At 39.3% G+C, this 120,557-nt stretch overlaps 18 protein-coding genes across 18 annotated transcripts; 6 read left to right on the top strand and 12 right to left on the bottom strand.

Moving 5' to 3' along the window:
* Positions 1-48,872: 48,872 nt before the first annotated feature.
* Positions 48,873-51,617, bottom strand: K441DRAFT_679718 (uncharacterized protein; the record flags this gene model as incomplete). Its single annotated transcript, XM_067651300.1, has 6 exons — positions 48,873-49,449; positions 49,527-50,148; positions 50,316-50,632; positions 50,697-51,187; positions 51,238-51,348; positions 51,546-51,617. The coding sequence occupies 6 exons, from the start codon at positions 51,615-51,617 to the stop codon at positions 48,873-48,875; spliced, it is 2,190 nt and encodes a 729-aa protein (XP_067500732.1).
* Positions 51,618-52,345: 728 nt separating this feature from the next.
* Positions 52,346-53,421, bottom strand: K441DRAFT_664867 (uncharacterized protein). Its single transcript, XM_067649415.1, has one exon. The coding sequence runs from the start codon at positions 53,347-53,349 to the stop codon at positions 52,795-52,797; it is 555 nt and encodes a 184-aa protein (XP_067500733.1). The 5' UTR covers positions 53,350-53,421; the 3' UTR covers positions 52,346-52,794.
* Positions 53,422-53,533: 112 nt separating this feature from the next.
* Positions 53,534-54,528, top strand: K441DRAFT_664868 (uncharacterized protein). The gene is made up of 2 exons (XM_067649416.1): positions 53,534-53,813; positions 53,987-54,528. Exons 1-2 carry the CDS (start codon positions 53,639-53,641, stop codon positions 54,220-54,222), a joined length of 411 nt encoding a protein of 136 aa, XP_067500734.1. The 5' UTR covers positions 53,534-53,638; the 3' UTR covers positions 54,223-54,528.
* A 63-nt stretch (positions 54,529-54,591) lies between these two features.
* On the bottom strand, positions 54,592-55,540 carry K441DRAFT_707275 (uncharacterized protein; the record flags this gene model as incomplete). The annotated part of the gene is made up of 2 exons (XM_067653715.1): positions 54,592-55,425; positions 55,498-55,540. The coding sequence occupies 2 exons, from the start codon at positions 55,538-55,540 to the stop codon at positions 54,890-54,892; spliced, it is 579 nt and encodes a 192-aa protein (XP_067500735.1). The 3' UTR covers positions 54,592-54,889.
* A 2,071-nt stretch (positions 55,541-57,611) lies between these two features.
* K441DRAFT_730384 (Mis6-domain-containing protein) lies at positions 57,612-60,318 on the top strand (the record flags this gene model as incomplete). The annotated part of the gene is made up of 8 exons (XM_067654218.1): positions 57,612-57,654; positions 57,704-58,079; positions 58,127-58,198; positions 58,264-58,387; positions 58,525-58,692; positions 58,747-59,022; positions 59,072-59,189; positions 59,239-60,318. Coding segments are annotated over 8 exons (2,103 nt in total), but the record flags the coding sequence as incomplete, so codon positions are not given.
* On the bottom strand, positions 60,311-61,940 carry K441DRAFT_698541 (uncharacterized protein). Its single transcript, XM_067653075.1, has one exon. It carries the CDS (start codon positions 61,570-61,572, stop codon positions 60,472-60,474), a length of 1,101 nt encoding a protein of 366 aa, XP_067500737.1. The 5' UTR covers positions 61,573-61,940; the 3' UTR covers positions 60,311-60,471.
* Positions 61,941-62,395: 455 nt separating this feature from the next.
* On the bottom strand, positions 62,396-63,285 carry K441DRAFT_221009 (uncharacterized protein). The gene is made up of 3 exons (XM_067640590.1): positions 63,169-63,285; positions 62,996-63,073; positions 62,396-62,945 (listed from the first exon to the last, which is right to left on the bottom strand). Exons 2-3 carry the CDS (start codon positions 63,037-63,039, stop codon positions 62,606-62,608), a joined length of 384 nt encoding a protein of 127 aa, XP_067500738.1. The 5' UTR covers positions 63,040-63,073; positions 63,169-63,285; the 3' UTR covers positions 62,396-62,605.
* Positions 63,286-64,411: 1,126 nt separating this feature from the next.
* On the bottom strand, positions 64,412-65,230 carry K441DRAFT_575415 (HAD-like protein; the record flags this gene model as incomplete). Its single annotated transcript, XM_067644164.1, has 1 exon — positions 64,412-65,230. The coding sequence occupies one exon, from the start codon at positions 65,228-65,230 to the stop codon at positions 64,412-64,414; it is 819 nt and encodes a 272-aa protein (XP_067500739.1).
* Positions 65,231-66,253: 1,023 nt separating this feature from the next.
* Positions 66,254-67,580, top strand: K441DRAFT_575617 (DUF947-domain-containing protein; the record flags this gene model as incomplete). The annotated part of the gene is made up of 3 exons (XM_067644174.1): positions 66,254-66,434; positions 66,495-67,214; positions 67,441-67,580. The coding sequence occupies 3 exons, from the start codon at positions 66,254-66,256 to the stop codon at positions 67,578-67,580; spliced, it is 1,041 nt and encodes a 346-aa protein (XP_067500740.1).
* Positions 67,581-69,146: 1,566 nt separating this feature from the next.
* On the bottom strand, positions 69,147-71,017 carry K441DRAFT_221131 (uncharacterized protein). Its single transcript, XM_067640592.1, has 2 exons — positions 70,638-71,017; positions 69,147-70,531 (listed from the first exon to the last, which is right to left on the bottom strand). Exons 1-2 carry the CDS (start codon positions 70,859-70,861, stop codon positions 69,361-69,363), a joined length of 1,395 nt encoding a protein of 464 aa, XP_067500741.1. The 5' UTR covers positions 70,862-71,017; the 3' UTR covers positions 69,147-69,360.
* A 2,716-nt stretch (positions 71,018-73,733) lies between these two features.
* Positions 73,734-74,931, bottom strand: K441DRAFT_664880 (uncharacterized protein). The gene is made up of 2 exons (XM_067649417.1): positions 74,858-74,931; positions 73,734-74,799 (listed from the first exon to the last, which is right to left on the bottom strand). The coding sequence occupies exons 1-2, from the start codon at positions 74,887-74,889 to the stop codon at positions 74,055-74,057; spliced, it is 777 nt and encodes a 258-aa protein (XP_067500742.1). The 5' UTR covers positions 74,890-74,931; the 3' UTR covers positions 73,734-74,054.
* A 3,749-nt stretch (positions 74,932-78,680) lies between these two features.
* K441DRAFT_664883 (uncharacterized protein) lies at positions 78,681-80,918 on the top strand. Its single transcript, XM_067649418.1, has 4 exons — positions 78,681-78,767; positions 78,888-79,768; positions 79,824-80,477; positions 80,534-80,918. The coding sequence occupies exons 1-4, from the start codon at positions 78,717-78,719 to the stop codon at positions 80,856-80,858; spliced, it is 1,911 nt and encodes a 636-aa protein (XP_067500743.1). The 5' UTR covers positions 78,681-78,716; the 3' UTR covers positions 80,859-80,918.
* Positions 80,919-88,711: 7,793 nt separating this feature from the next.
* K441DRAFT_679729 (uncharacterized protein) lies at positions 88,712-89,731 on the top strand (the record flags this gene model as incomplete). Its single annotated transcript, XM_067651301.1, has 1 exon — positions 88,712-89,731. One exon carries the CDS (start codon positions 88,712-88,714, stop codon positions 89,729-89,731), a length of 1,020 nt encoding a protein of 339 aa, XP_067500744.1.
* A 1,501-nt stretch (positions 89,732-91,232) lies between these two features.
* On the bottom strand, positions 91,233-93,763 carry K441DRAFT_688968 (uncharacterized protein; the record flags this gene model as incomplete). The annotated part of the gene is made up of 5 exons (XM_067652251.1): positions 91,233-91,771; positions 91,871-92,658; positions 92,711-93,419; positions 93,491-93,608; positions 93,677-93,763. The coding sequence occupies 5 exons, from the start codon at positions 93,761-93,763 to the stop codon at positions 91,233-91,235; spliced, it is 2,241 nt and encodes a 746-aa protein (XP_067500745.1).
* A 376-nt stretch (positions 93,764-94,139) lies between these two features.
* On the top strand, positions 94,140-94,504 carry K441DRAFT_664885 (uncharacterized protein). Its single transcript, XM_067649419.1, has one exon. The coding sequence runs from the start codon at positions 94,175-94,177 to the stop codon at positions 94,430-94,432; it is 258 nt and encodes an 85-aa protein (XP_067500746.1). The 5' UTR covers positions 94,140-94,174; the 3' UTR covers positions 94,433-94,504.
* A 1,038-nt stretch (positions 94,505-95,542) lies between these two features.
* K441DRAFT_698550 (uncharacterized protein) lies at positions 95,543-97,667 on the bottom strand (the record flags this gene model as incomplete). Its single annotated transcript, XM_067653076.1, has 3 exons — positions 95,543-97,204; positions 97,242-97,321; positions 97,424-97,667. The coding sequence occupies 3 exons, from the start codon at positions 97,665-97,667 to the stop codon at positions 95,630-95,632; spliced, it is 1,899 nt and encodes a 632-aa protein (XP_067500747.1). The 3' UTR covers positions 95,543-95,629.
* A 1,042-nt stretch (positions 97,668-98,709) lies between these two features.
* Positions 98,710-99,695, bottom strand: K441DRAFT_575556 (PR-1-like protein; the record flags this gene model as incomplete). Its single annotated transcript, XM_067644172.1, has 3 exons — positions 98,710-98,783; positions 98,843-99,096; positions 99,148-99,695. 3 exons carry the CDS (start codon positions 99,693-99,695, stop codon positions 98,710-98,712), a joined length of 876 nt encoding a protein of 291 aa, XP_067500748.1.
* Positions 99,696-103,479: 3,784 nt separating this feature from the next.
* K441DRAFT_664888 (uncharacterized protein) lies at positions 103,480-105,140 on the bottom strand. The gene is made up of 2 exons (XM_067649420.1): positions 104,702-105,140; positions 103,480-104,649 (listed from the first exon to the last, which is right to left on the bottom strand). Exons 1-2 carry the CDS (start codon positions 104,774-104,776, stop codon positions 103,573-103,575), a joined length of 1,152 nt encoding a protein of 383 aa, XP_067500749.1. The 5' UTR covers positions 104,777-105,140; the 3' UTR covers positions 103,480-103,572.
* Between the last annotated feature and the right edge of the window lie 15,417 nt (positions 105,141-120,557).

The raw sequence follows: 120,557 nt of genomic DNA on the forward strand, positions 1-120,557 counted from the left end.
ATAGTTAAACGGAATTAAGTAGGTCTATAAGGTATCTAAATAGTATAAGTTTGGCCATTAATTATAATAAGTTAGTGTGGGCCTAATTATCCTCCCTTTTTACGCTATACGTGTACTTTAAACTAGAGTAGCAGATTAAGCGCAGTTAAGGTATTTAGGCCATTTCTTATTCCTAGTGCGTTATTAACCTAGCGTATAGCGTAGAGATATCGTACCTCTTTTATTGCCTTACAAATAGCCTTAGCTTATTATATAACGGAGGGAGATAGTAAAGAATTATTAGTTATTTAAGGGTAAGCGCTAAAGACTAGTAATATAGGTATAAGTCCATCTAGGCCAGCGGAATTATTAATAGCTTTAATAGCTATTTATAAGGTAAGTTCTTTGCTAGCGTTCTTTAATTCTAAAGAGATAATCTTATATACGCGGCGTAATAGTATATAATATTATTCTACTTTTTTAATACTATTATATGCCTTAACGGGGACTTCCTTAACCTTAATTGCTATTGCCTTTATCTATTATCGGAACTCTATAGATAAGAAGTTCTTTCCTATATTATAAACGATTTAATTAGGGGGTTCTAAATAGATATTAATCTAGTATAATTAAAGGGTATCCTATACGTTTCTAGCTAATATATCTTTTAAGAAACGCGCGGCTTAGAAAGAGGTTAAAAAGTTAATAATTTAAAGCACTAGCTTGCCGCTAAAATATATAACATTAATAATAATACAGAAGTTGAAGTTATAGTTATCCTTAAGGGTAAACTTAAATTGGCTAGGGGACTTCTAGTTTATCTAGTAGTAATAGTAGTACTTTATAAGATGCTTAATTACCTTAACCTTAACTTTATAGCCTACTTACTAAAGAACCCTAAGTAATTAATAAACGGATAGGTGGCTAAAATAATGGTGTAGTTAGCGTAATTCTAACTTAGTTAAGTGGCTCTAAGTAATACTCTTTTCTAGTTAATAAAGGAGCAACTAGGGGTAACCCTACTTGCGTATAACGGGCACCTAATTGTCTCCCTAAATAAGTATATTCTTAAGGTTATTAAGCTTAACGCCTAATTTATTTATATCTTTAATGTAAAATAGAAATGGAGTGTTTGTAGGAACAATATAGAAGGTAATATACCCTAAGGGGGTTTAGACCCTAATTGTGCTAAAAGAGGTTATTGTTACGGACGCTTTAAGTACAATACTACAACTACTTGGAGAAGAGTCGGAAGAGGCTAGTTGGTTAATATAAGCACGGTCCAGAATGGAATCCGTGGAACTATATGATGAGGAATGGTAGCCAAGGTCACATAAGGTGCTATGTAAGGAACGTAAGGAACAAAGGGAACTTACGTACCTTATGTATAAGACGTATATTATATATAAGAAGGATTTTATAGGAGTACGGTTGTGTATTTAAGGACCCTTAGTCCCTACCTAAATAGTTCCTTCCTTATAGTGATTCTTAGAATATAATTGGAGTTAATTTATTAGGCAACCACTTTACTAATTGTTATTACGTTGTTAATTTATCTGCAATACCTATATACCTAGCCTATTAATAAGTCTACCGTAGCTTCTACTATAAAGCTTTATTACATAATTACTACTATAGTTACGGTTTTAATAAGTTAAACAATATGCCACTAAAAGCAGCCACTACAACGCCATTGACGGCGGCAACTACGTTAGGATTAGGTAACGATACTAGTATAGTAGATATTGACTTATAATAACCTGTAACAGTAGAACAGTTATAAATAATAGTTAATTAGTTGATAGGAAATAATGTAGTACTCAAAAATAGGATTAATGGGATAGGAGTAGTAAAGGTTAAGTTACTATCGATTAAAAGATTCTTAGGAGAAAGATTGAAGCTTAAAGGATTCCTTACGTAAATATACTTTAAGGTTGCGCAAGAAGGAGTAAAGCTAGTAATAACTATGGATTAAGTAGTATATGCAGGATTATTCTTATTAGGAAGAGCACTTAAATAGTTTAAACCTTACCTTATAGAAATATAAGTAAACGGAATAATAATAATAAACTAGGAAGTACGGTTTATATTTTTAAGCTAGAACGGATTTATAGAGCGACTTATATAAATGTTTAGGGACCTAAAAGTAATAACTATAGCAGAAAGAAAGCTTTAGGACCTAATATAACAAACTTTAGTAATTAAGTATACGACATAATTTAAAACGCTAGCTATATAACTTAAGTGGAATAATAAGGCGCTTATGGTATAGTATAAATAAGGACTTAAGGCTAAAGTCTAGGACGTAATTATTCTAATAGAAGATGCGGATACCCTAAGGGAATTAATAGATTAAGCGATTAAGATTAATAATAGGATCTTCTAAAGGGAATAGGCTAAGAAAGGCTAGGATAGAGTTCTATAGTTATATAAGNNNNAGAGCNNATAATAACTAAAGCNAAGTTAGAAACTATNGTATNGCGCAGAGCTAATAGACCTAAGTAGTACTAAAGAAGCCTATAAGAGATGGAGTAAGAAACTATAAAAACCTAAAGGTTAAGGATCTAGTGATTATAGGACTAAGGAGTATAGGCTAAACTAAGGATCTTAGTAATAGAAGACGTTTAAGCAAACTCTATAGTAAAAATAATGGTTTAAAGACGGAGCTTATATAAATTACGGAAAATAGGGTTATTTTGCTAAAGACTGTAGAAGTAGTTAGAGTTATTACGTAGTAAAGGGAACTAGACTAATAGTATATAACATATACGTATAGAGGGATAATAGTATACTACAAGGAACAAAAGAGTATTTAATTAAAAGTTTTGCGTTTTATTATAATAACGCATGCTAAATTTATAAAGACGCTAAGTACGGTGTAAGCTATTGGCTATAAGAGCTAGAGTTAAAAGGACTTAGAGGAACTAAAGAGTTAGATAAAAAATAAGATCAACTCTATAAGCTAGATTAAGATATTATAGTAACGTATAGATAACAATTAGTAATAATAACAATGGAGTTAGAGTACTTATTAATTAATAGTAATAAGGACAGTAAAGGAACTAATTGGGGGTATCTAAACCTTAATGACGTAATAGAAGTAGAGACTAAGACCGCTATAGAGCAAGGTTTAGTAATGGGTATCACAATACCATTAGATATGGCGTCTATTGCTTTATAAGACGGAAGGAGTAATATCTAGAGATAATTAAGTAAGCAGATAACTGCTAGTGCTAGCTTACCACTTAATAAAGGCAAAAGGCCAAAGGCTTAAGATTCTTATAATGAGATAAGAGACGACTAAAATTCTTAAGACGAGATAAGGTAAGCTTAAAGACCTATAACGGATAGAAACTAATAGAATAGAGTAGTAGCTTAGTTTAAAGATATACAAATAAGCTTGGGATAAGAATTCCTAATGGTATAAGACTTTTAAGATAAGATAAGTAAGATTTAGGACTCTTAAGATAAGATAAGGACACTAGTAAAGCCTAGTTAGACTAAGGCTAGAGCTAAGCTTAAATTAGAAGCAAGCTTAGGATTAAAGAATTTAAGGAGTTAAGAATTTGGAGTATAAATTAGGACACCTATAAGTAAGAGGTAAGAAGCTTCTTTATAAATTAGAGAATCTACAGTATAAATAGTAATTAGACTAGGAGACAAATATATAAACCTAGAAGACTTACTAGGGGAATATAGTGTTTAGCCTAAAGATTAAAAAGTTAATACTAAGATTAAGAAGCACGAAGACTTTAAGGATCTACTCGTAAGACGCGACGTAAAAGAAACTATAGAGGAATTTAAAGTAAGAATTAGCTTATAGTAAGAATAGAAACTAGATAAAAGATCTAGTATATTAGGACGTATAAGGGATAGAGCGCTAGTATAAAGGATTACTAATAGGCCTAAAGTAGGCATACTAAGAGCTAAGTGGCTTACTAAATTGGAATAAGAAGAGGATTTAGGGATTCCTACTAGGTTTAAGGAATAATATACTAAAGGCTATTACAATACAGTAATAAAGAGATATTTCCTTACGGACGAGCCGTATATACTTAAGTAGTTATACTAAAAGTGATATAGACAACAATATAATGATAAGTGGGAAGATTTCTATATATAGTTGGATAAAAAAGTTGTTTAAAACCACCTAATTATAGAGAAAGTTATAACTTATATTAAGGGGGCCTTAATTATAACATTAAAGGATCTAGAGGAGTAATTAAAGGACTAGAGAAGTAAAAAGAGAATCTTAGTACCTATAAATAAAGTTATAACGCTTAAATTAATATAAAAAAGGTTTAAACTCTAAAATAAAGACAAACCGAGAGTTAACTTAAGATATTAAGTATATTATATACTATTATAGATAGTATACGTAGATAATGCGTATAATATGCATAGAGTACTAAAGGATAAAAATCAGAAGTATTTAATAAGGATATATTGGATAACGGATAAGGCGAAGTATTAAAATACTAAGTATATATATAGTTAGCACCTAGTAGAAGTTTAAGAATAAGGGGACTTAATACTTTAACTAGGAAGATTCCTTACGGAAGAATGCCTAGATAGATGATAATAGTAGAAATATCTAGAGAATACCTATCTATGGTATATTAAAGATAAAAAAATAAACTAAGTATTAGCCTAAGTTAGACTAAGTATAAATAGGATCTAGTAGCTAGTAGTTAGGAAAAGTAGAGGCCTATAGGACTAAAGGGAGCTAGTAGTAGAGCCTTAGACCTTTAAAGGAATTTAAGGACAACACCTAAATTTATAAGTTAAATGGTAAGATTAATAGTTTAAGGCATTAATAGATAGTGGAGTAATAAGGAACTATATCTTACTAGTAGTAGTTAAAAGAATAGGGTTACCGCATAGATAGAAGGAACATCCTTACCTATTAATAACAATTTTAGGAGATCCGATAGCCTATAGAGGAGGTATTATTAATCTTAAAATAGGACCTATTTAGTTAACTATTAAGGGAAAATAAGTTAAGATGTCTTTTAATATATTACTATTAGGGAATAATAAGGTAGTATTGGGAATGCCTTAGTTATAGAAATATAATCTAAAGATTAATTAGATTACAGGTTAGGTTAATATTAGAGATACTTAACGCTATAAAATGCGATAATAAACTAAGTTGGTATAATATTAAGTAGGAGCGACCTATAAAGAAATGGAAAAAGGACTAAGCTATATACTAAAAAGATACTATAAGTATAGCAAGAAACTATAGTTACCTAAAAGTAAAAAGCTATTAAAGTATATAGTATGGGACTATAAGATAGAATTGGAACTAGAAATAAGTTTAAGGTTCTTTCTAATTTATAAACTTACTAAAGAAAAAGGTAGAGTATTAAAAGAGTTTATTTAAGAAAACTTATAAAAGGGATATATTAGACTATTATAGTTATTAGTAGGTTATCTAGTACTGTTTATACTAAAGAAAAATAGTAAACTAAGGCTGTATATTAACTATAAATAGTTAAATAGTATTACTAGAAAGGATAGGTATTCTTTACCCTTAATTAGCGAAATCTAAGATAGGATAGGTAATGCGCAAATCTTTATAAAGATAGATCTAAGATAGGTATACTATTAGATTAGGATTAAGGAAGGCAACAAATAAAAGGCAGCCTTTAGATTAAAGGAAGGACTATATAAACTATTAGTTATATAATTCGGGCTTATAAACGCACTAGTAATATTCTAGAAGCGTATTAATAATATATTAGAAGAATATTTAGATAAATTTATTATAGTATACCTTAATAATATTATTATCTATTTAATAAATAAAGAAGAATATAGAGAACACGTTAAATGGGTTTTAAAGAGACTATAGAAAGAATAAATACTAGTAGCAATTAAGAAATATAAGTTCTTTACTAGGAAAACCGATTTTATTAGATTTATTATTAAACTAGGCTAACTTAAAATAGATCTAAAGAAGATTAAGGCTATAGCGAATTAGTAAGAACTAGAGAACGTTATATAGTTAAGATTATTTTTAGGGTTTTATAATTACTATAAAAGGTTTATAGCGCAATAGTTAAAGGATATTAAACTATTTATACGATTAATAAAGAAAGAAAAACTATAGGTATAGAAAGAAAAATAGTAAAAACTTTTTAAAAAAGTTAAAGAGTTGTTTACCTAAGAGCCAGTTTTTAAGATCTATTAACTAGGATTAGAGACGGTTATAGAAATAAATATATTAAACTTTATACTAGGAGTATATTTTATATAAAGGCATTTAGATAGATGGCATCTAGTGGCATATTATAGTTAGAAGATAATACTACTAGAGTTAAACTATAACATCTATAATAAGGAGTTATTAGGTATAGTTATAGTACTAAAGAAATAAAGAGCATTCTTATAAGGTATAGAAAAACTATTTATAGTTAAAACGGATTATAAGAACTTAATAGGATTTTTAATAATAAAGGAACTTAACTAAAGATAGGTTAGATAGGTAGAGATGCTTATAAAATACTATTTTAAGATTTAGTATATTAAGGGTATAGACAATATATAAGCTAATGCGTTAAGTTAAAAGGCTAAACTATAAAATAATAACAAGCTATTAGGGGCTTTACTATAAAAAGACACAGATAGACTAATTAGGTATAATTATCTAAAAATTATAGTAACTTAGGAGAATAAATTAAAAAAGGTCTATAAGATACTAGAGAGCTTTTAGGTATAAAGAATTCTAAAAGTATAGCTAAAAGATCTATAAACAGATATATATAAAAATTAAAAAGCGAAGTATATCCTAAGAAGTATAGTAGAGTAGTTTATAGAGGACTTCTATAGGGGACTAACTTAAGGATATAATAGAGCCATAGGCTTAGTGTTAAAACTTTAGGAGGAGTATATTATTAACGGAATCTAAAGGATAGCTAAAAGGGTCACTAAAGAGTATTTAAATTACTAAAGAAATAAATTAATAAGGCATAAGCCGTATAGAGGGCTATAACCTATTAAGACACTAGAAAGACTATAGGAAGTCATATTATAGGACTTTATTATTAAGTTACTAAAGTTAAGAGATCCTATTACTAGATAAGATTATAACGCGATTTTAGTAATAGTAGATAAGCTTATAAAGTAGGGATACTTTATAGCCTATACGGAAGAAATCTTAGCGAAGGATATCGCTAGAATTTATATTAAAGAAGTATTTATAAGATATGGGGCATTAAGTAAAATTATATTAGATAGAGATCTAAGATTTATAGTAGTATTTTAAAAGGTATTCTTAGCGGAATAAGAAGTTTAAGTAGTAACTTCTACCGTATATTATCTATAGATAGATAGTTAAACGGAAAGATTAAACTAGACACTAGAACAGTATCTAAGACATTATATTAATTATACACAGAATAATTAGGTATTGCTATTACTAGTTATATAGTTTATATATAATATAACACTATAAGAAGGAATAGGTATATTACTATTTAAGGCGAATTATAGATATAAGCTAAGAATATTATTATTGCTATGTTAAGTAAAAAAAATAAGTAGTAGAGCTAAGTAAAAAATAGAGACTTTAATAAATCTTTATATAAACCTTATAGAAACAGCTAAGGTAGTATAGTAAAGAATAAAAAAGTACTACAATGCTAAGAGATCTGAGAGACTAGATCTTAAGAAGGGAGATAAAGTATAGCTACTTATATAAAAATTTCAAAAGTTAATAACTAAGTAAGAAGTTAGACCATGTTAGGCTAGGACCTTTTAAAATTACATAGAGGATTTCACTAGTTATATTTAAGTTAAACCTACTAGCTAAAATGAAAATCTACCCTATATAGTATATCGCAATGCTAGAGCTAGCATATAGGAATATTAAGCCACTAGTCTATAAAGCAGACACGTATAGAGGATAAGAAGAAGATAAATAGTAAGTTTTAAAGATTATTAGTTATAAGGACGTTAATAATAAAATATGGTATAAAGTTAAGTAGATAGGCTATAATAAGACTACCTAGGAGCTATTAGAGAATTTAAAGAATACTATAGGAAAGGTATAGGAGTATTAGAAGAAAATAGGTTAGGCAATATTAATAAAGAAGGATTGTTAAAGAATGAGTTACCTAAGAGGGACCCAAGAAGAGCGACCGCTGAGCTATTTAGAGTTGTTCCCCTTACTATAGGAGGAGAGTTAGTTCTCTTATTACCTAGTTTCTAAAGACCCTATTTTATAAGTTTCCACTTTTTAAAACGGACCTTCTTACGCACTTTCTTAAGACGAAGTAGATAGGTAGATACTGTAATGCGAGTATCTAGAGCCTTCTGTTCTGTATCCTAAGAATACTTAAGTTTAGCAAGGGCCTGCGCTAGGTTACTATTAAGCTTTATAGCAGCAGATTAAATATAAAACCCTATAATAAATTACTTAGGGAATTTAAAGACTATTAAGAGTTATAGGACGCGTATACTTAGTGTTAGAAGTAGAGCGAACATCGTAAGATAATTAAACGTTTGCTTTAGTGCACTCTAAATAAGAGGAGGGTTACTAAAATAAAGGACTCGCTAACGCAATATATACTAGCCCCTCCTTTAAGCAATAAGAACACGGAGATAGTATTATTTTACTAAGTAATAATATTACAGCAATAGTGCGAGCACGACGTTGCGCGTATAAAGAAGAAGAAGCTTTAGGCATTATAAGTAATAATATTAACTAAATTAATTAGACGGATATTATACCTCTAGTAAATAACTTAGAGATATTAGGTATCTTTAAGGACGAAGATAAAGAGGAGGGAGATAGTGTTACGGACGCTTTAAGTACGATGCTATAACTACTTAGAGAAGAGTTAGAAGAGGCTAGTTGGTTAATATAAGTACGGTTTAGGATAGAACCCGTGGAACTATATAATAAGGAATAGTAGCTAAGATTATATAAGGTGCTATATAAGAAATATAAGGAATAAAGGGAACTTATATACCTTATATATAAGACGTATATTATATATAAGAAGGATTTTATAGGAGTATAGTTATATATTTAAGGACCCTTAGTCCCTACCTAGATAGTTCCTTCCTTATAGTAATTCTTAGAATATAATTAGAGTTAATTTGTTAGGCAACTACTCCACCAGTTATTATTACGTTGTTAACTTATCTGCAATACCTATATACCTAGCCCATTAACGAGTTTACCGTAGCTTCTACTACAAGGCTTTGTTACAGTTATAGTACCCTTACTAAAATTAATTGTGTATTAGCCTGCTGTTAAATAGTTAATTTAAATAGAGCTATTAAGCTATTAAAGGGCTTAAACTTAAGGTTCTCCTACTATAAATACTTCTACGGCTTTAGTATCTGGTATAATATTATAGAAGACGTTTACTAAGTATCTATTATTAAAGGAGAACGCGGAGCTCTCCTTTAGCTTATTAAAGATATTTAACTTTGTAGTAGAATAGAGCGTAGATTAGTTATTAAGAATAGTAATAGTTTATATACCATCTACCTTACTATACTTAGTGAAGTATTAGTTAAAAGAGTAGTTCTTAATTTCTATATCTATAAGGAGCTATTTAGTCTTATTAACCTCACCCTTAAGATCTTCTACGCCTTTATATTAAACTAGGAAGCTTTAAAAGTAGGCCGTAGTAACTTTATAATTTCTAACGTTTCTTATACTCTAACGGAACTTATTATATGCCTCCTTTCGCTTATTAAGAGAGTATCTAGTTAACTAGTAATTTGGCTTCTTATAAACGTAGCACTTCTTCTAGCAATTACTTTAAAATAAATCTCTATAAGGACCTCCATAATTACCTTATAGTCGACGTTAATTATACCCTTTACTATATTCCCTACCACGGCCGCTATATATTTGGTTAGTTTAATTATAATTATATTAGTCGGGAACGCTTAGTTAGGTAGGGCTTTTAGTATAGAACTATTAAAATTCTTATATTTATATTACAGTACCTACGGTAAAGCGTAGCTCGGTATATACTCCTTTAAACGTATTTATAGGTTTATATAGCGCCAAATTATACTTAGGAACGCTATAGCAGGCTAAGATAACCTAGTCCCTTAAGCTGTTCTTATTTTAGTAAGTTTTGGTAAAGCCACATTAGATTTTCTAAAGTTTATTAAAGAGTAGTTAAAGGCACTCTAAATAAGTCTTTATTAGGTTAGAAGTAATAACTCTTTAAAATATAGTCTCTCGCCATTTAAATATATAAAGTTAGCGATTCTTATTAGTCTTAAAGTAAATTCTAGTAAGCTAAAGCATTATATTAAAGCTATAGTTTCTACCTATAATATAGTTATAATAAAATGCTACTGTCCGTCCCTTTGACATAATAGAGAAAGTATAGTAGTACTAGTGGTATTAAATTCTAACCTTGTTGCAACAGTTATAAAAAACCTATAGTTTTACTCCAAGTATATTATATAGTTCTCCTCTAAACTTCTTCTCTTTGTCTAAATATACCTTTATTAGATTTATAACTTCTTATAGTAAAGGCTTACCGGTTAGCTAGGATAAAGGGAGTAGAGGTAACAAAGGGGGTAGCGGAAGAACACCTCTAGGTAGGAGAGCACCTCCTAGTAGGAGAGTACCTTTAAGTAGGGGATTAGCGTTCTAGGGGTTTTAATATAAATTAAAGTTGCCTTTTAAAGAATATAGGTTAGTTTTAGGTTTCTATAGTTAATATATAATCTTAGCTTCTATCTATACTAGTTCTTCTATACTAATAATAACGGCCTAAATATTACTAGTAATTAGGTTACTATTCTTAGTAATATATACCCCGTTCCTATAAAGGAAGTCTTAGAAATCCTAAACAATATTAATATTACTAAGTACCTAAGTATCGGCGGTCTATCCCACGAAATCCTCCCTAAAATATTCCTATAGTTATAAATCGGCGTAGTATCTACTTTAGTAGAATAGGATATAGTGTAGGAGAAAGCTATTAACTTATTTTGCGGTACAAGTTATTATATTAATAGTAAATTCGTCCTAATTTTTATTAATAAATTTTGCATACGCAGCTACCCTTAGTGGTAAGAAGTCTTCCCAGTTATTTAAAGTAGGCGTAGCCATGTTTTTAGAGGGAGGGAAGTATTATTAGTTTAGGGATTATTGTTTAGTACGCGTTTATAACGTATATTTGTGATTATAGGGCTTAGGACTAGTTCTAGCCTTAAATTACAAAGACTTATAAAGCGTATTGTTCTATATAATAGACGTAAGAATCTATAATCTTAGAAAGGCTTAGGACTAGTTCTGGCCTTTAAATTCTTAGATTTATAGAAGAGTTCTATTTAAGGTTTAGGACCAGTTCTAACCTTAAAAAATAGCTTCCTCTAGTATAAGTAGCACTAGTATAGTAGCTTATCTCTTCTTAGTGGAATACCTAGCTATTCTGTAGTATAATAGTAAAGTTAACTACTAATTAGTATTGGTTATATAAGGTGATATTATATAGCTACAGTTCGTAGATAGTATAATTATTATTATTCTATATCTTGCTTTAGGAAGGGCGAGGAGCTTAGGGCTCCTCGCTACGCTAGTGCCATGGCGACATATAACGGCAACTTGCCTTACGTGACGGCAACTTGCCTATATTCCCAATACGCGTATTAGAAATAATAATCCTTTAAATTCTAAACGCTATTATTTAAAATATCTAACAATTATAAGTAGTTTCTTATTATAAATCTTATAGTTTAATTTAATAGGGGTAAGTTTCTAAAAGAGAAAGGCTACTAGACGTAGCTCGCCGTTCTTATTATATTGCGATAATACTCCTTTTAGTATATAATTAGACAAGTTTATTTTAACAATACATTTAAAATCTAGATTAAAGTAGGTAGAAATTAAAGTAGTTATAAAATAATATTTTAGGTTATTAAAAGCTTATTTATATTTAGTAGTCTATTTAAATCTTATATTCTTCCTTATTAAGTTTACTAATAGCTAAATAATTTTTAAGAAGTAATTAATAAATTAATAATAGAAATTTGCGAATTCTAGAAATCCTTAGATATTTTATATACTACTAGGACTTTCCTAGTTTATAATTATAGCAATTTTCTTAGGGTTTATTTTAATTCTATTACGGAATATAATTAGGCCTAAGTACGTAACTTTAAATGCGTAGAACTTGTATTTCTTAATATCGCATTATAAGCCTACGTCTTATAGGCGTTTAAGGACTATTTAGATATGCTTTTAATGCTTAAAAAGCAAAAATAAATAAATAAAAATATTATTAATATATACGGTAACAAATACATTAAGGAATTTACGAAGCGTATTATTAATATATTACTAAAACATACTAGAACCGTTCTTTACACTAAATAGCATTACTAGGTATTTAAAAAGTCCCTATTATATATAGAAAGCTATATACTTCTTATCTCCTTTATAAATATAGATTAAATTAAAGGCAGCGACTATGTTAAGCCTTATAAAGTATTATGCTTTTACTAAGTAGTTAAGCATTTCTTAAAGTAAAGGAATTAGATATTAGTTTTAAATTATAATTATATTTAGGGCTTAATAATTAATATAGAACCTTAAGCCTTCTTTAAGTTTCTTAATAAATAGTATAGGCGAGGTAAATAGTAATTAACTAAGGCGAATAAATCCTTTCTTTAGGTACTCTTTAAGGTATTATTATATTATAAGTAGCTCTTCTTATAATATACCGTATAACGGGCTAAACTTTAGCATTATACTAGGTTTAAGTTCTATCTTAAAATTATATTCGTCTTAATATAGGGGTAGTTAGTTTATAAATTATTTTTTAAACGTATTTGTTAGTTATATAGGGTGACTCACCAATAACGACTACTCGAGTAGGTTACAGTGATGTTGGTTAATAAAGCTTATTAATTAGAATGAGGGAGGGCGAGGAGCTTAAGACTCCTCGCCACGCTAGTGTCGCGGCGTCACGTAACAACCGCTTGCCTTATTCCCGACACTAGTAACTCTTCTTTTATAGTTGCCATCTATATATAAATACTGCTTAACTAGCATAATAAATATTAATCCTTTTTACTTACTATTACTATTATAATATAAGTCTCGCTGTCCTAAAATTTACCTTTTAGCACGTGGTGCTTTTTTGCTTAAAGTTATGGGTAGATATCGTGTTAGGGCCGCTAAGGCGCTAGTTAGAAGCGAGCTAATAGCGATTTTCTATCCTAGGGATGGAAAATCCTAATTAGCTAGGTTGAGTTAGGGTCTGCAGAATGTTATACTCCCCCCTTTAAAAAAGTCTTAATAAGAGAATCTAACTAATTAGATAACTTTAACCGCTAGTTAAAGTTCCTAGATATCTTAAGACCTTACGTAACTAAGAAGTTTCTAGGGATTCCCTTTTAACCTAACCTTTAACTTATATATATAGAGTATTTATGTTAATAAACGTCTCTAGTACTTTATTTGGGTTTGCCTTTGTTATTATATCTACTAGGTTATCTTAGCTATTAATCTATTAAATCTTAAAGAGTTTTTAATACTTGTAGGATTGCTAAAGTACTATAATATTAATTATAAGCGGCTTCTCCTTTATAGTACTAAGCTTAACTAAATACTTATAGAAGGAATATAAGTTAGTGTATACGATTATAGGGATAATAGGAAGTTTGAGTTAATCTATAATTATCTTTAGGGTAGTTCCAATTGTAATTGCTATATTAACTCCACTAATTATTCTATATATCTCTAACGCTAAAACGCTCTAAGTAACGCGCTTACTTTTAGTTAAGCTCTAATAAATAAGATTACTGTAGATTATAAAGTTATTCTCTCTAGTAGATTTATTCGCGATAATAATCTTATATTCTAGCTAGAAGCTAAAATCTTTATTATTTATAAACGATTTATTAATAAATATAAAGAGCTTAGTAGTAGGAAGATTAATAGACACGTAGAGTAGTCCCCAATTAAGATGGTTTATTTACTAAAAAAGACGCTTATTTAGGGTAAGAACGTTATCCTTAGTTAGTTCCTAGTATTAGGCGGTAATAAAGAGATTAAATAAAGCCTTAGGTTAATAGATAGAAGTAATATAAGCTTTATAAGCGCGTTACTCCACATATCCTTATTTTAGAGAGTTAACATTAATAATATTAATCTTCTTACCTTAACCCTTCTGGCGCAAAGCAATAGAATTCTTATTTAGGGAGAGGATGCATCTATTAAAAAGTAATGGTGTTATTAAATTAAGCTTTTCCTTTGGCTTTGCTATGAGATTTGCCTTTACTAGCTTATCTTCTTTAAGAGCTAAGATAATTATATTATTAGTTTATATGCTAACAATTCTAAATAGGGTTTCTGTGGTTATAATAAGGAAGCATAGATTAAATATAGAAGTAGTTATTAAAAGTTTCTCTTTATGGTGCTTGCTGTAGGTAGCCCACTAATAAGTTCCTGTCTCTGCAATTCTATATAATAGCTTAAGCATAACTATAATTGTATCTTTAGGATATTAGTGGCGAATTTACTCTAGAAGGTATACTAATATTAAGCGCTAAAGGTGTATCTTTAATTGGGTGTAGGCCTAAGTAATATCTTATAGGTAGACCGCTATTTTATTCTTTATTAGGGAGGGAGCTAGTACAATAATAACTTGCTAACTAGCTTGTTAAATCGTAAGAGATTATATAAAAATTACCTCCTTACTATTATCGTTATAGCCTTAAATAATAAGCCTTAATTTCTTAAATGGGGCGTTAGTAGCTTTACCCTTAATCTCATTAACTATTCTTAACTTAAAGATACAAACTTTATCGAACTTAATAGGGTCATACTTCTTAAATTTAAAGACTCCTCTTATAATGAGACTATTGATCTCCTGCTTATTAGATGCTTAGAAAGGAGCTCCTAGAGTTATAATATAACCTTCCTTTTAAAGCTATTTTGCAAGTTTAAAGTTAGCCTTCTCCTTAGCTGTTATAAAGGCTATTAATAGCTCGACTCCATTCTTAATGGCGGCAATAAATTACTCTTTAAAATTAATAAGATGTTAGTGATTTCGTGATCCTTTTAGGCGACCTCTACCGCGTCGTAGTTGCGGCGTATCTACTATAATTATATTAGGATTATGGTTGCCTTCTAGAGTACGTTAATTATAGCTCTCTTCTAGGGCGTCTTCTATGGCATTCTGCAAAGGCTTGGAACTATTATCTTTATAGTAAGGCTTAATAATAGTTAAACGGAATTAAGTAGGTCTGTAAGGTATCTAAATAGTATAAGTTTAACTATTAATTATAATGAGTTAATATGGGCCTAACCACCCTCCCTTTTTACGCCATACGCGTACCTTAGACTGGAGTGGCAGATTAAGTATAGTTAAGGTGTTTAGGCTATTTCTTATTCCTAGTGCGTTGTTAACCTAGCATATAGCGTAAAAACGTTATACCTCCTTTATTACCTTATAAATAGCCTTAGCTTATTATATAACGGAGGGAGATAGTAGAGAATTATTAGTTATTTAAGGGTAGGCGCTAAAGACTAGCAGCGTAGGTATAAGTCTATCTGGGTTAGCGGAATCGTTAATAGCTTTAACAGCTATTTATAAGGTAAGTTCTTTACTAGCGTCCTCTAGTTCTAAAGAGATAATCTTATATACGCGGCATAATAGCGTATAATATTGCTCTACTTTTCTAATACTATTATATGGCTTAATAGGGACTTCCTTAACCTTAATTGCCATTGCCTTTATCTATTATTAAAACTCTATAGATAAGAAGTTCTTTTCTATATTATAGATGATTTGGTTAGGGGGTCCTAAATAAATATTAATCTAGCATAACTAAAGGGTATCCTATGCGTTTCTGGCTAATATATCTTTTAAGAAACGTACGGCTTAGAAAAAGGTTAAGAAGTTAATAACTTAGAGTACTAGCTTGCCGCTAAGATATATAACGTTAATAATAATATAGAAGTTAAAGTTATAGTTATTCTTAAGGGTAAACTTAAATCGGCTAGGGGACTTCTGGTTTATTTAGTAGTAGTAACAGTACTTTATAAGATGCTTAATTACCTTAACCTTAACTTTATAGCCTACTTGCTAAAGAACCCTAAGCAATTAATAAACGGATAGGTGGCTAAAACGACGGTGTAGTTAACGTAACTTTAACTTAGTTAGGTAGCTTTAAGTAATACTCTTTTCTAGTTAATAAAGGAGTAACTAAGGGTGACCCTACTTGCGTACGATAGGTACCCAACTATCTCCCTATACGAGCATATTCTTAAGGTTATTAAGCTTAATACCTAATTTATTTATATCTCTAATGCAAAATAGAAATAAAGTATTTATAGGAATAACGTGGAAAGTAATATACCCTACGGGGGTTTAGACCCTAATTATGCTAAGAGAGATCGCAGTACCCTTGCTAAAACGAATCGTATATTGGCTTGCCGTTGAATGGTTAATCTAAATAGAGTTATTAAGCTGCTAAAGGGCTCAAACTTAAGGTTCTCCTACTATAGATACTCCTGCGGCTCTAGTATCTAGTATAATACTATGGAAGATATTTGCTAAGTATCTATTGTTAAAGGAGAACGCGGAGCTCTCCTTTAGCTTATTAAAGATATTTAACTTTATGATAAAATGGAGCGTAGATTGGTTATTAAGAATAGTAACGGTTTATATACCATCTACCTTACTATACTTAGTGAAGTATTGGTTAGGAAAGTAGTTCTTAATTTCTATATCTATAAGGAGCTGTTTAGTCTTATTAACCTTACCCTTAAGATCTTCTACGCCTTTATATTAAACCAGGAAGCTTTAGAAGTAGGCTATAGTAACCTTATAATTTTTAATGTTTTTTACACTCTAACGGAACTTATTATATACCTCCTTTTGCTTATTAAGAGAATGCCTAGTTAACTAGCAATTCGGTTTCTTATAAACGTAGCACTTCTTCTAGCAATTACTTTAAAATGAACCTCCATAAGGACCTCTACCTTTACCTTATAGTTATTAATTATACCCTCTGCCGTATTACCTACTATAGCCACTATATATTTAATTAGTCTAGTTATAATTATATTAATCGGGCGGGTCGATTAAAGTAGGTTAGAGTTAGGCGTTAAATTGCTATACTTCTTAAGAGTATAGAGCGGTGCTAATAGAAGATCTTAATTGGGCATATACTCCTTTGTAAGTATTTATAGGATTAAAGAGTATAAGGTTATATTCTTTAACGCCTTAGTATACGCTAATGACTTAATTATATAGGCTGAAATCCTCTTAATATAATTTGGATAAACCACGCTAAATTATCTAAAGTTAATTAAAGAGCTTTTAAAGATAATTAAGCTAAGGGACACCTAAGTTTGTAGCAATAATCTTTAGGAAGGTAGTCTCTCTCTATTCTAACATATACTGCTACTTATTCTCTTTTATTTTAAAGTAGCATCTTAACTTATATATTATGCGGTCGAAATTATATTCTTTTCCTACCAAACGGTTATAATAGAAGGTACTAGCTCGGCCCTTAAGCATAACGGAATAGGCGTTATAGTATTAATTAGACTCTATTCCTACTTTCTGGCAATAGTTATAAAAGATACATAGTTTTGAATTAAGGATATTATATAGTTCCCTACTAAACTTCTTCTCCTAATCTGAATAGAGCTTCGCGAGCTCTATAAGCAATTTTAAACCGCCTCCAATTTAAGATTAAGATAGAGGAGGTAAGAGTTGTATTACAGGCTGTAGTAGGGATATAGGTCTAATCGGTGGAGTTTAAAGGTTGTTAAATCGTGGAGTAATAGGATCCTATACCTGCTCTTATTAGGGTATAGTGTCCGACATTAAAGCTATAGGTTAAATTAGATATAGAGGAGTTAAGGGCGGAGGTAGATTTGTCTCTAAAGGTATATTACTTAGATTTTATTATAAGTTAAGCTTCCTTATAGTGCGTAGTTAGTGCTTAATCTCTTATAGAGTCTATTTGTGCTCTTCTTTTACATTAAGGACTTACTCCTAAATATTGTCTTTAATAGTACCCCTATCTATAGGTATAAATACTCTATACTTCTATAAGAAGTTACAGAAGTCTTATATAATATCCTTCTTTATAAAAGTCTATATTTTCTTTATCTATTTAATAAAATTCTCCCTTATATAGTACCATAGTATAGTGTTGTTATATTTGCTGTCTTTGTAGTATACTATACGGTATAATAAGAATCCGTTTAGGTCTTGTTGCTTAGCGTTTATAAAGTTGATTATATTGGTATTCTATATTTCCGGGTTAATGTCCTTCTCGTACTTCTTTAGATAGGTTAACGCTATAGTAGGTACAGAATTGACGGGGTGTCGTATGTTAAAGGTAGGTAAAATTTTCGGTTTTGTAGGATCTCGTAGGTTTACTATCAAGAGGTAGGCAATTTAAGATGTTGTTTAACGCGTTTTGGACGTTATTTGACGCGTTTTAGACGTTAACTTAGGACTATAGGTTTAATGATACTTCTGACCTAAAGTACTTAACCAAATCTTCGTAAACGTAGTTGTTCTGCGTAATAGACGCAACTTAGTATCTCCTAGTACTCAGTAACACTTCTATTACTAGTTTTTTACAAGTCTAAGATAGCATAGTATTACTGGGATCCATTCTATATAAGCGCATATAGCACCCCTATACGAGACTATCTCTTCTATTTAAAAACCTAGCTGCTCTGTGGTTAACTGTATATTTAACCACTAATTAGTGTTAGTTATATAGGGTGACTCACCAATAATGACTACTTAAGTAGGTTACAGTGATGTTGGTTAATAAAGCTTATTGATTAGAATAAGGGAGGGCGAGGAGCTTAAGACTCCTCGCTACGCTAGTGTCGCGGCGTCACGTGACGATCGCTTGCCTCATTCCCGACAGTATTAATTAGATTATAATATTCTTTAGATATAAGAGGTTAGGGGTTAATATATTACTTTAGTTTTAACGCCTTTTTAATATCTTTTAGTATTATAGTAAAGATCTTATAGTCTCGTTTTCTTGCTAATAAATAAAAGGGTGCGGCTTATATTATATAAATTTTAAGGGGTTTTAATATATTATCTTCGCATTCTTTACCGCGATTAGTAGTTATAACTTTATTATATTAGTTCGGGGTTTATAATAAGGGTAATTTATATTATATTAAATTTAAATAGTCATATACATATTTATAGGGCAAGTAGTATTTTAAGTAATAACTTTAGCAGTAGGTTATATGGAATTTTAGTGTTTCTTTAACCTAGCTAATTAAAGGGTTATATTGTTTTAGCTATTTATATCTAAGTATTACCTTATAATACTTTAAGGGTATTATAAATAGGGAAATATATTTAAGGTATTTGTCTATTTATATCTTTATAAGAGTGTAATATATTAATTCACTATATATTAAAGCCTTACTATTAAAGCCTTATAGGCCTTAGGGCTTATTAAGTTTTTTTAAATTTAAGCGTTAAGTTTTCGCGTAGTTTATATTAATAAAGCCTATATTAATAGCTCCGCTATCTATAAGGATTTATACTTTCTTCTATTTTCTAAGTATTTAAATTTTGCTAAGTATATTAAGGGAGTTATATTATATATTAGCGCTAAAAGAGCCTAAATACTTATACTCTTCTACTTCTTATCTTAAGGCGTAACTTAGCCCTAAAATAATTCGTTTTCTAAATTAACTAAAGGTAAGATACTTTATAGTAACTAAGTATAATTTATAGAATAGGTACAATTTAAAGATTAGAAGGAACTACGGCAGACCTTTTTAAAAGGGTAAGTTTAACAATTTCTTTAAATATATCCCTTTTTACTGCATTTAAAGCATTCTCTATTTATGGCTTAAGTTCTTTATTTATTAGTTCCTAAGGGTATATAGGATTAAGTAGCATTAAGGTCTATAGGGTTATATATAGGGCTTTTAGGTCTTAAAGATGGATCGCGCTTTAAAGTATATACTAGTTTTATAAAGTTTTAAACATAAGGTATAGTTAACTTTAGAAAACGAGTCTATTTATTATATTAAAAGTCCTTATTAATTTATTAACATATTATAGCAAATTTGGGTAAGTCCTTTAGTAGTTCTCTACCTACTAACTATACTCTATTTTTATTTAAAATAGCTTAACAGAGAGTAGTAACTCTAGCGGCTTTATTCTAATCTAGTTTACTTATAACGGGGCCTTGTAGTAGAGACTACGGTGGGCTCGTTAATGGGCTAGGTGTGTAGGTATTATAAGTAAGTCAATAACGTAATAACAACTGGTAGAGTAGTTGCCTAATAAATTAACTCCAATTATATTCTAAGAATCACTATAAGGAAGGAACTATCTAGGTAGGGACTAAGGGTCCTTAAATATATAACCGTACTCCTATAAAATCCTTCTTATACGTAATATACGTCTTATATATAAGGTATATAAGTTCCCTTTATTCCTCCCGTTCCTCTTATAGCACCTTATATAACCTTAGTTACTATTCTTCGTTACATAGTTCTACGGGTTTCATTTTAAACCGTACTTATATTAACTAACTAGCTTCTTCCAACTCCTCTTTAAGTAGTTATAATATTATACTTAAAGCGTCTATAACACTATCTTCCTCCTCTTTATCTTCGTCCTTAAAGATACCTAGTATCTCTAAGTTATTTACTAGAGGTATAATATCCGTCTAATTAATTTAGTTAATATCGTTACTTATAATACCTAAAGCTCCTTCTTCTTTACACGCGCAACGTCGTGCTCATACTATTGCTGCAATATTATTACTTAGTAAAATAATGCCATCTCTATATTCTCGTTGCTTAAAGGAGGGGTTAGTATATATCGCGCTAGTAAGTCCTTTATCTTAGCAACCCTCCTCTTATTTAGAGTATACTAGAGTAAACATTTAATTATCTTATAATGTCCGTTTTACTTCTAACGCTAAGTATACGCGTCCTATAACTCTTAATAGTCTTTAAGTTCCCTAAGTAATTTATTATAGGGTCTTGTATTTAATCTACTACTATAAAGCTTAATAGTAACCTAGTATAAGCCCTTACTAAGCTTAAGCGTTCTTAGGATGCGGAATAGAAGGCCCTAGATACTCGCATTACGGCGTCTACCCATCTACTTCGTCTTAAGAAGGTGCGTAAGAAGGTCCGTTTTAAGGAGTAGAAACTTATAAAATAAGGTCTATAGGAACTTAATAATAAAAGAACGGATTCTCTTTAATTAGAGAAAGAAACAGCTCTAAGTAGTTTAGCAGTTATTCTTCCTAGATCCCCTTTAGGTAACTTATTCTTTAGCAATTCTTCCTTATTAATATTACCTAACCTATTTTCTCCTAATACTCCTATACCTTTCCTATAGCATTCTTTAAATTCTCTAGTAGTTCCTAGGTAGTCTCGTTATAGCCTATCTACTTTACTTCGTATTATATTTTATTATCTACGTCCTTATAACTAACAATCTTTAAAACTTACTATTTGTCTTCTTCTCGTCCTTTATACGTGTCTACTTTATAAATTAGTGGCTTAATATTCCTATATACTGGCTCTAGCATTACAATATACTATATAGGGTAGATCTTTATTTTAGCTGGTAGGTTTAGTTTAAATATAACCGCTAAAATTCTCTATATAATTTTAAAAGGTCCTAATCTAATGTGGTCCAACTTCTTACTTAGTCGTTAACTCTTAAAATTTTTGTATAGTAGCTATACTTTATCTCCCTCCTTAAGATCTAGTCCCTTAGATCTTTTAGCATTATAGTACTTTTTTATTCTTTATTATACTGTCTTAGCTATTTCCATAAGGTTTACATAAAGATTTATTAAAGTCTCCATTCTTTACTTACCTCTACTACTCATTTTCTTTACTTATTATAGCGATAATAATATTCTTAGTTTGTATCTATAATTCGCCTTAAATAGTAACGTACCTATTCCTTCTTATAGTGTTGTATTATATATAAACTATATAACTGGTAATAGCAATACCTAATTATTCTATATATGATTAATATAGTGTCTTAGATACTATTCTAGTATCTAGTTTAATCTTTCTATTTAGCCGTCTGTCTGCGGATAATATACGGTAGAAGTTACTACTTAAACTCCTTATTCCGCTAAGAATACTTCCTAAAATACTGCTATAAATCTTAGATCTCTATCTAATATAATTTTGCTTAGTACTCCATATCTTATAAATACTTCTTTAATATAGATTTTAGCGACATCTTCCGTTAAGATTTCTTCCGTATAGGCTATAAAGTATCCCCACTTTATAAGCTTATCTACTATTACTAAGATCGCGTTATAATCTTGTCCGGTAATAGGATCTCTTAATTTTAGCAACTTAATAATAAAGTCCTATAATATAACCTCCTATAGTCTTTCTGGTATTTTAATAGGTTGTAGCCCTCCATACGGCTTATACCTTATTAGTTTATTCCTTTAGCAATCTAAATACTCCCTAGTAACCCTTCTAGCTATCCTCTAGATTCCATTAATAATATACTCCTCCTAAAGTCTTAATACTAAGCCCATAGCTCTATTGTGTCCTTAAGTTAGTCCCTTATAGAAGTCCTCTATAAACTACTCTGCTATACTTCTTAGGATATACTTTACCTCTTGATTTTTGTATATATCCGACTATAGATCTTCTAGCTGTGCTTTTAGAATTCTTTATACCTAAAAGCTTTCTAGTATCTTATAAACTTTCTTTTCTAACTTATTTTCTTATATTACTGCGATCTTTAGGTAATTATATCTAATTAATCCGTCTATATCTTTTTATAGTAAAGCCCCTAATAGCTTGTTATTATTTTATAGTTTAGCCTTTTAACTTAATATATTAGCTCGCGTATTGTCTATACCCTTAGTATACTAAATCTTAAAATAGTATTCTATAAGCATCTCTGCCTATCTAACCTATCTTTAGTTAAGTTCCTTTATTATTAGGAATCCTATTAGGTTCTTATAATCTGTCTTAACTATAAATAGTTTTTCTATACCTTATAAGAATGCTCTCTATTTCTTTAGTACTGCGACTATACCTAATAACTCCTTATTATAGATGTTATAGTTTAACTCTAGTGGTATTATCTTCCGACTATAGTATACTACTAGATGCTATCCATCTAGATGCTTTTATATAAAGTATACTCTTAGTATAAAGTCTAATATATCTATTTCTATAACCGTCTTTAGTCCTAGTTAATAGATCTTAAGAACTGGCTCCTAGGTAAATAACCCTTTAACTTTTTTAAAGAGTTCTTACTATTCCTCTCCCTATGCCTATAGTTCTTCTTTCTTCGTTAATTATATAAATAGTTTAATATCCTTTAACTATTGCGCTATAAACCTTCTGCAGTAATTGTAAAACCCTAGAAACGATCTTAACTATATAACATTCTCTAGTTCTTACTAATTCACTATAGCTTTAATCTTCTTTAGATCTATGCTAAGTTAGCCTAGTTTAATAATAAATCTAACAAAATTGGTCTTCCTAGTAAAGAACTTATACTTCTTAATTACTACTAGTATCTATTCCTCCTATAGTCTCTTTAAGACCTATTTAACGTGTTCTCCGTGCTCTTCCTTATTTATTAAGTAGATAATAATGTCGTTAAGGTATACTATAACAAATTTATCTAAGTGTTCTCCTAATATATTATTAATACGCTTTTAGAACGTTGCTAGTGCGTTTATAAGCCTAAATTGCATAACTAATAGTTTATATAGTCCTTCCTTTAACCTAAAGGCTGCCTTTTATTTATTGCCTTCCTTAATCCTAATCTAATAGTACGCCTATCTTAGATCTATCTTTATAAAGATTTACGCATTACCTATCCTGTCTTAGATTTCGCTAATTAAGGGTAAAGAATACCTATCCTTTCTGGTAATGCTGTTTAACTATCTATAGTTAATGCACAGCCTTAGTTTGCTATTCTTTTTTAGTACAAACAGTACTAGATATCCCGCTAATAATTGCGATAGTCTAATATATCCCTTTTATAAGTTTTTTTAGACAAACTCTTTTAATGCTCTACCTTCTTCTTTAGTAAGCTTATAGATTAGAAAGAACCTTAGACTTATTCCTAGTTCCAATTCTATCTTATAGTCCCATACTGCATACTCTAATAGCTTTTTACTCTTAGGTGACCATAGTTTCTTGCCATACTTATAGTATCTTTTTAGTACATAGCTTAGCCCCTTTTCTATTTCTTTATAGGTTGCTCCTACTTAGTACTATACCAACTTAGCTTATTATTACATTTTATAGCGTTATATATCTCTAATATTAACCTAACCTATAACCCAATTAATCTTTAGATTATATTCCTATAACTAAGGTATTCCTAGTACTACCTTATTATTCCCTAATAGTAATATATCAAAAGACATCTTAACTAGTCTTCCTTTAATAGTTAATTAAATAGGTCCTATTTTAAGATTAATAATACCTCCTCTATAGGCTATCGGATCTCCTAAAATCGTTACTAATAGGTAAGGACATTCCTTTTGTCTATATAGTAATCCTATTCTTTTTACTACTGCTAGTGAGATATGGTTCCTTATTGCTCCACTATCTATTAATGCCCCAAACTGTTAATCTTGCCACTTAATTTATAAATTTAGGTATTATCCTTAAATTCCTTTAAGGGTCTAAGGCTCTACCACTAGCTCCCTCTGGTCCTATAGGCCTCTACTTTTCCTAACTACTAGTTACTAAATCCTATTTATACTTGGTCTATCTTAGGCCAATACTTAGTTTGCTTTTTATCTTTAATATACTATAAATAGGTGTTCTCTAGACATTTCCACTATTATCGTCTATTTAGGCATTCTTCCGTAAGGAATCTTCCTGGTTAAAGTATTAAGTCCCCTTATTCTTAAACTTCTACTAGGTGCCAACTATATATATACTTAGCGTTTTAATACTTCGCCTTATCTATTATCCAATATATCCTTATTAGATACTTTTAATTTTTATCCTTTAGTGCTTTATATATATTACACATATTATCCATATATACTATCTACAATAGTATATAATATGCTTAATATCTTAGGTTAACTCTTAACTTATCCTTATTCTTAAGTTTAAACCTTTCTCATATTAATTTAAGCGTTGCGACTTTATTTATAGGTACTAAGATTTATTTCTCGCTTTTCTAGTCCTCTAATTACTCCTCTAGATCTTTTAATATTATAATTAAGGCCCCCTTAATATAAGTTATAGCCTTCTCTATAATTAGGTGGTCTTAAATAACTTTCTCGTCTAACTATATATAGAAATCCTCCCACTTATTATTATGTCATTGCCTATACCACTTTTAGTACAGCTGCTTAAGTATATACGGCTCGTCCGTAAGGAAATATCTCTTTATTACTATATTATAATAGCCTTTAGTATATCATTCTTTAAACCTAGTAGGAATCCCTAGATCCTCTTCTTATTCTAATTTAATAAGCTACTTAGCTCTTAATATACCTATTTTAGGCCTATTAGTAATTCTTTATACTAGCGCTCTATCCTTTATACGTCCTAATATACTAGATCTCTTATCTAGTTTTTGTTCTTGCTATAAGGTAATTCTTGCCCTAAATTCCTTTATAGTTTCCTTTACGTTGCGTCTTATAAGTGGATCCTTAAAGTCTTCGTACTTCTTAATCTTAGTATTAACTTTTTAATCTTTAGGCTGAATACTATGTTCCCCTAATAAGTCCTCTAGGTCTATATATCTGTCTTCTAGTCTAATTACTATTTGCGCTGCAGATTCTCTAATCTATAAAGAAGCCTCTTGCCTCTTACTTGTGGGTATCCTAATTCGCACTCCGAATTCTTAACCTTTTAAATTCTTTAATCCTAAGCTTACTTCTAACTTAAGCTTAGCTCCTACCTTAGTCTAACTAGGCTTAACTGGTGTCCTCGTCTCCTCTTAAGAGTCCTAGATCTTACTTATCTTATCTTAAAAGTCTTATGCCGTTAGGAATTCTTATCCTAAGCTCATTTATATATTCTTAAACTAAGCTACTACTCTACTCTATTGGTTTCTGTCCGTTATAGGTCCTTAAGCTTACCTTATCTTATCTTAAGAATCTTAGTTGTCTCTTATCTTGTCTTAAAAATCTTAAGCCTTTAGCTTTTTGCCTTTATCGAGTGGTAAGCTAGCACTAGCAGTTGTCTGCTTACTTAATTATCTCTAGATATTACTCCTTCCATTTTATAAAGTAATAAATGCCGTATCTAATAGTGTTATAATACCCATTACTAAACCTTACTCTATGGCGGTCTTAGTTTCTACTTCTATTACGTTATTAAGGTTTAGATACCCCTAGTTAGTTCCTTTACTATCCTTATTGCTGTTAATTAATAAGTACTCTAACTCTATTATTATTATTACTAATCCTTATCCGCATATTACTATAATATTTTAATTTAGCTTATAGAGTCGATCTTATTCTTTATCTAACTCTTTAGTTTCTCTAAGTCCTTTTAACTCTAGCTCTTATAGCCAATAGCTTGCACTATACTTGACGTCTTTATAAATTTGGTATACGTTATTATAACAAAACATAAAACTTCTAATTAAATATTCCTTTGTTCCTCGCAGCGTACTATTATCCCTTTATTTATATATGCTATATACTACTAGTCTAGTTCCCTTTATTATATAGTAACTCTAACTATCTTTATAATCCCTTATAAAGTGACCCTGTTTTCCGTAATTTATATAAGCTCTATCTCTAAACTATTAACTTTGCTATAGAGTCCGCCTAACGTCTTCTGCTATTAAGATCCCTAGTTTAGCCTATGCTCCTTAGTCCTGTAATTACCAAATCCTTAACCTCTAGGTTTCTATAGTTTCTTACTTTATCTCTTATAGGCTTTTTTGGTACTACTTAGGTCCATTAGCTTTACGCCATACTATAGTTTCTAATTTAGCTTTAGTTATTGCGTACTTTACGCCTTATATAACTATAGAACTCTATCCTAGCTTCTCTTAGCCTATTCCCTTTAGAAGATCCTATTGTTAATCTTAATCGCTTAATCTATTAATTCCCTTAGGGTGTCCATATCTTCTATTAGAATAATTACATCCTAGACTTTAGCCTTAAGTTTGTGTTTATACTATGCTATAAGCGCCTTATTATTCCACTTAAGTTATATAGCTAGTGTTTAGAATTATATTGTGTACTTAATTGCTAAAGTCCGTTGCGTTAGGTCCTAAAGCTTTCTTTCCGCTATAGTTGTTGCTTTTAGGTCCCTAAACATTTATATAAATTACTCTATAAATCCGTTCTAACTTAAAAATATAAACTATACTTCCTAGTTCGTTATTATTATTCTATTTACTTATATCTCTATAAGGTAAAGCTTAAACTATTTAAGTGCTCTTTCTAATAAGAATAATCCTATATATACTACTTAATCCATAGTTATTGCTAGCTTAGCTCCTTCCTACACAACCTTAAAGTGTATTTACGTAAGGAATCCTTTAAGCTTTAATCTTTCTCCTAAGAATCTTTTAATTAATAGTAACTTAACCTTTACTGCTCCTATCCCATTAATCCTATTTTTAAGTGCCGTATTGTCTCCCGTTAACTAATTAACTATTATTTATAACTGTCCTACTGTTACAGGTTGTTATAAGTTAGTATCTGCTATACTAGTATCATTACCTAATCCTAACGTAGTTGCCGCCGTTAATGGCGTTGTGGTGGCTGCTTTTAGTGGCATATTATTCAACTTATTAAAACCGTAACTGTAGTAGTGATTATATAACGGGGCCTTATAGTAGAGACTACGGTGGGCTCATTAATAGGCTAGGTGTATAGGTATTACAAGTAAGTTAATAACGTAATAATAACTGGTGGAGTAGTTGCCTAATAGATTAACTCTAATTATATTCTAAGAATTACTATAAGGAAGGAACTATCTAGGTAGGGACTAAGGGTCCTTAAATACACAACCGTACTCCTATAAAATCCTTCTTATACGTAATATACGTCTTATACATAAGGTACGTGAGTTCCCTTTATTCCTCCCGTTTCTCTCGTAGCACCTTATATAACCTTGGTTACTATTCTTCGTTACATAGTTCTACGGGTTCTATCCTGGACCGTGCTTATATTAACTAACTAGCTTCTTCCGACTCCTCTCCAAGTAGTCGTAACATTGTACTTAAAGCGTCCGTAACATTACTAATAAGGCCTAAAAATTCCAAAAAGAAGCTAGTAAAGCCTCGGTTCCGTTATTATAGGTTTTTAAGTTTAGTAATAGCTGTATATTTACGGCTAGCGTTATTATANNTTNNTTCTANNAGAGAGATAAANANTTTAAAATTAATAAAGGTNCTATTNNNGAAGAATGGGTCTATAGTTTATATAGCGTCTTTACTTAAATAAGACATTCTATAGCTAATCTTGCTAGCTTTAATAGGGTATCGGTTATAGTTTATTAAAAGTTTAAAATAGAGCTTAGTTATAAAGGAATATAGGTTCTTTTAATTTCTATTAAATATTAGAGGGTTAAGGAGCTTTTTAAATTTTATAGTAGATATAGGCTAAGCTGCTATTATTAGTTTAGGGTTTATATATAGTTATTTTAATTTTGTTTATAGGTATTACTATTAAGGTCTTTAATATAAGTGCTTTAAGGTTATGGAGTTCTTTGTGGATTACTCCTATTAATTACTGGTACTAAGCTTCTAATATTGCTTGCTATTAAGCCAAAGCATCCATAAAGGACTATTGTATTATAGTTAACTGTTCTCTAACTAGGGCTATAATACTTATAGTTAACGCAAAGGGTTTAAGTTTATTTACTATTTTAATAGTAGTTATTTTAATATAACGTAATATAAGGGCGTAAAGAGACTTTAGGGAAGATTTAAAGGAATAATATAAATTCTATTTAAATCTAAAGGTATATAGCTCTCGCTAAGAACAAGACGTTATATAAAGAAGAGAAGGGAATAATAAGAAAGTTATATATTAAATAGTTAGGGGTCTTAGTAGTTAATACGTGCGTATATACGTACGCGGTCTTTAACTAACTTTAGTAAAATTTAACTAATCTAGCAGAACTTAGCAGAGGTTAATTAAGCTAGCAGAATTTGGCAGAATTTGGTTAAAGCGTTGGAATTTATCTGTTAAGTGTTTTACTAAGACATTTCTACTGTAACTAGGCTAGTCCCGTTATAATATAGTTAGATAAGTAAGTTATCTAGAACTACCTAATTATAGAAAAGGCTATAAATTACATTAAGGGAGCCTTAATTATAACGTTAAAAGATCTAAAGGAATAATTAGAGGACTAAAGAAGTAAAAGGTAAATCTTAGTACCTATAAACGAAGTTATAACGTTTAGATCAGCATAATAGAGTTTTTAACTTAAAGATAAAAATAAGTTAAGAGTTAACCTAAAGCACCTAGCATACTATACGCTATTATAGATTGCATATATAGATAATATATGTAATATATATAAGAACCTTAAAAAAAGAATTAGAAGTACCCTATAAGGATATATTAGGCGCCAGATAAGCTATAATATAGGAATGCTAAGTATATATATAGATAGTATTTAGTAGAAGTTTAGATGTTAGAAGACTTAATACTTTAATTAAAAAGATTCCTTATAGAAGAATACTTAGATAGATAATAGTAGTAGGAATACCTAGAAAATATATATCTATAGTATATAGAGGATAAAAAGCGAACTAGACATTAGCTAAAAAAAACAAGCTAAGTATAATAGGATTAAGCAGCTAATAGTTAGGAAAAGTAGAGGCCTATAAAACTAAAGGGAGCCAGTAATAGAGCCTTAGACCCTTAAAGGAATTTAAGGATAACACCTAAATTTATAAGTTAATTAGTAAGATTAATAGTTTAAAGCACTAATAAATAATAGAGTAATACGGAACTATATCTTACTAATAGTAGTAAAAAGAATAGGATTACCTTATAGACAAAAGGAGTAATTTTACCTATTAGTTATAATTTTAGGAGATCCGATAGCCTATAAAGAAGGTAGTATTAATCTTAAAATAGGACCTATTTAGATAACTATTAAAGGGAGATAAATTAAGACGTTTTTTAATATCCTACTATTAGGACGGGATAAGGCAGTATTAAGTATGCCTTAGTTATAAGAGTATAATCTAAGGATTAATTAGGTTATAGGTTAGGTCGATATTAGAAATACTTAATAACGTAAGATATAATAATAAACTAAGTTAGTATAGTACTAAGTTAGAGCGATATACAAGGAAACTAAAAAAGGGTTGTCCTATGTATTAAATAGATACTATAAGTATGGCAAAAAACTATAGAGCCTAGAAAGTAAGAAGTTAGTAGATTATATAGTATAGGACTATAAGATAGAGTTAGAACTAGAAATAAGTCTAAGGTTCTTTTTAACCTATAAGCTTACTTAAGAGAAGTTAAGAGCACTTAAAGAGTTTATTTAAGAAAACTTATAAAAAGGATATATAAGACTATTATAGTTATTAGCAGGATATCTAGTACTATTTATACTAAAGAAAAATAGAAAACTTAGGCTATATATTAACTACAGATAGTTAAATAGCATTACTTAAAAGGATAGATATCCTTTACCCTTAATTAGCAAAATCTAAAATAGAATAGGTAATGCGTAAATCTTTATAAAGATAGATCTAAGATAGGTGTACTATTAGATTAGAATTAAGAAAGGCAATAAATAAAAGGTAGCCTTTAAATTAAAGGAAGGACTATATAAGCTATTAGTTATATAATTTAGATTAATAAATATACTAGTAATATTTTAAAAGAGAATTAATAGTGTATTAGGAGAATACCTTAATAAGTTTATTATAGTATACCTTAATAATATTATTATCTACTTAATAACTAAGAAAGAGTACAGAGAATACGTTAAATAGGTCTTAAAGAGACTAAAAAAATAGATACTAGTAGCAATTAAAAGATACAAGTTCTTTACTAAGACCGATTTTATTAGATTTATTATTAAACTAGGTTATATTAGTATAGACCTAAAGAAGATTAAAGCTATAGTAAGTTAGTAAAAACTAAAAAACGTAACGTAGTTAAGGTTATTTCTAGAATTCTATAACTACTATAGAAGGTTTATAGTATAATAGTTAAAGAATATTAAACCATTTACTAGGCTTATAAAGAAAGAGGAACTATAGGTATAGGGAGATAAGTAGAAAAAGCTATTTAAGGAACTTAAGGAGTTATTTACCTAGGAGCCAATCCTTAAGATTTATTAATTAGGACTAGACACGGTTGTGAAAATAGACGTATTAGACCCTATATTAGAAGTATATTTACTATAAAGGTATAAAAATACATAGCACCTAGTAGTATATTATAGTTAAAAGATAACACTATTAGAGTTAAACTATAACATCTATAATAAGGAGTTATTAGGTATAGTTATAGTACTTAAAAAATAGAGAGCATTCTTATAAGGCGTAGAGAAACTATTTATAGTTAAGATAGATTATAAGAACCTAATAGGGTTCTTAATAATAAAAGAACTTAATTATAGATAAGTTAGATAGGTAGAGATGCTTATAAAATACTATTTTAAAATTTAGTATACTAAAGGAACTAAAAATATAAAAGTAAACGCGCTAAGCAGAAAGGCTAAATTATAGAATAATAAGAAACTATTAGGAGTAATACTATATAGAGATAGTAATAGATTAATTAGGTATAATTACCCTAAGCTAATAGTAACCTAAAAAAATAAAGAACTAGAAAGAGTCTATAAGATACTAAAGAGCTTTTAGGTATAAAAAATTTTAGAAGTATAGCTAGAAGACCTATAGGTAGATATATACAAAAACTAAGAAGTAAAGTATATCTTAAAGAGTATTACAGAGCATTTTATAGAAGATTTCTATAAGGGAATAACTTAAGGGCATAATAGAGTAATAGGCTTAGTATTAAGACTTTAGGAAGAATATATTATTAACGGAATCTAGGGCATCGCTAAAAAAAGTAATAAAAAAGTGTTTAAATTGCTAAAGGAATAAACTAATAAGGTACAAGCTATATAGAGGGCTATAACCTTTTAAAATACTAGAGAGACTATAGGAGGTTATATTATAGGACTTTATTATTAAGTTACTAAAGTTAAGAGATCCTATTACCGGATAAGAATATAATATAATTCTAGTAATAGTAGACAAGTTAACTAAATAGGGCTACTTTATAGCATACACAGAAGAAATCTTAGTAGAAGATATTACTAGAATCTATATTAAGGAAGTGTTTATAAAATATAGAGTACTAAGTAATATTATATTGGATAGAGATTTAAGATTTATAGTAGCATTTTAAGATATATTCTTAGTGGAATAAGGGGTTTGCATAGCAATATTAACGGCGTATTACCCGCAGATAGATAGTTAAATAAAAAGATTAAATTAAACACTAGAACAGTATTTAAGATATTATATTAATTACGCGTAAAATAATTAGGTATTATTATTACTAGTAGTATAATTTATATATAATATAATATTGCAAGAAGAAATAGGCATATTACTATTTAAGGCAAATTACGGATATAAGCTAAGAATATTATTATTACTATAATAAGCGAAGAAAATAAGTAGTATAGTTAAAGAAAGAATAAAGACGTTAATAAATCTTTATATAGACCTTATAGAATTAGTAAAGAAAGTATAAGAGAGAATAAAAAGGTACTATAACGCTAAGAGATCTAAGGGACTAAATCTTAAAGATAGGGATAAAGTATAGCTACTATATAAAAAATTTAAGAGTTAACGACTAAGTAAGAAGTTAAACTATATTAGGCTAGGACCTTTTAAAATTATATAAAGGATTTTACTAGTTATATTTAAGTTAAACCTACTAGCTAGAATAAAGATCTACCCTATATAGTATATTATAATACTAAAGCTAGTATATAGGAATATTAAGCCACTAATTTATAAAGTATATATATATATAGAGGGCAAAAAGAAAATAAATAGTAAGTTTTAAAGATTATTAGTTATAAGGACATTAATAATAAAATATAGTATAAGGTTAAGTAGATAGGCTATAATAAGACTACCTAGGAACTACTATAGAATTTAAAAAACGCTATAGAAAAGGTATAGGAGTATTAGAAGAAAAAGGGTTAGGTAATATTAAGAAGGAGCTAAAGATAAAGGGATTAGTTAAAGGCGATAGACGAGCCGGATTACTTAAGGGATCTACCGCTAGTATATTAGTTATTTCCGCCTTATCTTAATTAAAATCCTTTTTAGCCTCCTTAGCTTTAAGCTTAGAGAGACCTTACTTAATAAGACGCAACTCTTTTAAGTATACCTTTTTATAACCCTTTATTAGACGGCTTAGGCAAGTATAAGTATCTAGTTAAGCTTTTAGAGCTTAAGATACCTTATTAAAACGATATTAAACTTTAGTAAGGGCCTTAACTAGCTTACTCTTTAGTCTTTTGGCCGCTACTAATATATAAGACCCTAAAATAGATTAAATAAGGAACTAAATAGTTATAAAGACTAATAAGACACATATATTTAGCATTAGAGACAAATTAAATATTATAGGATAATTATACATTCGCTCGCGTATACTTAGCATAAAAAGAAGGTTAGTAACTAAATAGAGCCGCGATTATAATATATACTAACTTCTTCTTCGCATAATAAAAATAGGACAGTATAACTTTACTAAAAGAAATAATAAATATTACTAGCTAGTTATAATAATTAAACGTAGAGGATCTAATAGGAGGTATCTGGAATAATAAAGGTTATTAAATTAAAGATAGGAATACTATACCTTTAATAAATAACTTAGAGATAGAAGATATCTTTAAGAATAAAGATTAAAAGGAGGGGGATAGTATTACAGACCTTATATTAATAGTAGTAGCACTATTAAGGAGAGATATAAACGGACTAGTAGAGAAAGTACAAGAGGTACTAGAACTAGTTAAACTATAAAATAAGGGGTAACTAAGTTATATAGCTAGTTACGTTATAAGTTTAGAATATAGAAATATAGGAACGTAGGAATGCAATATACTAACGTACTAACGTACTAACGTTCTTAGTATATTTCTTAGGCGCAGTATTATATATTTAAAGAACTACAGTCCCTACCTAAATAGTTCTCTTTTTTATAGTAAATCTTAGAATATAATTAGAGTTAATCTATTAGGTAACCACTCCACTAGTTATATTTCCGTTATTGACTATTCTATACCTATATACCCAGCCCATTAACAAGTCTACCGTAGTATTTCCTATAAATCTTCGTTACAATAAATACTAACTATTACGTTATCTAAGGTATTAGTTTCTAGCCTTAAGGGCTGTTTTAGGTAGAAATAGGAATTAAAGACAGTAGTAAGACGGTGGTAAAGAGAGTCCAATTTAGGTTAATACCTACGCTGCATAAGCATAATGTTCCTTCTATTAATTATAGACTAACAACTAGCAGAAGGAACGATTACGCATCCTATACAGGGACTGCCCTAAATTTCCTAAACCTTAAACCATCGAATCCGTGTATATGCATCCTTACAAAACAGGCACCCGTCTTCTGTTAGATAGTTTATATAGAGCTATTCATTAATGAAATAGGTTAATTAATTTGATAATCTTAATCTTATCTTAATCGTTACTTAACCTAGGGCCCCTGGGCTTAAACGAAGATATTTATAATATACGTGACCCATATACGTAACTAGTGTATATCCTACGCCACCAAGAATACAGATTATTTAACATACCCCCTTAGCTTCAACCTAGTCGAGGACAAAGCTAGCCACCTTCTCGTGTCCGTCTATGCGTTAATTAAACCGTAATCTTATCTAAATCCTTCCTTCTCGCCCTAACCTTCTCCCTTAAGTCCTCCAGTTGCTTCTCCTTATTCAGCCGCTTCTTAATATCCACCATTCCGATCATATTAACGAAGCTCTTAAACCTCTACTTAGGTAGGGCCTTTATAAGTCTATTAGCAATTATCTCCTTTATCGCTTTCTATTATAATAGCACTCGTCTTAGTACGTATTCTTAACGTAACTAGTATTAATGGATATTAATATATTAAAGCTTCGTAATCAGCTTTACCGTATCTTCTATAATTAGTTAGAATGTCTAAACATTATCGCAGTTAATAATTAAGGGCTTATTTAGGTGTAACGTTATTACTTTAAACAGCTTACTAATAAAGATAACTTCCTTTACTGTCTATAATAGGGCTAACAACTTAGCTTCTATACTTAACGTTATAACTATACCCTGCTTATTTACTCTCTAGGCAATTAGCCCCCTAAATAGCTTTATAATATATCCTTATAAGCTCTTTCTATTAACGGAGTTATCTATAAATAATGCGTCGCTAGCATAGATAAATAATTGCGCTTTACTTCTACCGTCTCGGTTGTCTCGTCCTTAGTCGCGTATTTCTTTATCTCTCCCTTTACTGTTCATTCCTTCCTTATCTCCTCTATAGTAGATTACTCTACTCCTCGTGCTATATAGGTACTAAATAACTCTATCTACCACTTAATAGTGCTTTTAGCTTGGGTCCTAATTAAACCTTACTAACTATAATACTGCAAAGGCAATATCCGGACGTGTTATAGTGGCTATATAGAGTACTAAACCTAGTTTTCTTTAATATAGCATTATAGAAGCTAGTAGGGATATAGGACGGATTAATAGGTCTATATTAGGGGACGGACGCGTTAGATGGATTATACGGTAATTAGTAGGGAGGAGTTCCGATTCTACTATAGGAGTGTTTAAAAGACGCCCTCTAAGATCTATCTTATACTAGTTAGCTATCTTCTTAATATAGGCTTCCTAGAATAGCTATAGGAGCCTCTAGCTATAATTGCGTAGTATATAGATTCCTAGGAACCATTTTAGCTCGCTAAGGGTACTTATTTAGTATTCCTTGCTTAGCTCCTTAATTGCTTCTTAAACTTTCTTCTTATCTATCTTTTGGTAGTAGAAGATAATATCGTTAATATAGAAGAAGACGACTATTCTACCTTTTAGTATAATGTACGGCTCCTAAGGAACCTCTTTAAAACCTAATTCGTTTAACAAGCTCGTAAGATTCTTTTGCTATAATAGAGGGGATTGTTATAGTCCATAAAGGGCTTTTCTTAAGCGTAGTACTTTATCTGTCTTTCCTTTATTAAACCCTGGCGGTAGCTTTATATAGACAACCTCGTTAAGATCGCAATAGACAAACGCGTTAACTACATCTATCTATATCACCTCTAGATCAAATTTTGCGGTAATCGCCATTAGGGTCCAAAAGGTCGTACTTACTAATGTAGTAGCTCTCGTAGGTAGGTCTTTTAGGGCCTATTAATTTCCGTATACTACTAAGCGTGCCTTATATTTCTAGAGGAATCCGTACTTATCTATCTTATAGATAAACACCTATATTAAGCTAAGGATCTACTGTTCCTTTACATACTTCCTATCTATTTTTTAAAATAACCTTATTTAATAATAAGATTAGAGGTAGGCTCGTTAAGCCTCTTAGAAATAATCTTAAAGAGGATACATATTAAGGTCGCGGATTAACTAAGGTAGGGAAGGTAAATTCTTCCTCTGTAATCTAACATCACGTATTCTACCTAATTTTAGCTTACTATCGTTAAGTTAACTGTCGAGGTTAAACTTCCTTCCTACTAAGAAGGCGCCGTAATAGGCTAAAGTAATCCTTTTAGTAATAAAGTCTTTAAACCTATAATCGCCGGCTTCCTTAAATAAGTCTTTAACTAAGTCATTAAACACCCCCTAAGTGTTAAACCTATCTCCTATTAGTTAAATAATGTCCTAATCTTATATATCTAACTTTATAGGATACTTAACGTAAAAGGCACATAGAGATTCTTTGTCTTCTTTTATTAGAGGTAGCGTATAATATATATCTTTGAGAGCTCTTATAAGCTTAAGATCTGCTAACTTATTAAAGGCTTAAACTGGCTTATTAACGTCGTCGTCTTCCTCTTAAATTAACAGTTTAAATACTTCTTTATCGTCTTCTAGAAGGACCTTGTTCTTAATCTAGGTATTAGGTAGTTAAATCTTCTCAATTAGTATATCTAATTCGGCGTGTAGGTCCTTTAAGATATCCGTTTACTTGCCGTTAAAAAACGTCTTTTTATTAAAGATAACGTCCCTAGTAGAGATAATAATACCTTTATATAGAATCCAGATCCTATAGATATTAGTAAAGTTATAGCTAACAAGATAGCTGATATAGGCTTACGGATCTAGCTTACTTAGCCTTTTCTTCTTTAACTAGGCGTCCGACGTTATCGAGTACGCCCTATAGCCGTAGGCTTTTAGGTACGCTAGTTATGGCTTTCTTAATCTCTTATTAGCTAGGAAGGTATAGAACCTCTTATATAGCAATATCTAACCGTTACTTTCCCATGGCATTTAATCTTAAAAGTAGACTATATAGTTAACTATCTCGTTCCATAGATTATATAGTAGATTAGCAGCAATTCTTATTACTCGTGCTTTCTTAATAATTACACCCCCTAAGCGTTTGGCGGTACTATTTTAAGCTTAGGTATATAGCGCTAAAGGCTTAAATATAATCCCTTAAGTCCGTAGCTATTTAAGGGTTCTTTTTTTCCCTAGCTCGTTATCTAATCTAATGGTATTAACTTTAAGGTTATACCTTAGACAAATCCACTAAATAAAATCTTTAAGCACTTATAGTATCTCCTTCTTCTTATTGTGCGTTATTATAAAGTACGGAAAGGATCTTTCTAAGTAGGTATTGTGGATAAGTATAACTTATATAAATCCGGTATACACTTCCTTAAGGTTAGTTTAGTTAATATAGAGGTTAAGATAGGGTTTATTAATCTTTTATTTTAAGAACCTTCTTAAGACCTAACGCTTAATTTTAGCGAGACTGCAATATTAACATTCCGTTATCTTTAGGCCTTAAAGCTTAACTCTTAAAGCGTTAAGACCTAAATAATAAAGGCTTATAGGTCCTAGATAACCTAGACGCAAATGCTATAAATATATATCTCCTTTCAAATCTAGACAAGCGTCTCTTAATAATGCTCTACGCTTCCATTAGCGTAGTAGTCGGCTTATATTAAACGCTAATAGACTTCTTAGTCGGACGTATTTAATAGTCTATTATCTGTAACGTTCTTCCATTTAATATAGAACTAAGTTATCCTTTTAAACTAGAAGATTATTCTCTCCTTTATTATCCTAGTAGTACTCTTATTTTTAAAGTAGATGGAACAATACTAGATTTATATTAAAGTCCGTATAAAAGGCAACGTCCTTAAGATATAGGATTCCCTTACTCTTGTCTAGTTTTATGACTTAGATAGTAATATCGCCGTAGCCTAGTATAGGCACTTCTAAGCTACCAGCGATAATATATTTAAGTCTTAAAGCTTTCCTAAAGTTATAGAAATAAGAAAAGTTATTAAAGATATAGAGAGTGGTTCCTAGGTTAAGAATAGTTAATAGCTTTAGTAGATAAGGTTAACCGGTGTAAAACAATTCTAGGAATATCGCATTAGCTTCTTCCTTAATCTTAACTATCTTCTAGCTCTCATCCTATTGTTATTAAGCCTCGTCTTCTTATTCTTTAAGTCTAATCTTTATAACTTAGTTAGTAAGATCCTTATTCTTTTCTACCTTCTTAAGCACCCTTTTAATACAAGCATCTCCGATCGTAACTCCTTTAGGTTTCTTATCTTTAAATAAATACCAATAGTCTTATAGGGAATATCCTCGTTTCTTATACGCTAAGCATATAGGTAGTAGCTTCTTACGGGACATCTCCTCGTCTACTAGTAACCTAGCTTTCTCTAAGCGTCTAGTATATACTATATTACGGACGCTTTAAGTACAATGTTACGACTACTAGGAAAGGAGTCGGAAGAAGCCAGTTGGTTAATAAGAGCACGGTCTAGGATGGATTTGGTAGAGCTATGTAACGAGGAATAGTAACTAAGGTTACATAATATGCTACGTATTAAATAAGAGGAACGAGAGGAACTTACGTACCTTACGTATAAGACGTACATTATATACAAGAAGAATTTTATAGGAGTACGGTTGTGTATTTAAGGACCCTTAGTCCCTACCTAGATAGTTCCTTCTTTATAGTAATTCTCAGAATATAATTAGAGTTAATCTGTTAGGCAACCACTCCACTAGTTATTATTACGTTGTTAACTACTATCTTTATATTTCCTATACACCTAGCCCATTAACAAACCCATTGTAGTTCCTACTACTAGGTTCTATTATATAATTACTACCTAGTTACGGTATTAAATATAGAAGGTTAAATAACATGCCACTAAAAGCAGCCACTATAACGCCATTAACGGCGGCAACTACGTTAGGATTAGGGGGTAACACCAGCATAGCAAATACTAACTTGCAACAACCTATAACGGTAAGATAATTATAAGAAATAGTTAACTAGTTAATAGAAAACACTAAAGCACTTAAACAAAAGATTAATAGGATAGGCGCAGTAAAGGTTAAGTTACTATTAATTAAAAGATTCTTAGGAGAAAAATTAAAGCTTAAAGGATTCCTTACGCAAATATATTTTAAAGTTACGCAAGAAGGAGTAAAGCTAGCGACACCTATAGATTAAATAGCGTATATAGGGTTATTCTTAACAGGAAGAGCACTTAAGTAGTTTAAGCCTTACCTTATAGAAATATAAGTAAACGGAATAACAACTATAAACCAAGAGGTATAGTTTATGTTTTTAAGCTAGAACGGATTTATAGAACGACTTATATAAATATTTGGAGACCCTAAGGCAATAACTATAGCGAAAAGAAAACTCCAAGATATTATATAGCGAACCTTAGCAATTAAGTATATAATATAGTTTTAAACATTAGTAATATAAGTTAAGTGGAATAATAGGGCGCTTATGGCATAGTATAAATAGGGACTTAAGGCTAAAGTCTAGGACGTAATTATTTTAATAGAAGATATGGACACCTTAAGGGAACTAATTAACTAAGCAATAAAGATTAACAATAGGATCTACTAAAGGGAGTAGACTAAAAGAGGTTAGGATAGAGTTCTATAGTTATATAAAACGCAGAGCACATAACGACTAAAGCTAAGTTAAAAACTATAGTATGGCGCAGAGCTAATAGACCTAAGTAATACTAAAGAAGCCTATAAGAGAGGGAGTAAGAAACTATAGAAACCTAGAGGTTAAGAATCTAGTAATTACAGAACTAAGGAGCAAAGGCTAAACCAGGGATCTTAGTAGCAGAAGATGTTTAGGCGGACTCTATAATAAAGTTAATAGTTTAAAGATAGAGCTTATATAAATTGCGGAAAATAAGGTTACTTTATAAGGGATTATAAAGATAGTTAGAGTTACTATGTAATAAAGGGAACCAGACTAATAGCAGAAGATATATATATATAAAGGGATAATAGTATACTGCGAGGAATAAAAGAGTATTTAATTAGAAGTTTTACGTTTTGTTATAATAACGCATACTAAATTTATAAAGACGCTAAGTATGGCGTAAGCTATTAGCTATAAGAGCTAGTACCTATAAGATATAGAGGAACTAATAAACTAGTTTATAGACCGGATATTAAGGACAATAAATTTAACGTAGGCGAAATATTTTATAATAATAAGGCAACGAGAGCAGCTTATTAGAAGTATATAGACCTTAAAGATATTATACTAAAGGTAGAGGATAATTCCACTACGGAATAGGGAATATTAGTAGGGATTAAAACCCCACTAGATATAATATCTATCGCTTCGCGAGACGTAAGGGAAGTAGGATAGTAAGCTACTTTAGCACTTAATAAAGGTAAAAGGCTAAAGGCTTAAGATTCTTAAGACGAGATAAGAGATAACTAAGATTCTTAAAGTGAGATAAGGTATACCTAAGAACCTATAATGGACGAAAACTAATAGAGTAGGGTAATAGCTTAGTTTAAAGATATATAAATAAGCTCGGGATAAGAATTCCTAACAGTATAAGACTCTTAAGACGAGATAAGTAAGATTTAAGACTCTTAAGGTGAGATAAGAACACTATGAACACCTAGTTAGACTAAGGCGGGAGCTAAACTTAAGTTAGAAGTAAGCTTAGGATTAAAGAATCTAAGGAACTAAGAATTTAGAGTATAAATCCGGACACCTATAAGTAAGAAGTAAGAAGCTTCTCTATAAATTAGAGAATCTATAGCGTAAATAGTAATTAGGCTAGGAGATAAATATATAGACCTAAAAGACTTACTAGGGGAACATAGTATTCGGCCTAAAGATTAAAAAGTTAATACTAAAATTAGGAAGTAAGAGGACTTTAAGAATTTACTTATAAGACGCGATATAAAGGAAACTATAAAGGAATTTAGAGTAAGAATTACCTTATAGTAAGAATAGAAACTAGATAAGAGATCTAGTATATTAGGATGTATAAGGGATAGAGCGCTAGTATAAAGGGTTACTAATAGGCCTAAAGTAGGCACACTAAGAGCTAAGTGGCTTACTAAACTGGAACAAGAAGAGGATTTAGGGATTTTTACTAGGTTTAAGGAATAATATACTAAAGGCTATTATAACGTAGTAATAAAGAGATATTTCCTTACGGACGAACCATATACACTTAAGCAGCTGTACTAAAAGTGGTATAGGCAACGACATAATAGTAAGTGGGAAGATTTCTATATATAGATGGATGAAAAGGTTATCCAAAACTACCTAATTATAGAAAAGGCTATAACCTATATTAAGGGGGCCTTAATTATAATATTAAAGGATTTAGAGAAGTAATTAGAGGACTAGAGAAGTAAAAGGCGAATTTTAGTACCCGCGAATAAAGTTATAACGCTTAGATTAATATAAGAAAGGTTTAAACTTAAGGACGAAGATAAGCTAAGAGTTAACCTAAGATATTAAGTATATTATATACTATTATGGATAGTATGCGTGGATAATACGTGTAATATATATAGAGCACCAAAGGACAGAAATTGGAAGTATTTAATAAGGATATATTAGATAACGGATAAGGTAAAGTATTAAAACGCTAAGTATATATATAGTTGGCACCTAGTAGAAGTTTAAGAATAAGGGGACTTAATACTTTAACTAGGAAGATTCCTTACGGAAGAATACCTAGATAAATAACAATAGTGGGAATATCTAGAGAATACCTATCTATAGTATATTAAAAATAAAAAACGAACTAAGTATTAGCTTAAGTTAAACTAAGTATAAATAGGATTTAGTAACTAGTAGTTGGGAAAAGTAGAGGCCTATAGGACTAGAGGGAGCTAGTAGTAGAGCCTTAGACCCTTAAAGGAATTTAAGGATAACACCTAAACCTATAAGTTAAATAGCAAGATTAACAGTTTAAGGTATTAATAGATAGTGGAGTAATAAGGAACTATATCTTGCTAATAGCAGTTAAAAAAAATAGGGTTACTATACAGGTAGAAGGAATGTCCTTACCTATTAGTAATAATTTTAGGAGATCTAATAGCCTATGGAGGAGGCATTATTAATCTTAAAATAGGACCTATTTAGCTAACTATTAAGGGAAGATAAATTAAGATGTTTTTTAATATATTACTATTAGGGAATAATAAGGCAGTATTAGGAATGCCTTAGTTATAGGAATATAATCTAAAGATTAATTAAATTATAGGTTAGGTTAATATTAGAGATACTTAACGCCGTAAGATATAATAATAAGCTAAGTTGGTATAGTATTAAGTAGGAGTAACCTATAAAGAAACGGAAAAAGGGCTAAGCTATATACTAAAGAGATACTATAAGTATGGTAAGAAACTATGGTTACCTAAGAGTAAAAAGCTGTTAGAGTATATAGTATAGGACTATAAGATAGAATTAGAACTAGGAATAAGTTTAAGGTTCTTTTTAACCTATAAGCTTACTAAAGAAGAAGGTAGAGTATTAAAAGAGTTTATTTAAGAAAACTTATAAAAGGGATATATTAGACTATTATAGTTATTAGTAGGTTATCTAATACTATTTATACTATAAAAAAAAATAGTAAACTAAGGCTGTGTATTAACTATAGATAGTTAAACAGTATTACTAAAAAGGATAGATATCCTTTACCCTTAATTAGTAAAATCTAAGATAGAATAGGTAATACGCAGATCTTTATAAAAATAGATCTAAGATAGGCGTACCATTAAATTAGAATTAAGGAAGGCGATAAATAAAAGGCAGCCTTTAGGTTAAAGGAAGGACTATATAAACTATTAGTTATGCAATTTAGACTTATAAACGTACTAGCAACATTCTAAAAGTATATTAATAACGTATTAGGGAAACATTTAGATAAATTTATTATGGTATACCTTAATAATATTATTATCTACTTAATAAATAAGGAAGAATATGGAGAATATGTTAAATAGGTCTTAAAGAGACTATAAGAAGAATAAATGCTAGTAGTAATTAAGAAATATAAGTTCTTTACTAGGAAGACCAATTTTGTTAGATTTGTTATTAAACTAGGCCAACTTAGTATAGATTTAAAGAAGATTAAGGCTATAGTAAATTAGTAAGAACTAGAGAATATTACGCAGTTAAAATTATTCCTAGGGTTTTATAATTACTATAGAAGGTTTATAGCGCAGTAGTTAAAAAATATTAAACTATTTATATAATTAATAAAGAAAAAAGAATTATAGGTATAGGGAGAGGAATAATAAAAACTCTTTAAGAAAGTTAAAGAGTTATTTACCTAGGAGCTAGTTCTTAAAATCTATTAACTAGGACTAAAGACGGTTATAGAAATAGATATATTAAACTTTATACTAGGAGTATATTTTATATAAAGGTATCTAGATAGATAGTATCTAGTGACATATTATAGTTAAAAGATAATACTACTAGAGTTAAACTATAACATCTATAATAAGAAGTTATTAGGTATAATTATAGTATTAAAGAAATAAAGAGCATTCTTATAAGGTATAAAGAAACTATTTATAGTTAAAATAGATTATAAGAACCTAATAGAATTTCTAACGATAAAGGAACTTAACTAAAAATAGGTTAGATAGGCAGAGATGCTTATAGAATACTATTTTAAGATTTAGTATACTAAGGGTATAGATAATACGCGAGCTAATGCGTTAAGTTAAAAAAAATTAACTATAAAATAATAATAAGCTATTAGGGGCTTTACTATAAAGAGATATAGATAGACTAATTAGGTATAATTATCTAAAAATTATAGTAACTTAAGAGAATAAATTAGAAAAGGTCTATAAGACACTAGAAAGCTTTTAGGCATAAAGAATTCTAGAAGCACAGCTAGAAGATTTATAGTTAAATATATATAAAAACCAAAAAGTAAAGTATATCTTAAGAAGTATAGCAGAGTAGTTTATAGAGGACTTTTATAAGGGACTAACTTAAGGATATAATGGAGCTATAGGCTTAGTATTAAGACTTTAAAAGAAGTATATTATTAACAGAATCTAAAGGATAGCTAGAAAGGTTACTAAGGAGTATCTAAACTGCTAAAGAAATAAACTAATAAGGTATAAACCGTATGGAGGACTATAACCTATTAAAATACCAGAAAAACTATAGGAGGTTATATTATAGAACTTTATTATTAAGTTACTAAAGTTAAGAGATCCTATTACCAGATAAGATTATAACGTAATCTTAGTAATAGTAGATAAACTTATAAAGTAGGGATACTTTATAGCATATACAGAAGAAATCTCAGCAGAAGATATTACTAGAATCTATATTAAAGAAGTATTTATAAGATATAAAGCACTAAGCAAAATTATATTAAATAGAGATTTAAGATTTATAGTAGCATTTTAGGAGGTATTCTTGGCGGAATAAGGAGTTTAAGTAGTAACTTCTACCGCATATTATCCATAGACAGACGGTTAAATAGAAAGATTAAACTAGACACTAGAGCAGTATCTAAGGTATTATATTAATTACGTACAAAATAATTAGGTATTGCTATTACTAGTTATATAGTTTATATATAATACAACACTATAAGAGGAAATGGGTATGTTACTATTTAAGGCAAATTATAGATATAAGCTAAGAACGTTATTATCGCTACGTTAAATAAAGAAAATAAGTAGTAAAGCTAAGTAAAGGATAGAGACTTTAATAAATCTTTATATAAACCTTATGGAAACAGCTAAGACAGTATAGCAAAGAATAAAAAGGTACTACAATACTAAGAGATCTAAGGGACTAGATCTTAGGGAGGGAGATAAAGTATAGCTACTATATAAAAATTTTAAAATTTAACGACTAAGTAAAAAGTTGGACTATATTAAACTAGGACCTTTCAAAATTATATAGAGAATTTCACTAGTTATATTTAAGTTAAACCTACTAGCTAAAATAAAGATCTACCCTATATAGTATATCGCGATGCTAGAGCCAGTATATAGGAATATTAAGCCACTAGTTTATAAAGTAGATATATATAGAGGCTAGGAAGAAAATAAATGGTAAGTTTTAAAGATTATTAGTTATAAGGACATTAATAATAAAATATAGTATAAGGTTAAGTAGATAGGCTATATTAAGACTACCTAGGAGCTACTAGAGAACTTAAAGAATGCTATAGGAAAGGTATAGGAGTATTGGAAGAAAATAGGTCAGGTAATATTAATAAGGAAGGATCGTTAAAGAATAAATTACTTAAGGGGGACCTAGGAAGAGCGACTGCCAAACTACTTAAAGTTATTCCCTTTACTATAGGAGGAAAGTCGGTTCTCTTATTACCTAGTTCCTATAGACCTTATTCTATAAGTTTCTACTCCTTAAAACAAACCTTCTTAAGGTAAAGTAATTAAGTAGATACCGTAATATAAGCATCTAGAGCCTTCTATTCCGCATTATAAGAATATTCTAACTTAGTAAGGGCTTAAGACAGTTTACTATCTAGCTATATAGTAGTAGATTAAATATAAGACCCTAAGACAAATTAATTAGGGAACCAGACGGCTATTAAGAGTAATAGGTCGCGTATATTTAGCATTAAAGGTAGAGCGAACGTCATAGGATAAGTAAATATTTGCTTTAGTGCACTTTAAATAAAAGAACGGTTGTTGTAAAGAAGGACTCGCTAACGTAATATAAACTAACCCCTTTTTCACATAATAAGAACACGGAGATAGTATAATCTTACTAAGAGATAATATCGCAGTAACAGTGCGGGCACGACGTTGGGCGTATAAAGAAGAAATTACTTTAGGTATAATAAGTAACGATATTAACTAAATTAATTAGACGGATATTATACCTTTAGTAAACAACTTAGAGATATTAAGGATCTTTAAGGACGAAGATAAAGAGGAGGGAGATAGTATTATGGACGCTTTAAGTATAATATTACAACTACTAGAAGAGAAGTTAGAAGAAGCTAGTTGGTTAATAAGAGCACGGTCTAGGATAGATCCAGTAGAGCTATATAACGAGGAATAGTAACTAAGGTTATATAATATGCTACGTATTAAACAAGAGGAATAAGAGGAACTTATATACCTTATATATAAGACGTATATTATATATAAGAAGGATTTTATAGGAGTACAGTTATGTATTTAAGGACCCTTAGTCCCTACCTAGATAGTTTCTTCCTTATAGTAATTCTTAGAATATAATTAGAGTTAATCTATTAGGCAACTACTCTACTAGTTGTTATTACGTTATTAACTACTATCTTTGCATTTCCTATACACCTAGCCCATTAACGAACCCATCGTAGTTCCTGCTACTAGGTTCCGTTACATACTAAGGTTCCTTTCCCTAGACCTTTAGTAGTATTAGAGTAATCCATTATAGCTTGCTCTGCGAAGTCTATATTAAAGGTACTCCCTCTTATAGTAGTATTAGCTTTCTTTAAGGGTATTCTAAGTCCTTCTTGCAGCTCCTTTACTACTCTATAGTATTCGGAAGATCTCAACTTCTAAGGGTTATTTAACTCGGTAGTATACTTTATATAGTAGGCGTCGCTAAAGGGTTAAACAACTTCTGCCAATTCTTATAGCTAGATTCTATTAGATATTTAAGGGATCTTATACTTCTCTCCTAGTACTATTATATGTTCCCATTAATCTAACCACTAATTCAATTTTAATAAGTGTTTAAACCCCTTAAGGGCTTCCGTGTACTAGTATTATACCTTCTTCCTAATAAATAACAAGGTAGGTTCTATGTTCTCCTTTAGTTAAAATAGCCATTCTTTAACTGTTAGGGAAGGGTTAAGCAGTAGCTTCTTCTAAATTAATACTATGGACGTAATTTAGGTGCGGATCTATTAAAGGTGCTCTTCTTATTTTAGGAAATACTTTATATCCTAGTTATAGTATCGTCTGCTATTCTTATACGCCCTCTGTTGATTCGTCGAGAGCTATACATATAAGGTTGCATTCTCGTTAAAATCTATAACTTCTGGATAGGCTAGTTCTTATAGTAGACCTTATTAAGGTGCTTCCTTGTCTGGGTTAACGTGAGCCCAAATTCGTTTATCCATAAGTGCTTATAGTTGCCAAATCCATTACTCCCAGTCTTCTAGCTTATTAAGGATAATCGTGGTAGACGAACTTAATCTTGGTAGAGTCATTTAACTAATAGGCAGATGGGAATTAAGATAGAATTCGTCGTCAGGATCGTCCTTGTCGCAAGATCGTCCTTATCGTTAGGATCGTCCTTTGACAATTAAGGTGGAATCTCGTGGAATCTCGTCTTATAACAATTAAGGTAGGATTTCAATCAGGGTCGTCTTATGACGATGAGGTGTCAGAGTCTGGCGATAAGGTAGAATTTCTTTAAATAATTGAGTAATAGCTAAATAGCTTCTTGTGTCGGCGGACCGGGCTCATAACTGTCAGATAGTTCATATAGAGCTATTCATTAATGAAATGGGTTAATTGATTTGATGATCTTAATCTTATCTTGATCGTTGCTTGACCTAGGGCCCCTGGGCTTAGACGAAGATATTTACAATACACGTGACCCGTGCACGTGACCAGTGCACGTCCTACGCCACCGAGAATACAGATTATCTGACATCTCCTCTACTAGGCAACTCCCATATATCTCCAGCCCGATCCACCACCATGGATTATCTGACATCTCCTCTACTAGGCAACTCCCATATATCTCCAGCCCGATCCACCACCATGACTCATCCTCCTCTCGCCCATACTCGCTCCCCGACTCTCTTTGCCGTATGGCTTAGATCAAGTGTTGTATCTGTTCTTATCAGTTTAATCTCTGATAGTGGTTCACGGATCCGCCTCAAGGTTACCACTTTTTGGGAGCCTGTCGGCTTGCTCACGTTCCGGTTGATACTGTGTCGCTGGTATTGCACTATATCCGGCTGATGCGAGATTATCTTTTTTTTGTCGAGTACTCCGTCTGTGGCGGGGCTTTGAGGAAGGAAGAAAAGAGGACGGCGGGAGAGGGTCAGATTGCACCTATTATAGGATGAAAGGTGGTTCAATAATGTCAACCCGTCAGCTTATTTAATCTTGATATTTGCGTCGACGCAGTGAGCAGCATGTGGGAAGTTGCTCTTATAACGAGCGAATACCACATAATTCCGAAAATAGTTACGGTCGTGACAATACCTGAAAAAAAAGCGATTATTAGAACGTCCACATTCATACCCAAAGCCTGCGCCAAGGATATCCGAAAGTTCCAAACTCAACATTCGCCGCCAACACCGTGCCCCTGTTGGTCGTATGCTGTCGCCGGCCCCGTAAAAGTATTTTTTTCTCATCCTTGCCAACGCCTCCTAACCCCCTTCAAATAAATAGAACTCCTGTAATTTAGATAACAAGAGCCTCCACACCCTGATATTCCTCCTCGCGATACTTGCCAATCTCATAGCTTAGCACAGAATGGTCTGTGAACGATAATAGGAGTCGCCACCGACGAGACAAATCCATTGTACCCAATGCTCCCTGTATCGGTCCGACTGCGATGCCTGCGAGCAACGCCTTTCTCGGCAATAGTCCTGCCCTCTCTTGACACGCAAATGGCAAAATATGGTCGAGCCTAAATGCGAAAACTTTCTTGTGCTTAGTAGAGCCGCGTTTAGACAGAGAAACTTGTGTCAGCGTAAAGATCGCAGCTCGTCCTTTCGGTGACCCGACAATTATGACGCCGATTTCCGGAATCTGAGCTAATAAATTCATACGATCGTAGTACTTGCTCCAATCAGGTGCCTTTATCTGCGAAAGCGGGTCATGCACAGCAATAACAGGGCCGTCTATATCGTTGATCCTACAGCTTTGCGGTTGGAGAAGGAACAGATCATGTGCTGAGATGACGAGGATTGGGCAGTCAGGGGGGACTGTGGTTTGATCTTTGGGTGGCATATAACTGTGTTCAATATATGGCCGCCTGGAATATGGATCATTAGCGACTCACAGTGACTCGAGGCACTGCCAGGTTTCAAGATCGGATGATTCTGGGCTTACTTGACAGATAATACAGATCCGGGTAGCAGTGTGTCTGAGATATCCATATCTGAATCGTCATCATCCAGCTCAGCACCACTATCACTACCATCATTCATGTCGTCAACGAGTGTGTCGGTCATTCCAGTATTGCCGTTGTTTGGCTGAACAAGGGGGGATACAGGATCGAAATGGGCCTCGAGAACTCCAAGCATTTCATTAAAAACGTTGGGATCAGTTTCATCGGTGCTGACTAACTCAGCAATGCCTATGTCACTGTGGTTATCCTCGTCGGCCTCGTCATCATCATCATCGTCCCCGCCCTCGTCCTCGTCTTCGTCCTCGTCCTCGCCATCGGAGAGCAGAACATCACCGTCCTCATCTAAGATAATGTCGGCTCCCCCATCCAGATATTGTCCAGCATTAGTGTCCTCCTCTTGCAGAGTAATTGGTAGAAGATTACTGAAATCTGGAACAGCAGGATTAGGTGAGATCTCGAAATTTTGGCTTGAATCAATGTCGTTTTTAGTATTTGTAATGTCCCAGAAGAATTCAGACTGCTTTATATTTGAACTACCAACGGCTGCTTCTGCGTTTGCCACATCCCGGCAGGATCTTGGATCAAGAAATATAGCATTCCAAACTGCCAATTTTATGTCAGCGTAAATTATTCACTCAATTGAATCCTTAAACACACAGGCCATCATAGTGGTACTCCAAAGCATGGTAGAGGTTGCCTTCGAGAGTATGCAGGCTCAAGAAGACAAGGGTGCGTCCAGATTAGAATTCAAGTAGCACGTGTTGACTTACTAGAGTGAAGATATCGAGATTCGTCCGGGCAAGTACAGGAATGAGGTCGAGACCTGTGGTGTTCTGTAGCAGCACAAAAGGCAAGCCTAATTCTTCTCGGTAGTACGTCGGGTGTCCAGATGTCCCAAATGTATACGCTTCCGTCGATTACACTGCTCAGGATCCACCTTCCATGAGGGTCGGTCCCGTTGTTATTGAATGATACGGAAGGTATGTTTTCTTTTACATCTCGTAATACGATGCAATGATCCTTTCGGCGCGGAAAGGGAAAGTCTGTTGGATCATTGTCGTTATCATCAGGAAAGTCATCTTGTAGGCTATATGATATATATCAGACAATCCTGGCCTTATGTTGAGAAAATGAATTCGATCCACACGTACCTTTCCGTGGAAGATTCGGAACTTGAGCTACCCGGCCTGGCCAGAGCAAAAGCGTATATCGTAACCCGATGGGTATTTGCGCTGACTGCAATCAACCGAGCCTCACAATGGACAGATAAACCCCAGGCGCTCAAGCCAACGTTTTTATGGAAAAAGTTGCGCACATCACGAGCATTTCTCTCAAACGTATCTGACACCAACTGTGCCTCAATTGCTTGCTGGATGAAATGGATATGGTAGCCAACTACATCACCATCATCGCAGCTAACTAGCAGTATTTCTTCAGTACCTAGGAAGTCGACGATAAGGTGAGTTATGGAATGCGGGTTGTGAGGATCAATGGTACCGCGGAGGCCAGGCCTTGACTTGGGGGGACGAAGAACCAGATCTGGCTTGCCGGAAAGCTTCTGGTCAGGAAAACTAGGCTGGTGGACGTGGATGGTATCAACGCAGGCTATGAAGTAGAGGTTGTGCACTTGAGAGAGGGCAGTCTGAAGGACGTTAGTCGGCCGGATGGAGCACTTCGGAAAGTAACACATACAAGGTTACAACGCCAATCCTTAATCCTCGGAGGAGGATGATTTAGGGTACCATTACTACCCGCAATGGTTGGCAACTGACATAGTGAGCGCGTTGAAGCAATAACACATACCTATAGAACTGCAAGAAGTCAGTGGATGCTGGTCGCTAATTGGAAGAATGAGAAAGTGATCAAAAGTGTTTGGAAGGTGCGAAATGGTTAGAAAAACCCAGGCTGAATAATATTCCAAGAGCGTTGGGATAAGTCCGAGGACATTTGATGCCCAAGATAAAAATGCCTTCCCGCGTAATAGTGAAGGGAGGATTTACCCGATCATGTCCTCGTTGGACGTGTGTAGCAACGACTGAAACCTCATTAAAAGGCCTCTTTTGGTTATTCATTGTGGGATGTCATGGCGAAGGGTTGTGCAAGGTTGTGAGGGGGCAACGAATGAACGGTGGACGACTTTGGCCTCTGCTTAATCGATTGTTTGCTTTATGGGAGTCACTTATCGATAAAGCTCCGCCCGAGAGGGCAAGGCTTTAACGGTTGCTGCGCGGCCCGGCGCATTTGTTTCTCCATTCCATCCTTGGCGCGTTTTTTGTACCCCACTATGGTCTCAAACCTGCCAAGCCGCTAACCACTAGCGCCGAAACCTCGAGCATAAAAACTCGCTCCTCCCTCGACCCTCTTCCTTCCTCATACTTGTGAGTTCCCTCCCAAACCTTCATCTATTACTTGACCTTCTGCTAACATCTCTCAGACCTTGTTGGGATCACCGTGATCAAGACGACGGTCGATCTATCGGACCAACCTGCATTGCACATCGCGGCGTTGGGCCGGTATGAATCTCCTTCGGGGGCTTCACTGGCGCAATTTTTGCTGGACTGCCTAGGGCACTATCTTTTCGTTGACACTTTTGCCATGAGCAAGAGGTTGAGGAAGAGACTTGAGACTTGAGACTCCAATGAGCCATGGTTGTCCTGGCAGATTGTCGTGATTGTACCTGCTGAGGTGCCGTTGGGATAGCGCGGCCAAACCCACCGGATTCTACTTCCACACCGACAAAGAAGTTATGATTTATTCAATGAAGCTTCGCATCACTAGCGCGAGAATATTCTACTGTCATACGCGGTTAGAACGTGAGTATTCTTGGACTGGGATAGTCTTATGCAGTTCTACGGCCTCTCGCTGCCTTGCTGAGACATGGCGAGGTAGTCGTGTCCCCATCCGCGAGTCAACAGTATAGAGAGTCCACTGATGGCAGAGTTTTCTAGCACTGACTTCCCGTAACTGTTATCACCTCCAAGGCTGATATCTGGTCCTAGCTGTCCTCCATCGCTATCTAATGTCTAGCTACGTAGGTTCTAACTTTGACGACCTCGTGGCATTGCTTCTGCTAGCTGGAGGCCTCCGTACTCACTTTGACCGTTATTCAAGATACTGACCTGCAATTACCGACGAGCTGGAAAGTTCGCTCGTCTGCATGTAGCTGGCTTAAGTAGAAGAGGCTCCTCATATCTTTAAGAATGCCTTGACGCGGCTTTTCTGAGCCTCAATTTGACCACGGCTAGCCCATCATCCCTTCTGCCCTCCATCTATTACTGCATGCTCGCCCTTTTCTTCCAAGGCGATCTCAGTAGTGGCCTGCCCAAGCTCATGTTCCTCTACCTCTTCCCAGCTTGCTTCACCATCACTCTCCTTCCCTTCGCCCAGTGCCCTGTACTTCCTCTTGCTCTTCTTGACCTTACTCGCCTTCTTCTTACTCTTCAGAGCGGCCTTTAGCGCGGTCCTACTCTGGTCTCCCAGTTCTGCCTCCTCCACCCGCTCTGCTAAAAGACGCCTTGCAATCTTCCGGTTCTGAGACCTTGACCTCGTATCCTGCGACTTAACAACGATACCAGTAGGGATATGCTTGAGCTGCACGGCAGAAGAAGTTTTGTTGATCTTTTGCCCGCCCGGCCCGCTGCCTTTAAGGAAATACTCGATAATATCCGTTTCAGGAATTACGCGGCGCGGAGGGAGCTGTTTGGCGGCTGGCGGGAAAGTCGAGGCAAACGGGCGGCGAAACACGAGACGGAGGCTGTCGACAGACTCGTGGAGAAAAGGGCGCCAGAGGGAGGGGCGAAGCATTGGAAGCCGAGTCACGGTCGTAGGACTTTAATTGAGTGATACAAACTAGACTCTTGCTCTGTGGCCTGTTGTGCCCTAAAAACGCAGAGGGCTCTCCCATGCAACTCCAACCGGAGGCGGATCCGGAGCGGTCACCCTTTTCCCATCCTTGTCCCTCCCGTGCCCATACGTAACTTTTCTACTGCAACACAATCAACTCACTCTAGCCACTCCTTTCTGTCAACCCACACACACCCAGCGGAACCACGCGTGTCCCCCTCCTGTTCGCGAGAGATAGCTTATATATAGCATGCTCGACACCACCTCGACCGCAACCATCATCCTCCTCGCCGCCGCAACTGCCCTCCTGCTTGCCGCAATGCTATACCCGTCGACACTCCTGCGCTGGCTGCAGCGCAAACGCTACCAATACGAAGTCACATTCTCGCTGTACATGCTAACACCGACCGAGAAGTTCATCTTCAGTGCGTTCCTGCCCAAACCCCCTCCCCCCCTTTCATCGCCCCCGTCCCGTCCCGTCCCGTCCCCCCCCGGTCCCAAACCCAGCGTCTCGTCCCTTCCTCGCAACGACACATGCGAAAGCTAGAGCAATACGAAACACGTGCTGACGCGCCGCCGCCGCCACTCCCCCCGACAGACTCGTTCCTCTTCCTGTTCCTGAGCATGATCATCATCGCCGCCTCGCTGTACCTGCCCGAGCACGTCGCCGGCATTGCCAACCGCGCCTTCTACTACTGGGCCGGCGACGACAGCGGTGACGTCGCCGCTTCCTCCTCCTCCAAGGCACTGCGCTCCGCCGTCACTTCCATGATGCGCGGCCCGCCCGCCCAGGATCCGTTGAGGGGGCAGGGAGGAGGCTTCATGGAGCCCTAAGAGCGGGTTGCGCAGGTTGGGGGCGAGAGGTTGGGGCAGGGTGCGTACTGGGTAGGGCTGGGGCTGTTAGGAGCTGAATGAGGCTTATGGTGCTGGCATAAGGTACAGATGGGCTGGATGTGCCTGGCGTTCGGCATGAAATAGGTCTCGCCATGCGGCATCTGGCGGTTATGAGGCTCATTTAATGTAATATCCCATGGACGGGAAGTTGTCGTCATGTTCAATATATCCTGAACTCAAAGTAGCATTTTCTCGGTTCATAGCATGAAGCAGTATTCAAAGAGCACTGATATGTGATTGCATGAGACGTCAGTGCCATGCGCATGAAAATATGCCATTGAACTAGAAGCGAAAAGCCAAAATGACATTCGCTGTAATATGTGACCCATCTATATACCAACCCACCGCGTGCATGATTGCCGAGCCTTTGAATTAACTATAGAATAATAGTAGAAATGATAGGATGCAAAACACCATTGACCTTGTGAAATATACATCCCCCTGCCAAATGAAACTCCAGACACGATCCTGTAAAACTATTTTCACCGTGCTAGACAACCGACTAAGATGCTAAGATGACCCCTCAACCCCAGCCATGTTACACCTAAGTACTCCTCTAATAACCGCCTAACCGAATAACCCTTCTATTGCTATATCCCGCAAATATTCATGCCCCGAACATGCGATTTGATATCTGTTGAAGAGCCGAAGGAGTGTATGAATCACTTTGCAGAACCCCTTCGAATTCGCTAAAATCCCCACCGCGTTGCGCCTGATTTCCGGTAATCAAAACCAAGAATGTCGGGATATCTGGGATGTCCTGATTACTCGAGATCTGGTCGAGTGCTGCTTGTGCAAAGGCGCGTTGGTAATCGTATCCGTTGCCTTTGACACTTGTTGCATTGGGGTGGTCGCACACCACAACGACAACAGCTCCTGCGTACTGGCCACGTTGAAGGAAAGCAAGATGGGTCTCCGTCATACCGACGCTTGGTACGTAAGGTACGTGTCTAATGCGCTTGTGGTGCTTGCTGAGGGCGTGGCCGAGGGGCTCGAACGGGTCCATCCTCACAGTGGCGTCACCTGGTGGAGGTGGCACCACGGGTGTGAAGAGGACAAGGACATCTTGAGACCGTAAGGAACGAATGTTTGCGAGTGTGGAGTTAGGATGTTGGACAATGCCTGTACCAGAACTGTTCGTGTCTACCAACGAAGTCTCTCTAAGGAGACTTTCGAGATTCGTTGAACCAGAGGTTTCAGTCCTTCCAGACCGACTGGCTTTCTTAGAGGATGAACCCCGTCCTTTTCCTTCGCCCATATCGATGGCTTCCCTAGCAGCTTCGTCCTTTTAATTCAAATACTTTGCCAATGGAGAGGTGATTCGGGAAAAAATGTTCGACAAGACGAAACTGGGTCTCAAGAATTGCAAAATTGATAATGGAGAAACATGAACAAATGCTAGTAGTAAGTATACTGGCGAACTCGCCGAGAGCACTATCAGATTTCGGCTATTGTACGAATTGAGGCACAGGTAGAAAGGAGATGCGGCGGCGGCGGGCTAAATTGGATGGCCGAAAGGGAAGTCCATAGAGGGGATGAAAGATGACCCGGTAAGTGTTTCAGACGCAATTTGCTAGAAAAAAAGATAGAGCCGCCCAAAAGATTTCAGCCTCAATACATGGAGCTGCGGGTCAAAAGTTGAGACGTTAAGCGCAAGGGATCGCAAGTGGGACCGTGGCCTCGCGATTAAAAAAAACTCAGATCCGCAACGTTAATTAAGAACGGAGCCTCTCCAGATACTATCATTAATATGGAAGGCGATTCTATGGGTCGTACGGCATGAAATGCAAAGAATATGTTGTACAAGAGCTTGGGCAGAAACGCGAGGTACATGCTGATAAAAGGTAGGAACTTACAGTTTCGGTCAGTAGCAGCCTAAGCAGGACAAGTATTCCCAACATATCCGAGGTATCGCTGAGGCACGGCAATTTTCAAGTTGCGGGACGAAGAGGGGTTACACGAACAGGATTCGCATAGGGAAGACATTGCAGAGGTCGGTCAGCCTGAATGGCCTGAACGAGTTGGATGTGCTGTTAGACTTTGCGGAGCTGACATGGGTAGGGGTTGGCTGGAACGGCGTGATCTTAGAAGACGCAATATGCTAAAATCCCATGGGAAACGGAAATAAGGTCCGAAACGCAGACGTTAAGCTGAGATCGATCGGAGGACGATAGAACACGGGCGATCCTCATCCGAAAAACCGCCTGGGGCCGGGGGGGTGGAGCTGCTGAATAAAGAGATTGATTATCCATGCAGGCCAACCAACCGCCACACAAGCGGACAGCAGCACGCCAGCCAAAAACCCGGAAACAGAACCGCTTAGGGAGATCATCCGTATGTATAGCACGCCGGGGTGTTTCCGTTCGAGTCGACCGCATGAGAGGCCGCCTAAGACACGCGTAAAAACCGTTAAGCAGCCAAGGCAGGAGACAGATTCACGATTACAACGTTACACACAAAGCATGAAAGGATCGTCTGTCCTCGGCTGCCGCGCCTTCCCAAGAGCTTCTCGACGTCTTGAGTGGTCGCTCTGTCGTACTGGCATGGCTCATGGTCGCTGGATTGCGAGGTCCTGCAGATGGCGGCCAGTGACCGAGACGGTATGCAAGTGACTGATGCAAGATAGAGCGCTTTTATTGGGCGCATATGGTTCGGCGTGCGCGGGAGGGAGCCAGGACCACTGCTTACCCAATACTCATGTCAACGCCCCGTGGTTTTTGGCCCCAGGGTGGGTAGTTGGGTGGAGGTGGCGGCGGCGGGCTGTTAGTGGACAAGAGGATGAAGTGGTGGATGAGACGGTCAGAGTAACATCTCGCGTAGCATCTCGCACTTGAGGGAACACAAGGAACGTGGGAGGGAGATCTGGGGAAGACGGGACCCTCGGGACGTGGCGACGGGTGGAACATTCAGAGCCGGCCCATCACCCATCGTTTGCCACACAATATACAGTAAGTCTTAGCGCCCAGCAGGGTCCTCCTCCTCGCTCCCTGGCTCGCTCGCCAAAATGACCGTTTGGGGCATCGTGATATTGTTGGCCGTGTTGGCGTGTGTCTGATGTGTCTGGTGCCAGTTGCGTTTGCTATTTACGACACTGCGTCAACCATACACACTCCACACGCACTCCACACACTCCATACACACACCGCACACTTCACACACACACGCGCCGCGCACTCTACTGCTGACGCTCCATGTCTCACTCGCCTGCATTGAAGCACTGAGCAGAAAGCATCACCATGCCTTCAGCGACCGACAATAACTGTGAGCATGACTCGTGTGACTCGTGCATGCTTGGGGTCCCAGTACGCTGATGCAGGATCGTGGCAGCCCGGCCCGACAGCTTGCACGACGCGCTGGAGGCACTGCAACAAGGTGCATCTTCCGCTGTGCCCTTTGGAGATATGCTAACCACCACTCCTAGCGTCCACAACGCCAGCAAAGCAGAGAAAACCAAAAGTTTCAATCGCTGTCGACGCTATCTGCCATTGTGCTTTCCAGCATGGCCTTGATTCGGCCTCCCTGAAGGCTATCATCACCGTTGTGACAAGAAAGACTGAGCTAGACCAGACCAGCGTGACCAACCTGGTCAAGAATTTGTATCCTGCTCAGCATATCTCTGCAGACGCCGTCGTCACGATTGTCAGCGCCCTTGGTCAGGGAAAGAGCAAGCCTTCATCAGCCACTCAATTGGCTCTCGTGAAATGGCTTGTTACCGTCTATGAGATTATTGAAGACCCGAAGACCCTATCTCGGCTGTATGGCGTGCTTTTTAGCTTGTTGGATATGATCAGCTTGAGGTAGGAGAATCTGTATCTCGCATGCCGGTTCATGCTAAGTACTTCAGAACCTCCCTTTGCCATCTCCTTTCTCTAATTACTCGGCGAAAGCATGTGAGGCCTTTTCGGATCCAGCAAATGTATGCACAATACCGGTTGACCCAAACTAATGCTTCCGTCCACGGGGCACTGACAGAATCCCCAGATTAGAACTTTCCCGCGGAATCGGCAACGAGCCGGCACTCCAAGGCCTTCTCCGCATCTACAAGGACTACTACCCGGATATCATTTTGGGAAGTACCGCTGCCGGCCGGAATTCATTCCCTCCAGTGAGTAGAGCGCATTTCACTTGCAGCACTGCGTTGCGTCACGCATGACTTCCCACGTCTAATAGTGGGCAACTTCCTCTCCGTGGCCCAATTGGCCCAATTTACTGTGGCTGCAGATGTAGTACTAACATGAGAAGCACCCTGATACTGAGTGGCGCAAGAGGTTCCTTGTTATTCATGATGCCAGTGCCAGAAGAACCGAAAGCCCTCTTACTCAGCAAAATGGGTTCAGAGTGCTTAGACAAGGAGTGAAGAGGAATAAAGTCTCAATTATTCCAGAGGTGCACACTTTTCATGCGAACGAGGTACAAATTATACTGAAATATCTTCCTCCCTAGTTTGCTAACAGATAAATGTAGACCTCAGTAACACTCGAGGAGATTGACAATGTCGATGATTTTGTTGAAAAATTAGACAGGGTAGAATTGCCGGGCCAGGTGATTTCATCCCTTAAGGACCCGCTGTTGCAGAAGTATTTGAGCTTGAATCCATCCAATATCGCATCGAGGAGGATAGATCTATGGCTATCGATATTTTTGGAAGATGAGTTTGAAGCTGTGAAACAAGGAGAGAGCCCGTCGGTGTTCCTATCGGAGATTTTTGAAGGCATCCTAGGCCAGACACGATACACTAAGGTGAGCTGACATTGAACTTAAACCTTGTAATTTACTCTGACCTTAGCAGTTGATTCCACCTATTGTGGATGCTTTCCTCAAAGAGTACTTATTAATATGGAATGGTGTTGCGGATGACGATGCTATTCTAGGCCTCCTTGCATTCCTCCCAGTCCAGCAATTTCAAGGTCAGTCAAGGAACAACCTCTTGAAATCGGATAGTTAACCTGTTTGCAGGCATCCATGCAACGTACCTCGCCCCTGTGGAAGCCGCATTGATATCGAACAATAACAACGCACACCGGAAACTCATTAACCTGTATACGAGCATCTTATGTCGCTGGACTGAGCAAGCACCCGCTCAGGGAGCGACCACGAAATCGAAGTCCTCGCTTTCTTATACCCAAACCATCACAGACCTTGCTAAGCATGTCTCGACCCTGACTCTATCCATCCTTTCGGCTTTTCCTTATGATTCCAACTCCCCAACAATCTCCTCAATTTTAACCTTTTACGAGGTCCTTTCAGCAAGTTCTATTCCCACCGTCATTCCGATCATCCTTCCGCCACCGCACACGACATATCTCCTTCTCACCTGCCCTTCGCTTGCCACTCTCACACGTCTCCTCACTGTCCTCGCAAATTATAAAAACGCCTTTGACACGCATCCGACTCCGATCTCTGCCCACTATCCGGCTACGACTACGAACACGTTTAATGGCTACCTTATGGATACCTGCAACTTGCTCTGGCGCTCACGTGCACTACTTACTATTGACCCTAACGCTCAGGGCTGCTTTTGCGACCCTGGTGTTAGAACTGTCTTGCAAGCGTATATTACAAACGTGGAACGTGAATACGTTCTCTCTACCGCTTTTGGACTCTCCCACAATGCATTGCTGGCTGCTTTGTCCGCAGCGGCATGGAGAGCTTTAGAGGAAGCAGAGATTCAAAACCAAGGGTCTGAGGCGGAAGATATAGTCAGACATAAAGGACCTGTGACGCAGAGAAATCTGGTGGTACTGGCAAAAGAAGGTGGCGTAGAGATACCGTGGAAGAAGTATCGTATCGAGGTTCTGAAGTGGCTCGAACAGAGGGGATGCCGTGGGGTTAAAGATTTGATGTTTGCGACTATGACAGGGTTGAAAGAAGCCGCTGCATAGCTTTTCCGTGCATTCAAGAGGCGGTAGGGAGCTCAAAAATTCAGTGGTCCCGATAGCAACTTCTTTCCGTTTGTCTTAGGTACTACGGACAGTAACTGGAACGCAATCACAAGATTAAGTTGAGTGATAGAGAGGATGCTAAGGTACCTTGAGAAGTATAGTACGTACTCATTTCCAAGGTCTTTCCGAATCCAATTGATTTCCTCCCCGCGCCTGTATCGACCTGAAACCATCAACTGGGAGATTCTTCGTACCTCACCCCTATACCTAGATTGGGATCCCAAAATCATCTAAAAGTCTACCCTTTTCATGCAACTCCCTTCCTAGCCAAACTCTGCAGATTCCTTCCACCCTCGGCCTTCGCCTCCTCGTCTACAGCCTCCTTGACATAGAAATCCCTCTTCGTCCTTATGTCCAACTCATCATAATCCCATTCGCCCACACCATATTCTCTCCTCTCCTCCACATCCGCGCAGAACAACTCCAGCCCCATATCCCACTCCCCCCAAAACCCATCCACCATCCACAACCCCGCGAACCACGTCGTCGGCGCCTCAGCCGGGAAACAACACTCAGCCGCCAGGTAAACCAAAAACAGCCTCAAGCCAGCCAAGCGCTCCGTCCGGGCCCACACCTCCTCGAGCAGCTTCTCGCCCAGCGGCCCGCACACCACCGACCGACACTCTCCCGCCCCCGCCGCCGCTGCAACCGCCTCCCCCGCCCTCGTCCCCCGCAGCCGCCTCCCCTCCCGCCGCAAACACCGCATCACCGCGTCCTGGAACTCCCGCATCCCATACCGCGCCCCGAACAGCCACGCCCGCGCCATCTCCTCCACCCACTCCCAGCGCTCGCGGCAGCTCAGCCCATCCCGCTCTTCCACCCCTTCTTTATCCGCCACCCACGCCTGCCACGCGCCGAAGTCGCCTGGCGATACGTCCGGCAGCCGCAGCGTGGAGAAGAACGGTCGGACCTGCACACCTGCGCCTGTCCCCATGCTGGCATTAGTGCTGGTGCTGGTGCTGGTGCCGGTGCTGGTGCCGGTCCTCGGCAGCCGCAGCTGGTGCGCGCGGACCAGCTGCCCTGCGTCGCGGGCCAGGACGCGCGACCAGGCGGTCGTGTAGGCGGTTGCGTGCGGGCCGAAGAAGACTTTTACCCCGTGGCCTAGCTGCGGGGGTTTCGGGGCCAGGAGGGGCGTGGCGGCGAGCGCGGCGCGGAAGTCGAGGATCAGCTTGGGTTTGGGCGACGGTGTGGGGAGTGGGGTCGCGATGGTTGGGGGGAGGGAGGGGCTGCGGCCTGCGAGGGTTTTCCAAGTGTGTTTGCGGGGGTGTGGGGTGTGACGGCGGCGGCGGCTGGGTTTGGGCTGGGAGTGGGCGGGAAGGGTGGCGGTGTCGATGAGGTGGAGGGGCATGGTGGTAGTTTGTTGCTATGCTTGAGGAAGGGGTGAGGGTGGTTGGTTTGGGTTGATGTGGTGTCGTTGTTTCCGTGGCGTCGCTGTTGGAACCCTCTTTGCGGACCTCTCAGCCGGATTACTGACCTTGGCTCTGCTGAAGCTCCTCTCTTGTTTTGCTGGTTGATGGTTGATGGTGTCTTTGAGTAAGTGAAGAATGCCTATAACCAAAGAGCCTCAAGTGAGTTAGTCGGTGTACGCTAATTCTAGGATTGTGCTTATATTGTGGGAGGAAGTTAGAGGGAGGAGGAAGGTCAGTCCCTAGTTGGATGAATTATTAGGCTCTAGGATATATTCACTAAGAAACTCGAGAATAAAACTTTGGAGTTAACAGATAGGTGAAAGTTAAGATGACACGTGGATGAGAGACAAAAGACAGCATAGCCAGAGAATTCACCTAGGATTTCAGAATATGAAAATAGAGAGGGCAATATCAATTCCGCCCTACGGAGGGAAGAGCTATCAGTATCTCACATGCTGCTTCATATGCCTCCTGACTTCAGAAGCAATATTTTGCAAAAATCATAAGGAGAGAAGTGACACTGCTCTCAATTCAAAGACCGCAATTCAATGAAATAGATCCGCTGCCTACGCCGCTGAGGCTACCAATCCAGCGCTGGGCTTGAGTTCCAGCTCCCCGGCGACTCTTGCAACTCAGGCTCTTTGTGTCGTTCCTCGAATCCAAGCAGGTCACCCATATGCCAGACTTCATGGTCCGCTGTGCTCAAACGACATTTCCAATTATTCATCCGCATTGCACCATATAACGGGTCCCGGTCAAGTACAATTCCTTGAAGAAGTCGTCGAAGGCGTGTAGCGCACTGAAATCATCCCATACATTTACCTTCTTCTCGAGGCGAGAATGGACGTTCCCAAGCACCGCAAATCGAAGGGGCGACATCGGCAAGGTGTGTTCGTAGATCATCGTCATTAAAGACAGTTTAACGAGGGACTGCTCTTGAACAACTAACATGAATTCCCGCATAATCTTCCTCTAGCAAGATGCGAAGTCGTACTTGTCCGCAAAGAGCCACGCCACTGCTAGTTCTTCCAGATATGTATCGGTTATCATCTCACACCTCCGGCCCTTGGAGACCGTGCGGAAGGGGTGCGGACTCGGACTGCCGCTCTTGAGAATCTGGAATATGTGTCGGAAAGACACAGGATCATCGTCTGGTAGGCACAGAACTCCCTCCGCAGCTTCCCGAAAGCCTCCCACGAGCGCGTTGTGGAAGATCTTAGACACGTCACAAAGATATGTCTTTGAGGAGTAGAAAGTGGCTATGCTATCTCCACTACCCACGTGGATAGCAACCAAATCCTTCGACATCACTCTGCTTTTATATTAGCAAGATTCTTGGATAGATGCTGCACAACCACCTACTCCAAAATGTTGCCGGTCAATCTGAAACGATCCGTGGTAGTCATTCTGTGAACTGTTGGTAAGTTTACCACGTGTTTACTAGATGTTAAGATGAGCAGTAGCTATTATTGAGGTTGATGTGAGAGAGTAGACCGGAGGTGAGGCCGCAAGATGTGACGAAACTCTCAACTTACCTCGAATTCACTTTCAACCTACATATAATTTTAAGCGATTTGTTGCCTCCTAGAACTAGTTGTCATAATGTTATGAAGCAAAGACTATTAACTTCAATAGATTGCAAAAGTAACTGCTTTGGTTCTGCTTCGGGTTCCCTCAGAAGCTGATGGCAAAGACCACGCCTTACACATTCACACATTCGCAACTCAATTTAGAGGCTGCAAATCCTGATTCGTCCATTAGCTTGGATTTCATCAGTAGTCACCTACCAGGTCATAAAGTTTTATGAGGGGAGTACTCTATTTCTTAAGAAACCCATTATGGCTTCTAGATAGGTATGCCGTTCGTAGCTCTCCAGAAACCCCTATGCAATCAAGGAAATACTCACCTTGTACCGCTATCTATCAGGCAAATTCTTTCCCCGACTTTCAAAGCTCAACCTCTCCTTAAGCTTCAGACATGTTCAACCGGAAAAGTTCTCTTAACTCTCTCCGGGCGGCATCTACCGAAACATACCCACGAGCACCATTCCAGGTTGCAAATGCTTTCTGAACCATGAGAATCTCCTCAAAGAACCCATCGTAAGTATGCAGAACGCCGAAGTCCACTAGTTTCCTTTTGCCGTGGTTGATCTGCTATAAGATTTAGGCTATGTGTTTTCGTAGATAGTAACCATAAGTGGGACTTCGAGGCGGTAGATAATTCTAGGATCGGACGCAAAGTCTTTATGATAATATTTTGCCAGAATGGAATGCGCCAAAGAGCCAAGCTGTAAGTCACAATGGCATTTTCCATCAAGTACTTTTTAAGCGGAACCTTCGAATGGATTTCAACTACACTTGCCATTGTGGAATTCCGCTAGCGTCCTTAATCACTCTTGAGTGTAGGTTTTCAGGCGCGAGATGACGATTGCAGACGCGAGAGAAAAGAGGAGCTATAGGTGTAAGGTGAAGAGATAGTGATAAACGTGAGGTGAGCAAATAGGTTTAAAGATTAGGCGAAGGAATGCTGCGAATGTGAATTATAAAAGGCAAGTTAATTGATTTCAATTTGTCTAGATTCATGCTCACCGAAACTTTGAAAGGCTATGAGCCTTGCTAAACCATGAGATCAGACCAGAGAAATTCTCCGCACAAAGACGGTCCGTTATTCATCAGTCAAATTACTAGAGCTGCCGTTTTAGCGGACCTTGATAGAGCGACCAATGGTCAATGAAACTCGCCTCATACCCCTGTAATCCAAATCACAAAGTATCCATTCCTAAGCAGTGATGGCAACACCTTCTGGTACATCCGGCCACTCCATATTCCACCGACCATCAGCCTTGAATGGCGTCCTCTTCATAAAAGCTGAGACATCATTCTGCATTCTAACCTCATCCAAATACCCCGCCACCTCTCTCAGAACATCACCGTGCATTTGCTCTTCCGAAGCCACGAACTCTGGAATTTGGATCAGATTAAAGGGCTCAGAACTAGCCTTTATTTCCGAATCATCGAGAAGAATAGTGTTGTGCTGACCCCACAATTGACCCTGGTTATGTTGGGGATGCAAGCATGTAGTCTTTGCTTCCGCCCAGATCCTGGACAGTTCTTTGTACACCTGAACATTTTGTGTGTATTGGTCTGGGGTGAGATCAAACTTATCTCGTCCCCACTGCGCGATAAGTAGAGAATGTTGCTCAAAAGTAAGCACGGCGTTGACCATGCGACTAACATTGTAGGGTTTAGCGCTTGACCATACCATTACGTAAAAATTCTCGAAGATGTATTTCAAGAATGGCTGTAGGAAAGGCCGTGAAATGGCTCTGGTACTGTCGCGATCTGGGCGGTAAACGAGTGTCCCGTTAAGATCTAACACAAGTAATGGGCGCTGAGGACAGTCAAGGCGTTCTGGTATCTTCGCAGCCCGGTTGAGATAGTCCTCGGTAGGCATCGGCGCAGGTAAATGTATCTTTGGGCTCGGATGTCGTTTCCCACCGGGGGGAGCCGGCGAATTGCGAGGGTTAGGTGAAGCTCTAGGAGCAGGCGAAGCTTTGGGAGCAGGCGAACTCCGATGCAATACAGGCTCGTTTATCATAGCCGGCCTATTAATTGAAGTTAAGCCCGAGGGGGTGCTATGACTGGGAGTGAAATGAAGCCTATTTCTTTTATCAATACGCCAGCTCTTGTTGGAATGATGTAGCCTTATATAGCGAAGGGAATCATACGCAATGGAATCTTGTAATTTGCTACTCTCAGGAGGTGAATCAGATAGTTTCCACTGTGTCAGCATGTCCTGCAACGGTTCTGGATGCAACCATACACCGCCACCGGGTGCGGGGCCATAAGACGATTGCTGCCACAAGGTTTGGGGATAAGGCGCCTGTGGGTATGATTGTGGATAGGACGCTTGGGGGTATTGATTGTACTGGTCGTTTTGCGCTCCGCCGCTCTGATTCTGGCGAGAGGCCCTCCACGGGGGCTGTTTTCGTTTCCCAGTTGCTGCGTCGAACTGTGACTGAGTTGCCGTCGGCGCTGGGGTGGGCTTCGGTGGGAATGGATTCAACGGCCTGCTGTTAGATGCTTCCCACGTCTTTGTAAGTAGTACACCGGCTGCTGGCGCCGGTGGACTGCTACTCCGAGCTTTGACAGCTTGTGTAGTCGCATCTTGCTTGGGCATTGCAAGAGCGTCGAGAAGAGCTTGTCCGACGAAAGGCTGTTCATTTTTCAACTTGCTGTCACTATTCTGCGACCCCAGGGCCTGCTGTTGAGTGGCAAGGGCGAGCTTGCCCTTCTTCTTGCCCATCTTTGCCGTGTCAGTCCAGATTGTAGGATCCTTGTGGGGAACAAGGGGAAAGGAGTACCGTGAGAGCGTTTGAGCGGGCGACATGAGTTTTGAGTGTGTGAAGCGAATAAGGTGAATTGGTTGCACGAGCAAGAAGTTGCTGGAAGAAGTGGAAAGGCTGAGCGAAACTCATCAAGTGACTGCCTGAAGTGTTGTGCCGTCGTGGCGGTTACCTACTTGTGAACGACGGGCCGATGTTCTCCGTGAGGCTCAAAAAGCTGAGATCAAGCTTGGCGACCTGCAGCGTATTTTCACTCCACAACTCTCCAAATTGCAATGGTCCTCTCACGCACCCTAAGTCGTTCACTTCGAGCTAGAGAGGAGGAATCAGATGATGAACCGTACTCTGATGAGCTTGAAGTATCCTCTCCGTCCGTGCTGGACACTGGTGAAGGCGGGGATATAGGGAGTCCAGATCCAGGATCTGCATCTGAGACCCCGGACGAAGAAGGAGATAGTGACTTGGTAGTAATCCTCTGCAACTACTGAACTCAAAAGCTGAGACTCATAAAGTCAGATGGCACAGACGGCAAGCAATTCGAACAGAAATTAAGCAAAGTCTCATTTGGAGCCCTAGCTAAAGCTCAAGACGCTCTTTTGAAGCAAGAGGCCCCAAGTCGAAAGCGAAAACGAGGATCAGATACTACGAACCAACAAGAGGATAAGCTACAGGCTTTACGTGAACGATTAAAGGAGCTCAAAGCGACAAGGAATGCAAGTGCTGCAAAGCCCAGCAGGAAAACAAAAACTTCTGCAACGGCCCACAAAGCTTCGGGGAATGATGCTGAAGAAGACCAAGGTGAAGACCATGGTCTCTCGTCCGACTCCGACTCCGAACAACCAGCGCACGCTCGCTCTAGCAAACATGCCCCAGCAACCCAATCCAGCAAGCGCGCTGTAACCCGCAAACGCACCGTTGTTGAGGTTAAGAAACCCGTTGTTCGGGATCCAAGGTTTGACCCCCTCACTGGACCACGGCCAGACGAAGCTGTTCTGAAGAAGAGGTACTCGTTCCTCAATGACTGCAAATCTTCTGAGATGGCGGAGCTACGGGCGATAATTAAGAAGACGAAGAACGAAGCAGAGAAGGAGATACTGAAGCGAAAACTACTGTCAATGGAATCACAGCAAAAAGCGCAGGCGGGGAAAGAGAAGCAGCAGGAAATTGTACGAGAGCATCGGAAGAAAGAAAGGGAATTAGTTAAGCAGGGGAAGAAACCGTTCTTTTTGAAGAAATGTAAGTTTGGCCTAGCTCATCAACAGTGCCTCATGGCGTCTCTAGTTCCATTTCTCATATTTTAATCACTTTTCCTTTCCAGCTTGTCTATTTCACTTCAGACAATTATCAGTGGCCTAGCCGCCAGGGGTCCTTTCCTTTACCCATTACCTCTCATTGTTCTATTATCGCACATGTACCTTTTATTGTGTTTCATTTTCAAATATTCTTGCTAACTCTACTTTAGCTGAGCAAAAGAAACTCACCCTGATTGACCGCTACGAAAACATGAAAGGCAAGCAGCGCGACCGCGTTATCGAGCGGCGGCGCAAGAAAGCCACCGCTAGAGAACGGAAAAATATGCCTGCTGAGAGAAGGAGCGCATAATCTCCGCCCTTCCTATTCACATAATTCCCCGACGTTATTTTGCAACTGATAACCTATAATCAACAACAATTAGCGAACGAGCTAGTTCGAGAACATGTGGGGATAGGATTTATCAGATCACTAACTAGGGTGGCGTGGAATAAATATGAGAGGCTCTATGAGCTAGATCTACAAGGTGGCCCGTGCAGTGTCGCATGCACGTCGCCGGGCTCAAGAGACTGTCGGACTACCCCCTACCAACAGGATTTAAGATGCGGCAGCACATGCCATGGATACCCCTTTTTGGGCGCAATGATACCATATAGAATATCGACCCTTCTAGCGCGCATGTACCACATGTCAGAAATGAAATTAGCTGCCGTGTGCTGGTAGATGAAACAGTGTCCGAAAATGGCTTTTATCGATTCGCTTCAAATCGCCTAATGCGAGACGCGATGCACGGGCCGAGCCTTGGGCATCTCAAGCCCTTTTCAGATGCCCTATCGACACCCGTAGAAAATTTAATTCGCAAATACTGCCATGACTTATATCATAAATCAGACGCTACGTTGAGAATGAGGGGGAACACGTGCGTACTGCTCCCTATTAACTACCCCTGCGAAGCATCTGAGAGCTTATGGACTAAGCGTTAGTGGTAACTGAAAGATTTAAAATATTATAAGGTGAAAGCACTTTGTCTTCTCTATCTTCTCTATATAGTATCTATCTTATAGCTATCTTGCCCCTTGATATTCTAAGTATAGGGCTATAGTATATATTTATAAAGATATAATTACCTAAAGAATCTATTATATTAAGTATATATATTATAAATATCGTGGTTAGGACGTAGCTTGTAGAAAAAGATAAACGATTTTTAAAGCTGGACCATAAGCTCTCAGACGCTCCGTTGAAGAATTTGAGGGGTATAGGGAGCCGCTGCACATGCTTCCCATACCCCCGTAACCAAATTCTACTACGGAGTGTCTGATTTATGAGACAAGGCACAGGGAAGACCCTTCATCTTACCAGGTTATAAAATTCCCCGTACAGACGTAATGCCTACCACTAGTTTCATATCCAAAATGCACAAATCACATGCTTTGCGACTCTAATTCTCATTGATACCGACTCTACGTGACTGTTGTTCCCCAAACCTCAACCCCTGTTCACCGCCATCTCCAAGGATATAAACAGAAGTCGAGGAGAGTTTAAAAAGGAGCCGGCACTCAGCCCTGCTCTAGGATGATAAAAATCTGGATATGAGTATGAGATGCAAGAAAAAAATCCGTGCAGAAAACATTTCCGTGAATCCCATCCATAGTCCTGCGTGCGCATCAATCCGTCCCATTCGCGTTCCCATCCATCTCTCATAGACCTTACCGCAACCCCCCCCCCCTTTCCCCCCAAAATAAAGATTTCCAAACCCTAGAGCCCTATTAAGCGCGCTTTTTAGACAATAAACGTGTTGGAAGAAAAGCGAAGGAGAAAGCGTGGTGCGGAATAGCGTTGCGGGAAGATGGTAGGGAAAGGTGGCCGGGAAATGAAGGAATAGATGGTAGATCCTTTTGTGAGTGTAGATATTGAGGGTAAAAGAGAGGGCCAAAGAGTGCAGAAAATAGTTGATAGAGAACCCTATTCCAGAACCCCCAACATAAAGATATAGATTGAGCCAGAAACCGGGAGGAGCCGTGAGAACTCCAAAGCGCGCGGTATCCAAAGAAAAATGACCAGTACTAAACGTGACAGGAAACCGTGTCGCTATATGACGTATAAAATTCTCTCCCTCCCATAATTTTTCTCATGAATGGAATAAATCCCATGCTCGAGCGCACAGCGAAATAAACTCTTCTTTCTTCTTTCGCTGTGTCTCTGGGCTGTCCCTCCCTTCCCCAAATGGCCCACCCCTTCTCACGTCTTGCCTACCGAGCGGCGGAGTACCCATATCACGCTCATACTCGTCCCTGCCTCTCCTCCTCATGCTTCCGCTACGATGGAGATCTGCACCAGCTGAGCCAAGAATATGCGAGCTTGAATTCGGGAATGGGTTCGGATTAGACGAGGACTTTGGAGGCATAGGCGAGGGCGGGGTAGGTGGCTGATGACCGCCATAATGCACAATGCGGGGTAGAAGCTCTTCGCGTCCGCCGGACAGGGATTGTACGGCTTCTTCTGCAGATTTGTACTCACGGGGCCTAGCGGATGTAGGTGCTTGCTGGTGCTGTGGGGGAAAGCCGGGAGATGGGAGAGGCGGCGGATGATTGGAGTGCGATGAGTTTCCTGGGCTATTGTTTAAGAGACTTCGAGGGGCGCCCAATTGCTCACCGGTGAAAACGTCTGAGATGGGTGGTAGGCGGTTGTTTGTTTGTGTTGCGGGTACATGGTGGATGTGTGATGTTTGTGAGAGGCTTGAAGGCTGGTTGGCGACTTGGCGTGAAACGAGATGCAGGTTGTTGCGGAGACCTGTGAAGGATTGGTTGAGAGGCGCGGATTGTATCACACGCTCATTAGCGAATTGTTGATGTGAAGGAGGAGCAATGGATAGGCCAGGTGGTGGGCCTTTCCTTCGGGACGTATTAGGTGTTTTTATGCCATTACGGAAAGGGTTAACGTCAGTCTGTCTCGAAGTCTCGCCATTATCGTGGGACCCCTTTCCCATATTCTTCTGTCGTGCTTCGATTATTTGTCTTTGTCGGTCCCTCACATCGATACTCCTTTGAAGCTGTTCTCGCATGTTGGGATCTTGGGTGTGGAATCCGGGAGAGAGGCAGGCTAGTCCTACGTCTTGCATAACAAGTCCACCGCTGTCCTTTGCCGTTAGAGGCGCTGAGGGGCGTCCGGTCAGGGCAACTGAAGTGTTTATTGTAGTGTTAGCGGAGAGATCTAATCTCCGTGGGCGGTGGCGCGCAGTGGTAAGGTCGGGGGAGGAGGGAGGCTCTTTTTTAACTATAATCTTTGGCGCATGTGGGCCTCTGGATCTGCACCTCGACTTGTGAGCTTTCATCTTTTGACCAAGAGACTAGTGGGAATAAAAGGTGTAGCGGAGCTAAGAACTAGAACGTATTTTAATAGACATACGAATTAGGTGAGCGTTTTCCCTCTGCTCGCATATGTATTGAACTATCGCTAGAGGTCGGTGACGCATTGTCGCTGGCAGGCTTCGAGCTTTTGGAGTTTGGAGTTGCGACGTAGGAAGTACTCAACGGCGCAATTGTGGCATATGTTCGCGAATTGCCAACTTGTTCAGCGGACGAAGGCGCAAGCGGCGTAGCAATCGGAGGAGCGGCGACGGCTGTTGTCATTTTGTTTGGAGGCGTGTGCTATAGGATAGGTTTGTAGGAGGAAGTTTAAGAGTAGGTTGATCCAAGCCGCAACACTGAGTGAGGAAGGACGGAGCGAGGTATTATTAGAATCGTCTAACGAGCGGCGTAGAGCCAGCAGAGCAAACTGCCTGACTTATTGATGCGGTACACAGCTGAGACGTGCTCGGGCAGTGGGTGCGTTGCAAGCAAAAAGCGTTGCTGCGCGTCCAAGAAATTGTACTGCTGCGCCGGACGACGGTCGTGAAAAGAAGTCGGCGGAGGGAGGGCGGGATAGAAATGGCACGGACGGCGGTCAGTGGATGACAGGGTGCTCAGCAGGGTTCAGGAATTCAGGCCCAGACGGCCGTTTTCGACACTGAATGCTATGCTGAGACGGTGCTAGAAGGGCAGGCTGGGCGAGCAGATGGCTCAATGGTTGCAACAGATGGGCGAGTTGACCGGGGAGTTGTCCTACTCTACTTGCCACAAGGGCCAATCCGCCGCGGGCAAGGGAACGAGGGGGAGTGCTGGGTGTTTCGAAGTGAGAAGCGAATTCGGCCAGGGCCAGCGCAGACACGGGAGGGCCAATATTGAAGCCGCAGCGAGCATGGAGAGAGGTGGGCGCGCAGAAAGCTGAGAGTAGGCACCGGAGGCACGAGAGAAACACGAGAGAGGCACGAAAGGATAGGAGAATTATTGAATGTTTAGAGAAGCAGTGGCGGCGGGGGGAGAGTCACCAGCAGTTAGGCAGGTCATCAATAGCTTCCATTGCGCATCCATTTGGCACTTATTTCCTCAGCTGCCTCACGCCGGCGGCAGTGATTCGACGTGGTTCGCAGGCGCCCTCCAAGGACGTGTTGCACTGCGAAAGTGCCAATAAATCGTTCTCGCGTGCGCCCAGCCAATCACTCGACGCACAAGAGCTGACGCCCGATCAGCCATTAGGGGCTTGCTCCAGCGTTTCACACCGAGGGACCTTTTGTCGCATCAGGAGCGATTTAGGAACGCCTCAAAGCACCTCAAGCACCGCTCGTTTGATGACCGCCGAAAAAGGACCCCTTATCGAAATCCCCATGNTCCAAAAAGGTGGCCCTGCGACGGCTCCGTGAAGTCCCTGCGAGTGCCCTGCCAGGCTTTGCATGCTCATACCTCTAACAGCAGCCTCTGCCATGCCCATCGCAGGCATCCCATGCCAGCTCCACCGCCCAGCCTCGAAACATCAACGCCTCTCCGGATGATGAAGCAGGAATGTCGTCAATATTTACCTGTAGTGGCAGTAATTGAATTTCAGGCCCGGCGACCATCGATCTCTGCAGGGTCGTGTCGCTTGGCAAATTTGCAGAAACTCCCGCCATTCCTCGTCCTCTGCACCGCGAAGAATGTTGCCCACCAGGCCAGCCGTCGGCTCGCCCAACATCCACAGCGGGACTGTCTGTATCGCCGTTCGTCGCATTCCGTCCAGCATCACGGCGGCAAAAAGGCCACCACCAACACATTTCAAAACATTCCAACGCTCGCCCTCCACGTGGTAGGCCGGCGGAAGCTCAGCGATGTTTCTACTGCAGTCCCAGCGTTTATGATCTGCCCGCAGCCCATTTATCGATAAGATCCAGCCCAATAGAACCAGCCGTATTCAGTTGGGATGCCCAACTGTTGTTTTGCCAGTGCACGGATCACTTGATGGTAGGACGCTACCGTTGCATGGGATAGTATATCTTTAGAACACCACGCGTGAGATAAATTGCTCCCGTCTCTTCCCAGCTCACGGGCCCTCGCTCCTGCGTATCTCAACACCCTCATATGTCTGGTCATAAGCCAAACTTTTTCCCTGAGACGTCGCCATCTCATTTCGCAAACAACGTTGCCGCAAGTTGAGTTTCTTGTCAAATTGCGCAGTGCCATGCCCTAGTGCCATTGTCCGCATTTCAATTTCTGTCTCCATTTGCAAACACACGGCCCGCCAGGACTGTCGCAAAGTCATCCGCAATCGTCCACTTTGACCGTCCGGCATCACGCCTAGAGCTTTGGTAATTTAGGGTCCTGGAAAACTGGGTTGAAATGGTCACCAATCACGCCCTTCATTCTCAGCAATTCTAGATTCCTGCACAACATCAATTCTCTGGAAAAAGGTCTCTCCTAACTACCCATTGTAACCGGAGTTTGTACGCTCCGATCCAAGTATATTGATGCCGGTGGAATACTTTACCGATATTCGGCTGAGGTAAGGTCAGACTGTTCTAGATGTCATGCCTAAGTTTCGCTCAAACGGCCATGTTTGTTGTTTAATGTTTCTTCCGTTTCTTACCTCCAATCCCAGCTTGATAATTCCAAGGCCACGGGGACAATATTAGGATAAAATAGCCTTTAGCTAACAACGATAATGAACCTGTGGGGCCCAACGGCGGCCAGGATTCCGGCTGGCGATCGACATCCGTTGAGGCTGTTGCTGCGAAAGCTTAGAAAGACTGTCAACTCTATCCTGAAAACAGGGGTTTACCTCCGGGGTTCAGGGCACGTTGAGTAACATAGCAGTGATCATCAAATCAGATCCTTCTTCACGCATAAGCCTAGGGGTCGGGGATTACTCTGTCAAGAACACGAGAATCGGAAACCAAATAACATGTAAAGTCTGTTTCGAAATTATTCGGATGCTGGCTGGATAGATGGAGCTTCCCATGGGACGGCTTCGAGCTAGCTTGCACATTTTTCGACGGATTGTATTCAGCCTGTGGGATGCTGTCAACCCTTTACTAGAACTTGTAGTGTTGGTTGTACATCCAAGGCCCGCAGGCATGCAGATTCCCCACATCCTCTGGCCTACCTTGTACCGATATTCAATGCCACATGACCTCAATGCTGATATCTTATCGGCTGTTCTCACGAGCGGTGTTTGGCAAGACAAGAAGTATCTAAATATATCGCGGCAAGTTCCATGAATCTGTACCCTTTATGAAGGCCTTCGGTCATGCGTCGAGCGTAGAATTCTCCTAACAAAAAGCATTCTGATTTTCAAGGCCATTAATCTTGCGTCGAACTACACGAAATTACAGAAAGACAATTAGAAAGAAGCCAATGGACTTGTTTCAGACTATTGCAAACGAGATTTCCAGCCCAACGCCGTAAAGCTCAAATCCGAAATCCATCAAGGAAAGAAATACAGTGACCAAATGATCCGTAAACTTTTCTTCGACTTTCAATGATGGTCCCCATTAACACCATTCGACAATCCACTGGGCAACTCCTTCATAAGCCCATTGGCTAGCTTCGACCCCTCCTTTTCAGCTTTCTCTTTTTTAATATCAGGCTCTTCCTTCACTGCTCCCCCCTCGCCCTTCTCCTCAGGCTCTTTCTCCTCCTTGATCGGCTCCTCCCTCGCATCCGGCACAACTCCCTCATCCAACCTCCAATCTTGAATTGCCTTAATAATATCCACAGCCAACTGTCCATTCCTCCTCAATGCCTTATCCCAATGCTGCGGAATACCGTCCTTCAGCACCAACAACCGTGCAACGCTGTGCACCAGCATACCACGCATCGCCGAGCCCTCCTCCGTGTTCGCATAGACATACTGCACGCGACGAAGACCTGGATATGAGTCTGAGTATTTATACCACTCACGCACGACTCCCAACACTTCCTGCACTAGTGCATCAATATGCCACTTCTCGCCCATGAGATACAGGTCAAAGAGGACACCGAGATCGGCCTCCTGACGCGGGGCGGGGAGCGAGGACGAGTACAGCCAGCCAATGAAGGCGCGGAAGGGAGCATCTTCCTCGTCGGGTAGTCCGAACGACTTGGAATTGCCTTCGCTGCGCGAACCGTCGTAGAAGATCTTGCAGAAGAAGGGCGAGTGGTGGCACAGCAGCTTTTCGTGCAAGATCCAGTGCGTGTTTTCCGGCCCGACGTAGATGTCGACCATGGAGCGGGAGAGGAGCCTAAGGGGTTTGTTAGATGGGGATTCGGGGATTGGGTATTCAAAAGGGTATGGCGTACTCGTTGAGCGGCTTTGCTTTGACTTCAGACATCGTGATTGTGGAATTGAAAGTCTAGCGTTTTGAATATGTCGCTTGGAAAGGGAAATACATAAAAGAACTTCGAAACGACACCAACTGAACTCAGACTGCGAAGTTTGAAATCTGCAAATCTCAAAGCCCTGCTAGTAAAATCTTCTGAAGAAGATATCAATCCAACCAAGAATGTGGCGTGTCCTCGACTAATAAGCCCATCAAGATTCTCACAGTCCTGCGGCAAAACGTCATACGGCGCACGAACCCAACCCTCCGATGACGTTGGTCCAATTCGTCCCGGTCCTGATCCTTGAAATGCGCAGTTTCGACTAGCCGGATCGGCACAATCATGGATGCTTTCTATGCTGCGAGCGTTGCATTCGGGTCGTTTTAGCCTACGTCTGGATTATGGGGTTGGTTTTTTGAGTGATCGCAGTGGTGATGGAGCAGTGGTACTGAGGCAGGTCGAACCGTGAGTCGATGTCGGTGGGTTGTGGAGCCGAGAGCACGCCTCTATTACGTAGTAAACGACTGGGGCACTGGCCTGAGCGAAGGTCGCGTGTGGCGGAACTGTTATCTGTCTATAGAAATGCACATTTCCAACACCGTTTAGGATCTGAGCCAATTCCTTTAACAACCTACTAGGTTATCATTTTCCTTTATTATTTGTTGAATTAGGTAGTTTTCTCTTCTGCGTAAGAATAAGATACAACCAACACATAGTTTAGGCTTTTCACGTGATACAAACACATGAGTCGGTCGACTCAAATTGTACATTCTGGCTCTCATCCCTTTTCGACCTGAGAATTACAAGTGGCCCAATTATTAAGGCTTAAGGCGTCGGAAGATTTGTTGCTTAATAAGCAGAAGTCGGTCCTACAATGCCCACCGAAATCCAACAATGAATCGTATCACCCCAGTGTTCCTTATCACTCTATTCTTCCTTCAAAGTCCTCTTTCATTTAAGCTTCAGTAAAAGCTTCTGGTCACTAGCTTCTGGCTGCATCCGAAGGTTCAGTTATTCCTGCAGGTTACAGAAGAAAAAAGCTCCCCGCTTTTTCCGTCTCCCGTCTTGACTTGCACTTGTGCTTCCCCGATGACTTTCTCCAGCCGCTGTAGCTTCTCACATATCTCTAGCCGTCTCGTTTCTGGCGATAACACAGGAATACCAATAGCTAGGCGCTCATTCACTGGCGGAGAAGTATACAGATAACTCAGAAGCATTGAGCTTTTATTCCGGTTATCGCTCCTATGGAAGGAACACAGTCAGCTACGAAGTATACTCCTTGCCATACAAGCAAAAGAAGAGCCAAATAAGATATGTTGTCCATAATGGGATTCTTTGCCTTTGCTTACCTCGGGCTCAACGCAAGCAATGATAACTTTGAAGTTTCTGAACGCTCCTCCATACTTATTCTATGAGATCCACTTTTCGTCTTTGCAACTAACGCCTTCGTATAGCCTTTCGATATGCTCTCGATGAGATCCTCGGGAGCGTTGAAGCGTGATTTTCAACGGAATGGATACTCAAAAACCACAATTGTGCTTTCCCACAGCTGTACGCAAGAGAAGTAAAGCATTAAAAGGAGTAGCAATCGCCGATTGTCTTGATATAGGTTTTGTCAGCTCCATGGTTTTATGTTCATTAACTGCGCCAGTTGATGCATAGTCGCATTTAAGCAGTGCGAAAAGCGCGATGCACGCTCTCCAAAACACACCCTTCGAAGCAAGAGAGCAGGTATGAATAGGTTCATGTTTCGATATGAAGCTAGTTTGCGACGTATTTGCAATGCGAATTACAGCATTATGCGTTTTAGATTTGTAGCGTCAATCAAGTGTCGTTTTGCTAGCTGATGTGGAGGTGGCTTTTGCAAGATAGGAGAATTGCGAGTTTTGGCATTTCTATCCAACGCACGTGTTTTTCAGCCTGACTACTCTCCGCATCCCTGCGGTCCATTTCATCTTTTACGAAAGGCTACACTTTGACACCCGGGTTCCTTTTTTCTGCTAAGTCTCTATTGATTCCTTAATCGCTGCTGTTCATACAGCGACTCCTGAGGCCAACAATCTTGCAGTCCCTTCAGTGCCTGAATCTATCTTTATCTACTATATCCCATTCTTATACTAGGAAGTAGACTTCGACCACGGTTTGTTTCAGGCTCCCTCATGCAATCAAATAAGACGATACTCCTGCTCAAGACCACATAAGGAAGGCAGAATCATCTGCCTGAAACGATACACTGGAGTCATTCGAGCATGTTACATTAGAAGGGGGGCAGGCGCAGCTACTGCCCGGCCATGGCTATCCCTGGTTACCAGGTAAGAATGATTCCTTCTCACTCGTATAGAAGTCTGCTGCCACTATCAATGGTTATGCTGGCATGGCTATCCCTGGTTACCAGGTAAGAATGATTCCTTCTCACTCGTATAGAAGTCTGCTGCCACTATCAATGGTTATGCTGGTATTTGAAATTTTCTTTAGCGTGGAAGGCCCTACTTATAGCTTCGCCTAGACGACCAACCTCCCTGTTATCATCAAGAGTATAAGAGCTCCTTCGGCTCTGAGTACGGAAACCCAAAGCTCAAATTGGAGTCAATCTCTACGACCTCTGATACACTAAATCCGGTCCCAATAAAATACGAAAATCGACAATTTGAGAGTGCGGGTTTTTCCGACGACCTGAGCAAAGAAACAACAATTATGAGAAATATAAAAAGCCCTAACACTCGTCAAATCCACCACCGGGACGCCGTATGCTCCAAATCTTCTTCTATTGATGGTGGTAATGTTACCCGCCAATTACCCTTAAATTTCCAATCATACACTTGCCCTGAGGCCATATGCGGACGTCGCTTTTGGTCTGTGGATAAAACGCTAGATCACGCTTGGGAATACAACTCTGCAGCAAGAAACTCCTCTGGCTGGTTGGACTATATCCGTATGTCTCACTCGTCCTGCCCATCGAGGCGCTCTTCGCCACTATCGAGAGCCCCGTCTCTAGCTAGCTCCGTCTCCACTTTGAAATCTGATCAATTGAGCACTGGGATTAGCGTTCAGCAGAACCCTCAGCTACTTCAACCCAAATCCCTTCAAGCCTCATCTTTTCTCCCACGTTTTCCGAGCCAATTGCCCATCTCAGACACCTCAGATCAGCTTTGGGGAGCCATTAACTCGTTGCGGCTTCTGCCAGAGCGGCGCTGCGAGCAAGACAGGGAACAATCCTACTGTGATTCCTCTATTTCCTCGGATAGTTTAGATAGTACTGGTACCATTCCAATCTTCTCAGAAGCATCCTCAAGTTCCTTTTCGAGTCCAGACGACAGGCTGCCTTCCGACCCCGAAACCGAACATTCTAACCCTAAAGCAAACCTCATATATGATCTAAAGTAGGGTTCCTTCCATAGAAACAGTATCGTGTCCAACCCTTCCCCCATTCCATCCGTTTCCTTTAGCTGACAGCAATTTCAGTAGCGAGAGTCTGGCAGCAAATGAGAGCCCCCAAAGGCCTCCTGGATCAAATCCAAGTACCGACATCATCACAGACGACACATCCACTAGCAAAACCATTCCTACACGAGAGACGTTTGACGAAATGGTGAAATGCTTTGATTTTGACAAGAAAGAGACATATGGCGACTTGATAAACCTAAACCAGAGCCATCCAGAGCCATTTGCTGATGATGCTAAATTACCAAATTGTAATAGTCATCCCCCAAACACAGGCCCAAAAATCCCATTGGCTCCTGGCAACGTTGATCAAAACAAGAAACATGCGCTGACCGCCGTTTCAGATCGCGCGTGGATAGAGCGCGATTTTGAAGCTGATCGTCCATGCAATTTGGAAATGGGTTTCGATAGTGGAATGAATGTTTCACGGAGCAAACACGGCAGAAAGGTAAGTCTAGCAAGGAAAGTGACGCTTGGTTCTCATAAGAGGTGCCAGTTATCTCGCATTAAAGTAAATATCTCTTTTTCTTTCTACGGAAATGAATAGAATTTTAATATACTGCTCTAGTGCACCGACAACCATTCTCACCATGAACCAGGCCATCCCGAGGCATGGGAACAGCAAGAAATGGCCTGGTTGCCCTCGCGAATTCCTTATATCCCACCTCTTGGTAATGCACCATCTTCGAATCAAACATCATTCGTGGCCATCCCTCCTCAATCGTCTTCATTAGATGGTCTGCAATGCCACACACCACATCGTATCGAACTTGCAATCCCATCCGAATACTCTAACTCCACGTCTCCCGTCTGCACACCTCATCTGAGTAGTTCTAACCTGTATAAGTTCTTTTGTACGTCTTGCGACCGAAAATTTCGTCGGAAAGGTGACTGGAAACGTCACGAGCGTGCCTATCACGAACCAGAGAAACGATGGCAATGTCCCGATTGCAATGCATGTTTTCATGTTGAAAGTCAATTCACCCGTCATCACAAGATTAATCACAGCTGTCAGAGCTGTGATCATGCTAATGAAGCTAAAATGGAGCTTCCGAGGAAGGTTGCGTGGGGCTGTGGGTTCTGCTACAAAGGCGGCAATGTTTCACTCACTAGCTGGGAGTTCAGGTGTGATCATATCGCAGCGCATTTCAACGCTGGGCAGGTGAAGGATGACTGGAAATTTACTAACGTGGTGCTTGGGCTGCTCAAAATATCAACAACTTGGAGATCATATGTTACTGTTCTTCACGGTCCCCATCCTGAAAAGTGGCCGTCTTTCTCTTGGGAAGCAACCAAAGGCCCCTGTTCAGAGCTGTTGCGAGATCTAGAGTATGGCCAATGTGCCGAAAAGGGTGCCAACTCCCTAATGCAGAAAATCTATGATTTGGGCATTCAGGAGCATTCCGCCGAGGGTATGGGTGGTCTCTATCCGAATGATTCTGAGAGCGTGTAAGTCTGCGAAACCCCTGGTAATATTAAAAAAACTTATCATTTCCTTAAATAGAACTGATGGGGATAATGGGAATGTCACTAGCAAAGATGAAAATATCGGAAATAACGCTGGCCATTCAGCCTTGCGAAGTGCCTGCACGCCTCAAGATTCCTCCAATATTAGCGAGGAAGATTCCGATGATCAAGAGTCTGACGATGAAGAATCCGACGATGAAGACTATGCCTCCGATGACGATGTCATTCATGATCAGTTGAGCTTCTTCGAAACTCCACAAAGCGACGATCGCGACAAAATGCTTAAGCCTATTATTTCACATGAGATACAACAAACTATTGACCGTGTTATGGATGGTTTGCGGCATATACTTCCAGGAAGTCCCACCAACAGGAGCCATACTGGTAGTGAAGGTAGTACAGGCAGTGCAGGCTCCAATGAAGGCAGAGGCGCAGAAAAGGGTTCAAACGCTGGAGGCCAGATAAGACCTTCGACACGCAAACGCGGATTAGACGGTAGTGACAGTCCGGCCGGTGGTGGCAATGATGATGATGGCGAACCCGGTAAGCGAAGGAAAATAAGGGAACCTTCAGACCATTCTCTTAGCAAAAACCATAAATTTGCATGCCCTTTTTTTAAACGGCAACCGGAAAAATACAAGAGCTATAGGTCCTGCCCCGGTCCTGGATGGGATACGGTGCATCGCTTGAAGTAAGTGGTGGACCGGGCTCTAGCGGTATGACAGTGATATGCTAAGAAGCAGATAGGCAGCATATTTACAGTCGGCACATGCGGCCTGTCCAGTGTGTTAGATGTTGGAATAGCTTCAAGACTACAGAGGAGCATGAGGAACATCAGAGAGCTACGCAGGCGTGTCAGATAAATTCAAGAGCTATTGCGGACGGTTGTGACAGAGACCAAGAAAAGTTATTAAGGAGTAAGAAGAGATCTGCAGCAGTAAAGAGCGAGTCAGACAAATGGAAACAGGTTTGGAAAATTCTCTTCCCAAAAGACACAGATGACCAAATTCCTACGCCATGTAAGCTGAGTAGCGTTTGTTTCCAGGCTTGGTACTCAATCAATTCAATTTAATTGAGGCCTTGAATTGATTGAATTGAAAGCTTTGTAAGCAGAAGGCTTAGTTAATTGAATTGATTGATTTAATATTGAAACGATTGCAACTAATTGCAACTATGTAGTAGTTAGTGATTATCACAAGTCTTGGTATGGTGTTGATGCAGGAGGACCTACCCAGCGACGCCCGGATCGCTTTCTACCGTCATTTCTGTCACTCCTGCCGTTAATATGGGCCTATCGTGGGTCTTGGCGTGGTGTTGAGTTACTATCCTACTGTGTACCTTCTGTTCCTTTCTTCTGCGGCCGCCTTAACTGCCTATCTACTATTTTAATTACGCCTTCCCTATCCCACGATCCTACTGCCATTGAAGCTCTAATTATATTAGATTGTAGTCGTGCGCGATTGGGAGTAAGGAGCAAGCCTGTAAGGCTAAATATTCGTTTAGGGTCTGATGATATTAGTAGAATAGTCATTAAATTGAGAGCCATGCGAGCGAGTTGTGGATATTGAGTCCCGTTTACTCTAGCTCGCTAATAGGCAATTGGATCCGTATATTGAACGTCTTTAGGGTAACCTGCTCGTGCTAGCTAATTGTTATACTTGTCGCGATCTTATATAGACATAGGCTGAGCGAAGCCGCCGGTAAAATAGTTGTTGATTTTAGATAAGAAGACGCGCCGCTATTTAAGAACCTCACCGTTAGTAACTGATTTAATTAGAAGGAATTTATATTTAAGCTATAGATCGCGAATAGCTTGCTTAGCTGCTTCCTTTTAACTAGCCCGTCCTTTACCCGTCCAGTATTTATTAGCGAATGTCTATTTAATTAATGGATTAAGGACCGTGGCAGCGATATAGGCAGGCGAATAATTAGTAAGTTAGTAGTATTTGGTTAGCTTTAGCTAAGCTGCATTAATATTATGGCGGAAGTGAGGCTCCGGGTGGTGTTCGTACTCTATTTTAAAGCGCTTAAATTAATTAAGTAGATACTTAAAAATAGGAAGGACCTCCTATAAGGATCTAAATTTACCTATATTAATTAGTTTATAATAGAAATTAATGACGTTAATTTATATATGCCTTCCTTTAAGCGTTCTTTTAGTCGCTTTATAGCAATCTAAAGAGGCTTTAGAATAGCTTGATATTCAGTTAATATAGCCTAATCGTCCTCTATTAGGTAGTTCTTGACAATATTAGGCTCTTTGCGGACTCTTATAGGCGGATCCTTTGTACTGTTCTTAGTAACCTTAGCCTAGTACATTATCTATTTAATAACTTCGTTATTAATAAGGCGATTAATGGGGTTTTGAAGCTTAATAGCTTATTTAATTGCTGATTCTATGGAGTTCTAGCGCGTCTCTACTGGCTTAATTGGAAGAAGCTTAGTAGCGGTTCGCGATGCGTTGTCTTTAAGCTCTAGATCTTAAAGCTTAAGCAGCTTTTTAATGTGTTGCTTAGAGTTAAATATCTAAAAAATAATATTACGAAGCTTGCTAATAGGCCCGATCTTTCTTTAAGCTAATATCTGCCGGAGGACCTTATCCTTATTCTCTTCTTCCTTATCTAGAGCCCTTAAATCTGCGCTAAAAAGCAGCATATAAGCAACTAGATTGATAATATGGCCTATATAACGAAGGCGACAATATAGTGGATTAAATCTAAACTTAATGGAGAGTTCGTCAATGCAGGTGTTATTATTATTTGCGTTATTCGCTATAAAGTAGCCTACCTGCTGCTTACTAATTCCGAACTTAGTAAGGATTTTCTTAACACTGGCTGTAATATTAACGCCTAGATATTGCTCTTCTTAAGGAGGGAGGGCTAGAAGGAAGGAATGGTGCTGGTTTTTTTTATTCATAAAATGAACGACAATTCCTATATAGTAGTTAGTAATTAATATAATAAAGGCCTAAAAGCTAAGCTTATTAAGTAGTAATAGATAATTATAAGACGTCTAAAGATTAAATAATAGATAAATCTTGCCCAGAGCTCTATGTAGTAGAGCAGTAACTACTTCCTTATGTTGATTGAACTTAGTAATTATTAGCTTTCTTATTATCTGATAAGTAGGTAGAAGGCCTGCGGTTAATATAGCTTAATTAGTATACTCTATAAGATTATGAAATATACTGCTTTTAAGCTTATAAAATGGAATATTATCGCGTATAACCTATTACATTAAAAGCTGAGTAAAATAATCCGGACTAAGGCTCTGGATAATAGTATTTATTTAGGCTTAATCCTCTGGCTTATTAGCTTAAAGATGTAGCTATTTAAAGACTAATTGTCCTAGCTTTACTTCCTTTTTAGGACCGTTGCTAATATTGTGTTCTTCTAGCATGTGCTTGAAATGATTAGTAGTGCCTGAATCTAGATATATATATTGTATATAGGCCTTCTTCCTATAGTAGATTTTGTAGAGCTAATACCGCCTACTAGTTTTACTATGCTTAATATTATATCTATACTGCTATATAGGCCCATAACGTCTGCCTGCCGTCTATTATTTACACGCTTATGGAGAAGAGGATTAATTAATCTAATTAGTGGGTACGGGCTTAAAGGCATTAATTAAGAATGGGTATATTCGCAAGGCCATTTATAGGGGATTGCCCTGCCTTGACTAAACGTAATGCCTATAGACCTGTGCGTAAGCATATCGCTGTAATATTTATTTATAAAGCCCAAAATATATAACTAAAGAAAAAGGTATGGGTGGGAGGGAAAGCAAGCAAGTAAGGCTTAATTTTATGAATGTTGATGATGTTAGTATTGCTGAGATATAGGGGTGCTGCTGTAGTGCTTGCTTAGCCACATAGATATATCTATTTATTATTTACACACTTATAAAGAAGAGGATTAATTAATCTAATTGGTGGGTACGGGCTTAAAGGCATTAATTAAAAATGGGTATATTCGTAAGGCCATTTATAGGGGATTGCCCTGCCTTAACTAAATGTAATACCTATAGACCTAGAAGCGCAGCGCCTGTACCATATAAGGTAGAATAGGGGAAAGAAAAAATAAAAAATAAAAAAGGAGGGGAAAGGAGAGATTTAAGTTAATATATTAGAGTGCTAAAATAGGCACTTTTGCACGCTGTTATACCTAAATACCTTCGCCTATTATATTTAGGGCGAGTAATAATAAGAACGGTATTAGCGTTCTATATTGGAAGTTTATACTTAGCTAGAATAGGTTTTTTAGGGATAATAAACAGTAAAGCTGGAACGCTTGTAAGGACTACCAGCTTAGTTGCTATATTTAGCCGTCTATAAAACTATTGTCTTAAGCGTATTAAGCAGCACCTTTTTAAAATAAGTGTTTGTTATAGAGCTTAGAGTAAAGGCCGAGAGCAGCGACTTTATACTTTAGCTTATTTTTAACCACGTAGCTTATAAAGGCCGATCTTTTAAAGTAAAAGAGAGGGGCGTTTTTGGGTTAGGGGTTATTTTTAAATAGGTGTTTTATAGCTTAAACTGCGTATTTAGGTTGCCCTAAAGCGGTAATTATAATTAAGACTTCTTAGTAATTAATGTCCGTTTTACTACGCTTTAGATATAATATTATATAGTCCTCTACTAGCGTTATGTTATTTCTAATACATTTTATAGTAGAGAAGGCGTGGCTATTTTTCTAAGCCTTAGTATAGGTGATCTCGCCTAAATAAAGGAATCCCGTAAAGGCCGTGGTGACGGTAGCGTTAAAGTTAAGATCCTTAACGGATTAGGCATTTAGGGTAACTAATTAGGTAAGAATATCTTTGGTAATTGGCAATCTTTTAGCCGTAGTAAAGGGATTTATAGATGTTATACCGTTTAAAATCCTCTTAATAATAGGATTATTAAAGACGGAGGTGTTATAATTAGCGTTAATATAGTAGGATTGAATTGCGGAGACGTAGGCTCTAACTATAGTAGGCTTAATACGGCTTATTTCTGGACTAGTATTGCTGAAGATCTGTTAGGTAATCTATTCTCCTAGGTAGTAGAGAAGCGCTAGGTACTTCACCGCTCTATAAAGGTCGTAGTAGCCCTCCTAACTCTTAATTGCGGGATAGTATAAATCTCTCGTTCTATTAGAGAGGCCGTACTATAATAGTTAGCCAAAATATTCTAAGGGGGCTTTTACCTTAATCTAGAAATTAGGTAGGGGGTCTTTAAGAGGGATTAGGTCTCCTATTTTAGCGTTAGATTAAATATAATAAAAAAGTATATAGTAACGGTAAATTAGAAGTATCCTAATACGGGTATAGTAATAATACTCTATCGCAATTAAAATAAGATAGAGTATTAGCTAGCCTGTTTTCTATAGAGGAAACCTACTCTGTATAGAGCGTAATATTATAGGCTATAGCTAGTTAGAGGATCTTACGGAGCGGGTAATTACTTAGTCCTTTTACTACCGTATTCTAAAATTTTAAGAGTACTACTATATTATCCGTATGGATATAGACTAAGCTATACTCCTACTATATTGCCTAGAGCTAAAATAAGGTTATAATTGCTTGGACCTCCCGCTTATTAATTAGGGTAAGGCGGTGTTCTATATTAGGGTAGTAGCTTAAAGAATTGTCTTAGGGTAGAGATACCGAATAGGGCGGCTATATTATCCCTTAAGAATCCTTAAGGAAGAAGAAGGCCCTATAACTAAGAATCCCGGATATGTCTAAAAAGAGATAGAATTATTTTTAATCCGTATTGTTAAAGAAGAGAATACTATTTAAAAGGGTAAGAGCATCCCTCTACTATAATAAGTCTTAGTAAAGTTTAGCTATTAGCCGTTAGTAAGAATAACTACCTACCTTTATAAAAGTGGAGATAAACTCCTAAATAGAGCGGTTATATAAACGCCTAAGCCTAATTACCCAGGCGCTCTAAGCGAGTCTACTAGCTAGTTTTTAACTCTAAACTAGCGTTAGGGATCTACTACTTAACGCTTTATTAATCTCCTTAATTATAGTGGCCTGTTTTAAAGGAGAAAGACGTAGTTTAGACTTTAGAGTATCTATAATATAACCTAGGACTTTAGCTATAGTGCCTTTAATATTCTTTAATTCGTTTTATAGGATGCCTAATTTATCGCTTAATTAGTTATATATACTAAGTAATTAAGGGAGGATAGAAGCGTTAGAGAGTATAAAGATAAAGTTATTTAGATAGTGCTCTAAGGCGGCGTTTAGGATATATTGGATAAGTATCTAGTAGAATCCCTCTATAAAAAGATTAAATAAAAAGGGTGCAGTTTAAAGGCTAAATAAGAGGTAATGTTTAAAATACACTATACCCTTTTAGGAGAACCCTATAAGGCGTTAAGCTTTAATAAAAAGTAGGATATTCTAAAAGGCGTCCTTAATATCCCTCTTAATAATTATATAACTATAGCCTATATATATAACGTATTAAAGAACCTAATTAACTGTTAAATATTATAGTGTGGCGAATGCTATAGGGATTAAGTCGTTAACAGATTAGCTAGATAGTAAGAATAAGTTATAAATACGGCGCCATCCCCTATCCGCTTTAGGTATTAAACCTAGCAGTAAGAATATAACGGAAGACGTTGCTATTATAATCCTACCTATATTTAGATCGGCGCTAATCTTCTCTAAGATTAGGACTGTATTTACGGCTATTAAGGCTTAGTTCTTTTAGGAAAGGAGCTTAATTTCTAGGTCTACCCTAATCTAGTATTTAAACTTTAAGATACTAATAATATTATATTAGAGGTTGCCGGGGTATAGGGATAGATAACGCCCCCACGCTTAAATAATTAAGGGGGAGGGAGAGCCCTATAGAGGAAAGGAGGGTAGAAAGACTGGAAATAATAGTATAGTATTTAGCCTACCTATACTATAAGGGTAGAGCACAGTTTTAGTGGAGTGTAGGTATAGCTTAATAAAATTCTCTTCCTCCTCTTCCTTTTCCTTATTAATACTTTCCTCTAGTAATTACTACTTATAATTCCTCGCAGCATATAGGCTACCGTACTTACTGTAGGTATATAGGAACTTATAATTCTTACCTAGGTTATACTTCCCTCTATTAAAGCTATAATAGGTCCTTAAGATATTAGTGCTTACTTATATATATTTTAAGATAGATGCGGATTTATAAGTACTGGGATTATAATAGATATTTAGGAAGTTACTAGAGATCTTCTAGTTAGCTAGCTCTAACTAGTTCTTTTAAATAACTATAAAGTAGTGCTTTAAGGCTATAGTTATTAAGGGAGTAATTTGGTAGGTAGTAGATAGCTAGATAACTTAATTATAAAAGGTAAGTATTTAGGGAATAAGATCTACTAAAAGATTCTTATATATAACGATTAAAATTATTATATAGTTAAGGAAGCCCTTTACCCACACTTTAATAGACGGGTAGTCCTTTATCGTCCCTTTTTTCGGTCTTATAGAAAGGACGCTGTTAATAATAAGGATATTATTCTGAGGCTTAGACTAGAGCTGGTATATCTAGAGGTAAGAGAGGTTATTAGGCAAGAAAGTACCCTAAAATACCTTAAGTATCTCTTTATTTAGGATGCTAGGGAGAAAAGTATTTAGGATATTGGCTATAGATGGGAGTAACTTACCTAGTTTATTAATTAGGGTTAAGGATAATACTGCTATAGCTAATCTTGCTATTATTATAGCGAGGCTTAATATATAGAGTTTAGTCGCCTAATTTTTCTATTTTTTTTAGACGCATAGCATTTTAGTACAGTCCTTCTATTCCTAAAGGAGTCTTATTTTCTAGTTAGTTGCCTAGTCCTTAACCTTCTTTACCTAAGCTCTTCTAATTCTTAGGTCTTCCTCGTGTAGTTACTAGAGCCGTTTTTTAGCTTTTTTAGCGGCTAAAGTCTCACGTTAAGCCGCGGAGAGAGGCGCCATTATAGAGGATAGAGACTGTGACGCCGGCGTATCGCCTAAAGGTGTAAGGGAAGGTAAGGGAGACTAGTAGGTAACCTTTAAGGAGTTTAGCTCGTCGAGTGTGTCATCGTTAGTTAAGTTTTTAAGGTTTTTACGGATAATTCGCGAAGGTTTAGACGAGTGTATAGGTTGTTAAGTTATTAATAGCAATAATTAATTATTAGAAATTAAGTAAATAAGGCATTAGCTCTTAAATAAGACTAATATGGAAAGCAAGCAAGCAAGGCTCAATTTTGTGAATGTTGATGATGTTGGTGTTGCTGAGATGCAGGGGTGCTGCTGCAGTGCTCGCTTAGCCATATAGACATGTCCATTAAATGAGGAATATGGTAGCCAAGAATGCGCTTCCAATCAACTTCTGTATAGTCTTCTGGCTGAGGATTGGTGGTAGACGCGTTGGTATTGCCATTTAAGCTATGAGCGTGCTGGAGGTTAGTAGGGACGGTAGGATTAGAACGAGCTGTAGAGAGTGTTGAGGTATTCGTTTAGCCATCATCTGACGTATTAGAAGCCATGGTGGTAATAAAATTGATATTGTTGGTGGGCAAGTCTAGTAGTAAAACTCTTCTTACCTGCTAAGACTCTGGCGATAATGTGACACTGTAAACAACGGGTGATGCTCAGGTAAACCTTTTTTGGTAAGGAGGACTAAGAAAAATAAAATCTAGAGCATTATTGTATGTTATATTCAGCATATTTCTATATAATATTAAAAGTTTTAATATTTATTAATCAATTCAATTCAACTAGGACTTTTATATTGATTGAATTGCTAAGCCAGCGAGCTCTCAGTTGATTGAATTGATTGAGTCTTGGCATTCAATTCAATTCAATATTGAAACCTGGGTGATTGAGTACCAAGCCTGTTTGTTTCTGAAGCTGATAACCAGCTAATTAAAAATAGTTTATAATATACCTTCTCGTAACGACCAAACCACCATGAAATCTCCTGGGTCAGACGACTTTGCCGGGTTTGAGGAGTATAGACGCCGAGAACTTCCTCGTATTATTAGACAGCGTGTTGAAGAGGCTGTGCAACGAGAGCACGAACCATTGGAAGAAAGAGTTAAAAACGAAATTATGCAAATAATTCGTGATTGTACCACCGAACTTCTTCACGATTATAGAAGGGAACGACAATCCGTGGCTTCTACGCCAGCACATGGAGTGGCTGGGGAGCATTTCTTTGTGCCCCCATCTCCTATTCCAGCCAACCAATCTGGTCCTGGCTTGTTGGAAGCTAGCCAAAATACCAACAATGCTTATTTGGCAAAATCGGCTCAACTCTCTGACTCTGGTTACCGTTCGCTTGGCTCAAGCTTCACTGCAGCAAATGCAGCTTCTTCGTACTCTGCTACAAGCCAGTATCAAGAACTCAGTAGGCGGTCGGATCAATCCTTTCCTTCGGTTCGCCTTTATCGTACAGGCTCAGAGATACCAGACGAGCGACACCCTGTGGCGGAAACAGCAGCTTCAGCCGAAGCAACACAAATCATGCGTCGCACCCTTCCTAGTAATATTGAAGTTTATGAGACAAGTTATGGGAGCAACCCTGGATCTCGTTTTAATGCCCGCACCAACGAGTTTCAGGCTTTAGGTTCTTATCCAATAGATAACTCTACCATTGAAGAGACTGGATCGGATTTTACTGGGTATACTGACTTCAATCCGTTAATTCATCTACCGGACTCTGGGAATCTCTTCAATCCTGGCTCCATTCCAGACTGGACCTTCCAGAGAGCACAGATACGTTCGTTTGATTTCGGAGAAAACAGGTTCCTAGCCACCGAAGGGCGGAATTTAGAGGCTGCAAGCGTTTCAATGGATCTTCAAGCAGACTCAGTAACAGCGGACAGTTTGGTTTTCTTTGATGACATGCCATCGATGCAGGGTCTCGATTTTGAGCAGAGGCTTAACATGGATGCCACAGACAGCGCTGACCTTGGGCCTAGCAGATAGGTCACCGTATGACCTATCCAATTCTTCTATTTGTCACACGAGCATTTTCACTATTATCTTATGACCTTTCGCGTACTGGCAGCGCACTAATGGTATCTCATAATGAGAGCACACCCCCGTTCCTTCTATGGTGGTAGAAGGGCTGTTCATATTTGGGTTATTCATTTATTTATTTCACTTCCTAACGACTGATCCATGATATCAAGGGGTTAGGTTGTTTTCTTGCTAATTTACTCTAACGAATGAGGCGTGCGAAGCACTTGTGTCTGATATTTAAGGATCTCTAGCGCAGATTTGTAAGAAAGATACTGGAATATAGTATATATGGTCGCATTTCTTAGCTCTCAGCAGCCATGGCTCAGGTACAAATGCAGCCAAAAGCAGCATCCAAGCCATCCACAAGGAAAGGCAAATGTCCTTTTACTTACTCTCGCAATGTTTTAGGTGAGCTGTTCCTATCCTGTTGTGATAAAGGCAGCCAGAGCATGTTCCGAAGGCGCTGGAGTACATATATATGTGGTAAAGAAAGGGGTTTCGGTGTATCATTCCTGGAAAGGGTTCATACAGCCCCAGCACCATCTTCCAGTAGTAATTGCGAGATAACGAGTATTGGATATGAGGCCGCCATGTTCAGTCAGACAAGACAATCAAGGATCTGACACTTCCATTTCACTGAAATACCGGCAGACGGCCGGAATAAATGAACCTCTGCCACTATAATGATCAGAACTTTACTGTGAATGATTACCGATGTAATCACTGGATTTCATTGCCCGATTCGCTGCTTACTAGAGGTACTTTCGCTTAGGATCTCCTGTATGACCCAAGAGGTTCGTGGCAAGATCGTCCGTGTAAATATCATTAAAAAAAAACTGGTGAGATTGTGTGCCAGAGTCAGAGCAGCCATGTCACTGGCTATATTGAGACTTGTTTAAAGAGCACAACTGACACCATTGCCGTGCTCTAGCCCAAGTTAAAAAGCCAATTCAATTCCCACTTGAGCAAGAACTGCCACATTGTTTTCCATCTGAACCCCTCATATCGTAAAATGGATATCGGCTATGAATAGTAACCATAAGATTTGCTGAAGCCATTAGTAAAAGTTTGAAAATTGCGACCTTGCTATCTCTATATGACCATGACAATGATTCCACACTTCCCGGGATATATTTCGTCTTATATAAACTGAAAAATTCGAGAAAATCGCGAGAATTAAGCGTCAACACACTAGGCGAAAACTTAAAAACGAGTAATGATGAATACTTCAGTTTTCCTCGGCGCCTAGTGAGAGGCTAACAAAAACAGTGAGTTGATACAGATTACTATGGCCCTTCTCCCGCATTAACTTGATACCACCCACCTGATTTCATCTATTCTCCTAATAGCAGTAAGTCCATTACAAAGCCTCGGCCCATGAGCCAAAACAGGCCCTGCTTTGAGTCAACAACCTGCTCATGTTGGAAGGGAAATAAAACCCTCCCCCCGGCGACCTCGGTGCCCCTCACGTTACATCCCTCAACGCTCTCTCCACATCACCCATATCAAGCTCCTCTCTACACGCTCCCGCCTCACAAACCATAACCCCCTGCTTCTCCTTATCCATACTCGCCACCAACCCATTTCTCTTCCTCAACCACTCACTCTTACTCCCACCCCCGATCCTCGCCACCACGCCCATGCCTCCAACCCTACCTCTCGCCTTCCTCAGCCACTCCTCCACCCGCTCGCCTGCCCCGCATACCACGACGCTCTTGGTGCCCAGCCGTCCGGCCACCACACTGTCCATCGTGCTAGCGAACAGGAACGGGTGCTGCATGATTTCAGCCTCGAATGCGTCGCACGTCTGGCGTGCCTGCGTGCGGTACGTCTCGTCTTCCAGCAGCGCAGCTAGGCGGTCGAGGTTACGGGCTGAGATGCCGTTGGTGGAGGGCTCGGCATTATCCATGCCGTCTTTCAGGCGGAGGATCAGGTCTGCTTGGCCGGCGGCAGTGGAGAAGAAGCCAAGGTGGGCAGGGTCCCAGAAGAGGGAGATTTGTGATTCTGCATTTGTGGTTAGTGGGAGGTTGCCGCACGAATTTTGGCAGGTTTGCTGTTTCTAGGAGGGAAAGGGGAAGGGGATAGTGAGAGGTGGCAGCTTACTTTGTAACCGATCTGCCCATTCTAGGTATGCGTCATTGAAAGTTGCTTCGTAGAGATCGATAAGACCCGAAATCATGAAGGCGTAATCATCCGCGAAGGCCGGCGCATCACCGGGCCCTTCGCGGTAAACCCGTTTCATAGTCCCAGAGCTCTCATCCCAGAGTTCTTTCTTGATAAATTGAGTAGCCTTTTCAGCTGCTCCAAGATAAACCTTAGCATTTGCCGCATCAAAGCCCTCGAGAACTGTACTGGTTCGTGCCAAAGCACCTATTGCAAGCCCGTTCCAAGAGACTACAATTTTGTCGTCGAGGCTTGGCCGTGGCCGTTCCTTATTTCTATGTTCTAGAAGCTTTATCCTGCCGTCTTTTAGGATCTTGATCACGTTCTCCTTTGATAGACCGAACTCCTTGGACAGGGACTCGGGTGTGCTCTTAATTGCAAGCACGTTCTGGTTGATGAGCTCGTCGTGAGCGTCATGCTCAGGACTCACGTTGCCATTTTCTTGAACGTTGTAGTACTTCGCCAGTACTCCAGCGTCCCTCTCGCCGAGAATGGACTGGAATTCCTTCAGGGTCCAGACATAAAAGGCACCTTCGCGCTTTTCCTTGTCGGTGGGTCGATAAAATGAATCCGCGTCTTCAGCGGAGAAGAAACCTCCAGTGGAGGAGTGCATTGGCGGAGTAGTAAGATAAGTGGCGATATCGTAGACGGCATCTAGCATTTCCGTATCCTTGCTTATTAAATAAGCATCGAGGTAGACTGAAAGGAGTTGAGCTTGGTCGTAAAGCCTATGGATATAGTTAGTGACCGCTTCCCTTGGAGATGAACTTGTGCTCTTACATCTTTTCGAAATGCGGGAGGCTCCAGTCTCTTGTGACAGAGTATCTCGCAAACCCATTCCCAATCTGATCATGGATTCCACCCCTTGTCATAGCCTTGAGCGTGCTTAAAACTATTTCTTTCGCATTATTACACTCACTCGCGCCCACTACATCCTCTACCGCGCTTGGATATTGACACAATTTGAGCAAAAATGCCAAATTTACGGGTGTTGGGAACTTGGGTGCACCTCCGAAACCCGCATGCACAGGATCCAATTTCGCAGCGAAATGCTCATACGCCTCCTCGAGTAGTTCCAGCTCTAAGCCATCAGTTTCTTCCTCCCCATGCCGACTTATTGTCCCTTCTTGAGCAAACTCCCTCAACTGCGCTGTGATCTCCTTCGCGGAATCCAAACACCGCTGCTGCTGATTCTTCCACACGTCTCTAATCTTCTCTAGAATTCCAACAAAGCCAATATGATCCCTAATCGCAGTCGTCGAGCCTGGGCCGGGCCAGTATGTCCCTCCAAATATCGGCTCCAAGTCTGGCGTGATGAAGACGTTCAGCGGCCAGCCACCGGAGCTAGTCGTAGCTTGGACATAGTTCATGTATATACGGTCGACGTCCGGGCGCTCCTCGCGGTCGATCTTGATAGGGATGAAGGAGGCGTTGAGGATCTTGGCGACTTCGCGGTTCTCGAACGACTCGCGTTCCATGACATGACACCCTGCATAAAACCGTAAATCTCAGCCCCCATCGCTGTGCCTCTAGCACTTCTGTGCGGAAACATGAACCTACAGTGACAAGCCGCATATCCAATACTAACGAATAGTAGCCTATTCGATTTCTTCGCAAGTGCTATAGCTTCCGGACCCCACATCTGCCATGCAACTGGGTTGTTCATGTGGCCGCGGACCTGCCAGGACAACCGCATTAGCTTATCATCCTGCATTGCAGCCGTATGGATGCAGCCTGGGCACTTACGTACGGGCTTCTACTCTCACTAAGCCTGTTAACCAGCTTTAGCTCTCCGGACGTACTTGAGCTGGCTAAGAGGTCTTGGACGTCCATCTTCGCGGTCGAGGTATATAGCCTTAGTAATGGAGACTTCAAGTACAACCGGGGACGCAAGGACGACTGATTAGTATATCGCGGGGAGTGGTGGGAACGAGTGTATCTTCGGATTGCTCGGAGAAGAAGCGGTGTTGTAGTAGGAAGGCGGGGCATAAACTGGACTGGTGCTCTCTTGAGGCTCACGGGATCAGCAGGTGAAGAGGCAGGGTATGGAGTGTTGAAGCCTGCAGGACCCCTCCAAAACTACGTAAATGTGCTGATAAGGCTGAAAATATGAAGCTTCTCATTCGTTGTTTAGCGGGGCTGTGAACGACCCGCAACTTCCCTTTTGCCGAAAAGCTAAATTATAGTACACCTGATTCATCCATGGTCTGTTTTATCTACGCAAAGAGTATTTAGAAGCTCTAAATGGCTCAGGACTGCCCATTCGAATCGCTATCTTGCAGCCAATATCCAATCTCCGTTAATGAGTTCCCCGCAACACATCCTCTCCGTTTCCCTCCCCGATACCCATCCCGCTCATTAAACAGCGCAGCCAGCACACCCACCGCCTTTGCTGGTACTACATCCTCCTTCCTAATTCCGCACCTCTCCAAAACCTCCCCAAACAGCCCCGCATCTTTCGCTAGCCCAACCTCATTCGACGTAACCAGCACATCCACATAGGGCGCCAGCCCTAATTGCTCCACCGTCTACTTCTGCGCGTCTCTCGGGCCTTCCGTAACAATCACCGTATTCTTCCCCCGCGCTTTCAGCTGCTTGAACAGCTCTAACGCGCCTGGATTTGGCGTTAACGCTGCGGCGAGAGCGGTTAGCTCGTCGAGATAAATCTGAAGAAGGCAAATTGTAGGCTTTCAGTAGTGCTGCGAAGCACTCTTTCCGGTACTCGGTTAATGTCCTGTTATCTGTGAAGGCGCTCCTGGTCTTTTCCTTTGGGATTGCTGGGTAGACATTTGCGAGTACCGTAACTGCGGTATTGTACCTCTCATAGATGTCACTAAAGACTGCTAGAGAGGCTGTGCTAGATGCGCTGCGGAAACAGTGGAGCATGTCGTCGAGATCGAAGCCGAACCATGTCTTTGTCTTGAGTATATGGAGTGTGGTAGCCATTTGGGCGTTTAAGATACGCAGGCTGAAGGTAAGCTTCGTAAGTATATTTGACCAATGCTAACAGCCAATGCTTGTAGGGGAAGAAGCTATAAGATCACGTGGCAATAAATAAAATGTATTTAGAAAGATAGTACGCAGTAGGTAAGTCCAAATATTATAACGTAACCTCTTAATATTTTTGTAAGATTATAATAATTTACTTTATTCCTTGCAACGTCGAAATGGGCCCTCAGGTTATCGATAAGAACTAACCAATTAGATTGGCTGAATTTTATGCCCGTGCTTAGAAATATGGTGGTCCCAATTGTTAATATAGAGAGGTTCGAATTTGGGTAACGGTAGGGCTTAGGAGGAGCTGTTTTCGCAGTCTCATTTAGGGGGATGTTGTATTGGGTCTTCTAAATAAGGTCTATATCAATTCTAGCATGACTAGAAGGCATAATGGTGGTGAGATTGTTGGTTGAGTTCTATCCCTTAACATGATGGTTTACGTCCACAGTTTATCGATAAGAGCTGGCCAATAGGAGGCTCTCGTTGACCTGATATCTTGGCACTGATGTACATCTAATACTGGTGTTCTTAGACTTGGCGCCAAGCTGTGGACACCATCGTGTCAAGGGATATAGATACACGCGTTGATTTGAAAACGGTGTTCCCGTACGGACCACTTACTCTGAGGACCCTGATGTTGCAAGGGATAAGATTGTAATAATTTTCTTTGTAATTATAAATTATAGTTTGTCCAAGTTTTCATCACAAATAAAACCTCTCCTTCTTTTCCCCTCTGAGCTTTCTAACCTCCTGTTCATTATCACACGACGCAATAGCAATATGCCCGACCCGATGCCCGGCCGCCACGTCCCCAAACCTCACTCTCACATTCTGCATCAACCTCGACCTCTCAATTGAGTCTAGAGTCGAGCCACCAGGCGGAAGGTGGATATGAGGATTATCTCTCGTCAGCGACGAAATATTCATCGCAAGATCCGGGGCACGGCGTGTAAGCTCCAGCACCAGCCCGAACACTCCAGCTATGAACATGGAGCCCGTCGCTACGAACAGCATAGCGAGCCAAAAACGGTTGCAAATTAGTATTTCCCTCGACGTCGACACCGTCGCCACCATCGTCAACGTATTCGTACCGTTGTGAAGATTCGCGTTACCAGCGAGACCGCCCGGTACAGCTGAGAGCCCGATCCCAGCAATCCAGAACGTATTCATGAGCTGCGCGAAACTGATAGCGAAGGAGATGCTGCCGACGGTGTAGAGGAGCATGCCATCGGGGGTGTTGTTGAAGGGACTGCCTGGATTAACGAAGTAGCGCTGGACCGGGGTGGGGGTGTACATGTTGCCTGCAACGGCTCCGAAGAAGTCCCGTACATATTCCGCAAGTATGAAATCGTGGAGAAGTGTGTAAGCAGGAACTGGATGTGGCTTTGTGGACGAACGGATCTTGGTGACAGCGCACACTTTTCCGGTGCAGGCAGATTGGACTTCGACATAGGTCGTGTTCATGGTACATTCAGCGTATGTCATTTTCTGGTCGTCGTCGTAGCTGGTGTAGTAGAGCTTACGGGAGGTAATATTGGTGTCGCTTGCGTTGTGGTAGACCCTTGGAGTAGAAAATGTCCAGCACTGTGACAAGCCCGAGACCCACCCGGGAATTGATCGCGGCGATGAACCATTTATTCCCGGTACCACTGCGGCGCCACTTGCTGGCCGTTGGAGCACAGGACAATCCAGTACCCAGTACGATGTCTCCATGTTAAAGGTTGAATTAATTTCCGCTATCAAATTCGACGTAGGAATTCCGATAAGCGACGAAAACACAGTGGTGTTGCCGCCGCCAACTTCATACCAACCTTCGCTGTCCTGGGTTAGGTTCGAAAGGTGCTCTATCATAGGAATCTTCACATTTCCCCAAGTATCCATGGCCGAAACTTTGGTGGACAAAGGGCTCAATAAAGCTGCTCCGTAGAGCGCCTGGCTCGTAAATATTGCGCTTTCCGCATCCAGTTCGCCAATGGCTCCCATGTCTAGATACTGCATTGTTTGTGGTTGCGTCGTGGTTGCGGTACTGAAATCGAGTACACGTAATGAGGCCTGGCCGCCGATTGGTGAAAGTGTCCAGAGTATTATCAGCCCAGCACCGACAAACCCAATATTACGGAACTTGAGTTGCGTAACCACTGTAGCAAAAATAGATGTGCTCCCGAGAAGTTGATCAAGGACTTTCATCCGTTCGCCAAGTTCAAGTCTCCAGAGAGCGATTGCGTGCATTGCTTGTCCCACAATAGCCGCAAATAGAATGGGAAAAACCGTAGGGCCCTAGCCATTATTAGGGAAACCACCTAAGAATACTGACGCTAGACCATCGATACGAGTGGAAGACAGCGTGTAGCGCGGAGAAAGACAGGAGCTTGGTGTGGAACAGCCAAAATGCACCTACATAACGAGCAGCATTCTGAAGAAGCGATAGATGCGGTACAGATGACGTTGCTACTCCATCATAGCTTATAACAAAAGCGCCATAGACGAAAAACACACAGGAAATAATAATTGTAAAAGCATCTCCGGTGCAGCTGAGGGCGGCAAAAATACCACCTCGATGCAGATTCTGGGGCCTCTGGGGCCATTTCTTAATGAAGCGAGACTTTTCACTGGTAGCTTCTCTCGAGCCGCCTTCAAGTATAGGTAGTGGAGAGACTTCTGATGTTGATGGGAGAGGGGGGAGGCTTTTCTGCGATAACCGTCGTGTGTTCTCTGGGGGGGGATTGACGATGATATTCATGATTAAGAGAGAAAATGCGCAAAACAAGGGCTAAAACGACTCTCCGAGTAGCTACAAGCATGATCGACCGCAAGAGTGCTTTTAACATTTTGTTTCGTGTTATTGTGGCGTAGCAACCTGAAATTGTTTTTCAAATCATGTTTATTTAAAGGCAGTTACTGAAACGTTACTCCAGCAGCAGTACAACCAGAGAGCCGAATGACAAATGGGATACATCCCGACAAAGCAATTTCTAGAAAATTTCTTTGGGAAGTAATAGGTGCTACAGTGACTAACTCTGTTCATCTATAGATCGTTCCTAACTTGCAGAAAATTTCACGAGATGAATTTAAAAAAATGAGAAAACAAGTGAACCACTTGAGAAATATCAAGTGCGTATATAAGCACTGGATATTGTTCAGTTGATGGGGTTTGGTCTCGTAGCGCGCAGGTAGGTGCGGCGAAGTTGCGAACGCATTCGACTCTGACAAAAAGACGTAAAACAGCCAATGTTTGGCCCTAAATTTCGAAACCAGTGAACCGTACAATGGCTAAGCAGCGACAGACTCTCACCTTGCCATTTAAACATTCGCTCCATCGTCTCTTAGGAATGAGAAACCAGCTCCTTCAAACATTTAATCATGAGTTACCACACCAGCTGTTAATGAAAATGGAAATTTCAAGTTTAGACTACGAGTCTCAGAGGGTAGCAAGGCTCTTCTGGCCAAGGATATTGATGTATGATGGCTTCATTGCATGTGCACAAAGGGGAAGAAGTGAATATCAAGTCCGGCCTTCTAAAGGCTTTTGTAGTAAGTATCGACACAGAAGTGAAGCCCGAAATCTGCTGACCGTGTTCAGATATGCTAGAGGAAAGCAGCCGGGATATCAAAAAGAAACAGAAATTTTTCCGATAAAGGAATCCCCATCATGCATAAATGCCTCGTGGACCGCAGGTCGACATTTCCGACGCAAAGATGCTCAACACTAATGTAAAATGCTGGGAGAAAGAAACGGGTGACAGGTCAATTTCTTGACACAACTCATGGAGACATGAGGCCATCTAGGAGGTCCAAGTGGCGACAGGCGCGCCCTGACCCTTAGAGAGATTTGAGTCCCATTTGGGAGAGACGTTACCTAGGAAGGTTAATTAACATTCAATCCAATTCAATTCAATGATAAAGTGAAAGGCTTACCGGCGGGGAAGTAGTTACACACAGTAAACCACATGCCGAGTGCTGCTCCACGGCAATCATAGGTTGCGCAGCCTACCGTCTTGCTGTCCTTCCAGATCATCTGGGTGGCATGGCCGTACAGTTCAAGATCACCTGTAGGTGTATCCATGCCATAATACGGGTTATAATTCTCGATCTCGTTGTTGTACCAGCCATCCGTAAGTCCACCAGACACATTGGCGTTGGGAGCACTGCCGGCGAGATTTTGACCGACGCTAGAGCTTTGTCAGAATGCCTGGGAGCACACAAATGAAGGACATACTTACGAGTCATGCCTGAACTCACAGAACTTGGCGAGAGCATAAGCCGAGTCTGCCAAAGTTTGATTCCAGGTCAAAGCATCAGCGGAGTGGTTGGCACGGTGAATGTTGTGATGAAAAAGCACCATATTCTCGTAGTCTGGGCCAGAGGTGAGGTCGCCCTCAGCGGTACCAGTAACGTGCGAATTGCCGCCGGATGAGGTTTGAGAAGTTGTGGGAGCTGCGCTGCTGACAGGTGCGGCAGACGATGATGCAGGAGTATATGTGGGAGCGGCTGAAGACGCAGGAACGACTGGGGCAGCTGAAGAAGGCACAGCAGCTGGAGTGGATGTTACTGGCTTAGGAGCGTAGGAGTGTTTGTGACCAGCCCACGGCTTAGTGGTGACCTCAGCTGCAGCAGCGGACAACGATGGGTAGCCATACTCGGTCACACATTTGGTAACTGTCACATCAACCCAGTCGACAACAGTGTAGACATAGCCATCGCGCTTGCGAATTGGGCCTGCAAGAGTGCCAACTGCAAGAGCGGCAGTGAGAAAGATTGAAGACAGCATCTTGGATTGTTGAAGGAGCTTAGTGTGAATGTTTGCTTGTTGACTTGGGATCTCAGACCGCCGGTGAAGTGGGTTTGGAAAACGACTAAAGGATGTTAGAGCTAATACCTTTCATAGAACATAAAGCTAAACCAGGAGGCCGTCTTTGATGTTTATATCAGGCAACGGAATAGCTGCTGGCCTAAAGCCAAGTGGTTATTACTCACGTGGAAGCTTCACTGATCCTCACTGAGGGTACGAGCTGTTCGGTACGACTGAAGCGTACGTGGTGTAACAAAAGAGTGTAAAAGAAGGAGCAGAAGAGAATGTGGTCTCGTGAAGACAAAGCTTGCACAAGGAAAGACCGTTGATCAAAGGAATGTGGTGATGGAGGGTAATGGAGAGAAGAGATCGTAGAATGACGGCCGGTTTTATGGAGCGGATGACGCTAATTAAGCGAATTGGGCCGTCGGTGCTGTGAGATTTGGACATGAAACCTAATCTCAGAGGGTGACGCACAGGCCTGAAGAGGACATTGCAACGGGGATCCGGTAAGCATGCGTTGCAGTAGATGGGACACCGGCGTTGGCAGTGGGCACTTTATACACAGTCGATTACTGGCATGGCATCTCTCACGGTGAAGCTTTGACGAGCTCGAGACGGCATCATCGTGGGGAAGAGCAGCAAGGTGGGCATCCCTTGGGCGAGAGCACTCAACTCGCAGCAGTCCTTGCCCCGCCTCTGAAGGATCTCGTAAAAACTTCCGTTCGGAAGTTTGATACTTTGATTAAGGTGTGTTATTTTGCAGGGGCTGCTTCAGGCTGATTTTCGGGCTGGATGGGCTGGATGGGCTGGATGCGATTCGCTGCAAACGCAGAAAATGGTAGGGGTTTCGGCGATCTCCCCAGGATGTTTTCGTTGGCTGCGTGGCGCTCAGGGGAAACAAACTAGCGGAATCCTTCTCCGCTCGGCCCCTTGCTTTGGCCTGTCCCTTCATCTCGGGAACCTGTCGTGTGTCAGGGGCCGTGCTGCAGGTCCACAGCCACTCGACTCGCCAAGAGGTGTGCCTCTGCAACTGGCCACGACCTCTTCTCGCGCGGTTCAAGTTGTGACAAGGCGTGCAGTCTCACTGCAGGATACTGGCTAAATTGTATATAGTCAAACTGTCAGACCCGTGAGAGCCTCAGTGTTACCACGACTGCTCTATTTGTTTCCTTGCAAGGGTACAGCACTTAGCCAAATCAACCGTGTCCCCTTAGTCTGTCTCACGTGTGCATAGCAGTAGTGTCAGCCTCTTGAGACTCGAGAAGAGTTTTTTTTTTAGGTCATCCACATTACCTCGGTGACGAAGTCGTGCAAATTGTGGTTCAGGATGTGGCAGGACTTCCTTGGCACTCGGTCTCGCCAAACTGAATTTGAGAACGTGCGATTGCGACAAAAAAAAGCCATGCTTTATCTTGTCCGACTGAATAATGATCCAATGGCGCTCACATCGTCGAATGAAGTACCACTTTCTCCTCAGAAGCGGTCGACGTCAAAAATCTCATATCTTGGAGGCCAATCCTCTGACGCGTGTCCATCCCATTCTGGCTGAGATGGCTCATGCTTTTGTCTTAGAAGCCGACGTCCTGCATGCCTGGCTACCTGTGTATGAATGGGAAAAGGGTGATTGAAGCCGTGTCTCTCCTAGTGAGCTCGTCTTGTCTGGTGTTTGTTTCCTCGCCGTCAGCTTGGAGGGTGGATTCAGGATGGTGTACGCAGGCCCAACATCCGCCTCAATCATGGACAAGTCACTAGAATGCAGGTACCACTACTGTATAACCCTAGTCCGCGCTATTCGCTGCTGTTGAGCGCTGGGATGCAGGGGATAAGTTTACGTCAATAGCCTAGAAGTTTGTGTCAATAGCCTAGAAGTTTGTGTTAATAGCCTAGAAGTTTGGCATTAGGCTAAGCGCTGAAGAAGTTACAACTGATCATTTCATAATGACTATATCTGTTCACAGGATAACATCACAGGCTTGAGGTAAATGTGGAGATTTATCGATAACCTCTATCGATAGAATCTTCAAGGGTGATTAAAGTGGTGGTCTTCTTGGGAATGCCGGAATCGCATCCCAGGCTTCATATGTAATCGAGGCTGAGTAGAGAGGAAGAGATCCACAAGAATAACAAAATGTATCGCAAAATTTTCTCTTCTCTAAGCATATATCCGTCATAGCTTCACATGCAATTTCTTGCCTTGGTAGGATCTGCCGGTTGCGTATCCGTCATTGCCGCTTTCAATCCCACTTTGCCATGACTTTCCATTAGTCTTTCCGAACCGAATTCGTGTAACTGTAAGACGTAGATGCATTCATCCGTTTCGTGAAAGCATCGTGAGGTGAAACCTTCGCCATGCAAAGAACATCAACCACCATCAACCGTCTCTGGCAGATCCAGCGCCGGGGAGTCAAGAACTTCATCTGTGAGACCATGCGCGTTGCTGTCTTTCCCGGATTTGTATTTCCTTGCACCCTTCTTGTAGAGATCTGGGTCTAACGTTAAATCTGTGAGACAAAGCCTTTGTGTCTCTGCGTGTGTTACTGTTGGCCGGAATTTGAGGCTATATATTGTCCTAGTTAGCGCTGCCAGAAGGACCGGTCCTTTTGGTGCCAATTGGCGTTCATTAGTTACTCTCACCTCAAGCAGCTGATTCGGCCCGCTTCCGGGAGCCTTGGATTCCCGAATGATGTAATTACGCGATTTTAAAGGATTTGTTTCAAATTGTCTCCTTAATGAGCGTCTTGGATGGGCCATGCTTTCCGGTATCACTAGGTCGGGAATCTTAAACAACTATTACTAACTCGCGTTCACTACGATTTGTAGGCACCACATGCACTTCTATTCTATTTATCATAATACCTTCTCACGTTAATTCATCAGCCTGACCCATGCATATAAGACCTGTTTATGGATCCATCCTTGGCTTTTCACCTTCATCCCCGGTCTCCGGTGCACACAATCGACCCGGAGCAGAGCTAGCTTCTTTACTGTCGACCGTTGAGGTCACTCTCAGGTATCACCTTATGACTCACCACCCTGTTCTCGTATGTCTTACTACTGTCTCGGTCAGCGACTCGGTCAACGACTCGGTCTCCGACACGGTAACCAAATTAGTCTACTACCCTTTTTCTTATGTATTTATAGAGGATCTAGAGCCACATTCAATAGACAGAGTTCTTCTCAGTGACTTGTTCGTCCGACATTTACTCTACCACCCTCTGCTAAAATTCCGTCCAAGAGCTTGAGCCAACGTCTGCATGCAACTGCAGCAACACACCCAACTATACACGTCCCGGGGATGAGTCGAAGAAGTAACCTTAGGAGTCATTCACCATTTGTAGCAACTTCCACTATTTGTAGAAAGTGGTTACAGCTCATGACCACGCCAACAACTCCTACCGTAACAAAGGCAGCAACTCCATTGGCTTCGATTAAAAACACCTTCGGCGGGAACCGCCCGGCATACAAGCTCTCACGCGGACCGCTGTCAAATGGCTGGTATTTGCAGCCTCACTAGAATAATGCAGAACGACAACAATTAGCCCTCAAATTGCAATTTCGGCGCAAGTCGTCTGGCATACCCACTTTGGCACCGTTGGTTCTCGCTATGGCCGCCATCTAACTGTCTCTCTAGTTAGATTTATCTTCTATTTCAATCACGGAATTACCAGGAGACCACCACTCATTAGTCTGGATGCCCTGCGGGCATTTAGAACAAGACTAGTACAATAGTCTAGAAAATCGCAATGGAATTAACTAGCTTTCACTTTCGAAGTCGATAATCTAAGCCAGCAGGCGGGCTTATACGACATCTGCTAGCCCAACATTGGTAATAATCTATCCGTTTTCAACGACGCTAAGCCCACGAAATCTCCCGATTACGATTTGTACAAGCCGAACAGTCCGACGGTTTATACCACTGACTCCACTCAAACGCATCCTGCAGATCATCCATCGCCAGCCCGCAAACATGCACTCGAACCGGCGGTAGCCCTAATTCCGACCGCTCTTTCATCTTGTCGTACAATCTCCCAACAACTAGTCTCTCCAGTTTTTCACGCCAGGCAGAGTACTCGAACGAGAGTGTGAAGGAACAGTAGTTAATAGTGAGCTCGCGCAGCACGGGCAATGCAGCGAGAAAGTCCGTCCCAGCATCGCACGCGCGCATCTGATCCATCGCATAGCTCGCGGACACCAGCTTCTCAGTAGGATATAAAGACCCCAGTTCAAACTCCTCCTTCTCCACCTCCACCACCGCCATAATTTGCGCCTCTCTAGCCTCATCCATCAGCACCGGCGCCACACGCACCGACCCCGTGCGGTCTTGCATGATGTCACCCCAGTGCCCCGCGTACAGCTTCCGTAGCTTGCTGAGCGCGGCCGCCGGCAGCGGCCGCCGGGCTATGACACTGCTCGACCAGAACCAGCTTGCGCGCAGGGTGAAGGCGTTGTGTTTGTAGAAGATGGCTTCGGCTTCGGCTCTCAGGGTGCGGTTGGTGCAGAAGAGCGCGATGTTGATGCGTGGGGATAGCTCTGGGTACGTATCGGGGAAGGCCATGCCTAGGTTCGCCATTTCGCGATTGAGCCGATTCCATTCGAGGCGGCCGAGTAGCGCGAGGCGGATGGGAGCTTGCTCTTTTCGTTTTGGCCGGGAGGAGGCGGAGTCGAGAGGGACGAGGGCGTGGTAGTATATCAGATCTCGCAGCTCGCGCGGGAGGTCCATGAAGTTCTTTCCGGGGCGTTCAGATAGTACAGAAGGGTCCTCAGATTTAGCTGCTGGAATAGTAATGGAATGAACGGCGTTGCTCTCTTTTGACTCTGGTAATGTTGTCGTCGCTGTAGTGCTTGAGACTTCAGGCCGAATCTCATGACTAGCAGACTCCACGGATTCGACCTTAGGTCCGGTTAACGAAGGGTTTACAAAAAGATTCGTCTAAGATCTATCAGTTCATGCTATATGTGCTGGGATGTTATTTTATATATACTGTATTAACCCGCTTATTGCTGCCCCGCTGCCGAGAAGGTGGGGTTGCTGCGGTACGTTTCTTTGCTTTAGCCATGGTGAAGCTAAAGTAGAAATTAATGCTAGAACTGTTTTATGAAGCTTATATTAGAGATATTGATTTTTATGATAGTATGGGACATCCCTAAGTCTGTGTCAAAATGGAGATCCTGAATGAGAAGTCTCTCTATTAACAGTGGCTCTAGGGCCTCTAGGCAGCAAGGCAGGCAACAGGATTGAAGCCTACGAAGTATTCAAATCTAGTCTTGATATGCTCCACCAACGAAAATTTTTATCTCGGACCCAGGGGCTCTTCGGCGCCGAAAAAACAGGCCGGAATGCGGCACTGCGCAAGCCTCATCAGCCGATGTAAATAACAACAACAACATACACCAAGCGGCTGCATAATTGTAGAAGAGCTAATGGGCAGATAACCCAGAATTAAATGTATATTGTTTTGTTTTGTGGCGTTAAAGCATAAGATTTGGTGGTGTTGAGGCATGAGTGCACGGTGCCGCATTCCAGCCTGTTTTTTCGGCGCCGAAGAGCCAGGCGATCATTACCGTACTGAATCGCGTAAAGCACGGGCCCGCGTGGCGCACGCTTTTCGGTTATCAAAACCCACAACTTTTGAAGCTATACAATTATATATATACAGTAAAATCATACAATTTTTTGTTGTAGCACTCAGGGAGGCTTAGAGACTTAATTGGTAAAGATAAATTAATTACAATAGCGCTTTGGGAGCTTAATTTGCCTTATACAGCGCGACCTGGCCAGTATTGGCTCGACATCTACAATCGATGAGAAATCTATATCTACATCCTCCTCATCCTTAGGAGGTATAGGAGGAGGTGTAGGAGCCTTCTGCTTGCCCTTCTTAGCTTGCTTAAGGTCGTTTTTTAGTTATTAATCTGCTTGCCGGGCGATTTTTACCTCCTCCTACGCAGCAGCCTTCGCGCGCTGCTCCTGTAGGCGGATATCCTTTGCCACTGCCCTTATACGCTTCCTCTCCTCCAGCTTGTGAGCCTTCTCAGCCTTCTACTCCTCCTTACGCTTGGTCTCCTCGTCTTTTTAAAGCTATAGAGCCTTCTCTGCCTCCTCTTTTTATATTTAACGGTCTTGGGCGTCCTAAACTTTGGATAGTGACCAGAAGGTGGCTCCCCTATTGTACTGCGTAGGAGCTTTAAGTAGCAGAGGCTTGCTACGCTATTGGCGCTTCTTCTTATTTATAAGGGCCTCCCGGAGACGCTTATTTTCATACTAGAGAAGATTATTGCGTACTAAAATTAAGTGGATAGTCTAACCAAGCTGCCGTGCTGGCCTATTATATACGTCGGCTACTACCTTGCGCAGAAGTTGCTCAATTTTATGCCAATCTAACGCGCTGAGTACTAAAGTAGAGCTCTTACTTAATAAGGGCCTCTCCTTTTCCTTAATATTAAAGCGGTTAAGCACTTGCTAAGGATTAAAAGGCGATAGTCCTATTACCTTAAAAGCCTTAAGAATTGTCTTTTCTTTAAAGGAGCTCCCCCAGGCGTTATAGAATATGCGGAAGAAGTCTCTCTTTATAATAGAGGTGAGGCCCTAGCCTTTATCTATAAAATTTACAAGCTCCGACAAATAGGCAGAGCTAAGAGGCTTAAATAAGCAGATATTAAGAGGCTATAGCGTATAAGTTGAATAAGGAGGATCTTATTTTCGTTATAATACTATATAAACTCCATTGTAACGTGTAATCCATGGCTATTAAGAATAAGTAATCGATATAATCGCCTTGCCTTTACTTTTATTTCGCGATTAAATACCTATTTAAGCCATACAAGGCCTAGCTTATTGTTTATCCATCCACTAGGTAATAAGGTAAAAAAGGATTTATATACCATAGGGTTAAAATCTTATAACTAGGTATCCTATATATTGCCCAACAGAGCTTAATAAATAAGCGTAGGCGTAAGAGTAGTACCGTCGGCGCAAATACAAGCAATTATCGTAATCCACTCGCGGTTACCATCCTATATAATCTGCTTAATCCCCCCCTCTTTATACCGATATCGGGAGAATACCTGCTTTATTTTTAACAGCACCCTAATAAGGAAGCCCTTCTCATCCATATTGTATATATGGCGAGGCTATACGTCGTACTGCTTAATCTTTTTACGCAGGAGCTCGAAATATAGGGCGTATTTAAAGGCTAAATTAGCTCGTTTTCGTGCAGTATCCATGCCGGAGGTCCATCGCGATACTAGGTCGATTTTGTGTCGGTTAATAAAGCGCTGCGCCCACGTCCTACCTGCCTCTCTACCAACTATTTCCGACGCGAAATTTCGTATTATTGTCTTGAAGGAGGTAGCCCTCTTACGCAAAGCTTATTAATATATAGTACTAGCTCTTTTTCTTGTACGTCGTTAAGTAGGCGCTGATTTTCGCATTTTTCTGCATAGGTGCCTCGCACACCCCGGTAACGGCGCGACAGCATACTGCGCTTAATACCATATTTTCTAGCAACCTAAGCGTAATTAGGCTTTTCTCAAAGCTTTGGCGATTTTAATGACTCCAGGGCGAGCTCCATCGGGTCCATATTGAGGTAATTATGCGTTGTTGAAGTGTTAATCGATTTTGGAAAAGTCGTGCGCCACGCGGGCCCTTACGCGATCCAGTACGGTAAGCTCGGACCCCTAGAACTCGGTTACAGTGATCCGCAAAAGATCGTTTAATCGCGCCAAGCCCACGAACAGCCCGCATCGCACCCCACTAAAATTTGTATAAGGTTCAATGCTAGCTATTAAAGACCTAGCAAACGTTAGCAAACAGCCGTAAGTAGCTTAAAATGAAGCTTAAGTCTAGCCTAATTAGTATAATTATATAGGACCTTCTGTAGTATTTTCCATGACTTCTAACAGACGTAATAAGCCAGCTAAGCCGCCGATCCACGCATTAACGCATCCTTCTAAAACATTAAAAAGCGCTCCCATTTAATACTAACGCCCTCTATACCAGCAGCTAAGAAAGTAAGACCTAGGGCAGCGCCTTAGCCTCCTATACCTGTTTCCCCGCCTCTACGCCCTAGGTATTACCGTTTACGTCATTACCTCCAGCGTCTGCCTAGCCCTTAATAGATATATATGCAGAGAATAATAACAAGGGAGAGGAGAAGGTAGAGGACGATAATATAGAGGAGCCGCTGCTGGTAGTACGTTTTGTAAGTATATAGAAGGCATTTAATGGAAAGGAGGTTCTACCTAGGACTTAATTAGCAATATTAGACCGGAATATACTCTACCTAACTATAATTAAGGCTTAGAGGGAAAAGCTCTTAAGAGATCTCTTACTATAAAAGTTTAGAGTTTAGCGGCTTAAGGCGATTGCCTTATATAAGAACGCGCGAGCTTTTATTAATAGTAGGCGGTTAAGGGGTTGTTCGGCTGCAATATGGAGGCCTCAGATTCCATTTCATAATGTGTTAATTCGGAGTGATTTTGTCTGCACAGCCTCAAATTTTTGATACTCCTCTCACCGCTCGCAAAACGCTAGAATAGCACGCTAAAATATTGGCAATTTTACCGTATACAGCTTCTGAAATGGAGCTCTTGGCGTCATTTCAATATGGAGCTCTTAGCTCCTGTTACAGATTCCAGTTCAATATTGAGGCTTCATATTTGCACACGTCCGTGCAACCCGAAGAGCCATAGACGCGTGTTAAATCGGGAAGGAACGCGTTCTTTCTGCCGGACTTTCAGTTCATATTCAATCTGACGGTTTTGTAACCGAACAATCCCCCTTATCCCTTGCACCGATGACTGCGTCCACAAAGTGGTGGCCCGAGCTCAGCCAATTAGAAGCTCTTGTTTACGGGCGGTCGGAATTCTATCAGGAACTTCAATATTATCATCATGAGGTTCTTATTGTTGGGAATAAAGGCAAACGGTCACCATATAAGGCATATTGCCGTCACGTGTAGCAAGTTGCCGTTACGTACGGCAAGTTGCCATCACATGCCGCCGCGGCACTAGCGTGGTAAGGAACCTTAAGTTTCTTACCCCTTTCTTTAAGAAGAAAAGAAGAATAATTATCATACTATTTACGAACCGTAGCTACGTAATATCCCCCTTATGTAACTAATACTAATTAGTGGTTAACTTTATAGTTATACTATAGAACAGCTAGGTTTTCACTAAGAAGAGACGAGCCACTATACCAGTACTACTTGTGCTAGAGGAAGCTATCTTTTAAGGTTAGAACTGGTCCTAAACCTTAAATAGAACTCTTCTATAAATCTAAGGATCTAAAGGCCAGAACTGGTCTTAAGCCTTTTTAAGATTATGGATTCTTACGTCTATTATATAGAACAATACGCTTTATAAGTCTTCGCGATTTAAGGCCAGAACTGGTCTTAAGCCCTATAATCGCAAATATATGTCACGAACGCGTACCAAACGACAATCCCTATACTATTAATATTCCCTTCCTCCGAAGATATAACTATGGCCACTCTAAATAACTAGAGAGACTCCTTACTACTAGGGGTAGCTATATACGCGAAACTTATCAATAAAGATTAGGACGCATTTACCTTTAATATAATAACCTATACCGTAAAATAAGTTAACAGCTTTCTTCTATACCATATTCTATTCTACTAAGATAGCCACTACGCCAATTTATAGTTATGGGAATACTTTAGGGAGGATTTTATAGGATGGACCGCCGACACCTAGGCACTTAGCAATATTAATATTATTTAGGATTTTTAAGACTCCCTCTAAAGGAATGGGGTGTATATTGCTAAGGACGGTAACCTAATTGCTAGTAATATTTATGCCGTTCTTACTAGTATAGAAGAACTAGTATAGACAGAAGCTAAGATTATACATTAACTATGGAAACCTAAAACCAACCTATATTTTTCGGAAGGCAACTTTAATTCGGAATAAAACCCCTAGAATGCTACTCTCCTACCTAGAAGTACTCTACCACCTAGAGGTGCTTTTCCTCTACCTTTATTACCTCTAATTCCTCTATCCTAGCTAACTAATAAGCCTCTATTTTAAGAAGTTACGAATCTAATAAAGGTATATTTGGACGAAGAGAAAAAGTTTGGAGGAGAATTGTACGATATGCTTAGAGCAAAACTATAGGTCTTTTATAACTGCTGTAATAAGGTTAGAATTTAACGCCACTAGTTCCATTATGCTTTCTCTATTATATTAAAGGGATGGGCGGTAACGTTCTATTACGACTATATTATAGGTAAAAACTATAGCTTTAATATAATGCTTTAGCTTACTAGAGCCCACTTTAAAACCGATAAAAACCGCCAACTCTATATATCTAAATAGCGGGAGACTATATTCTAGAGAGTTATTACTTCTAACCTAACAATGACTCGCCTAGAGTGTCTTTAACTACTCTTTAATAAACTCTAGAAAATCTAACGCGGACTTACTAAAACTTACTAAAATAAGAACAGCCTAAGGGACTAGGTTATCTCAGCATGCCGTGGCGTTCCTAAGTGTAACTTGGCGCTATATAAACCTACGGACACGTTTAAAGGAGTATATGCTGAGCTACGCTCCGCCGTAGGTACTGCGATGCGAATATAAGAATCTTAACAGCTCTATACCGAAAGCCTTACCTAACTAAGCGTTCCCGACTAATATAATTATAACTAGACTAATCGAATATATAGCGGCTGTGGTAGGGAATACGGCAAAGGGTACGATTAATGTCAACTATAAGGTAATTATAGAGGTCCTTATAGAGGTTTATTTTAAAGTAATTGCTAGAAGAAGTGCTACGTTTATAAAAAGCCAAATTGCTAGTTAACTAGACACTCCCTTAATGAGCGAAAAGAGGTATATAATAAGTTCCGTTAGAGTATAAGAAACGTTAGAAATTATAAGATTACTACGGCCTACTTCTAAAGCTTTCTGGTTTAATACGAAGGCGTAAAAGACCTTAAGGGTGAGGTTAATAAGACCGAACAGCTCCTTATAGATATGGAAATTGAGGACTACTTACCTAACTAATACTTTACTGAGTATGGTGAGGTAAATGGCATATAAACCGTCGCTGTTCTTAATAACCAATCTACGCTCCATTTTATTACGAAGTTAGATATCTTTAACGAGCTAAAGGAGAGCTCTGCGTTTTCCTTTGACGATAGATACTCGGCGAACGTCTTCTATAGTATTATGCCGGATACTAGAGCCGTAGGAGTATCTATAGTAGGAGAACCTTAAGTTCGAGCCCTTTAGTAGCTTAATAGCTCTATTTAGATTAACTATTTAATGGTAGGCTAATACACGATTCATTTTAGTAAAGGTACTATAATCTCTCTCGGCATAATTAGGGTTTAAACCCCCTTAGGGTATATTACTTTTTATATTATTCCCACAAATACCCTGTTTCTATTTTGTATTAGAGATATAGATAAACTGGGCGTTAAGCTTAATAACCTTAAGAATATGCTCGTGTAGGGAGATAATCGGGTGCCTATTGTACGTAAGTGGGGTCACCCTTAGCTGCTCCTTTAATAACCAGAAAAGAGTGTTGCTTGGAGCTATTTAACTAAGTTAGAGTTACGCTAACTACACCGTCGTTTTGGTTACCTATTAGTTTACCAATTGCTTAGGGTTCTTTAGCAAGCAGGCTATAAAGTTAAGGTTAAGGTAATTGAGCATCTTATAAAATACTGCTACTATTGCTAAATAAACTAGAGGTCCCCTGGCTGATTTAAGTTTACCCTTAAAGATGACTACGACTTTAACTTCTATATTATTGTTGACGTTATGTACCTTAGCGGCAAGCTAGTACTCTAAGTTATTGACTTCTTAACCTCCTTCTAAGCCGCATAATTTTTAAAGGATATGTTAGCTAGGAACGTATGGGATACCCTTTAGTTATACTAGATTAATATCTACCTAGGACCCCCTAATTAAATCGTCTATAACGTAGGAAAGAACTTCTTATCTGTAGAGTTCCGATAATAAATAAAGGCAATGGTAATTAAGGTTAAGGAAGTCCCTGTTAAGGCATATAATAGTATTAGAAAAGTGGAGTGATATTATGCGCCATTACGCCGCGTATATAAGATTATCTCTTTGGAACTAAAGGACGCTAGTGAAGAACTTACCTTATAAATGGCTGTTAAAGCTATTAACGATTCCGCTGGCCCGGATGGACTCGTACCTACGTTACTAGTCTTTAGCGCCTACCCTTAAATAACTAACAATTCTCTACTATCTCCCTCTATTATATAACGAGCTGAGGCTATTTATAAAGCAATGAAGGAGGTACAACGTCTATACGCTACGCGCTAGGTCAATAACGTACTAGGAATAAGAAATGGCCTAAATACCTTGACTATGCTTAATCTGCCACTCCAATCTAAAGTACGGGTATGGCGTAAAAAGGGAGGATGGTTAGGCCTATATAAACTCATTATAATTAATGGTTAAACTTATACTCTTTAGATACCCTATAGACCTACTTAATTCCGTTTAACCGTTATTAGGCCCTATTATAAAGATAACAGTTCCGAGCCTTTGTAGGATGCCCTAGAAGATACCCTAGAAGATGCCCTAAAGGAGAACCACGATTAACGTGCCCTAGAAGGCGACTGTGATCCTAATATAATTGTAGTAGACGTGCCGCAACTACGACGCGGTAGAGGTCGCCCGAAGGGATCACGAAATCGCTAATATCTTATTGATTTTGAAGAGCAATTCGTTGCTGCTATAGAGAGTAGAGTCGAGTTATTAATGGCCTTTATGATAGCCAAAGAGAAGGCTGACTTTGAGCTCGTAAAATAGCTCTGAAAGGAAGGTCGTATTATAACCCTAGGAGCTCCTTTTTAAGCATCCGATAAGCAGGAGATTGACGGTCTTATCGTAAGAGGAGTCTTTAAATTTGAGAAATATAACCCTACCAAGTTTGATGGAGTTCGCATCTTTAAGTTAAGAATAGTTAACGAGATTAAGGGCAAAGCTACTGACGCCCTATTTGAGAAATTAAGGCTTATTATTTAAGGTTATAACGATGATGGCAAAGAGATGATTTTTATACAATCTCCCATAATTTAACGAGCTAGTTAGCGAGTTATTGTTATATTAGCTCCCTCCTTAATAAAGAATGGAATAGTAGTTTATTTACGAGATATTACTTAAGCCTACACCTAATTAGAGACGCACCTTTAGCGCTTAATATTAGTATACCTTCCGGAGTAAATTCGCTACCAGTATCCTGAAGACACGATCATAGTTATGCTTAAGCCATTGTATAGAATCGCAGAGGCAGGAACTTACTAGTAGGCTACCTATAGCAAGCACTATAAAGAGAAGCTTTTGATAACTACTTTTATATTTAATCCCTGCTTCCTTATTATAACTATAGGAACCCCATTCGGAATTGTCGGTATGTAAATTAATGATATAATTATCTTAGGAGACGACCAATTCTTAGCTCTTAAAGAGGATAAGCTAGTAAAGGCAAATCTTATAGCAAAGCTAAAGGAAAAGCTTGACTTAATAACACTATTACTCTTTAATAGATATATTCTCTCCCTAAATGAGGATTCCATTGCTTTGCGCTAGAAGGGTTAAGGTAAGAAGATTAATGTTATTAACGTTAATTCCCCAAAGTAAGGATACGTGGAGTAACGCGCTTGCGGAGCTTATGTTGCTTCTATCTGTTAACCTAAGGCTTTATTTAATCTCTCTGTTGCCGCCTAATACTAGGAACTAACTAAGGATGACGTTCTTGCCCTAAATAAACGTTTTTTCTGGCAAATAAACTATCTCGATTAGGGACTACTCTATATGCCTATTAATCTTCCTACTGCCAAGCTCTTTGTATTTGTTGATAGATCGTTTGCAAATAATAAAGATTTTAGCTCCTAGTTAGGATATAAGATTATTATTACGAATGAATTTACTAGAGAGAATGACTTTATAATCTATAGCAATCTTATTTATTGGAGCTTAACTAAGAGCAAGCGCGTTACCCAAAGTGTTTTAGCGTTAGAGATATATAAAATAGTTGGCGGAGTTAATATAGCAATTACAATTGGAACTACCCTAAAGATAATTATAGATTGACTCGAACTTCCTATTATCCCTATAATCATATGCACTGATTTATTTTCCCTCTATAAGTATTTAGTTAAGCTTGGTACTACGAAGGAGAAGCGCCTTATAATTAATATTATGGTACTTTGGCAATCCTACGAGCGTTAAGAACTCTTTAAGATTTAATGGATTAATGGCTAAGATAACCTGGTAGATGCGATGATGAAGGCGAACCTAAATAAGGCACTAGAGACGTTTATTGATATAAATACTCTACGTGTATAAGTTAAAGGTTGGGTTAAAAGGGAGTCCCTAGAAATTTCTTAGTTACGTGAGGTCTTGAGATGTCCAGGAACTTTAACCGGCGGTCAAAGTTATCTAATTAGTTAGATTCTGCAAACCCTAACTTAAACCAGCCAATTAGGATTTTCTATCCCCGGGATAGAAAATCGCTATTAGCTCGCTTACTGCTAGCGCCTTGGCGGCCCTACTGACAAGATACCTACCTATAACTTATAAGCAAGAAAGCACTATATGTTAAGAGGCAAATTTTAGGACAGCGAGACTTATATTATAATGGCAATAGTAAGTAAGGAGGATTAATTTTTATTCCGCTAGTTAAGCGGTATATGTATATAGATGGCAACTATAAAAGAAGAGTTGCTAGTGTTAGGAATAAAGGTAAACGGTCACCATATAAGGTATATTGCCGTCACGTGTGGCAAGTTGCCGTTACGTGCGGCAAGTTGCTATCACGTGCCGCCGCGGCACTAGCGTGGTAAGGAACCTTAAGTTCCTCACCCCTTTCTTTAAGAAGAAAAGAAGAATAATTATTATACTATCTACGAACCGTAGCTATGTGATATCCCCCTTGTGTAACTAACACTTATAGATAGAGCAAACTTTATAACTTAAATATTACTACTTATAGTACGAAATAAGGCTTCTAACAATAAGGACTTTGTCCCACTAACTTAGTATCCTAAGCTGCCGAAAGGAATAAAGAAAAAAGCGCCTCCGGAACCTAAACCCGTTCCTAAATTCTACCCTCTCCCGATTAGCAATAACAACCTCTATAGACGCCTAAATATACTAGAAGAAGTCAATATAAGCGATCCTTATGCTATATTTAAGTTATTCTTTATAGATAAGCTTTTAGAGAGGCTGGCGGAATACATAAATCGTAATATAAAGCTTTATCTAACTCCACTAAAGCGTTAGCCGAAGGAGTCCGTAAGGCTATAGAAACCGACATCTATACAAGAGCTTCTTATATACTTGGCGGTGTTAATTTATATAGGGCTGCACGGCGAATCAACTATAGAGGACTATTAGCATAAGGACTTAAGCAGTAAAACAATTTATCTTATTTGGGACTATATAAGCTTTAACCACTAGCACTAAATAGATTACTACCTCTACTATATAAAACTAAGGGAGGATAATAAAGAGCCCTTTTAGAATACGTTTAAGCGGATAGAGGAACTTAGTAAGTACCTTCGGCTTCCCTACCGGCGGTTCTATAAGCCTAAAACTTACCTTACTATTAATAAGACAATTAAACGATTTACTGGTCACGTAAGCGAGATTATAAATATTCTAACTAAATTAATACCTAAGGGCTTTAAGATATGGATACTAGGCAATTAGGGCTACGTTCTTAACTAATTATTTTATTTAAAAGGTTTAGGAAAAGGCCTATACAATTTAGATATATCCTTTATCAAAATAGAAAAGTTTTTAAAGACTAAAGCAGTCGTCCTTAACCTACTACTATAGGAAGACGCCGACACTAAAATACGCCTCTACCCACCTTATAAGCACGTCGTTTAGCTTAATAACCTTTTTACTAGTATTAGATTACTATAACGGCTTTAAGCGGAGGGAGTTGGGGTAGTAGGGACTATTTAAACAGCGAAAATAAGAAGGGAGGAGTAGGAAGGTAAAGATAATAATATTAAGCGTAAGGAGCATATAATGTTATAATGCTGCAATAAAGTAGACTAAATAACTACGTTATGGTATAAAGAGGGGAAGAAGGTAGAAAGGGGGTATTGTATATAAATAGTAGGGCCAGCTACTAAGTCACTAGTAGTAGGCTAGCTAATAGTAGGAAATAGTACGAGATAGTATAAAATAGTATGCGTTAGGTTAGTGCCGTAACAGTACTCCTCTCCCCTAGATAGTTTAGTCTTTAAACTAAATAAATAACTTAAAAATAGGCAGTATATAGGGTTGCCTATTTTTTACCGCAAAGATATTAGTTCCGCTTACCGCCCTTAACTAAGCTAATAGCAATTTTCTATACCAGGCATAGAAAATCCTAATTAGTTAGTTTAGTAAGTAAGGTTAGTAGAACTCTATACCGCTACCTAAATTAATCCGTGTGGCGTTTCTTGGCGAGAATTTAGCTAATTAAATAACTTTAACCGCTAGTTAAAGTTCTATAACATCTTAACCACTATAAATTTTAATACGATGGTCGGCCGCGACCTTAACGTAACTTTTTCTTATCTTGTGCCTAGTCTGGGGGTTTTAGCTTCTTAGGGTGTTGCTTATAGAAGCGCTATACAGCTTATTTATAACCCTTTAGGTCTTCCTCTAGCTGCTAGGTTATATTCTTATAATATTTCCATTTAATCTTATAAGTTAGGCCCTAGGGGTCTTTATTATATATATTAAGGATTTTCTTAAATTCCTATTTATCTTCTATATTGCCGTTATTATCTCTCTCTGCTACTTATCCTTATACATTATAGCGCTCTATAGTATTAATATTTACTTAGCTAGGGATCTCTTTAGTAGCTTAGAGGCGGACCTTAGATATATAAAAGGATTTATTTACTTAGATATAGTCTAAAAGGTCTACTATAACTACCCCTTAGTATACTGCGAGTATAGGGTACAGGCTATCCCATTTATCGTCTTATTTCTTTTTAGGTCTGTTTATCTTTATATTTTTTAAGCTAACTATAACTATATCGCCTTCGTAGAATAACGCGCAAATAGGTCTGAAATTGGAGCTCTTGCTGCACCCGGCCCAAAAAGACCAAAAACAACTACAAGAACCCTGAAAAATACCTAGAGAATCCCCCTGAGATACATGCATCGCAGGGGAGGCATACGTCGAACGACGGTGGTTTACACTCGCGCGCGCCCACTAGAACCACGCCTAGTAATAGCCCTCTATAATAATAACGGGCGAATACTATATTATAAAGCGGAAAGACCTCTATTAAGAAGGCATCTAACAAAATATAAAGCCTATTGGACGCGTTTAGTATCCGTAGTTATAGGGGAGTGACTGTTAGCTATAATAAACTAATATAGCTAGCAAAATGGCTCCGCTAATTTAGTGTACCTTAGGCGCCCCTTTAGCAAACCCTTAACTAAATCCTCTAATAGCTAAGTAAAATTAAAAATAAATAAAACCCCTCCTTACTAGCGAACCGCACCTAGGCCGCTATAGCTGCGCCTCTATAGTATAGGGAGCCTACCCCTAAAGACAATATCTGGATATATAATTATAATATAACTAAATATAGAGAAAGTAGAGGGGCTTAGGGGATAATTAGAAATAGAAGTCCTTATAAAAATTCGCAAGGAGGTCTATAACGCCGTCGCAGTCTAATACCTTAAAAGTGGAGATATTAGAGTTACCCTAAGGGACTAATAGGTAAAGGAACGAGCTATAAGGGTAGGGGACAGGCTAGGAGAATATATTAGCATAAAAGTACTCCGTAAAGATTACCTAGTTAAAGTCCTAGCGGTTCCCCTAAGCCTTAGGGTAGAAAAGGGACGCTAGGCGGATAATACGGCAACTATATATAAGATAGTAAAATAAACGGAACGCCTTATATTAGGACTTAAGATTACCCAAATCTAATAGCTTTAATAGGAAAATGTAAACTAAGTATATAATAAGAATAATAAAAGAATATAAGGGTCGCCAGAGATTTGCTAGGGAGACACTAGTCAAATATATAGCTCCCTCATTATTAGCATATATATACTAGGAATGCAAAAACTCCTTATTTAAAAAGGTATTATTATAAATAGCCTTATATACAATGTAAGGCTCTATAATTATAAACTCTACCTAGAATAATGCTACCGCTGCATATAATAGGGACACACCTAATCCATATATGCAGTATAGGTGTGCTGCGGCCACTATACAGGCCCCCACAATATAAGAAACTACTTAAATTAAGACTAAATAAAATATGTAAACTGCCACTGAAGCATATATAAGGCGTAGGAGAGAGAAGACTGCATTAAATATAGGAGACGGAAGGTAAGGGCTTAATAACTACGGGAAGAACTGCACGCTAGGTTATATAAGGGAGAGGACGCCCTATAGGAAGACTATTATGGACAGCTATAGTAAGCTTAAGGCCAGGACAATTAAGAATTAGACTTAACGCGGTAAATATAACATTTATAGCCGACTCTTAAAGGGTATATAGCTAACTAGTAAGAATAGGGGAGGAACCGGAGATAATAATAGATTTAGATATAGAAGCGCTACTAGGAATATAAGATATGGGAATAAAAAGCTCTATATAAAATAAGTAGTAACTAGGATATAGATATAAGAGATAGAAGCTCTAAATATTATAGAGAAAGTAGAAATAGAGGAAGTGAGAAATAAAGAAGAGGCAAAGGACCCCCGCTAGGGGTCCGCTACCTATCTATTATATAGTACAACTGCGGTAATACAAACTACCGTCTTGTAAGGCCCTTACTAGACAGCTTAGACCTAGAGAAACACCACATCCTTACTATACAAGAGCTGTATTATAATGCCTATATATAATTAATATACTGCCCCTAAGGATTCCAGCTTCTATATAAACTAAAAGCAGCCACACGCGTGTGCTTTATAATTAGTAAGGCTATTAGCCTATCCTTATGGTTATAGTAGGCAGTTAACCCAGATATTATAGTTATAATAATCCAGATATATAGGGGACCGGTTTAGATTATTAATATATATAACCCTAGGGTTAAAGGGGTCCTATAAATAGAGAATATTATATCGGTAATAAGCTTACTAAAAACCGAAGATATAGAGTCTATCTTATTAGGAGATATAAACCTCCACTACCTACGGTAGGGGGGTATCTATATTACTGCCAAATAATAGGTAGAGTGCCTACTAAAAGCTATAGACACCTAGGGCCTTAAGCTAGCCACCCCCCTAGGAGCAATTATATGGCAATAAGGCACCGCTAAAAGTATAATTGACCTTATATTTATAGACGAAGGCCTATACTAGAGACTTAAAAGGTATAACCCTAAAGAAGAATAGGCACTTGCTTTAGACCATATCCCTATCTAGATATAGCTAGATCTAGATATTAAGGCATAATTAAATAGCAAAAGATACGCAATAAGAAAGCTTAAGACAGATAGCTTCCTTAATATAGTTAAATAACAACTTTAAGACCTAGAAGAAATCCACCTAATACCAAATAAGCGAGGCTTAGTAGCTACCCCTAAGGAAATTAACTAAAGACTAGAAAGGATCTAGGTAGCAATTAAAAATGGGTTAGAAGAGCACTGCCTAGTCTTAAAAGCAGGCCCCTATACGCGATACGCATGGTCTATATAATGCGTAGTTTTTATCGCCAGCTAACGACAAGCAAGAAGAAAATATATACGTAGCTATAATCCTAAAGACGAGAGATATTACAAAGACATAAGAAACCAGCTAAAGAATACCCTAAAAAAAGAAGTAAGGAATAGCTGGAGACGGTTTATAAATAAGCATACTACTAACCTAAGCCTCCCCCATAATAAAGGTCTTTAGAGGATAGCGAAATAGGTAAAGAGAAAGGTAGGACATCTAGTAAAAGACCCACACCTCCCGCCCCTATAAAGACTAGGTAAATCACTGGCTATAAGCAATAATAAGGAGAAGGCAAAAATCCTTATAGAAAGATTTTTCCCCTAACTAGCTTTAGTAGACCTTAGTAATATTATAGGCGAAGCACCAGTGACTTACCTAAGGGTTGACAGTAATATAATAACCGAAGAAATGGCTAGAACTATTAGCCGCCTTTTAAATAATATAGTACTAGGACTAGATAGGATCCTAAATAAAGCCCTAAAGACCTGCGGACCACTAATAGCACCTTAGCTTGCGGATATAGCTAGAGTATACTTTACAATAGGCTACTACCCGAGACTTAAAAGAGCTCTAATAACGTTTATCCTATATAAAGAAGGTAAAGCAGACTACTTATTTCTAGGGAGCTACCGCCCTATTGCCTTAGAGAATACCCTTAGTAAGATCTTAGAAAGGGTAATAGCGGACCGTATAGTAGATATAGCAGAGGAATATACCCTACTACTATAAAGCTAAATAGGGGCAAGAAAGAACCGCTTAATACTATCAGCACTTACGCTATTTACTACCACTATTAAATTAGCATAGGCGATGCGAAGGGACTTTGTAGTATTAATACTCAGCCTAGATATTAGTGGCGCCTATAACAACGTACCCTATAAGCGTCTCCTATATATCCTTAAAGCAAAAGGCTTCCTAGAATAGATTATACAATTTATTTAAGGGTTTATAGGCCAAAAAGAAATATTGCTAGTCTTTAGCGGATACTAAAGCCCCCCTATTATAGTTACAATAGGAATACCATAAGGATCACCCCTCTCGCCTATACTTTTCCTTTTCTTTATAAGTAACCTACTTAACTCCTTTAAGGAAGGGGCGACCTAGGGGATAGGCTTTATTAATAACACAAACCTAAT

The sequence above is a fragment of the Cenococcum geophilum genome (genome assembly GCF_001692895.1).
Source record: "Cenococcum geophilum 1.58 unplaced genomic scaffold K441scaffold_40, whole genome shotgun sequence".
Taxonomy (NCBI): Eukaryota; Fungi; Ascomycota; class Dothideomycetes; order Gloniales; family Gloniaceae; genus Cenococcum; species Cenococcum geophilum.

Coding starts and splice junctions, on each gene's coding strand:
- K441DRAFT_664867 (XM_067649415.1), bottom strand. CDS start 53,349: ATGCTTCGCCCCTCCCTCTGGCGCCCTTTTCTCCACGAGTCTGTCGAC.
- K441DRAFT_664868 (XM_067649416.1), top strand. CDS start 53,639: ATGCTCGACACCACCTCGACCGCAACCATCATCCTCCTCGCCGCCGCA. Junction 53,814..53,986: donor GACCGAGAAGTTCATCTTCA/GTGCGTTCCTGC, acceptor TCCCCCCGACAG/ACTCGTTCCTCTTCCTGTTC.
- K441DRAFT_698541 (XM_067653075.1), bottom strand. CDS start 61,572: ATGCCCCTCCACCTCATCGACACCGCCACCCTTCCCGCCCACTCCCAG.
- K441DRAFT_221009 (XM_067640590.1), bottom strand. CDS start 63,039: ATGACTACCACGGATCGTTTCAGATTGACCGGCAACATTTTGGA. Junction 62,946..62,995: donor TTGACCGGCAACATTTTGGA/GTAGGTGGTTGT, acceptor ATATAAAAGCAG/AGTGATGTCGAAGGATTTGG.
- K441DRAFT_221131 (XM_067640592.1), bottom strand. CDS start 70,861: ATGACAACAGCCGTCGCCGCTCCTCCGATTGCTACGCCGCTTGCGCCT. Junction 70,532..70,637: donor GGAAAACGCTCACCTAATTC/GTATGTCTATTA, acceptor GTGCAGATCCAG/AGGCCCACATGCGCCAAAGA.
- K441DRAFT_664880 (XM_067649417.1), bottom strand. CDS start 74,889: ATGTCTGAAGTCAAAGCAAAGCCGCTCAACGA. Junction 74,800..74,857: donor AAAGCAAAGCCGCTCAACGA/GTACGCCATACC, acceptor CAAACCCCTTAG/GCTCCTCTCCCGCTCCATGG.
- K441DRAFT_664883 (XM_067649418.1), top strand. CDS start 78,717: ATGGGTTTCGATAGTGGAATGAATGTTTCACGGAGCAAACACGGCAGA. Junction 78,768..78,887: donor GGAGCAAACACGGCAGAAAG/GTAAGTCTAGCA, acceptor ATACTGCTCTAG/TGCACCGACAACCATTCTCA. Junction 80,478..80,533: donor GATACGGTGCATCGCTTGAA/GTAAGTGGTGGA, acceptor AGAAGCAGATAG/GCAGCATATTTACAGTCGGC.
- K441DRAFT_664885 (XM_067649419.1), top strand. CDS start 94,175: ATGGCTCAGGACTGCCCATTCGAATCGCTATCTTGCAGCCAATATCCA.
- K441DRAFT_664888 (XM_067649420.1), bottom strand. CDS start 104,776: ATGGCTAAAGCAAAGAAACGTACCGCAGCAACCCCACCTTCTCGGCAG. Junction 104,650..104,701: donor GCAATAAGCGGGTTAATACA/GTATATATAAAA, acceptor GATAGATCTTAG/ACGAATCTTTTTGTAAACCC.